Source organism: Sturnus vulgaris, chromosome 13 (genome assembly GCF_052056855.1).
Source record: "Sturnus vulgaris isolate bStuVul1 chromosome 13, bStuVul1.hap1, whole genome shotgun sequence".
NCBI lineage: Eukaryota > Metazoa > Chordata > Aves > Passeriformes > Sturnidae > Sturnus > Sturnus vulgaris.
This window is the reverse complement of record NC_142255.1, coordinates 610,961-746,525: the sequence shown is the minus strand read 5'-3', so window position 1 is coordinate 746,525 and position 135,565 is coordinate 610,961. Positions and strand designations below refer to the sequence as shown.

The 135,565-nt window shown below is 47.8% G+C and overlaps 6 protein-coding genes and 1 long non-coding RNA gene across 20 annotated transcripts; 2 read left to right on the top strand and 5 right to left on the bottom strand.

Moving 5' to 3' along the window:
- The first annotated feature begins 2,582 nt into the window (after nt 1–2,582).
- On the top strand, nt 2,583–11,017 carry DUOXA2 (dual oxidase maturation factor 2). Its single transcript, XM_014890017.2, has 7 exons — nt 2,583–3,421; nt 4,592–4,755; nt 4,889–4,946; nt 7,161–7,295; nt 7,473–7,686; nt 8,776–8,990; nt 9,405–11,017. Exons 2-7 carry the CDS (start codon nt 4,609–4,611, stop codon nt 9,596–9,598), a joined length of 963 nt encoding a protein of 320 aa, XP_014745503.1. The 5' UTR covers nt 2,583–3,421; nt 4,592–4,608; the 3' UTR covers nt 9,599–11,017.
- A 1,137-nt stretch (nt 11,018–12,154) lies between these two features.
- Nucleotides 12,155–19,968, bottom strand: LOC106861565 (dual oxidase maturation factor 1-like). 6 transcript variants are annotated; one of them, XR_015806445.1, is made up of 7 exons: nt 19,444–19,844; nt 18,512–18,675; nt 17,572–17,629; nt 16,873–17,007; nt 16,525–16,738; nt 13,807–13,892; nt 12,155–13,187 (listed from the first exon to the last, which is right to left on the bottom strand). XR_015806445.1 is itself a non-coding variant. In XM_088172280.1 (7 exons), the coding sequence occupies exons 2-7, from the start codon at nt 18,656–18,658 to the stop codon at nt 12,979–12,981; spliced, it is 978 nt and encodes a 325-aa protein (XP_088028406.1). In that variant the 5' UTR covers nt 18,659–18,675; nt 19,444–19,808; the 3' UTR covers nt 12,155–12,978. The 6 variants fall into 6 exon arrangements, 5 of the variants coding, with proteins under 5 accessions (XP_088028406.1, XP_014745504.1, XP_088028408.1 ...); XM_088172280.1 differs by having other exon boundaries at nt 13,807–14,021; nt 19,444–19,808; XM_014890018.2 differs by having other exon boundaries at nt 13,807–14,021; nt 18,512–18,666; nt 19,444–19,808.
- Nucleotides 19,969–31,171: 11,203 nt separating this feature from the next.
- NMB (neuromedin B) lies at nt 31,172–35,059 on the bottom strand. Its single transcript, XM_014890022.2, has 3 exons — nt 34,866–35,059; nt 34,209–34,411; nt 31,172–31,453 (listed from the first exon to the last, which is right to left on the bottom strand). The coding sequence occupies exons 1-3, from the start codon at nt 34,996–34,998 to the stop codon at nt 31,406–31,408; spliced, it is 384 nt and encodes a 127-aa protein (XP_014745508.1). The 5' UTR covers nt 34,999–35,059; the 3' UTR covers nt 31,172–31,405.
- A 9,426-nt stretch (nt 35,060–44,485) lies between these two features.
- On the bottom strand, nt 44,486–51,825 carry SEC11A (SEC11 homolog A, signal peptidase complex subunit). Of its 3 annotated transcripts, XM_014890021.2 has the most exons (6): nt 51,352–51,515; nt 51,133–51,242; nt 49,384–49,533; nt 45,614–45,733; nt 45,101–45,158; nt 44,486–44,955 (listed from the first exon to the last, which is right to left on the bottom strand). In XM_014890021.2, the coding sequence occupies exons 1-6, from the start codon at nt 51,400–51,402 to the stop codon at nt 44,905–44,907; spliced, it is 540 nt and encodes a 179-aa protein (XP_014745507.1). In that variant the 5' UTR covers nt 51,403–51,515; the 3' UTR covers nt 44,486–44,904. The 3 variants fall into 3 exon arrangements, with proteins under 3 accessions (XP_014745507.1, XP_088028411.1, XP_088028410.1); XM_088172285.1 differs by lacking the exon at nt 49,384–49,533 and having other exon boundaries at nt 51,352–51,825; XM_088172284.1 differs by lacking the exons at nt 44,486–44,955; nt 45,101–45,158 and adding an exon at nt 45,226–45,280.
- Nucleotides 51,826–51,968: 143 nt separating this feature from the next.
- Nucleotides 51,969–92,585, bottom strand: ZNF592 (zinc finger protein 592). Of its 2 annotated transcripts, XM_088172279.1 has the most exons (10): nt 92,489–92,585; nt 86,500–88,814; nt 72,900–73,078; nt 68,414–68,590; nt 67,475–67,634; nt 59,657–59,935; nt 58,505–58,617; nt 54,983–55,118; nt 53,404–53,737; nt 51,969–52,629 (listed from the first exon to the last, which is right to left on the bottom strand). In XM_088172279.1, exons 2-10 carry the CDS (start codon nt 88,804–88,806, stop codon nt 52,625–52,627), a joined length of 3,690 nt encoding a protein of 1,229 aa, XP_088028405.1. In that variant the 5' UTR covers nt 88,807–88,814; nt 92,489–92,585; the 3' UTR covers nt 51,969–52,624. The 2 variants fall into 2 exon arrangements, with proteins under 2 accessions (XP_088028405.1, XP_014745492.1); XM_014890006.2 differs by having other exon boundaries at nt 51,969–53,737.
- Nucleotides 61,476–65,444, top strand: LOC148222205 (uncharacterized). The gene is made up of 2 exons (XR_015806446.1): nt 61,476–62,048; nt 62,736–65,444. It is a non-coding gene; the product is annotated as an uncharacterized LOC148222205 (long non-coding RNA).
- A 7,026-nt stretch (nt 92,586–99,611) lies between the features above and the next one.
- LOC106861570 (mucosa-associated lymphoid tissue lymphoma translocation protein 1-like) lies at nt 99,612–131,944 on the bottom strand. 6 transcript variants are annotated; one of them, XM_088172278.1, is made up of 14 exons: nt 131,725–131,940; nt 131,338–131,456; nt 131,004–131,157; nt 130,353–130,531; nt 129,325–129,421; nt 127,635–127,661; nt 126,638–126,841; nt 122,218–122,395; nt 119,063–119,137; nt 118,332–118,459; nt 117,938–118,069; nt 117,661–117,812; nt 116,946–117,098; nt 99,612–100,016 (listed from the first exon to the last, which is right to left on the bottom strand). In XM_088172278.1, exons 1-13 carry the CDS (start codon nt 131,732–131,734, stop codon nt 116,964–116,966), a joined length of 1,590 nt encoding a protein of 529 aa, XP_088028404.1. In that variant the 5' UTR covers nt 131,735–131,940; the 3' UTR covers nt 99,612–100,016; nt 116,946–116,963. The 6 variants fall into 6 exon arrangements, with proteins under 6 accessions (XP_088028404.1, XP_014745514.1, XP_088028400.1 ...); XM_014890028.2 differs by lacking the exons at nt 99,612–100,016; nt 116,946–117,098 and adding exons at nt 106,730–108,908; nt 110,972–111,097 and having other exon boundaries at nt 131,725–131,941; XM_088172277.1 differs by lacking the exon at nt 99,612–100,016 and adding an exon at nt 108,769–108,908.
- Between the last annotated feature and the right edge of the window lie 3,621 nt (nt 131,945–135,565).

The window sequence follows — 135,565 nt, the reverse complement described above, 5'->3', positions numbered from 1 at the left end:
TGATGGAAAAGCCTTAGCACACAGTCAGACATCCCAAAGTGTGTGAATACTGCAGACAGACAACTCGGTCCCCTCTGAGCTAATTAGATGGCCATCCCTCCTGACCACCCTTTCTCATGATGTGTTACCACCTCCTTTTCCACAAAAGCCCTGGATCCAGAACAGATCAGATTTCACTGAGAGTTGAACATTTAAAATTCCAGGCAACAGCTGACAGAAGAGAGGGATTCCCAGTACTGAATTGTGGAGTTAATATGAGTCACAAATGTGACTCTTCCACCACCACTTATCGCTGGCTTTCCATGCACAGAAATGCCAAACCTGGATTTAACTCCAAGACAGGGCTTTCCACTAAGTATGGCTCTTTGTCCCCGTTTCATGTGTGCATCCAAGGATCCAAATGTACAGTTGCAACCCCCATTCAGAGTGAGGTCAGAGATGCCACAGAGCAAAGCCAAGGCTCAAATCACATTGCCACAGCACAGATTGTCTCCCCTTTTCCCCCTGGGTCTTCTTATAGAGTTCCAGCAGAACAAGTGTTTTAAAATTCCTTCTGTCACTGAGTACATCTCCCTTTTCCTCAGGTATGGGAATTACTCTTGTCCCAAGCTGTGAGATGAAATGCCAGTTCTCATGAACCCTTTATCTCCTCATGCCCCAGAAATTAAAATCTACTTATTGCTTTATCAATCCAAGACTGGAGGTTTTCCGATCTGAATCACGGCCAATGTGATACAGTAACAGTGGTGATCTTGCAGACTGACCTTGGAAGCCCATGGGTGCAGCTTGCTGAGGGAAAGCTTGGCAAGTGTGAATTATTTCCACAGTCTCGTCAAGCTTTCCAATAATATTGTAATGATGAGCTCTCCAGACTCTGCTTTTCCACAGATTCCCTGTGCCATCTTTGGAAACTCATTCCCTTCCTCTGCATCTAGTGAAATTAAGCTTGTCAGCCTTGTCTTCTCCCATCAGAGAGGATCCCCGTGCCCTGTCAAAGCCTGGAGTTTCACACCCCTCCGAAAACAGTATGTCAGATAGTGCAAACACACAGCTTCCCACAGAGCAAGGATCTCCTGTTCCACCTGATCCCAGCAGATTTGGCTCCCCTAAAGTTAGGGCTTCAGCCTCCAAGAGTCTCCTGGGCTCTCCCTGGAGCCACAGGTAACCTGGGATTGTGGAATACACCAGCCTCCCGAGAGAGCATCAGCCCCATGGCAGAATCTAAGTGTAGCCACCCAGAGGACAGCAGGTTCAAAGCCTTCCACAAGCCTGGAGCCTGATCCCTGTGATCCTTGTGAGTCACAGCTAATTTCTATCTCTTCCCAGTGCTGGTGGGACACACCTGGTGGCTGCCACCTTTCCCCACACACCAGTCAGCCCTGAGACTTTAAAACAGGCGACATGTCCCCAGCCTTGGATTCTAGAGTATCCTAGACGTGTGCACACTCCATGGGCAATCTGCACACAGGGAGGAGCGATGTCTCCAGCTTCCCCCAGAGGCCAGATGCCCCAATGCCCCAGAGCACAACAGAGACTCTGTCCCCTGGAGGAACGTGAGGGGTCTCTGCCCGTGCCTGCGGTGTGCTGTCCTCACGCAGGGACACGCTCTGTCCCGTGCGTGACTCCACCGCACCCTGCAGGTGAGGACACGCATGGCTCCATCTCAGCGCCCTCACACACCACCCAAAGCCCTCCAGCCCTCACGGCGCGCAGTGACATGGGGACACGGCCCGACCCCTTCCATCCCCCGGCACGCCCCATCCCAGCATGAGGAGGAGTAGCAGCACCAGCCCCCGTCCCCTCCAGAAGTGACAATAGAACCCCCCGCAGGTAACAGCGTGCACGGCCCTGGCCACCACGTCCCCGCGCGGGGACAGAGGGGTCCCGCAGCGGGAACACGCGTGGTCCCGATCCCGCGGACTCACCCCACCTACGCAGGCAGGAACACGCGTGGCCTCGGTCCCTCAGACACACCCGCCAGGGGGAACGTGAGTGTCCCTGATCCTTCAGTTCCCTCCCCGCGACCCCCAAAAGCAAGGACATGCGTATTCCCAGTCGCTTTATCTCCCTTTTCTCCACGCAAGCGGGGCGTCCGCGGCTCCTTCGATGCCCCACGGAGACGGCTACAGGCGTGTTCCGCTCACCCTGTTAGGCAGCGACCCGCGTCCCCCCAGGTGTGACACGCGTGGCCTCACCTGCGCGGAGTGCGGCCCGAATGCGGCGGGGCGGGCGGTGCCGCGGGTTCCGTAGCGCCCGCCACACCGCCCCCGCCTATAAGAGCGCGCTGCGGGACGGAGCCGCCCCAGCCGCCTGCAGCTGCACAAGGAGGTAGGTGGTGGGAGGGGGCTCCCACAGCTCCCTGCTCCCTCTCGCTGAGAACAGCCCTGCCGTGCTCCGAGGGGAGGACGCTTCCCATCTGCAGTTAACCCTCGGTTTCTGCTATTCCACCCTGTTACAGGGTCAGGAAAGTGCACCGAGGTTGCCCCCTCTCCCCTCTTTCCCTACCTGGGAATTGCAGTTCTGATGATTCAGTTTCCAGGGGACGGGATTTTTTAATTTTTTTTTCTTATGGAAAATACCAACCTGCAGCCCTGAGAACACAGCTAGGATTGCTGCTGGTTCTGCCACCGGGAGGTTTTGGCTGAGCACTTCCAAAAAATCCTTTTATCTCGATTCATTCTGGAGCAGGAAAATAGAGATTCTGTAATGAGAAACTTCTGGGATTTGGGCAAACTTTCTGCCTCCTTTGCCTTTCTCTCCTCCAAGTCCAGAATATTTTAAAATGTAAGATTATATTATCTATTTCTGCTGAACTGCTGATTGTTCCTTGAAGATGTTTCCAGTTTTCCCCTCCTCCATACACTGTGACAGAAGGAACCACAGGGGCTCTAAGGTCACAGCAGTGCTTGAGTGTGGAGGATGCTTTCCAAGGTGCAACAAGTTCAGTTTCTCCTACTGTGAGCTGTAGGCATCACTTTTCCACTTGAAAGCTGCAAAAATACCTGTAGGGCAATCAAGGGAGAAAGATGGGCAGACAGAAAAAGAGTTGTTTCCCTGGAAATTCTCTATAAAATGAGTCCCAGCATATGGAAATGCCAACATCCATTGGTGTTAGTTGAAAGTTAAATCTAAATTTAACAAGAGAGTATTCTTCATGTTATATTCTGGTTTTTAGTTTTTTAATCTCTGAAGAGTTTTGCTTTGGTGAATATGGACTTGGAAATCTTTTCTGCTTCATTGTATCTCATAAGAAATTTGGGCAAAGATACCAGGAAACAAGGAATTCAGGCCAATAAGATTTAATCTGCCCTAGGTTAAACTACTCATTTATTTCTTTTCTTGCAGCAGCTCCGACTGTTTTATGGGTGCTTTTGCTGGTCTTCAGTAGTATTGGGAATCAGCTACAGCTCCTGCTTGCCAGGTAATCATAGCACTTGAAGACTGCCTTTCTCCAGGTTTGGCTTTCCAAGGAAATAACCCAAAGCTGTTACAGCAAAATAGCCCCAAACATTTGTAAGAGCACACTACAGCTCTTAGTTTGTAACAGTCAAGCTAAATTCGGATCCAGAGCGGTTGTAAAATCTCCATTCCACTCTTTGTTGTTATTATCTGGGTTACTGGACAGAAAATTATTCTCAAATCAAATACTGCTTTATATATTGAAAAGCAATTCAGCTGTCCAAGCAAACTGTTTTATGATAGTTATTGTGATCCCCACTCACCTCTAGGGAGGACTAAGCATATTATCAGTTTTGGTAGAAAAGATCTAACCTGGGCACAGGGAAAAGGTGTGTAATTGCTGGAACTGGAGTGCTAGAGGAAGTTCAAAGTCATTTATGGGAATGACACATCTTTTCATTTTTTGTAATTCAGCTACCTTTAGGCTTGAGATGTGCTCACAGGGTTTTGAATGTTCTTTGGACCCTCATCCTGGGACTAGGGACTGCTTCTGGCCCCTCCGGACCAAGTGCAGGACCAATCCCCCCTCTTCCTCCTTCATCAGACCAGCAGCTCCTGGGGGGAAAACTTCTTGGAGGAAATGAGCAGGAATGGGAGAAATGGACTTTGTTCCACTTAGCACTGCTGGTCCTTGGCTGGGGATAATTTTGCTATTGTGAAATCCATGTTTTCAGTGGTTCCTTGTAATTTTGAAGGAAAATGCTTCTGCAATGGTCTCTGGCTTGGGCACTTCCCCCAAGAGTTCACCCCAAGGTAGAAAGCTGGCTGCACCTGCTGGAGGGAAAGACCCGGCCCTGTCTGGACAAGAGCTGCTCAACAGGTTCCTTCTCTGGGGCTGCTCCTCACACTGCAGCAGGACAGAGGCTTGTGGCTCCTTGGGCTGCCACAGTCCCTCAGGCTGCTGGAGCCCTGCCCCAGGCACCTCGTCTCTTCCACTGAGGGCTTTTGGGTGGTGTGTTCTCTACTGGGGAGTGTTCTGTCTTCCTGCCTGTTTGCAGCATTTCCTTGTCCCTCTGGGGACTCTTTTGGTGAACCTCCCTCAGCTGGCTATTCCAGAACTGAACTGCCACAGGCTGGAGGCATCCATGCAGGGAAGTGCAGGGCCCCTGCTGTGACCATGTCTCTCCCACAGGCTCCTGGAGGTGCAGGATGACTCTTTTTGATGGTGTCTACCCCTTCTACCCACAGCAGAGGAAGGCTGCTGTGTTCGACATCAGTGCCATCATAGTCATCGTGGTCTTCCTGGCACTGGCTTGCAGCTTCCTGCTCATCATCCCAGGCATCCGTGGACGGGCGGTGCGTGACCCTGGGGGTGGGCAACTGCTCCCCATGTTCTGGATGCTGGGACCCTCCTGGATAGTTTAGGGTGAGGCAGGAGGAGAGCCAGAACTATTCCTCCCTGCCTGATGTCCCATCTCTCTCCCTGCAGAGGTTGTACTGGACTCTCCGTATTCTCCTCAGCCTCTTCATGGGAGTGGTGATTGTCGGTAAGTGCTGTGCAGCCCTCGAGGATGGATCTAAGGGCAGGATTAAACCCTGGGATGGGGTCCATGTCCGGGAAATGTGAGCTGGGAGTCACAACCACAGCTGGTTGTGGGGTTTACCTTACCCTTGCTCTGCAAAGCAGTCACACAGCTTCCCAAAACAGCTTTCCCTTCCCTGGTGCAGGGGCTGAGGGCACTCGGAGGTGCCTGTGGTTACTCCTGGGGGTTTTGCTGACTGTAATTCAAACAGCCCCAGCTCCATCAGGCTGCACAGACCTATATTCCTCCAACTATGTGTAAGACCTGACACAGGCAGTATGCAGGAGCAACCACAAAAGCATGGATGAAATGCAAAGAGCAGATTTATTTTCATTACCTCACCCTCCAGGGGATCCCCAAAGCAGCACTGGGTAGAGACAAGGAGGGGACCAGCACCATGATGCTCAGTCTGTGCCAAAGGATCACCAAATTTGCTGTTTTCACGTGTGTTTCAGGGATTTGTGCAGGTGTAGTTCACTGATGTACTTTGATCTTTTCTCTAACAGGGCTGGATTGCAAACTTGTTCAATAGGTGATTCTGAGCTGTCTAAACACAGATGTTCCACTTCTCCAACACACAAGGCTAGACCAGTGGTTACTGTGATCAGTGGGTTTTTCTACACCCCAGCTACATTGGTTGAGTGTGTTTACAATCCTTCTCACCAGTTTTCCATTATTTTCCCCCGCTATGTGAGCCCTCTTGTGCTGCCTGGGGCTGTAGCCAGGCATGTTTGGAGATTGTGAGGAGCCTTGCAGTGATGTGGAGGGAGTAGGTTGGAATAAAACACAGGCAAGGCAGAGATTGCAGTGGGGTAAAGACCTCACTCTGACCACAAGGTCGGAGGAGATGAAGGAGAGGATTTAATTTAGTAAGAACCAGGAAATTTCCTGTAATAACTGATGGTAGAAACCAGGCAGTGGGATTTCCAACTCAGACAGGGCAACAGGATGGGTAAGGAAAGTTGTACTGAGGGGATAGAAGATGCCAGGTGGCAAGAGAAACCAGTCCTGACCCAAATCAAAGCATCCCTCCTGCTGTGAAGGACAAGATTGATTACAGGATGCTGAGAGAGGGATGGAGAGGGATAATGAAAACCTAAAAGATTCAGCTCTGATTTGACCAGGCACTAGAAGAAGGTAGCCAGACTGGGACTAGCTGCAGGACACGTGGACCATCCCAGCATGTGGGAGCCATGTCCAGGTTCTGGAGATGCCACCAGAGCCACCTGAGCACCTGGTGCTAGGCTGGAGGTGGCAGAGGGGTGGAGGCCAGGTCTGATTCCACAGCCGTATCCAGTTCAGCCCTGCAGAGCCTTCCAGCACCACTCTGTGACAAGGCTGCAGTTGGGCTCTGCTTGGGCACGTGGGAAGAACAAATTGTTCTGAAGCCAACATCAGAGTTTGTGTCTGGCAGCAGCAGGCCACACTCACCCCTGCAGCCAAAAAAACATTCCTGTGGAGCTCCCACTGCATCAATGCACTCACAAGTTGACTCAGCAACTGAACATTTTCTCAGGAAGGTTTTGTTCAGCCTGACATCAAATAATCGGCTTTACTTTCCCTGTTGGAAAATGAAGCCCACTGCAATGTGGAAGTGTTTCAGAAAAGGATACCTTGTTCCAAAAAACCGATACCAGAAAAGCTTCAAATTTTTCTTTTTTTTTTTCCAGCTGGAATGACTGCCCAAGCTGTGATGACCCTTCCCACCCCTCTCCACTGCCTCCTTTTGACAATGACTTTTACTGTTCACTAATAGTGCAGTTCAGGGAGCTGAATGTGTAAAATGAGACTCACCCCCGTTCCTGTGGCTGACAAACAAGCTCATCTCTGAACCCTGTCCCTGGGTGGTGTGGTTCTTGCCATGGTGGGGAGCTTGCAGGGAAGTTCTGGAGAGGATGTCCAAGGAGAAATCAGGTCATGATGGTTATCTCTGGGGATATGAGCTCCTCTGCTCCCAGATCCAGGGAGTGGATGCTTAGCAAGGGGAGGACCTGAGCTCTGCAGGGTGTGGGAGCTGGTTGGGGCACGTCCTGGTGGCTGAGTCAGCATTCCTGCCCTCCTAACACTCCCTTCCAGTACCATGGTGGGAATACTGCCACTCACCCATGATTCTCCCCTTGAGCACACCAAAGCCTGAAACCGGACCTGCTTTAACCCCAGCTTTCTTTTTCCTGGCAGTTGTCCAGTTCACAGGGGACTGGGAGACTGGCTGGGTGCAGGCAAACACCTCCTACAAGTCCTTCAGCCATGTCCAGGTGAACGTGGACATAGGGCTGCACATCGGCCTGGCAGGGGTGAACGTCACGCTCAGGGGTGAGTCTGATGCCCCCATCTGCAACTCTGGAGTGGCCATGGCCCCAGGAGGTCTACAGCTGCCCTGTAGGGACCCTTGGTCTGTCTAGAGGCTTCTGGGACCCTGCCATGCCCATGTTCCTGGCTGGCATTTTCCAGGTGCTGGCACAGCAGGACCTCAGCTTGTCTCTCCTGCAGGAAACCCAGTGAACCAGATCAATGAGACCATCAACTACAACGAGCACTTTCCCTGGAACTTTGGAGCAGATTATGACCACAGCTACAACGAGGGGCTGAAGAAGGGGCTGCCCAGCCCCATCCTCTATGTGGCAGAGAAGTTCAGCACGCAGAGCCCGTGCGCCGTGCACAGGCAGTACCGCATCGCTGGCCACTATGCCTCGGCCATGCTCTGGTGAGCCCTCCTGTCCTGGTGAGCCCTCCTGTCCTGCTGCAGCTACAGGAGATGCAGGGATGTGAAGAGCTTGGCTACCTTTCCCCTAGGCTTTTGGCATGGATGGGATTGCATCCTGCCAGGAGGGAAGCTGTGTGTATGGAGGGGTCCCTGCAAGGCACTGTAGATGTTTTAGGAGGATCAGAGAAGAAGTCATGATTCTCCTTGCTGGACAAATCCACAGGGCTGGGCACAGGAGAGAGGAAAGTGGTGCAGGTCCTTGCTGTGATGTGGTGATGATGGCAGAAGTCCATCCCCATGGATGGAGTTGAAGCTGCTGTCCGTGGTGGCCCAGAGAGGCCCATGGACACATGAAGAACTCTCCCAACCCTATCTGTGAATGGATTTTGTATCTAAGATTTGGATCAGGTGAGGAAAAGATGCTGCTGCTGTTACTGTGGAGTTGATCTTAACTCTTTCACAGGGTCGGAGATATGTCATTGCCCACTTGGGCTGGGGGAGAGCTGGTCCCCAGCTGGCAGGACATGGTCCCTTCCACCACATGTTGGCCATCAAGAGCCATTGCAGTGCTGTTCTCCCTGCTTGGTGTTTGACAGTGGGGACACAGAAACTGGGGAAGAAGCCCAGCAATATAATGGAACAAGAGCTCCTGGTCATAGCTGAGGCCTTCCTCTGTAGCCCAGCTCCTCAGCAAGTGCAGAGCAAATGACCTTTGCCTGCTCCTGCATTTATCTCAGTTGTGGGTGCTAGTCTCAGGGTCCGCGCTGCCCCATATGTGGAATGGCAGGAAATTGGGATGGTCCAGATACACTGAGTGGGCTGCCACAGCCTCCTTGAGGCTGGTACTGTCTGTAAACAATAGGAGGAGGAAGTCTGTGTTTCTGCCTTCTGGATATAGCAGTGTGAGCCTTGCACATGTGCTTGCTCAGCATGGGGATTAGGGGTCATTCCCGCCTGCCCACAGAGCTTCTCCACCTTGTACAGTGCACTTGAAGGCCAGATTCCTCCTTCCACATGGAAATCCTCACAGAGAGCATCCTAATCCATGGCACTCACACCACTTATCTCTTGGTCTTCTCTTGTCTCCAGGGTAGCCTTTTGCACATGGATCATCTCCAACATTCTCTTTTCCATGCCTGTCCTCGTTTATGGAGGATACATGTTCCTGGTCACAGGGGCCTTCATGATCTTCTCACTGCTCTCGTTTTCCACTGTGAGGAACTCCCCTATGTGCCTGATCCAGATTGGGACCAGGACCCTGCATGTAGCCTATGGGGGATCTTTCTGGCTCATGCTAGCAATTGGTAAGAACATCAGGGTTCCCCAGGTCATATCACTGTGTCCCTCTGTATGTACAAGAGTCCTAGTGCTTCCTTCCCAAGTTGGGAAGTGCAGCTACCCAGAGCCCCAGGCTGTGCCTTAGCAAAGCAGATCCTGGCAGAGATGTGGAGAGGGATAGGAAAAGGGGAAACATCATCCTCAACTCAAGGGCAATAGTGACATTTATAGTTCCTGAGGTACAAAGACATGGGATCACTTTCCTGGATTTTTAGACTTGTGCTTGGTTTTTAAGGATGCTCAGAACAGCTAATACAATAGAAAGCCATCTTCCATAACCAAAGGCATTGTCCTCTGGCAGAGGACAATCCAAGGAGAGCAGTGGGGTGGGGGCACTGTTGGAGTGACAGGAACCCAACTGAGGGCATGTTTGTTTCCAGGCCTGCTCTGTTTTGTGGTTGGAATCACCATTGTGGCAATGCACCACCTCAATTTGAACCTGCTGAAAACTTTCTTTGATCTCCGTGAGGACAAAGCAGAGGAGTACCAGGAAATGCCTGAGGTGTTCATCAACCCTCATTTCATGAACAAGGGCCTGTCTCCTTCTCAGCCCTCTGAAACCAACAGCATCTAAAGGAAAGTCCTCATTCTCTCCCTGAAGATGGACCCAAAAGGGCAGAACAAATTCTTCTTGATGTCCCCAGAGATGCATTTCCCCGTCCAACTGCCTTTGAAGTCCACATTGGGATAGGTCCTTGCTGGGAAGTACTTTCACAGACTGTGTCTCCCTGACAGTGCCCTCTGGAAGGAGCAGGCTGTGCTGGCAAGCTGCCATCAGAGCAGCTCACAGCTCCAGAGATTTGAGCTGCACACTCACCTGGGAATCCCTGTGCCAGGAGGAATGCCCTTCCTGCTCCCTGCCCTGCCCCATGGGGCACTGCATGGATTTGCCAATGGTCTGTTCCTGCTGAAACTGAGAAACAGCTCATGGGTGACATTTCTCCCTGAGAGCATTCTCCCTGCTCATTTCTTTCCCAAAGATGACATTTTGTGGCTTAGGTGTATCTAGGAAAGCCAGGCATGGATCCAACTTCTGCAAGCTCGATGCTGCACAAGCTGGAATAAAAAAAACCTGTTCCACACTGAGTAAATGTACCATGGAGTTTGCTGTGGGGGATGTGATGATGTGATTCTTTTCACCTTCAAATTTGACCTTTATTAGAGAAAACTTGTAGTCCAGTGTGAGCCAAAAAGATGCCATAGGAAAGGAAGGAGGGTGAAGAATGAAGTTATCCCAGTCCAGCTGGAGCACACTTAGACTGTCTGGGCAGCAGGGGAGGGAGGGCAATCTGTCCCTCTGCCTCACTCAGGTGAGACCCCACCTGCAGAGCTGCCTCCAGAGAAGGACATGGAGCTGTTGGAGACAGTCCAGAGGAGGCCATGGAGATGCTCTGAGGGCTGGAGCCCCTCTGCTCTGGAGCCAGGCTGGGAGAGCTGGGAGTGCTCACCTGGAGAAGAGAAGGCTCCAGGGAAACCTTACACCCCTTCCAGAGAATAAAGGGGCTCCAAGAGATCTGGAGAGGGACTTTGGACAAGGGCCCATGTGACAGGATGAGGATAACTTCTGGCTGCCAGAGGGCAGGGTTAGGTGGGATATTGGGAAGGAATTCGTCCCTGTGATAGTAGTGAGACCCTGGCACAGGTTGCCCTGAGAAGCTGTGGCTGCCCCATCCCAGGAGTGTTCCAGGACAGGTTGGATGGGGCTTAGAGCAACCTGGGATAGTGAAGGTGTCCCTGCCCATGTCGGGGGCAGAACAAGATGAACCTTAAGGTCCCTTCCAACCCAAACTATTCTGAGATTCTATAACTGAATGCTGGAAAGCTGGGCACCTTCATTCCAATTAATTGTAAAGTACACAATTTCAACATTTTGACTTTTCTTTCTGAGATCCTTGCTGGTAAGTTACTTATTTCTGTCAGATAATACTTGTGTGCCACTAATGTGGTTTGTTCTGTGCAGGAGTTATTTTCAATAAAAGTTTACTGAAACTCCTCTCTTTTGAAACACTGTGGACATTTAGGGGGCTGGTTTCTTAAGAAGGAGCCATGGGGCACATCATAAGGTCACTTCTGGCAAGCCTCCAGCAGCAGCATCCTTCCCATGGGAATAAATGTCTTGTTGGCACATTTCAAGGTCACTCACTAAGAAACCTTTGTCGTGAGGAGCTTCGGGAATGTAGGAGAGCCTCAAAAGGACTTTAACTAGCTGAGTGCTATGGCTAAAGCTGTAAGATTGAACCAGCAAAATTCCCTTAGGAAAAGGAGGACCCTTCTTTGAGAATTTCTTGCATCCGGACACGTGAGGTTTGAAGGTATTGATGGGAAGATGGTACAGCAAAACACAAGTTATTAGGGCTGGTATGGGACAGATCCCATGACCTGAAGACACAGGAGGCTGGGAGGTTTTACAGCCTTTTGGCCATCACATCTGGCTCTCTCCAGCTTCATGTCCTGCTTTAGGGCATGATTCCTGCCCAAGAGCATCCTCAACAGAAGGAAAACTTTGTCCTCTTGTGGCAGACATACAAGAGCATGAACCCAAATAAATAAAACTTAAAAGGCAGGAACACACGGGAAAGGTTTATGATGCCTGAATTTCAGTTGACTAAACCAAAGGGATTTATTGCACCTTGGATCTAGTCCATCTGTAGGCTGGAGCAGCTCCTGATGGATATCATTTGGGCTGGCTGAGATGTCCCAAGCCAAAGGAGTTCAGCTCCAAACCCTGTTGGGTCCTCTAAGTTCTCATTCAAGGCTCTTCCTACCGGAATGGGATGGGACAGGATGCCATGGCTGAGCTCCTCCTCCCCAGAGAGCCTGGCCCGTGGTGCTTCTTCTGCAAACCTCTCTGCAGGGCTGGAGGGAGCTCCCATCAAACTTCCCACATATTCAGGGGCACATCAGAAACTAAAGTTCTCCCGTATTCCCCCTGCTTGTTTGCTGGGGATATTCGAATACCCTATTTAGGGTGCACTGCCTTGATTTCATTGCCCTGTGCCAGCTGACCATGGTTAGGTGCCCCATTCAGGACCACAAAAGGGCTCTGCCTTTTCTTTATCCCTTCCCTGTGACTGCCATGTCGCAGCAACAGTGTTCAGAGGAATACCTCTATCAACAGGCAAGTGAAAAGGCAAGTCAAACTCATTTTATTGAGATAGAGGGGAAAATAAGTGAGCACAAAACAGAAAGAAAGGGTTGTGAAATCATCAGAGAGGTACAGGGGTGCAAAGCTGAAGCGTGCACCCTTCCTGCCTGTGTGGGCAAGGGTTCGGGTGGCTGCCTTGGGTGTGCAGAATGTCAGTGGCTCTTTCCCCTGACATGAGTATTTCCACAGCTGAGCAGGAGGAACCCAGACTGGAGGTGCTGCTCACGTCTCCCTAATTGGTTATAGCTGATCTCCAAGGCACTGTTGCACTTCCTTTCCCACCTCCTCCTCTCCTTCCCTCCCTCCTGGCCTGGTACTTCCAGCATCCTACTAAATTGTGCTCCTCTTTGCCATCCTGCTCTTCACCTCTAACTAAGAGGAGTGCTGGGTACAGGGCACCCTGGGGAGCACAGCTCCATCTGCACTTCCTGACTGCTGATGGGAAGAGCATCCAAGGGCAGGGGGACTTTCTGAGGGTCTTCAGTGTGAGGGGGCTGTTGTGGGCTCTACTTCTTTGATTCATATATATGAGACTGCAGTTACTTGCTTTCTCCTCAGTTGGTTCTGATTTAATCTCTGTGTTCTGGGGAGGACTCAGGGTTTGTTGGGATAGACCGAGGGGAAGGGCAGTAAAACAGAAAAAAAAAAGGAAAAAGAAAAAAAACCTAACTGTTGTATTTCAGACACTCTTTCAGATCTGGATATTCTCATCACTTGATTCTTGTCATGTCTCTTCCCACCTGGGCTCCTGATGGATTTGGTGAATTCAGGAGCAGCATCTCCAGGCCTTGCCCTGCCTCCCCTGTGCCTCAGAGCTGGGTGGCTGTCACATGGCAGAGCTCACCAAAGGGGACTATAAGCCCATCCTGTGCAGAGCAGCTGGGCTTGGATGGCAGGCAGAACTTGTCCCACACCTCCTCTTTGCTGTTCTTGTCCAGGCTAAAGATGAGCTTCAGCTTCTCTGGCTGCACGGAGTTGAGGATGATGATGCCCAGCCCCAGGAGCAGGCACAGCAGCCCTGCAATGCACAGAAATACACAGGACACCACTGGAGGAATCCTGCTGGGTCCCAGCTCCATCCAGCTGCACACCAGGGACATGTGCCATCACCCAGCAGGTAAGGCAAAGGTGTTGATTTGTCTTTCCCCATCTCGATTCTAGCATCACTTTGGGCTCCCCAGTACAAAAGAGAGGTCGGTGAACAGGGGCAGAGAGTTGGGGCTGGAGCCCACTATGCACAGGGAAAGGCTAGAGGGCCTGGGCTTGTTTAGCCTGAAAAAGAGGAGTATCCAGGGGCAATTAATTACCATCTGCTACTGGAAAAGGGCTGGTCTCCCTGGAGATGATGTAACATGGAAAATTCTGGTTTGATCAAAGGAAACAATTGCTGCTGGGAAGTGGAGCAGGTCCTGAAAGTCAGAGGGAATCTCTATCCAGCAGGTAACTTCAAACATTCAAATCTCTTGACTGCTCATCTTTTTTTCTCCCCAACCCTGGTAATTCTGATCTAAAATCTTCTAACCTGTAACTATCATCTTATGTGACCATCCATGGAGAAAGAAGGGATTAGGAGCTGTTGGGGCATCATCTCTATAGGGATGGAGAAGAAAAGCCCCAGAAGCAAGCTGACCACTCACCTGTTGCTAATGTCAGCCAAAAGGATTCACCATAGTCTGTTTTCAAGGAAACTGGGCCGAACTGGATGGGGCACTTCAGGGTGTTTCTTACGGTAGAGAAGAGGAGCAGTGAGAAGAGGATCAAAGTGGCAGTGAGCAGAAGCATGTGGCCACCATAGAGCAGGATGGACATGGAGAAGAGCAGGATGGAAATGAGCCATGTGCAAAAGGCCAGCCTGCAAAAGGACCACAAAACTGAGCAGAAAACATCAGGCTTGGAGTATCTACTCAGGGTCTCCTCTCCATACCCTAATGGAGGGATAAAGCCTGGGCAACCTCGTCTAGCTGGCCTTGCTTCCACAAAGAGATGGACAGCCTGATCTAAAGAATGCCTTACAACCCAAACAATTGTGTAATGACATGAGTGGTGGAGCTGTGGGACAGATTCCACTACAGTAGAGAGGGATCTCCACACTGGGAATGTTCAGTAATGAATTTCCTGAAGCCCCCAAGCACCTTGGTATGGCTTTGGCATCAGCCCTGCTCTGGGTATGGGACTGGAGTAGAAATCTCTGGAGGTTCCTGTGAGAGACTGAAATATTAATGTTTGATAGCTCAAACACTTGGCCATTTGCAGAGGCAGCAGGTGCTTTGCTGGGGCTACGTTCCCCCCTACCAGGGGGGAAGAAGGGGTTTTGGGTGTGTGGTGGCATGATGTGCATAAGACTGAGGACCCACACTAGAAGCTCTGGGTTTGGAGCCAGATGAGGGAGAAAGCTGATAAGAAGCAGGCCCTGGAGAGGCAGGGTGATGTTTTTCATCATGCCAATGTCTTCTCTTACACAACTGGCTCAGTTGAAAAACTCCCCCTCCCTTCCGGGAAGGTCCCATTCCCACCGGCCATTCACACCCCTGCCTGAGGGTTTTCATCCCTTCTGGGGGGGCAGAACTGGTTCAACGCTGGCGTGAGAGAGCAGGGTCGTGTCTTAGAAGGGATCATAAACCATCGAAAACCCCCAAAGCACCCCGAGACTCTGAGCCCTTCTACCGGAGGAATACACCTGATCCACAGCGTTGCAACAGATCCAGAGTGTTGTAAAGTGTAAAAGTCCCCCTCTTGAGGGGAAGTGCCTGAACTCTGAGTTTTGTGAGACCCCCACCACTGAGAAGACCAGAAGAAGAGGATCAATAGGACAGTGTCTGGTTCCAAGAGTGGTAATATCTTTTTACTTATCTCTCTCTCATTCCCTCTCCTTCCCCTTTCCTTCTCTATTTTTTCTATCTTTGTCTACGTTATATTTACTGTCACATAAAATCCATACTATTGACTTCATCATATGATCTCATTTGCACCTTAATTTGGGCAGAGGATCTCTCTAATAATCAGATTGTAACAGTCCCGCCAAAGTAACTTTCTTTTCTTATCCTTATGATTGTCCACAACTGGTCACCCCCAGGCAGTTCCCACGTGTTCAGAGGGACAATGGCATCAAGGGACACCTTTGTTTGGAGAACTGCACCATTAGCCGTGCCCATATCTGATTCAGCACCTGGAGTGCACCCAGCTGCCAGCCCTGCCCTGGGCTTGGGGCTTGGATTTAGCTCCCTGGGGAGGTGAGCCTAACAAGTTTTTCTGATTCCAAGAAAAAAACAAGAAATAAGTTTTCATGAACATTTCTGCCTTGAAATGCAGGAATGTTTGGGTGGGGGTAATTATTTTTCCTGAAAGAAAGAAAGGAGATGGATTCAGGGACCTGGAACCTACATTCATGGGGGAATTGCAAGGCCCTCTTCACCCTGCAGTGCCTTTCCCATCACCTCTGAGACTCATGAGGGTGTTGAAACTCCACAATCACAGCACACACAAGGGATCTAAGTTTCATACCAAGAGATGAGCTCTGAGCACCCTCTTGATGGTCTCTCCTGCTCCCCTCAGGCAGGCCTGTGCCCACATGAGCATGCAAAAGAAGACCCTTCACCAGTGGATTTAACTAGGACTCTTTATCTTGGTCCTTGGGAGGGATCTCGAACCATGAGTCCCACAGTTGCCATTGAGTCCCTTCAATGAATTTTTCTCAGACTGCAGTTTTGTACATCAAGGTAGAGGACATGTAAGAGGAGTCTGGGGACGTGAAAAAAAGATGCTCCAAGGGCTGGAGCCCCTCTGCTTTGGAGCCAGGCTGGGAGAGCTGGGAGTGTTCAGAGAGAAGGTTCTGGACAGACCTTACAGCCCTTTCCAGTGCCTGGAGGGGCTCGAAGAGAGCTGGAGAGGGACTTCAAACAAGGGTTGGAGGGACAGAATGAGGAGGAATAACTTCCCACTGCCAGAGGGCAGGGTTAGATGGGCTATTGGGAAGAAATTGTTCCTGTGAGGGTGAGGAGGCTCTGGCACAGGTTGCCCAGAGAAGTTGTGGCTGCCCCATCCCTGGAAGTGTTCCAGGCCAGGTTGGACAGGGCTTGGAGCAATCTGGGGTAGTGGAAGGTGTCCCTGCCCAGGGTGGGGGGTTAGAGCAACATAAGTTTTAAGATCCAACCCAACCCAAATCACTCCATAATACCACAATTCTATGAATCTGTGACAGACCCAGGAAGCATGAGAACCCCAGATTCTGCAGAGAACCAAGGCTTTGGCACGTCCTTACAGTGACAAGGGTGGCTCCATAAAGCTCCCTGTGCTGTCCCTGGTTCTTCCCAGCTCCCCACTGCGTGGGACAGGGCTGACCCCTCGCTGTAACTCACCACAGGCTGAGTGACATGTAGTGGCCAGCGATGCGGTACTGCCTGTGCACGGCACACGGGCTCTGCGTGCTGAACTTCTCTGCCACGTAGAGGATGGGGCTGGGCAGCCCCTTCTTCAGCCCCTCGTTGTAGCTGTGGTCATAATCTGCTCCAAAGTTCCAGGGAAAGTGCTCATTGTAGTTGATGGTCTCATTGATCTGGTTCACTGGGTTTCCTGCCAGGTAATGAAGACTAAGGACCTTTCTCAGCACTGGAGGCAGCTCTGAGGCTTCCTGGTGTGGGGCCAGTATCCAGGTGCATGGGTGCCAAACCTGCACCCAGTCCCCTCCTGTAGGAATATGCACTTACCCCTGAGTGTGACATTCAGCCCTGCCAGGCCGATGTGCAGCCCTATGTCCGTGTTCACCTGGACATGGCTGAAGGACTTGTAGGAGGTGTTTGCCTGCACCCAGCCAGTCTCCCAGTCTCTGGTGAATTGTACAGCTGTGAAGACTTCAGGGGTTAGTTATAGTCTCAGAGCAAGATATCTGGTGCTGGAAGCACCTGCCAGGATGGTCACCATGATCTGAGCATCACTTATCTCATCCCAAGGTAAGGATGGGCTGTTAGCCCCAAGGGGCAGAAGTCCTGTATGTCAATATCAACCCCAACCCATGACCCTGAAAGCCCCACTTGTGTTGGTTTCTCCCCAGCCCCAGTGCAGATCCCAACCCTGATGGCAGTGGGGCTGATGTGGGCACTGATGGGCACTGTCTGGGCACTGCTTTTCATCTAAGCCCCTGCCAATTTGCCTGAATTCCGTGAAAGTTGGTGGTGGGCTTTTGGTGACTGCCCTGGATATCACCACCAGTCTTCAGACTGGAGGCAGATGAGTGTCTTCCACTAGTTACTGGAACCACCTCCCAGACACAAGACATGTGTCCGTCTTCCCCATTAACTCATCCTACAGGCTGGACTTGGCCCTTGACTGATCTATTTACCCTCCCCCACCTTTCCCCTCCATTTCTTGGGCATGCATGAGCTTCCCCTCAGGACCCCAGTACTCACTGAGGATCACTGCTCCCATGAAGAGTCCCAACACCAACCGCAGGAACCAGAAGAGTCGCTGTAAGGGGTGGGCAGAGTGCAGGGAGAGGTGTCAGTCACATCTTATCATGGCGACTTCAGCACCAAGCATGTAATTTAGAAACGTGGTGAGGAATAGACTTGTCCTTCCCCTGGGGAGTCACCCCATGTGCTTTGTGGGTGGGTGGCATGGGGTACACCTGTGACTGGGGCATCCCTGCTGTGGTGGGGGGGAAGGCAGCAGGAAGATTGAGACAGAGGAAGAAGATCAAAAGAACCTATTCGAGAACGCTGTGACATCCCTTTTCTCGTGAAGGAGAGTGGAGACATTGCCCCTAACAGTCTTCAGCTGCAATTTCCACACTTATCCAAACCTCATGTGTTTGGACATGTTGACAGCTGGCCACAGCTGTAGGAAAAAGGAGTGATCAGGCATTTGTAGAGTGACAGAAGCCCCTCAACCAGCCCTGCTGCAAGACCAGGCACACAACAAGTGCCTGATGTGGCTCATAGCAGGGTCTGTTGGGAACACAGAGCCCAGTGAGCAGTGCTGGGACATGCCCAGTACACACCTCCTTCTTTTATTGAGGTTTCTGGGAAGGTGGGGTGAGATCTTTGAGCCTCACCCTGCTATTCCACTCTGGTGAAATCATTTAGGCTTGTTCACAGAGAAACCCAGCCAAGATCAGATCTAGCTTCCTCAGCAATCTGGGGTGGTGGAATTTGGTGTCTCTGGGATGAGTTTTCATGCTGGGATAGGCTGGAGCTCAGCCCCATGGCTCACTAGAGATCCCAGAGCTCTGGCCATGAACCTGTGGGCAAGTTTGCCTGCCAAATCTGTTATGGAGGCTGGGAAGGAGGAGGAATGTGGGATTCATAGGCAGGGGCCAGAGGTCTGAACTGCTCCTGCCCCTCCACTTACCCTCCTGCCCGGGATCCCTGGCAGGATGATGATGAACATGACCAAGATGGAGAGGAATACAGTGACAATGACAGCCCGGGTAGTGTCAAAGGGAAAGCAGGCATTGGCTCCAGGGTAGAAGGGGTAGGAGCCATTCCACAGTGTCATCTTGCTGCCTGGAAGGACTCAAAATTGGCACCCAGAGAGACAGTGGTGAGAAAATCATCTCCACATATCCACTCCAACCAGCCTTCTCCATAGAACTATCTCCTGCCCCCTTGCCAGCACTCTGCTTGTCCCTGGCATGGCTGTGTGTGCATCCCAGTGCTGTGGACACTGCAATCCCACACTGGGCATGCACTCAGGTATCTCCCACGGGAACTCTTCATCTTCCCAACGTACAGCCCACAGCAAAGATGGATTGGAGCTACCAGGGTATCTGCTGCAGTACTCAGGTTGTCCCTAAAGAGGGACAACAAGGCATGCAAACATCCCTGGGCTACTCACTACCCTCCTCTGTTTTCCATCCCGGAAATCTTCCCTGTGCTCTCACCCTCCCTAGTTCAGCTTTTTATCCAACAGCCTGCCTGCCACTGTGGTCCCCGCTGTGCTCGGGGCTCTGGGTTCATCACTGCACAAATACAGGCTGAGCCCTATCGGGCTGCTCCTCGCTGAGCCCCTGTGAAGTTAACTCCTCATCGTCCAAGGAAACAGGAATAACCCGGAGGGGACCGAGAAACTGCCTGTCCCTGGCAGCGGTGTGCCAGCCACTAAGGAGCCAGCTGGGGATAACGGTGGGACGCTGCCTAGGAGACCAAACGCCGTTTTTACCATAGCACTTGACCAACTCACTTTCCTGCTGTGAAGGAGCTGCCCAGCATCCCCCTGGAATGGGGGCTATCCCTGCAGCAGCAGCATAAACACCCACATCCCCTTTCCCACCCCGAGCCTACCTCCGCTGCAGCCGATCCCGGACTGGGAGCTGCGGGATGAGCTGCTGAGTGCGCCGGGATGTTCCGGGAAGAGCCGTGATGTTCCGGAACGAGCCGTGATGCTTCGGAACGAGCCGTGATGCTGCCTCCCTGCCTGCTCACATTTCCTGCCAAGGCTGCGGGCGAGGAGCCAGCCTGCCGTGCAGTCACGGCTGCGTTTCTCCCAGCGTTTCTTAGAGTGCCTGACTCCAAAGGTGATTGGTTCATCCAGCCTATCCCACAGTGGAGCAGCCGCTCCGGCACTGCCTGGGCACGCAGGGGAGCGATGGGCTGGCGCAGTCCTGGGAAGGGTTTGCCTCCCTCTCCTTGACTTTTCTTGCAGAACAGTAAAAAGTCCAGTTCCATATAGCATGATGACCCTGGAGCTGCCAGGCTCTTCTGGACCCTGGTGGGACCAGAGATGTTCAAAGCCCTCATCTGCACTGCCTGGTGAAGGTTCCTGGTGAAGCTGAGATCATCGAGCACAGGCTGCGGCTGCATGGCATCCTTGACGACCCCGCTCCTGACTGAGCTGTTGGTCCCCAGGCAAGGTGTCTAGAGGTGCTCCTAGCCCCACTATGCAGAAGATGCGCAGGTTTGTAACCTGGCCGTGACATGGAAATCATGGAAATCCAAACGTTTGGGGTTTGCTCCTGTACTTTGGCATTTCAGTTGGCTGAAGAATGTTGTATTGATACTGAGAAGGACCAGCGTGGCAGAAACACTCTCCTGACCCATGTTTGGGGTCTTCCCTCTGAAACTGGCATAGCCATCCCCTGGATATTTCTTTTTTGCATCCCAGTGAACAGGGGCTGGCTGAGTACCCATCCCCTTGGGCAGAGGGAGATACAAACAAGTGTTTACTCATATCCAACAGGAAATAAAGGCATTTTTTGGCAAAGACTTTGCCATTTCCCTTCAAATCCCCAACTTGTCTGACCCAGTCTGACCACTGAATCCCTCCCCAGGAGTTGTTTAAAAAAATTAGAAGGTGGCAAGGGTGATGTAGCAGGGGAATGTGTGCAGAGATGTGCTGTGGAGCTGTCTGTGGGGTCGTGGCACCAGCTCCAGCTCTGACAGCCTCTGCAAAGCAGAGGGAGACATGGACTTCACAGCAAATAGAGCAAATCCTTAGGGGTGATCACATGGACACCCGTGGGGCTTTGGACCTGTTGGAAAGGTGGAACCACCTCTCCCTCCAATGTGGAAGAGGATAACTGAGGAGGTGGCTGGTAACTGGGAGGATGAAATTAATCAAGATGGGGAAGATACAACCATGTGAAGTAATGTGTGGGATGAGGGTCTAAAGCATCTCTTGTTGCACTCCCTGGAGCTGAGAGAGGCAGCAGAGGGATGAGCCCTGCACTGGCTTGGTTAAACCAATGTGTGGAGTTTGCCTTCAGAAGGGATTGGGGCACGGTGGGTTTGGGGCTGTTCAGACAAGCATCACAAACAGGTCCTTTGGGAGGATACCCTATTCCCAAAAATGAAAACAAGGGGGAGGGAGTTCCCCTTCTTCTCTAAAGGTGACCAGCAACACAAAGGTTTGAGTGCAAGGACGTCAGGGAGCTCCTAGAAATGCTGTGGTTCTCCCATCTGTCCCCAGCAGTGACAGACATGGGCCATGACTGTGGCAGTGGGATGCTCCCCTTCCCTGGAGTGCTGATGAGATCATATTCTGGAAGTGTGAGAAAACTGCTTGATTTACCCCCCACCCAGCATATAGGAAGAGGCTATTATTACAACTAGGTTTTTGTGTTTTCCTCATTTTTAAATTTTAAATTTTCTGAGTCTTTTCTGCAGGTAATAAAGCTGTGTATTTCATCACACAGTTTCCAGAGAACATTACACATTTTCCAAGGAGTTTATTCTCCCAGTGTCAGCACCCTGCCCTTGCTGGGGCAGCCCTCTTCCTTGGGCAGCTTCTGCTTCACTCCCTCCGGAGAGATGGATCCCCCGATTAGAGATGAGTCATTTCATCCAGGTCACCGGAGAGAGGTGGGGGCGAGGGGAGGGGCACCCGTCACCTCTTGTGCAAGCGGGTGTTGAGTGCTGCATTAGCCCGCCTCTCTCGGTGTTGAACCAACCACCTCAGTGCCGGGATGTGCAGTGAGGAAAGAGTGGGTACATGCCGGGGCAAGGAGGCGATTTTGGGGATGCACCAGGAAGATTTCCGCCGGACCCATTGGAGCCAGAAAGATAGATGTGATGCTTATATCCAGGAGTCACTCTGCCCCATAGCTGTCCCCATCATCCCCCTGTTTTCTTCCCTGACAGAGACAATGCTGCAGCTGGGCTTGAACTGGGCCTTTGTTGTGATGAAGCCCATCCTGTGGATCCTTGCCCAGGAATCTTTGCCACAGCTGAATGGCCCATGATGGAGCAGCTTGAAGGGAATGACAGGAGGAAGGAAGGAGGGACCCCCTTTGATCAGTTCCACCTTGATGAGCAGAGAGGTTGCTGTAGGGTTGGTTTGGCTCTAGATATATTTGCAAGAAGGATCTATTTTTCCAGCTCCAAATAGAGCTGGAAGTTACACATTTTGAGAGGAGGAGAAGGTGTTGCTACCCACTACACTGACCAGTGGGTTTCATATCTTGTGATGGAGACAGCTCAGGGTTAAGTGAAAGGACTGCCAGGAGATGGAGGCAAAGCTCAACAGGAGTCACATATCATCCTGGTGGGAACTGAAACAGGAGGGGTTTCAGCCACATTTCGAGGAAATCCTCATCTAGAAATTGTGTTGAGTGTTCAGCCCTCTGACCCTTCCAAGAGCCAAGAGAGGAACAATTCTCTGGACATGTTCTAGACCTTCTGTGGCACATGACAGGAAGAGCCTCTTACTTTGGGTACTTGATCATCTCTACTTCTAGTCCCAAACAGTTCCTTCCAACTCCTGCCAGTGTTACAGGTTTCCATGTGTCCTCAGAAATACAGGGGACAGAAACCTAGCTGTCCCATTGCCCTCCTAAATATCTCCATTCCACCCAGGGACTCCATGTGTGATCCCATGGGCACTAAGACTCATGTCTGAGTGGGCTGGTCCCATTCCTTCCCTTGCTCCTTCCTGGGGTTACCCAGCTACTGTTGACAGACCCCAAGTGGCCCTTCCAGGCTGCCCTAATGGCAGCTCTGCAACAGGGATACAGGGAGGGATCATGTCAGGTCTAAGCTGATACCTTGGGAGGTGGGAGAGGAGGGGAAGAAGTCACCATCTTGCATCTGTTACAGGCTTTTCCATCAGAGAGCAAGTGGATTTTCCAGCTCCCAAATTGACCCTCCAGACTCATCCCAGAGTGTCTCCTTCATCTAACAGAGCTCTGCCCCGGTGTCAGTCTTGGGAAGTGCATTAGCTGTGGGATGCATTTTATCAGGGATTTTACTGCCCCAGCTTGGGGAACCTTGTCCCCACACATGACAGCCTTTCCTGCCAGTTTAATGTAACCATCAGGGAGCTGAACTTTTCCCAGGTTTGCTGGGGCTTGTTAATGATGCACTGTGTGGTAATTAGCACTTTCATCCCTGGTTGCATCTTAAAGAGCTTTCTCTTGTAATCCCTGGCATTAGAGGCCAATTTTAAGCAATAAACATTTTTCCATGGAAACTCCTCTGTCTTGTATCTCTCTGCCAGCCTTGGAATGCCTTCACACCACCTCCTGAGGGGTGTGAGCTTCCAGATCTCAGATCAGCAGAGTGAGCATTGTGGTGGAAGATATCCAAGGCAGATTTGGGGTTGGCCAGGTCTGCTATGCATGTTCTCTACCAGTTCCGGTTGTCACAAAAGCTTTGATGGATGATGGTCTTCGCTCTGGAGACAAATTTCAGGAGGAAATGCCCTGGAATGGGTGTTTCCTCTGAGGAGAAAGGCTTCAATAACTCTCTTTTATTCTGCCAATGAGAGAAATGGATACATGGGGATGAAAGTGGAGAAAAAAAAAAAAAGAAAAGTATACCCGCAGGAAAAAAAGAAAACGGAACCTCATACCCCACCCCCATCTGGCTGCGTGGCTGAGAAGCAAAGATGGCTGGCCTCCCTTCTTTGTCTCTGAGAAGGAGGGAGAAAAGAATTCACGCAGCAGCTGGGAACCTGTTGGATTTCTGGCGTGGGTCTTCTCACAGCAGCCAAAGTTGATGGATTTTCAAGTCCTTTCTCATGTTGGTTCAGCTCCTCCGAGGTCCCCCGCCGCCTCCCCAGAAGGGCTGAAAAGAAAAACAAGCCAAGTGGAAAACAGTCCAAGGGGGGAAAAGCAGCCGAGAGGATTCCCGGTACCGGGGAGGGGACGGGAAGGGAAGGGAAAAAAACCTTTTGGCTTCAAGTTAGCTAAAAACTAATCCCACAAACAGAACAACGCAGCATTCCTGGTCCACCCTGGAGAGAGATTGAAGCAAAACCACGCCAGAGCCCAAAGCTTACCAGGCCACCCCCTGGTCCATCTGAAAGCTACAGCAGCCGTTTTCTGGGCATAAAGCAGACAGGTAGAGAATAAAAAATCATTATAAAATCACCCCAAGACAACGATGTTCAGAGGCTTACCCTCCCAGTGGTCCTGTCCCACCAAACATCATCCTGGGATGGTGTCTTGCAGTTGGTGACAGTCCTGCTGTGAGTGAGGGGTTGAACCACAGGCCTTCAGCAGTCCCCCACCAGAATTTGTACGAGACTGAAGGTCCTGTTCCTCCATCATAGTCTCACAGGTCTCCCAGCAGAGCTGGTTCCCTAAAACCTTTCAGGCTATGTGTCTCCCGTCTTTCCAGAGAAAGGACACATGGCAGATAGATGGGAAGCTGGCCCTTCATGAAATGACAGGGTCTTTTAAAATCTAGGTCTGCCATGCAAATGTTCCCAGGCAAGAAAAACAGAGTCCCCCTTTTTCCAAATCCCAGGTAAGTATTCCCACAAGTCTTCTTGCCCTGCTGGGAGCTGCCTTATCCCTTTCCATGGCACTTGTACCCAGGTTCTGGAGCAGGTTGCTGCCTCTCATACCAGTGACATGGCCAGGCTGGAGCTGCTTTCTTGAGTCCGTACTGGAGGCTGGTGGTTCCCTCATCAGTGCCACCACCCTGGACCAGTTTTTGCTGGTTTTGGCTTGAAAACACTTGGAACAGGTACAGATTCACTTCTGAAGGGAAAGGTGTTCCTTGGCATGTGAGACGCTGGGAGATGTCAACAAGGCTGTGGGAACAGTGAGAGCAGGAAATGGAAAGAAAGGAGTGTCCTAAGTTCACCCTTTCTATATCCTACCTGGAGTAGGAAGGGGTCTTACTGTATCCACCTCTGCCTACTCCTTTAGGAAGATTTGCCCGAATTACTGCTTACCTTATCTTCCCACAGTAGAAAAACACCTCAGTGTGGTGGTACTGACCTACACATATTTTATAAAATCCATCAATTCCATGGCAATTCTGTAGCTCTACAATTCCTGGCACAGTCTCAACATTGTGCAAGGAGTCCAAAGAATGGCTGGTGGACATGGTAGGAGGTGGCTTATGGCACCTTCCTCTGCAGCACAGCAGGACCATGAGCTGTTACTGGTGCAATTTCCCAGTGCTACGTCAGGTGTATTCTGCTCACTGTACTTTATACTCCACGAGCCTGAAGAACCAAAAAATTTATGAATACCTTATTCGTATTGGAGTCCTTGGCTTCTTCTCAGCCCCGCATGGAGGTTAAAATGAATAGAAATGAAAAGAAAATGGCAGTGAGATTGTGCTGGACCTTCTCTCACTGCACTCCAGCACCCTGATGATTTGGGGAGTCCTGTGGGGAGGGTCCTGTGGCAGAAGGGCTTGCATCAAACCCCACAGCTGGTTTTGTCCCTGCTGCTCTAGGGCTGTTTTCATCCCATTAAAAAGCCCATAAAATAAGAATCTGTGTGTCTGTAGCTGGGATGATCCCTATCTCTCGCTCTAAGGAGCAGCACTTGGTGCATACATACTGTGAGAATATCTCCTGAGCACGGTAATATAGAGGGCTTTGGATCAGACACAGCCCTGAGACCTTCCAGACTGGGCAGGCAGGTAGCTGCCAACACAGCCAAGCACCCGTGCGTCTTTCCTTGGGTTATTCACAGCAGGAGAACACTCAGGATTTCAATGCTCCATGTTCTATGATGTCCATGCTGTAGTTGCTGAAGTCCAGTCCATCCCAGTCCAGAGCAAGGCGTTTCCTTGGGGCCAGGGTGAACACATTTCTTGGGGGAAGATTTAGCTTGGGACCAGCCACACTTGGAGTAATTTCATATCCCAGATGGCTGGGATTTCTCCTGGGCTGAGAAAGAGGGTCAAGAGAAGGGTTTCCTCTAAAGACCAGAGCAGTGAGAACAGGCTGGTGTCCAGGGAATTTGACCCTTTCTCATTTCCAAGTGAAACTGGAGAACTGTTGTTCCAGTGCGAAGTGGATTCCGAACTGCTGGGGCTCCCACAGATGTACCAGATCTTTGGCAGGTCCCTTACTGTCTACCATTGCACATTTTCTGATCTTTAGTTGAATCTCTTCTTGAGGCCTCAGCCAAGAGCCAAGGACCTGATGCAATGAAAGTCTTCATCACAGGAAAAATGTTCTGTGGGTTGAGATACATTTGATGGCTGAAAGATTACAAAAAAATAAAAGTAGTAATAATACTAGTGTTACGTCATACTACTACTACTAATGATTATAGCTGTAATTTAAGAAAAAATGATAAAAGAATACCCAGGAGAAAAAAGGAATACACAGTTCATGATCACCATCTGCTGACCAGTGCCCAGATTGCCCCTGAGAGCAATCAGAGGCTCCTGGCCAATTCTTCCCAGTTTATATATGGATTATGATGTTCTGTAGTATGGAATATCCCTCAGCTCTCCTGGCCATGTTTCCCCCAACTTCCTAGGTAACTCCTCACTGGCAGAACATGGGACACTGAAAAGTCCTTGACTTAGAGTAAGCTCAGCAACAGCCAAAACATCCTTGTGTTGTCAACATTACTCTTGTGCCAAATCCAAACCACAGCACTGGACCAGCTACTGAGGAAAAATCCCAGTAAAACTAGGGCAGTAGCCATCCCTTGCCCATATCACTGATAGCATGCCAGGTTCCACACTTCCCAAGACCCTGTCACCTTTCCTGTGTTCTGATGGATATACACACACACAGATCATTCCCTCAGTTGATGGACTATGCCTGTAAAAGTCCATTGAATTCATTTTGACCATGGCATTGGGTTCCAGCTGTCTTTCAGGGCAACAAGAGTTTGTTCCGTCACCACTGCATTTGTCCAGTTTCATCAAAGTTCATCCTTTGTTAATATGATGATCAGAGGGAAGTTAGTTTCAGAACCCCAAATCCAGACAGTGCTGTGAGGTGCCTGGTGGGATGAGGAGTGTGTAGAAGTGATAATACACAGCATTATGTACCAACTAACTTCATGCAATTGAATTTATTGGCTGTTCTCACCCTAGTCAAATTGCCTTGAGGCACAGATTGGGCTTTCCCATCTTCCAGCATCACCCACAATGTACACTCAGGTCCTTGAGTGAAAGGAATCTCACAGATGGGTTTGCCTTTGCCTGAGGCAGGAATAACCCAGTTTGTTTTCTCCAGCATATTCTTTATGTGCTCTGCAGGAATTTTATCCCATTCTACTGTACTTGAAGGTTTGGATTGGGCAGGGCCAGCCCAACAGGCAGATTCCCTGATGTTGACTGAGAAGTAGTTGGCCCTTTCAATACCTGACCACCCTTTCCATGAAAAAATTTCTCCTGATGTCCAACTTGAACATTCTCTGACACAGCTTGAGGCCATTTCCTCTTGTCCTGTCCCTGGAAGCAGAGCCCAACCCCACCTGGCTGCATGCTCCTGTCAGGAAGTTGTGGAGAGACAGAAGATCCCCACTGAGCCTCCTTTTCTCCAGGCTGAGCCCCTCCAGCTCCCTCTGCTGCTCCTGGCGCTCCAGCTCCTTCCCCAGTTCTATTCCCTTCTCTGGACATGTTCCAGTCCTCCAATGTCCTTCTTGGAGTGAGAGGCCCAGAGCTTCCCCCCAGGGCTAGAGGTGCTTCAGCAGTGCCCAGCACAGGCACTGTCCTGGGCTGTGGCCATGTTAGTTTTAATACAAGCCAGCTGCTGTTCGCCTTTTTGGCCACTTGCAATCTCTGCATGATTTGAGATTGTACACTGCATTTAACCTCACCTCCTCTGCACTAGGATGCTCTGTTCCCTGGAAATCGTTTGGATACAGTGCGAAGCTCTGGAAATCCACTTCCTGGGGTTGTCCCAGTCTCTGTCCTGGCTGGATTTACCTTGGTCAGGTCAGGGTTTGATGTTCATATCAGGATTTGAAGAGCTTTCCCTGGAGGAGCGTGGGGGATGGCAATGGAATTTGACTGTTTTGCTTCCTGATGGCAGCCTGCTTCCTTTTCTGCTTCCTTCCCTCCCTTCCTTATTGCCTGGCTTGTGAGTCTCCTGTGGAAGAGAGATCAGAGGAGGGAGCACCCCAACGTGGGGCATGATGTCTTTGCAAGAACAAAGCAGGAGGATGAATGTCAGTGAGCACGACAGAGAGCACTTCACTAAGCCTGGGACAGGAATGACACCAAGTGGTGGCAGTGGACTTTCACTGACATCCCTCTGAGACAGCTCCTACTCTGAGTCAGTCCTATAAGCAAAGACACAAATGTCAATCGTGAAGGTGACTTGTGTCTATTTATCTCACTTCATGAGATAAATTCTTCATGAGATAAAGCTTCAAGTTCTTTTCCCATCCCTGGGGTCATGCCATGGGGGAAGCCCAGGAACAGCAATGGTCACAGCTGTAAATGAGCTCTTGGGCTTCCAAAGAAAGGGGAGAACATCCCAAGAAAGTCGTCCCAAGTGATCCTGAGGGTCCTTGTTGCCTCTCTGCTTGCAGTGCACAGAAACAGCAAGTTCTGCTGTGAGCAAGGACTTGAGCACCAGTGGCAGCATGGCAGGTTATCCTCAAACCAGAGGAGCAACAGGAACAAATCAGAGCTGTGAAAAAACTCAAAGTGAAGAATTTACTCATTTTCTAAGCTTGGGCACAAAGTGTTGGTGCTGGAACTTTCCAAGAACACGACCTGGTAAGTGATAGGACATTGTGCTGAGCCTATGTATGCTGTGCCAGCAGGTGAATGTCAGAAAGGTGGATGACAGGGCAGAGCCAGAAAATTGTCAAAAAATTATGAGCTTCCTCAAAAGATTTCCTGATTCTCTCAGTTTATAATTGAAATTCAAGAGGAAATAGCGGTTTAGGGCTTGAGTGGCTGTTTACCTGTGAGGGAGAAATAGAAACATTGAAACAGCTGAGCAGTGGACCCAGCCTTCATACATGGAGGTTTTCAAGCCCTGAGTAACCCAGTCGGAGCTCAGGGCTCATTTAGCTTTGGGCAGATGGCTGGACTACAGATCTGCTGAGATTTTCTCCAGCCTGAGTCATCCTGTGCTTGTAGGATGGTGTCCAAGGCAGGTGCTGGGCACTCAGGGCTCGGGGGCCCAACATTGCTCCAATCTGTGCAGCAGTCCAGAGAAGGAGGATGAAGAGATGCTCCCCAGTGGAACATGCACTCCTTGAATGGACCACTGCCTTGGAAGGTACTGCCTGTGGAAGACTCATCCATGAAAGAGCAGATATATCCCTCCTGCCTTCAGCTGTTGCTTCTACAGGGGGACTGAGTGTCACCTGCAGTGACAACAAGGAGGAGGAGAGGTGCTGAGAGTGAGCCGAGCAAAGGGGAGGGGAGGTGCCTTCCCCAGGTGTGAAAATGCTTGGGGGGGGTTGTTTTTTCCAAAACCCGAATCAAACACTTAAATTAACTTATATTCCCCAAGGTGAGCCTCTTCTGCCCATAGCAGTAGTCAACAAGTGACCTCACTCTTTTTTATCTCAGCCCAGAGGAGAGTGATTGAGGGCTGGGGACACACAGAGGCAGCTGGACAGGTTCTGGCTGGGTCAGAGGAAGAATGAGGATCTTACCTGGGTGCCTCATGGCCAGGAACCTGTTCCCCCTCCAGTGAGCTTGACAGAGTGGTCCCATGACACATCAAGTCAGGAACCCCATTAGGCTGTCAGTCCCTCACACTGCTGGCTGAGGGGCATCTGGTTTCCTCCAGTATCAAACACAATCCACAGTGTCATTATTTTTCTTGCTAATAATTAGTTTTAAGTCAAGGCTTTACTCCAGCTAATGAAAAGGTGAGCTGGGGGTCATCCACATCCCAAAACACAGCAGCAAGTCTGGGCAAAAAAGTAGACATTAGAGGGAGTATTCCTGCATGAATGATTGCAAGACAGTGGAAAACTTCTTGAGCAATACTGGTGGGTAGGAGACCATGAAGGACTAACAAAGGGAACAGATACAGATGGGCTGTTCACCAGGGGCTGCAACCAAGCAACTGCTCCAGTGAGGAAGAGGAGGCTTCACAGGATCTGAACTATCCTTGAAGGGATAGTGAGCATGGTGGGAAGGTCTCTGACCGTGGTTTTGATCCCTCTACTACTTATCAGCATCTTCAGATGCTGGATCATCCCTTGGCTTGGTGTGACCTGGCTCTGAGGTTCCTGTTCTTGGGCAAAGGGCTCTCCTCCTGTGGGATCAAAGGATCAGCTTGACTTTATCATCAGAATTGTGGGGAGCAGAGTGTGAAAATTTATGGTTTCATTTATGGCATCACTCTGGGCTCTGCAGCCAGGTTTTGCTCTTCCTGGGGACATCCCTAGGACCATGGAGATGCTCAAAGAAAAGGCTGACACAGTAGCAATTGCTCAGCTGGGAGGAGAGAAGGCTCTGTAGACACCTTAGAGCCTCTGCCAATGCCTAGAGGGGCTCCAAGAGTGCTGGAGAGGGACTTGAGTCAAGGGCCTGGAGTGACAAGGCAAGGGGGAAATGGCTTCCTACTGCTAGAGGGCAGTTACATTAGATATTGGAAAGGAATTCCTCCCTGAGAGGGTGGTGAGGCCCTGGCACAGGCTGCCAAAAGCAGCTGTGGCTACACCATCCCTGGAAATGTCCAAGACCAGGCTGGACAGGGCTTGGAGCAATCTGGGATAGTAGCAGGTGTCCCTGCCCCTGGACTGTGGCCATAAGGTGTGCCTTCTAACCCAACCCATTCTATGATCCCATGACCCCCACAAGTGGCTGGCAGCCACAGGGTGCATCTGTGAGCCGCACTTTCAGAAGTGCTGAATAAAACCAGAGTCTGCTCATGGGACTGTTCTATCATCCATTTCAGCCAGGTCCCAGCTCCCTTCTCCAGCCATCCTGCACAACAAAAGGCCCTGGGGCTCTACCTCTGCCCCTGTGAGTGTTTGACTGCATGCACGAGGTGAGGGTGCACTAAGCCATCATCACAAAGCAGCCTCATCATTGGACTGAGTGTTTGATGGCCAAGGCCAATGAGCCTGTAATAAACGTGAGGTGCCACAAGGCCAGGACTCTGATTGAGCCAGAAATCCCACCACTGCCAAAACAGTATTTTGCTGGTAATATTCCCAGCAAAAAGAGTCACAAAGATGCTCCAGTGGTGAGTGGTATGATCAGCTCACCTACGAGTGCTGTTTTATCATGTCAGGGTCTCCACCAGTGAGCAGAGGCTGCAGGGACTGAATCCAGCCCCTCTGAGCTGTTGAGAGCCTTCCCTTCACCCTGCCCCAAGGTGCTCCTGCTCGTCATTCCCCCTGCACAAGCTCTGGGGGTCAGCCTCCCTACCCACACACAGGAGTCTGTGCAAAGAGCCAGTTTTATTCACACAGGCACATCAGACGTCAAGAAAACACAAAACATACAGGAACTATACAGGGAGGCTCCACTTTTCACACATACCATCACTATTAACAATATTTCAGAAAGAATAAATAAAAGTGATGTTGCTATAGAAACCCACAAGGACGATGCTCTTCTCTGTTCATCACACACAGCCGACCTTGCAGACCTCATCCTTCCTGGTTGCACCTCTTCAGTTTGAAAAGTACTTCTCCAGCACCTTCGTTAAAAGCCCTGTCTCCTACAAAACAAGACACAATGGTGAGACACGAGGTCATGCACACAACCACCACCATCACCACCTATGCTGGGTACCATAGGACAGATCAGACAAACATCCCATGCTGGAGCACGATGGCACTTTCAGGGGTGGCTTGGGATGGCACATGAGAAGGACAGAGCCAGAAGCCTCCCATCCAATGGCTCCAATGCTCTAATGGCTGAAACACAACTCAGATGTCAGAGGGAAACTTCATCCCAGTGAGGCAGCAGCCACCGGGCTGAGCTTCAGGGGAGAGCCTCATTTAGCAGTGAATGTGAGAAGGCAAAAAGAGACAGAAAACACAGCAGGGAAGAGTCACAGAGGAGTCTGTGGGATTGGCACTGACCACAGCTCCCAGAGCTATGCAGGACAGCACCTGCCTTCAGGCAGAAGGGCTCTCTCCATACCACTGGAGCTGTTCCATTCCACGCGCATGGTCTCTGCATCCTGGGGAACCAATACCCAAGGAGATGACAAAGGATGGGAAGGATCCTCCTCTGCCAGCCCAATCTTTGTCACACAGAGCAACATGACAGCACTGAGAAGCCCCAGCATGCTGAGAGCCAAGCCTTGTCTACCACACATGGCAGGAAAGTGGAGATGAAAGTGACAGATCCTGAGCAGGGCCTGGACCGCGGGTTTCGCGGGGCAGAGCTATGAAAAAGCCTGTGAGGCAGGTGGGAACATGGCACATAGATCAGTTTCAGGCTGGGTGCTGACACCTGGTGTCCAACAACAGTCATGGTGAGGGGGAAAGCTGTCAGGGTGGCAGGAATTTGGATTAGCACTGTGACAACCGTAAGAGCAAGAAAAAATAAGGTCACACAGAACAGTATAGCGTGGACAGCAGCCAGAGGCACTGGGGAGAAGCAGTTCTGTAATATCCACAACAGCACGGATGTGAGGATGCCCTGGGTATGGGTGGGAAAAAGGAGCAGGAGGACAGGAGTTGAGGAAGTGAGATGCTCAGAGATGCCCAAGGAGCAAAACCAGAAAGAGCACCCACCAAGATGACCAAGGGGACCAGGGCACTGCCCAAGGAGAGGCTTCAGGCTTTGGGAAGAGAAAGTGAGGGGCAGGAGCCAGTTACACATCAAGCACACATTTGGGCACGGAATCCCACCTTGCCCTACAGAGGCACCGGGCAGGCACTGGCCAGCACCTGCACAAGCCACAGACAAATCACCGTCCAGCAGCAGAGCTTTGGCACCCAGTGCCATACCTGGCCAGGGCCCACCCCTGAGTACTGGCTGGGCTTTGGCACCCAGCTGGAATCTGTAGCACAGTATCAGCACTCGGGGCAGCCTTTGCACAGGCACATCTGCAACGTGAGCAGCAATCTCTGAAGGGGATAGCCCCAGGGAGCACCTTTACCAAATTCACACTACATGCTCAGAAACAAGGCAGGGCAGCACATCTACCAGCTCTCCCATCCTCTCAACAAGTGCTCTTCTGCTCAGAGGTTCCTTGGGGAGCATGGGGAAGGGTCCAGAATCTCCACAGCCCTCATCTCCTTTCCAGCTGCATCTGAGAAGCAAACACTGCAGCAGCCCCACACAGCTCACTACACAGGGAGTGGGGTGGGCTAGTGCCTTCAGCCATGCCCAGTTGTATCTTCACCGTGGAAAGCCCTCTACCCAATGGGAACAGCCCTCTGGGATGCATCAGTTTACCTTAATCTGCTGAAAGTGAGTCCAAAAGGGGCTTGAACAATCAGTAGCTCTCAGGTTCCCAGTCCTGCAACTCTGCTTCACCTGTGCCAAAGAGGAGCAAGCCCTGCCTAACCCTGCACAGCAGAAATAGCTTTACCTGCATGCAGTGCTACTGGGTAGCTCCTCAGGCGTCTGGCTAAGTGGGACAGCACAGGCAGGACTGACTTAAGAGGATTTCACCCTTTTTAGACTCTCAGTTACTTCCTGCAGTGACTGGAAAGGGTGAGACCCCAGGGAAGTGTGCAGGAGGCAACAGACAAACAGAGCCACACAGACTAATTCCATCTATGAATATTGAAATTCCATTCCTGGACTGAGCAATTCCATCTCTACATCCTGCCTGAGGATCTGTGCTTGTGCATTGCTCCCAGGGGCAGCTTTTCCACTAGGAGCCAGGTCAGTTCAAAGGTAAAAGCCGCAGTAAGACTGAGGATCTGCTGATACACAGTGGAACCAGTGAAGCTCCTGCCCTCTTCCTGCTTCCCAAAACCTGCTCTGCAGCAGGAGGACCAATATACCCTCTGCAAGGCTTTGTGCCCTTAGCATCGAGGAATACCAGTCATGCTGACACAGAACCAAAGCTCTTTGCTTGACTGATTTCTTTCCCTTTATATTCTTTGTCCCTCTTGATCTCCTGCTGTGGAAATAAAAGGGAGAAAGGATTTCCCTGTCCTTGGAAAAGGGGGCACCATCCTTTTCTGCATCTGGCTGAGGAAGACCGAGATGCTTATTAACAAGCCCTGGAGACCACCACTGTCACAGCTCCATTGCAGTGTTACTTGCTCATCCTCACACCCTTCCCAAGCACCTGGGACTAGTTGTCACTGCCCAGCTAGACACAAGCCTCAGGACACTTCTGCTCTCTCCCTTTATGGTTGGTCTTACGAAGTGGTTTAAGGAGGGTTAAAAGGAAGGTAATGAGGGGAATGCATCTGTAGCAGCTGTGCAACTGCTCCCCTCTCCAGCACAGCTCCTCCACCTTTCTGCTCTGAGCATCTCCCTCTACCTAAGTCAATATTCACCTGGTCAGTGAGGTCGTATTTCCCTTGGTTCTCATCCAATAGCCTTTCTTGCAAGAGGATTTTCAGGAGCTTCCGGGTCAGTAGTTCCATCATGTCCTCCATCAAGGATCGCAGAGAGGGACTGAAGACCATTGGCACTGCAGGCTCCTCTGGAGTCTCCAGGTGTGGGGAGCCTGTGACGCTCTTCTTCCCCATGAAGTGACCTGCAACACCACACCATGTCTGGGGGGATGCAGGGCTCCAGCTGAGCTGTCAATGGCCACCCTGCATCAGCAGGAACCAACAAGGAGCACCAAGTGACCTAATGCCCAAACCAGCTAAGTCAAGAGAAACCCAGAAATCCCCAGACCTCACTCCACATGGGATTTTTGGAAAACTTCCCTCTCTGTTCCTGTTGACAAGATCTCTGAGGTTACAGAGATGCCACCCAGGGATGCTGAACCTCATATTCCAGGGATGCCATACTGGTCAGTCTGCTGGAGACGTTGGACCTGCTGCCCAGGGATGCAGGTGGAGGTGACTTCACGCCTGCCCTGGCCTCCCCCGGCCCATTGTGGTACTGCCAGCATCCCCCTCCGCACAGGCAGCCACAGGACAGTGCAGGAGGTCTCCGTGCCCCGCACATCCCGCGTGTCCCTGTGTCCCCCCGCCCGGTACCTGTGGCCCAGAGGTTGCCGCGGGGGTTGACCTTGATCTTGGCGGCCTGGCTGCGGTGCTCGGCTAAGTCGAGGCGGACTGCAGGTCCCAGCGCGGCTCCGCAGAGCAGCAGCAGGAGGCACCACAGCGCCATCGCCGCCGCGGGACCCGCGCCCGCCGCCGCCGCCTCCCGGTTATACCCGCGGGGGCGGGATCTCGCTTCAGCCCGGCCCCGCCCCGGGCTGACACACTGCCATCCTCCGCTTGTGCCCGTCGTGTGTCACTCTAGCGCTCGGGCGCTCGGGAGACGTGACTGACCCGCTATTGAGGTGAAGAGTGACAGACTCACCACCGAGTCTGATCCCCATTCCCAAATCTCTCCGTCATGACCTGTCCAGGCTTCCACCTTCTCCTCTGCCCTGGAGCTCAGCCATGAGCTTCATTTCCAGTTTAGCTCAAACCCATCTCCCAGTACAGGTACCTGCGCACCTGATTATCAGGATGGATAATTTGAGGATCCTGTTCTTGAGGACCTGCCAGCTCTGCCCAGCTCCTTCATTTTCCAGAGCAGCCTCCCAGAGGATCCCACTTATTGCAGAGCATGAGCACCAGAGCCTGTGTATCACTTCTCACCTTTTCCACTCCCTTTGAGATCTTGAGACTATTATTTCCTGATTACTACACCCAAATCTTCCATGGATAATCATGTTCCCTAGGCGCTCCTCCTTTTCCATTAATGGAATGGAGCTGTGACCAGCCATACCAAGGACACAGACAGTGGGAGCCTGGGACACAAGACTGTGTGCCCAGGGCTCAAGTGAAGTGAATTCCAGGTGAAATTGGAAGCATTTGATCAGAGGGCTCCAAGGCACAGGTTGTGCTGTTTCTTCTTGTCCCTTGCCTGCAGCAAACAGGGATTCCTCCAGGTTCCATATTTATGCAGGGATACTCTCAGGGACCACAGTAGGTGGGGCTGAGGTCTGGTAGGGGTAACCAGGGTCAGACATAGTCCTGGAAGGTCCATAGTGATGAGGAGGGCCTGAGGCCAGGTCACGCCAGGCACTTCTGAGCTCCCACAACACAGATCAATGACAGACGACAGGCCCAGGGCTGAGCTCAAGTGGTTCCTGGGTCCATGTGGATAGAGGGAAGTCCCAGGTGAGAGCCATGAAAGCTAATTAGTGTCCTAAAGGCCCTGGCAGCTTCTGCTGGATTTACGATTCCATAACTTTGCTAGGAGATGCTGGTTGGTGGGGATGAGATGACCCAGTTCTCCTGGGAAATGGCAGAGGGAATTCATTAGTAACACTCTTCTCAGCATGTGCTACTGTTCAGGAGAACAGGGATAGAGGTGACACATTCCCTTTTTAGCAACAGAGAACTGCAAACTCAGCTCCAAGCTTACAGGAAGAAAAAACCAAATCCCAAAGTGTTCCTGTGTTACCAGGCATCCTCCCAAACTATGTGAATGTCCCCTTGGCTGGCCAGATCAGCATGGGCTCCCTTACTCTTCCAGAGATGAGCCACAGTAATGGACAAGGCCTTCTCCTCCCTCACTCACCAAGTGTGACACCTCTGCCAGCCTTGCGTCCAGGTGTGCTGGACGTCCTGAACTCAAAAGGGGGATCTCACCCTGCTCTCTCACCATGCTCCTTCCCTGTGTTCAGCAGCAGAATGGCTGAACAGGCAGTGCTCAGCTTGCCACTCAAGGAGGTGACCCTTTAGGAGGCCACAGTGCTTACCCCAGATGTGGCATTTACAGCCCCAACTCTCACAATCACATCATGGCAGCTTTGTCTCCCCCACTGAGTCAGCCGGGACAGGAGACCTGAGGCCCCTGGTCCCAGTGGTGCTGGTGGCTGGGACCACTGCTTGGGCTCTGGTATCCCTTCCCAGTGCCCATATGCCAGTGCTGCATCTGGACAGACACAAAGACCCCTGTACCTTCACTATTTCCTCTCTCAGTCCGTGTCCCTCTCCCAGTGTCCTGCACTGCCATTGCACTGATAAAACACAGCTTGAAATGGACAGGTATTATCCTAAGCCTTTTCTTCAAAACAGTTCTGAATTCACTCATGGGATGAATGGTCTGGAGAAGGTGGGGGATGTAGGGAGCGCAGGAGGAGTATGTGAGGTCCAGAGAAGGTGCTGGATGTGAAGAAGATCGTGGTGCTGCCCAGCACTGGCACAGCTGAGTCTAGCTTCTCCTTACCCTGGGGAAGGGGTGTTTTTTGGAAAGCTGAGCAGCAATCCTCTACTGTGGAGAACAGCAAGGTGAAGGGCTACCTGTAGGATTAGGGAGGATGAAGCCAGAGATGAAGTGATCCCAATTACAGAGGGCAGATGAAAGAGCCCTGGGCAATTATGGCACCAACTGAAGCATGACATGGTTAAGTCCCACTCCTTCAGTGCTCCTCACAAGCAGCCCCAGGGGACAAGGGATAAGCAGTGGGAAGCTGTAGGGTTTCAAACAGGATGAAGGCTTTTGCACTGCTCTAATTAGATGCACAACCAAATGCACACAGATCTTCCTTCTTTTTCACTGCTGTTATCTCAGCTAAGGAGAGAGCAGAGGAACAGGTATTTTCTATCCCAATGGCACTGCTAAGCAAGCTTGCGAAAGGCTGGAAAAAAGAAATCAGGGAGCTCCTGCCCTTTTGCAGTGCCATTGTAAACCTTCAAAAACTGAGGGGATGTCAGATTAATTGCTGAGTACTAAGGCTTGACCTCATGATGTGTGTGTAGGAGATGTGAGCCCATAACCCCGATTTCAAGTTTGGAAAGAGCACTGGAACAGCTATGCAGAGACACGTTGGAGCCTAGAAGTGGGAGCACAATTCAGGACAGCCAGTGGGGCTTTATTGGAAAACAACTGGTGAAAGGACCCCAAGCTCAGCACTCACTGAGCAGCAGCAGCAGCAGCGCTGTGATCTAGGCAGGGCTCCAGGAACAACAATTCCTTCCTCCACAGCCTTGGTAAATACCAGCCCCAGATACCAACAGAGAGACCAGATTTTTTCTGGATTTTCTAGTCATCACAAATAAGTTGTTCCTAATTTTAGGGAAAACAACTGGCACCCAGAACCTGATTGGGAAGGGCACCAGGACCTGAGCTCCAGAACCTGGTCACCAGCCTGGTGGGGTTTGTGGTAGATTTTCTGCCTCTCCCTTTGTCCCACTTTGGTGGGTCAGAGCAAGACACCCAGCCTGGAGCCTGCCTGGGACTTGCAGCATTCCAGGTAGGAAGTGACACTGCAGTGCTTCTCTGCCACTTGCTCTCTTCAACTCAGCAGAGATTCAACTTCCAACAGCTACCACCCCCCAAGGGAATCTTCAAAGCTTACGTATCAAAAAAAGCTTTAGAAATTCTACTTTATAATTCAGTTTTGATAGCAGAGGTCAGCACACCAACTTTCACATGTGGTGCAGGGGATGGGGCTGTTGGCAGCCCCAGAAGTGACTCCTTGGAAAATGGTAAGTTACCGATGGTTATGCCCTCGAGGCAGAGGAGGGACTGCACAGAGCTCCCCCTCCCCTCTCTGTAGGATTTACCCTCCGGGGCTGGGTGAGAGCAGCCCTGCACAGCCCCACACCCTCCAGGAATGTCCCTTCCCACCAAAAACACCACAAAGCTCCACGTATCTTCAGCTTCCCCAGACGCCTGCAGCCGGAGGGAGCAGGGGTTGTTTTGTTCTATTTTACCCCAGCAATCGACACACACGGTTTACTCTGGACGGCTGCTGACCACAGAACTGACATTTTCACAGCACAATCTGTAACAATCCCGACGTTTCAGATAGTAGCACTTAACTTGGAACCCGTTGTTTTATAAATAGAGTTAAAATTGGTTTTTCTCCCTGGGCACCATTTTGTATTTATGTACATTTAAATTTCATCTTTTTTATTACCCAGTCTCTTCCTCTTCCCTTCTGTTCATTACCTCTTAGCAAACAATTTCCCCTGTAAGGATCTCGCCACCTGTTTCAGAGCTGCTTCCTTCCTTCAAGAGCGTTTGCTAAGGGACCTTGACAAATACCTTTGGGAAATCCAGGTGGATGATCCCTGTGGGTTCACCTTGCCCATAAGCCTCCAAATTCCTTCAATAAGTTCCAAGTCTACTCTTAGGGTGTTCTGTTCCTTACCAAACTCCTGTCCAAGTAGGGATAAGATGAGGATAACAGACCTGTGAAACAGGCACTGGTAGCAAATCCTTTAAATGCACCTAAAGATGAAGCAGAATTTCACCAGGTAAAGAAAGGAAATCAAAACTAAGCAAAACAAATGGATCTAAAAACTGCCCAGCCAAAAGGGCCTCACTAACAAATGTAACAGACCAACCTGAAAATACCCTTGTTTAAGGGCTTTAAAGCAAGGTCCATTTTGGTTTTTCTCTGCTTTGCATCCAGGTCTGGAATCCTCAGCACAAGACATGGACCAGTTGGAGCAAGTCCAGATGTGGCCGCAGAGATGCTCTAAGGGCTAGTGCCCCTCTGCTCTGGAGCCAGGCTGGGAGAGCTGAGGGTGCTCACCTGGAGAAAAGAAAGCTCCAGGGAGACCTAAAGGTTCCTGCCAGTGTCTGCAAGGGCTCCAAGAGAGCTGGAGAGGGACTTCAAACAAGGGCCTGGAGTGACAAGACAAGGGGAAATAACTTTCCACTGCCAGAGGACAGGGCTAGATAGGATATTGGGAAGATACTCTTCTCCGTGAGGTTGGTCAGGCCCTGGCACAGGTTACCCAGAGCAGCTGTGGCTGCCCTATCCCAGGAAATGTCTAAGGCCGGGTTGGACATGGCTTGGAGCAACCTGGTCTAGTGGAAGGTGTCCTTGTCCACAGCGGGAAGTGGGACTGGCTGGGTTTTAAGGTCCCTTCCAGCCCAAATCATTCTGGGATTCTATGCTTTAGTACCTTTGGCACTGACTCTGGACCCCAGCTAGGCTGCAAGGGAGAGACTCCATGCTATGGAGTTCAGGCTTCCCAGGCCCTGCAAATATCCACCTGGGCAGGCCAATATGTGCTCAAACTGATGGCTCTAATAAAAAGCAAATACAGAGAGCAAAGTCATCGAATGCCCCTATTTGTTTCCTTCACAGAGCTCCTGGTACCAATAAAACTCTTAGCAGCAGTTAGGTTGCTTCAGCCTCTTCTTCACCATTTTTCCAAAGCCAGGTCCTGACATATGCCTGAGGGTATATTTTGATGCATTTTTCTCTTGTTTACAAAGATTAAATCCCTCTGTTACATCCATTCGTCCACAGGCAATAGCTGTTGTTTATAAAAGATAAAATTTGAAATCTTGCACATCTTGTTTTCAACTCATTTTCAATTTTCATTTAAGCTGTAAATGAGTTGTGGTTTTCCCTGAGGCCTCCCCTTCACTCCATACTGCTGGACATACACAAATAACTGCTCTGCAAGAAGACTTAGAGAAGAAAATCGTGTTTTCTTCCAGGCCTATCCAGGCCCAGCTCAGAAGTGTCCTAGCCAGAATTATACAGCAGAAATCTTATATCCCAGTTTGAGTGAATAAAGGCTCAGAGACATTAATATCCTCCATATTATTTTTCCTTCAGGTCTGTTTCTATGGGGAAAGGGGAGATTGAAAACAAAGGTGATACCAAGATATTCAGCAGAGAGAGATGCAGGAAGAATTTTTGAATTGTTAAACAGAAGGAGCACAAATAGTCAAAAACCGAGGAGCAGAAGAAGCAAGAGACTGAGAGCTCCATCCTGGATCACAGAGGTTCTGAATCACAAAAGGTGAATTTCTAGTCCGTCTCTATTTAGACTGTTCTTCTCTGTGAAGATGTTTATTTCCCCCAAGGTTTAGGAAACTCTGCTAGACATTCACAGGACCTGCTAGAATTGAACAAGTGTATGAATTTCCCCATGAGCTGGAGTAGGTTTAATAGACAATGTGCTCAACTAGCAGGCCAGCACATAGAGACAGGTCCTGTTCCATGGGGAACCAGGATTATGTGTGATGGAGCTGATGGGTTTTTACAGAAACTGAGGGATAAGCAGGGTAAGCAAATGTGAAGAGTGATTCTCACAGCTGAGCAGACTAGGAACCTGCAGCAAAGCCACCCAATTAGGGCAAAATAGAGCCACCAAGGTAGATTTCTCAGGAAAGCCCCCGTGTCCCATATGAATCCAACATGCTTGGGGTGGTAGATCTATTCCAGCAGAGACCCGTGGCTCCTGACAGGTGAGAATCTGGGTGCAGATGACAAAGGGACAGAAGTGTTACGAGGTTGGGAAGAGGTAAAAGGGGCAGGAGGCTGGCTCAAAGTACAGTGTGGGTGCTGTTTCTCTTCTCCCAGTGATGAGCCATGTAAGTCACTCACCACACATGAACTCCCACCCTGAACTGCTGACACTGTGGGAACAGCATAGGCTGGGCCCTTCTGGCATCACCCCAGTGCACCTTCCTGGAGGATGGAACCAGGACATTCCTCATCTGATTCAGCCACTGAGTCACTAGCACCGAATGGGTCATACCAACAGTTGCTTTGTACTACCCCTGCTTTGGCACAGAAGCCATCCCCAAGGCATGTGCTCTAGGCACCTCCTCTCTTGCTTCTCTCCTCCTCTGTCTCCTCTACTTCTCCTGGCAAACTTTTGGGCCGTGCTGGTAGCTGCACGCTTTGTTTGCGTTGTGCATTTCTCCAGCAGAGAGTGGTCTTCATGCATGGACCAGGTTTGTTCTTGAAGATGCTCCCTGGAAAAAAATACAGTTCTGATCTGTTCTGATTTTATGGGCACGAAAATCACCATGAAATCACCCAATCTCATTAAAGACAGTGGGGAACTGACTATCTGACAAAACTTGAGCCCTGTGAACCCCTGCAAAGCAATAAGCAGCAACAGATCTGGATGAACCACCGTGATGCTCATTGCTGTTCAACCAAAAACCATGAATTAAAGCATCATAAATACACAAAAACAGCCTCTGTCTCACAGAGCTCCAGCTTGCAGTACATCACCCACCCCTCACAGCTCACTTCCCAACCATCATGCTCTTGCTTATGCATTTAGGTTTGATACAAAAAAAATCACCCACTAGAATTTCAGCAGCCATCAGACACAGCCCAGCATGGCTTTGCTTCATAAAACAGCTCCTGCCCATGAAGGAAATCTGTGCCCTAAACTGCGGATGTGACTGAACTGTAATTAAGCACTGGAATTGCTACCAGAAAACCTATTCTGTTTGGCTGTAATCAACCACAACAGAGACAGGAGCAATCAGCCGTGGAAGATCTTTTCCTTAATTTCTTTCTCCTTTTATAAACCAGACCTTTCAATACCCACATGCTTTACAAGCAAATCCCATTCCTGTGGTGATACAAAGGTCTCCATCCATTTCCAAAACCTCCAGTATCACTGACTGCTGGAGCTACCTAAACCAGTTTCACCTTAAAAAAAAAGCGGCACAAAACTGAAATAAAACACAAACACATCAAGTTCTACCATAAACCAATCTGGCTCTGTGGGAGCTCAGAAGTGCTCCCAAACACCTCAGCATCAGCACCCACCAGCCAGAGATCCTGCTCACTCTGTGGCTTTTCTGCTCAGCAAAGCAGAATAATCTGGTGGGGATGGAGCCAGCAACAACTCAGTGTCATCCTGCCCCCATATGCCCAGTTTCCACCCTGTGCAGGCTCATCCCTAACACTTTCTCATCCTCCTGTGGCAGGAAAGGTGCTGCTAGAAGGCAGGAAATGTTGTGAGAGGTGGCACAGGAGGTGGTGGGTGTTGGAGCTGTGATGGGGTTGACTGCTGAATTATTCTCATCCTAATTAGTTAACTCCCCATTTCACAACTGCAGGTAACAGAACCACATTCTCAGCTGTACAGAGCTGGAAACAGGCAGAACACAGGCTGCAGAGATGAATTCTCAAATGCCACATGGCAGTCCCGGGTTTAGGACAATTGTTCCTGTTCTTCAAGCACCTGCAGATCCTGGACAGAAGCCTCAGAAGCTGGGCTGCAGCAGGGGCTCCAGCCACCCTTCACCCCAACCACCCTGCATTTTTTATGCACTTCCTGTTCAATTCCCTCACACAGTACTAGGAAAGAGAAGGGCACATCCTCCTGCAAAAGCTCACGTTGGTCCTGTGTCCCTCAACGCAGGCACTCCTGACACCAGCTACCACCCTCTGGACTCATCATCTTGCCAAAGAACTGCAGTCTCAGCAGTTTGAGAGCTAAACTTTGCTTTATAATCCTTTGTGGTTTAGCTTTTTTGTTAAATTAACTCAGTGACAGGAACACAACTGCTTTCACACGTTCAGAATTTTGGAGAAGGTCTGAAAGGGAGAGGACTTGGAGAGCAGCAGCAGCAGCACTCCCAGCAAGTGCTTATGGGGAGGTGTTGATTAGCAGCTTTCAGACAAGCTCAACTCAGCCCTTTGCGTGAGCCCAAGTCTATGCAAAAAAGCTGTTTAGGCTCAAGGCAAAGCAGACAGACTCAGGCTCCCCATGAGCTGCAAGGGCAGAAATGCCTCAGGAAGGTGCTCTACAGTGATAGCAGCTCTCAAAGATTCTCTGTTCTCTCAGTGCTGCCTGGGTTTGACTTTTGACAGAACATCCCATCCTTAACTCAAGAATTACAGAGAATTACACATTCTCCTTTCAAGGGCTCTAACACTGGGGGCAAGAGATACAGATTTTATTACCATTTTTATTATGAAGTTATGATTACTCAGAGCCACAGGCCCAAGGCTCAGTGCTGGGGGTTGGATCTGTTCGTAGATTCTTTCAGTGCCCTTACAGGCGATGTCTGCTTTATCTTACATAGGGAACAAAGCACCTGGTAACATCAAAATCAGCAAAATGGCACAATTCACCTCCAGAGATGGGAGAGGCCTGAAAAACCCAATGAGAGACATATGCAAGAAACTGCAAACAGCCATAAACATGCCAGCAGATTTTGTCCTTGCTTTTCCTGACTGCTTTTGCTTTATACAAGCTGTGCGTCTGGCTTCAGTGACCATCTGCAATGATTCCTGTTGCTCTGGAATCCTGGAGCAGTCATGGAGAAGAGCTGATAAACTGCAATATCGCTGCCTTGCACCTCTTCCCTGGGCTCTCTCTGACAACATCTCCACCAGCAGGATCACAAGCCTGAATGAGAAGCTCAGAAAAAACAGCTGCTGCACATGGTGACAAGTGGGTTTTTTATTTCAGACCCCAGGGTAGCCTGTAGCTTTCAGGCGAGCTGTGAGATGTGGCCAGTTCACAGGACACCTGAAACCCTTTTCCAAAACTAAGCAATTTTTATTATTGCATCCTGCTAAATCATCCCTGTCAGAGCTGAGGGTATTTCCTATCTCAATCCTTTTGTTACCTAGCGCCACAATACGCAAAGTAATCCTTTGCCATCTTCTACCCCAAACACTTTGCAGTGTTTAGGTGGATTATTTCAGTGTGATTTACAGAAACACAGAAATATTGAATTATCAACAGCTCAAGACAGATTATTCTCCAAAAAGAAGTGAGAGGAGCAGCTGCTATTGCTTCTGTGAGGAGAGAACAAGTTACATGGTGGCTCTAGGAGGGGGTGTGTAACAGCAAAGCCCAGGTGTCCCCCAAAACCCGGGCAAAGAGGCTGCTCTCCTCAGGGCAATAACAAAAAACGTGGCAAGAGGCAAAATCTTTATTCCAGTTCTGAATTGGAAAAAAAACGTCATGGCAACAACTCACCATTGGACAGTTCAGTAAGCACAAGGGAGGGGGCACCTGGCCCGGCCAGGCACAGACTGAGGACACGGTCCCAGAGGCACTTGGAGAGGAAGCTCAGCTTCAAAGTACAAGCACTAAACACTTTGGCTCAATTTTTTAATATAAAAATTCACTAAAAAGGCTAAAATGTGACAAACCATTGGAAATACTGTGACAAACATTCACCCTTACGCAGTAAAAACCAAAACAAACCCAAACTGGCAAGAAGCTTTGAAATGCATGCTTTCTTCTTTCTCCTGGCACATTGGACCATCAGCTACTTTAAACGTTCATCTACAAAAATCCATGGCACCTTCACCTCGTAGTTCAGTGCAAGGGACTACTCTCGATGGACCAGCACAAATAAACCCAGTAAAAAGAGGACTGCATACTGGAAGAGAGAGAAGAGAAGACACAGGAGTGCACACTGCACATCTACAGCAGCAAACATAGAGGGCACAGGGTTCTGCCTGTGTTCTCGTGAAGGAATTATAGCCGGGGTGGAAAAAGCAGGCAGGAAATAGAAGAGCTCTTACCTTGAATTTTGGATAATCGTTCATTAAGATAGTCACTATTCCAATATAGGGCACAAATCTACAAGAATAAAGGTTTTCTTAAAACAAACACGATTCCAGGGTGCAGAAGGAGAGCCACTCAAGCATCCCGAGGGCTGCAGTCAATGGGCTGGTGACTTCTTCCTCCCTGTGGCAGTGGGGCTGAGAGACAACCAGCCCCAGAGTGTGTTTCAGCCTATGCCTGGTCCAGATACCACTTGCCTGCAAATGCTGAGCCTCCCAGGACAAATGTGATGACAATTCCCATCAAGTCTGAGCTCACGTTACCCTTACATCTATGTCCATCCAGCATCAACATCCAGGATGCAGCTCACAACTTGATGCCTTTGCCTAAGCCAAACTAAGAACTGAACTCTCCACGCTCTCAGGCAGGTTACAAAACCCAGCAGGGATAGCTCAACACAAGGGGGGATTTACCAGATGGCTTTTGGGGACAGCAGTGTGAAAAGCCCCATCATTTTCAACTGCACTTACCCTCTTGCTCGTCCTACTACGTCCTTCTTCTCCAGCCAGTGCTGCCCCTGTTTGTAGAGCCCTCTGTCATCCACAGCATTGTTGTCTCCCTTTGTCAGAAATTTGATGTCTCCATTTTGCCTGGTAAAGACAAGACAGTCAGGTAAGGCAGGTCAGAAACTTGTTAAAAGCTGTTCTACAACAAGCATGGAGAGACCAACACAAGGGTACTAGAAGCAACCATGTCCTACAATGAAAGAAGGATAAAAGAGGGAAACTCTGTAAAATGCACCAGAAAGCAGATGGTTTGGAAAAAACTGTCACGGGAAGAATGAATTCTGGCCCCAGCCAAGCTTTCCAGCAGAGTTTCAGAAGAGAACGAGCAGGACAAGCCATTTCTACTGCAGGTGCAGCTATTGCCTCTTGGCTTTTGACCTATATTGTGTTGATGCTTCTCTTGCTTCACACAAATCTTGTATTCTGGTCTCCCTGTTACCACACAAAAGGAGAGGTTGGGATTGAAGCACACAACTCTAGTCAGCAGTGGGCAGAAGCAAGCTGAAACTTAGAACTGATTAGGAAAAGCAGACAGAAAAAAAAACAAATAATACCATGATGACACTGCATGAACTCACGATGTGCCTACATCTGGAATGCTCTGGGTAGTGCTGAGCCCCCCAAACCCCTTTCTGCAATGGAGAGAAGAAGTGGCAAAGGTTGAAAAATGGTTAACAAAGTCTGAAACCACTTCCATACAAGAAGCTACAGACCAGGATTCTCCAGCCTGGAAATGACAGAACTGATATGAGATACTACATAGTCCACCACAAATGACAGGAACAATCTAATAGCTTTTCACTGTCTCTTCCAATGCAAGAGCCAGAGGGTATCAAAAGGAGCTCAGAAGTAATGGGTTAAAACCAGGCAGAGAAGATGATATGCAGAAATAGCCACAGCGCAAACTAAACCATTTATCTCTGCAAGGTATTTTGGTTTGCAAAAAATTATATTGGCTCAAAAATTGACCCAATACTCCACATAAAAGAGGAACTTAGGCTATTCATAAAGAACTAGGACTTTGTGCTTGAAATTGTAACCTGCAAAAAGCAGGAAAATTATCACTACATACTCTGTCTAGTCTTTAATTAATCCTGAGGTGAATTAGCTTGCCAGAAATGGGATCATGGAGCAGATGAATCTTTCCTTTAACCAGGGAAAAGCTTTAGAGATTCTTTCTCAGCCATTCCTGTTCAAATGCTGGACAGCAGCCCGTGGCACTTCTCAGGGATTTGTCATTGTCACCTTCCCGTGGCACCTGCAGGCAGGTGCTGAGCGGGAGCGTCCTCAGTGTTTGAATCTCAGCTCTCACAGAAATGACAGATGGAATGCAGAAAAGGAAAGCAGGCAGTTCTTTGGAGCTCAGGCTGTTTTCATTATGCCTGAACACCCACAGGTTCCTTGACAGGAGAAGCTTAGAAAGGAAAAAGGGAAAAAACACACAGCTTTCTCCAAAGCACATCTGGCTTGTGTGGGAGCAACAAACATTCCGGGAGCTTAAGAGACACACTGTCTGGGAAAAGATAAAGATCCCCAAAGGTGCAGATAATGTCATTTAGATCTGAAGAGTGATGATGTAGGAGTGCAGCACCTTATTGAGCAGAGTCAATGCTCTGTCACGACGTGGTTTGTGAGAAGCCCATAGTGCACTTCTCTGTTGTCTGAAGTGAGTAAAGACTGGTCTGGCTGTCCTGCTCCAAAACCACTAAGTAAATTTTGACTGCAGACTCTGTGTTAGTAATAAAGAACGAATTCAATTTTGGGCTGAAACAAGAAGAAAAGGCCAGCAACTAACACACATTTTCTCACTGACACAATATTGATGTGAAACTGGGCCCTGAGTTGCCCCAAAATCATAGAGAACACTGTTTCTGTTTTCCTGCATTTAGACACGCCTGTCAACATTTGCAGAGACTTTTCACTTCCAAACTGGCACTAGAAAATTATTCTTTAAGTAGTGAAAGAAGCAACTGACACCCAAATCCTGCCTTCAGCTCCCAGGTTCAGGTCGCAGTATGGGTTTTTCAGTTTATCTCTCCTAATAAAAAGATTAGGTTTGTGTTTGGTTGTTTCAGTTAAATGAAACCTAAAATACTGCAGAATGGTTTCACCTTCCCAGAAGTGGCATTGTGGCCCTGTTTCATTTAAACAAAAAATAGTGCTGGATACCCTAATATCGAGAGAGAGAGACAGGCAAAAAAAGAAGGGTAGGCAACATCTGGACAGGAAATGCTGCACAGAACAGGGGAGGAGGAAAACTGCATTTCACTTAGAGTTCCCACAACATCACAAAAAATGTTCAAGCAACATTAGGTGTCAAATTCAGCCCATAAACTGACCTTATTTTAAATCAGTGGTATCAAAGAACAGCACTTTGAAAACTGACACTGTTCAAAGTTGTGGGTACAGAGTAAATCTGAACAGCAAAGAACGTGCTTTGCCTACTGGGACAAGCATTGTTTCGTTACCTCAGAGGCAGGATTGCAGCCGTGTATTTATGTGCACAAGGCTGGTCATCCTTGCGTAGGACCGGACAACTGGTCTGGATATTCCAACACCTTTGGGAAAGGGACCAAAGGGACCCTCTCCAGCCCATTGACATCTCAACTAGAGGAATCCTCAGATGTCACCTGGTACAGCTCCAGCTCACACCAGAAAACATTTACTCAGCAGAATCAGATGCTGAGACCCCAATTAGCTGCTGCCTCTCAGAGATGCCTTGAAGAATCAACGATTCAGTTCAAGATTCAGTTTTCACTCAAACAACTCACACCATTGGCTTGTACCCCCACAGACTGGCCTGGAGGGGCCACAGTTCCATCCAGCAAAATAGGAAAACTCATGAATGCAGTGGAAGCCTTGGTTGGAAAACTAAGCCCTTTGCAGCCATGAAACCAATGCCTGTTCCGTTCCTTCAGACACACAGCTTCCCCAGTGCTGAGAGTGAACAGTACACAAAGACTGAGGATAACAACACAACCTTCTAGAGAGACGAAAGGCCCAGAGTCTGCATGACAGCAAAGACCAGGACCATAGAGACAAGCTCTAAAATAGCACATGCTACACACAAAATATCTTTCTGCCACAGCTATGCCCCACTAACAAGAATCACTTCACACATAAATGAAGCCACGCTACAGCAGACAGCACAGCAGCTCGGGACAGAGAGGATGGCACAGGAGACAGTAAGTAGTGTCAGCCTTCCAGTGCCTAAAGGGGCTCCAAGAGAGATGGAGAGGGACTTCAAACTAGGGCCCTAAACATGACAGGGGCAAGGGTTAGATGGGATATAAGGATTAAACTCTTCCCTGTGAGGGTGGAGAGGCCCTGGCACAGGCTGCCTAGAGAAGCTGCAGCTGCCCCTGGATCCCTGGAAGTGTCCAAGGCCAGGCTGGACAGGGCTTGGAGCAACCTGGGGTAGTGATAGGTGTCCCTGCCCATGGCAGGGGGTGGAATGAGACCGGCTTTAAGGTCCCTTCCAACCCTAACAATTCCATGATTCTATAGTTTGGAGTGCCCAGGGCACTGGCACAGACTCTCAGCTTGTACCTTCCGATGGATGATCATGACAAGTAAACCAAGTAGGACAGATTTTGTCTGTCTGAAACTTCTGTGTTACTTCCTACAGCAGCTGGATATTTCTGATTGATATCCCATCCACTTATTTACCCAGGGAGATGAAGAATATCAGTTAGGGAAACATCAGCAGTAGAACCCTCAGATTCCTAACATACTTTTCATGGATTTTCAGGACACGATGGACTATAGGAATTTCCCTTCCTTCTATCCTAAAGACGACTATTTCTCCCACTCTGATTGGATCTTCAATTCGGTTCGTGAGGAACAGGAGATCTCCTCTGTGGAAAGCAGGCTCCATACTCCCACTGAAAAAGAGGAGAGAAACAACTGAACAATATTTAAACACTCAGTACCAGGTTTTGGAGTTCATGGCCTTTTAAGAAAAATCTCACAAGAACCTGAAGAGAAAGAGATACTGTGGATATCCCATTTCTGGAAGTGTTCAAGACCAAGCTGAAACCTTGATGAAGAGCTTCTGAGAAAGCCACCTTGGAGACTGGGCAAGTGTGCAACCTCTTACAATCACGTTTTCAGTCATCATATTGCCAGTAGTTTGGATATGTTGGGAAAAAAGCACTGCCAGTACCTGGTGTTACAAGCACATCCAAAGGGAAAAGCTTTTTTAATAAGCAAAAAGCTGATGACAAACACTATCTTTTGATTTCTGAGCTCACCACTGGCAGGGCAATGCTGGCAGCTCTGTAATGATGGGAAGCTTTTTTTTTTTAAATTATTTTTTAGAGATAGATAGATTATCCTCAGGAACAAAGCACTGAAAGCATCAGGCTCTTGCATTCCCATCTGAAATAGACAAAGGGAATTGCCAAAATTTTGTTACTGTGACTCATTACCACGACTCAAGCTATTTTTCTTCTGTCTTGTAAATGCCAATTGTTACCAACTACTTATCCTTCCTAATTCCACATAAATAATGCAAAACAGAACAATGAACTTTAAGTACCACGTGCATTTGTGTTTTGTATTTTATTTTCACAGTGTACAGCAGATGCAGTTCAGAACAGTAGATCACATCACACACAGCGCCTGTCTTGCTCAGTGGGAGGAGCAGTGGGAAACATCTGTCCTATACTTCACATAAGCAGGGAGTTCTGGTAAATGGCACTTGGTCATGGCATTACAGCATTTCTACATCATGAACATCGACACAAAAACACAAAGAAAAGGTCAATGTGGCCATAGAGCAGGTACAATATTCATGTCGGCAGCCCAGGGAGCTTGTCCCAGGCAGCAGAAGGGTGAGAGTAACACTAGTGGCACCCACTGCATGTCACTACTGTGAGGACAATGTGTGACACCCAAAACCTACAGTGACAACCTGTAAGCTCAGGACCACCTCTGTAATGGACATTCATTGAATCACTGCAGATGGGTTGGACCAGACCTTAAAGATCATCCCATTCTACCCCCTGCCATGGGCAGGGATACCTTCCACTAGGCCAGGGTGCTCCAAGCCCTGGTTCAACATGGCCGGGAACACTTCTAGGAAAGGGACAGCCACAGCTTCTCGGTGCAGTCTGTGCCCGGACCTCGTTGCCCTCACAGGGAAGGATTTCTTCACACTGACCTATGTAACCCTGCCCTCTAGCAGTAGGAAACGGGACACCCCATTGTCTCGTCACTACCTGCCCGGGTAAAAAGTCCCTCTCCTTCTTTTTTACCAGCCGTCTACCAGGCTGACAGAGCGAGGTTAGATGCTCTTTTTACCCACTCCCTCTTCCCTCGCTATTGCTGAGCCCGGATTCTTAAGGAGCTTCTCGACCCCTAGGGCTGTGGCAAGAGCCTCCGTCTGACCCATCCCTGTGGGGATCTCCCTCGGGGGGCCTGACGATTCCCCCGCCCGGTGAACTACCTGCGAGTTTATGCCCCCGCATCCCGAAACTGACCTCAGTACCACCACGATGGGACTCTCGCTGCCCGTCACCACCATAAGCCCCTTCCAGATCATGAGGGCGGAGGACACGATCATGCCGAAGTTCAGCACCTGGTAGTAGAGCTGGGGAGGAAGAGGGTCGGTCAGGCCCTGCCACCAGCTTACGGCAAGGCGGACCGGCCCTGTCCGCCCGCTCGGCTTTCCCCCCCGGCCCCCTTGGCCCCTCCGGCACCTGCCGCTTGTTCATGCGCCGCACATCGTCCAGAAAGTCCAGCGACAGCATCGCCGCCACCACCGCCGCCACCGCCCGCGCAGCCCCACTTCCACTTCCGCTTCCGCCTGCGCGGTCACGTCACCGCCGCTTCCGCCCCGCGCGTGCAGGCGAGGGGGCCCCGGAGCACCCGTCCGTGGAGCCGGAAGGGGGGCCGCGGCTCATCTGCACGGGAGAGCGCCCCATGCGCCCGACACCCGCATCCAGCCCCCCACAATCAACAAAACACCCACCCAACTGAAACACCATATCCAAGGGATGCCCCACTCTATCAAAAGCTATCCAACCAATGCCCACTTCCATCCATGCCTCTTCCAATCAGTCCCATCCAGCCAACACCCATTGAACCAAACCCCTATTCAACACCTGACACCCACCAACCTGACGCCCCTTACACTTCACATCCCATTCAGCCAACATCTCATCTAATCTACACCCCCATATGACTCCTCACCCAACCAACCCCAACACACTGCATCCAACCAATACCCCACATCCAACCTTTACTCATCCAACCAGCACACCATCCAACATCCAGGCAGCTCCAATGGGCCATATCCAAGCATCGTGAGACCAGATGGTGATGAGCCCAAGCAAGGAGATAAATAGTTCTTAAATTATTTAAACATCGTCAGAGTAAACAATAACAAGCGGAGTTCTGGCTCAACAGAATGAAAAAAAATAATAGTATAGAAGGTAATTGTATTACACAAAGCATGGGTGTGACAAGGAATGAGGGAGGAAAGAGAGAGTCAATGTGACTACACGGAAAGAAACATCTCCTAAAGATCGGGTAATGCCAAGCCACAGCAGGAGAGGAGTTACGGAGCTGCTGATTGAGTGTCAGCCCCTGCTGTGCTGTGGGACGGTGGCTCCCACTGGTTCCAACACCTCTGTGAGCTGTGCTCTGCTCCTCTCCCCTCAAAATGAGCTGTCATGGAGCCCTGGCACTTGGGATACATCGCAAGCTCTGGAATAGTTTCATTCCAGTTGACCCTACTGACTGGGATGTTATTCCCTTCTGGTGATGGTGCCAATCTGAGCTCCCCACTGGGATGAACCACTGAGCACTGGGCCTGGCACCACCCACCCCAGGATGGCTTCCAGCAGTGCAACTCCACAAACGGCCAACATGTCCCCAAGTGGACCAGACCCTCCTAAACACTGTACTCACCAGGGAGGACTGGGACTACAAATTCCTCTTTCAAGGATGATTCAGGTCCAAGATATTTCATTAAACTGCGTTTTGGAAAAGAATGTTGTTATTTGGGCAACTAAAGAATAATCAGCACAACTTACAGCTCGAACCCATCCTGTGTAACACAGATCCCAGATTGGCCAATATGGTCCTGACAAACGCAGTTGCCTGAGTCAGTGTTATGAATTAAAATGAGTAACACAAAGGCAGGATGGGGAGAGAAAAAAGAAGCCATAAATAGAAGGAGAAAGAAAGGGAGATTGGGAAGCCAAGGCTGGGGCTCTGGGCAGAGGCTGAGGTGGTGCACACTCAAAGGAGGAGAGCTTGTCTGAAGGAAACTGCAGCTGAAAAGTGCTCCTGGATCCTCAGGAGTTGGCCAAGCCCCACTGAGGATTCTGGCTCTGCTTTCCCTTTTTACCTCTCTGGGCTGGCAGGGAGTTAGTGCTTAGGATGCAATGGCAGGGTTGGTTTTGGGCTTTTTCTGTTTTAAACTTCCCTTACAAATAGAAGTTAACGGAAAGCAACATCCATCCCAAGAAATCAACAGAATATTTCAAAGATTTGCCCCGTCCCCACCCTATATTTTAAGTAGAAACCCTCCAACAAAAAAAGCCCAGTCAACCAAAAGGGCTTTTTTTGCTTTTAAGTCTTAAGTGACTTTGAATGATGGTTCTGTGAGGTGCTGTTGGGGCCTTCTGCGCCACACGTCTGACTGTGCTCACAAAGAGATGAGTCACTTTTGCACTCTTTGTATTTGTTGTCCTCTTCCACTGTAGTGTACAACTCGCCATTGTAGTCCTCATGTCCATTCTTACCCAGCTCTGTTTGTAACTTCTGTCTTTCATCTTCCTCCTCCTCCTCTTCTTCTTCCTCATCCTCCTCATCTTTGACTTTATGAACAATGAAAAGGTGTCTGTTCAGAGAGATGTGAGAGGTGTAGCACAGGCCACAGAACGAGCACTGGAAGGTGGAGCTGTCGGTCTTGTGCCGAGGTATGTGTTCCTGGAACTCAGTCTGGACGTCCGTCGCAAAGCTGCACTTAGCACATTTCCAGGGGGCTTTCAGTTTTTTGGCTGGTGGCGCATCCAAACCTGCAGTGCTCTCTGCCTGACCCAGCTCATCCGGTGCCATCCTCTTGGGAGATTTTGCCTTAAAAAAATAGGATTAAACAGTTACTTTATCATTTGAACCGATGGAAGAGTAAGTACTAAAATCCACATGCATGTCTGAAGATGCCTGAGGGTGAAGTGATGCCTAGGGATTCCTGGGGCATTCCCTTCCCTACCCATACCAAACACCTCACCAGGCAGGCTTTCAACTGCTGCCCTGTGATCTGAGATGGGAACGCTAGGAGGCTGGCTGGCCAGAAACATGATGGGGAAATAAGTTTAGAATCAAGGAATCATGAAATGGTTTGGGTTGGAAGGGACTTTAAAGCTCATCCAGTTCCACCCCTTGCCATGGGCAGGGACACCTCCCACTAGACCAGGTTGCTCCAAGCCATGTCCAGCCTAGCCTTGGACACTTTCAGAGATGGGGCAGCCATGACCTCTCAAGGTAAAAATTTGGTTTGGTGTAGGAACAACTTAGACTTTGGTGTGGGAAGGAGGAGCCCACAGAAGAGGGCCAGCTGAGGGACACAGAGGTGGTCATTAGCCCAGACAATGCTCCTCAGATTTAACTCTGAACATTCTCCCCTCCACTCAGATTCTGTCTTAGTGTCATCTCTCAGTAACTTATCTCCTCTATCTTAGAATCCTGCAGCTTCTTCTCCCGTGAGGATGACTCACTTAAGTATGCCCCTGCAGTGATATGCAAAATGTGTATTTTTAAAATAAATGGAGCAAAGAAGCCCAAGCAGACAACCCTCCACTCCAAACCAATCCAAAACAAAATCAGTAGAACAGTTACATTTGCTATACAAAATCACACATTCCTACTTAAAAAAAATGCAGTTCTCAGAGGTAACGGATCTAGCAAGTATTTTGAAACAGAAAATAAATCTTTTATAACTAGTAGAAAAAATAAGGGAGAAAGAAGAAAAATATGCCATGCTCATGGACAGGGTACCAGGGAAAACAAGGGAAATAATAAACTTAAATTACAAAACAGACTGAATAAATGCCAGTAAAACACAGCAAGAAAATCTTGAGAAATGCAAGATGCAAATTCACGTTGTCCTGTTGCAGCTTAGCTGCGCTCGCAATGCTGGCCCTGACCCTACCAGAGGGAAAAAGGCTGGATGGAATTCAGTGAGGGAAGGAAATCTACCCTATGGATGGGAGGGTTTGACTGGCACAAGGCCACAGCTTGATGTAACACCCAAATTAACAGCTACTCGCCAAGTACATTTAATTGCACATTTAATTTTCCATGAAAATAGGTATCAGTTACTTCTGCTCTGTCTCTCTCTGGAGCTTTTGCTTTGGCCATCTGGGATAAGTCTGGGTTTTTGATGCCGTGCATGAGGCTGATGTGGTTCTCCAGCATGAATGGTTGAGGAAATGTCTGATTTTCATCTGTACAGTACCTTGGAAACAAAAAAAGGAAGACAATTTATTAGATGATATGGTCTTTGTATTGTGCCAAATAGGTGTCATTAGAGACAGACTCTGGTGAGTAATTTAGATTAGATTAGACCATTAGATTACCAAAATACACAGCAAAGCATCATTTTAATAATAAAACATTACCCTGAGAGAAATCTAGAACAGTTTGGAGTTTGCCACAGTGGTCGTGAATGAGAGTAAGGCATGTCTTCTTAACAGTGCTAAATAAATATAGGGACTAGTGCGGATCAGGCATCCTGTGACCAGTGCCAAAGAGGATAAATTATCAGGATGGAAAATATATGGAAGAACAACAAAAACGGACTCTGAGATGAGAGAACTACACAGAGAGAGCTGGTGACTCGTGTGACACCTAGGAGACCTGTGGCACAACCCACTCCTGCACCCAGCACTCTCAAGTACCAGGGAAAGCCAGCATTACATCCACCAGACTGTACCACAGCACAGTGATAACACTTAAAATTCTCACCAAACTGCTGAAATTCCAACTTTTTTACCAACAATCTAGGCAGAAACACTCATGAACATGTCACTTATATGTAACTCTTCATGTTCGAACCTGACAGGACACGAGAGCTGCTACAGAGCTGGCTGACATCTCAAAAAAGAGCTGTGAAGGAGATGTGTCATCTGTACCTTCGCTACAGGATGACTGAGATCTCCTGGACTAAGTGCCAGCCTTTGCAGACATAAACCCCAGAGCCCCCCAGAAGTGCACAGAGGGCTCTGTTAGCAGTTGAGAAATTGAGAAAGCCAAAATTGAGTATCCATGCTGTTCTGGTGCTTGCCAGCACAACACAGTGAAGGTCACATGGACCTGAGCAAGGACAAGTGACACCAGAGTCCCCTGAAGTGCCCTAATTGTATCTGAGACCGAGGCAGCACGGGATTAAGGGCAACAGACAGGAGCTGAAGTGTCTCTGGGTAACAAAGACATCTTCTAAAAAGACAGAATAAGATTCCTACTGATCTTCCAGTAACTAGAGGGAAATTAAGCAACAGTCAGCAATGATGTGAAAACGCAGACATGCTCATTGAACACTTCTGGATTTTAACAGGAATTGCTCAGAGGATAAATCAATATTTAATGATGATGGAATTTTTCTTCTTTGTGGAGGAAAGCTGAGACGTTATTAAGTGGTATTTATCAAAAAAAAACGTTGAAATTCAAGTGTTTCAGACACTTTGCACTTAAAGACTTGGAAAAGAAGAGTAAGACCTTATAACAATAACCAAGTGAATTACGAAAGAAAATACGCAATACATCTCAATATTTTGCAATTTGCCCTAATTTAGAATTCTTTTCATGTGAGCAGGGAAAGATGCTTGTCTAACCTGAATTACTCCAGTGACAAGCACGGCAGGAAGGTGTTCAAGTAAGTCCTTCATCACTGATTTCTCCCTACAAATTTATCCAAAGCCAGAGACCTAAGCAGGGCAGAGGGAGAAAGGGGAAATCACAGCTGGAAATGTTAGAAGCCAGAGGAAGGTCACCTACAAGCAAGCATGTTAGATCAGATCCATGACAGATTTTATTCACGTTTCAAATGGAAACCCAGGAGAAGAGGGTGACATAAAGCTAAGGAATCACAACTTCTGAAGAGACTAACTGGTGAGAGTGATACTAAATGCCAAACAAGAAGAAAGAAAAGAGACACCAGAAGAAATGAGGAGCAGTGGACATGTGATGCCTCACAGAGTGCTGAAAAGAGTCAAGGAGGAATTCAGAGACTGGAGGGTAAGATTTTTAGAGCAGCGCTCTACAATCTAAGAGGGATCAAATGGAAGACAGCATAAGAGACCTCAGATCCAAACAAAGAGCAGCTCTTGGAGATGCTGGGACAGCATTTAAAGGAAGATGTTTCATTTGCATAGTGCTGTGATTTCAGTGAGTCTGCCACAACAATAATTGAAGAGAGCACAACTGCTGTCCAATTAAAACTTCAACAGATTTTGAGAAAGAACAACTACAAGATGGAGAATTAAATGCAACCACAATTTCCTTGGATTGCTAGCTGTGTTTCCTCTGCTAGCATAATCATTGCTCCTTGGGTGAACCAGTGGATCTGCAGCTGTGTGTTCTGAAAAGAAACAAGGTAATGCACAGCAGGCTGGCATATCCTAGGCTGTCAGGAATTTCTGCACAAATCCTTCTTCCCAGTAACATCTTATGCTCATTTTGATCCTGAAACATTCCACTTGAAAAACAACTGATCCAGAGAGAACAGATTTACACAGATCAGGTGAGCATTACACCCAAGACCATCACCCACAAACTTAAAGCTGAATGAAACACAATAGGAGCCAGTATTTAATTTCCTCCAGAGGTTCCAAGTCAGAGGAGTTACAAGAAATGGAAAGTTTAGAAGTCCTGGATGAAAAAATGTCTCAGGAATGTATTCCAATTGGTAGTGCCTATGCTGTATCCACTTACTAAAAGCTGTTGTGGCTCACTAGATAGGTCCAAAGAGTACTTGAGGAATGTACTTTTCAGATGAGGTTTTAGCAACTTGGGTGCAGTGAAGTGACAACACACGTCAGAAATGCTTGCATTAAACCAAAATTTTAGATAAATTGGAAAAATCCCCCAACCTACATCACTGCAAACTTCTTTTCCAACCCAAATGTGCTTTAATCCTGTTTCAAAAGGATGTGTCTGAATGAGACAGGAAGGAATTATGCATGGTCACTCAGCATACAACTTTCTCTGCAGTATTACAGATGTAGATTCTTAAGCACTGGGCTTTGTCCTGAACTGAAATTGCATCCACAGTTAAATATGTTGACCAGGAATGATTTTTATTCACCACTATTTCCATAACTTATCTGAAGTCTCCAGATCCATCTTCCAACTTTGAGGTGTGACTTCCCAAGCAATTCCAGCAAGATTAATTCTCTATTGCCCTGTAGCCTGTGCAGTTAGTTCTGCCCTTCTAAAGCAGTGGCAAGATCTGGTTCAGTTATTAGGATTTTACATACCTTTTCCACCCAAGGAGAAGGCACAAGAGTGATGCATGACCACACCAATTACAAAGCAGTGAAAGACTGGCCCAATATTTTATTGGCTGTTTCACAATGATGCAAAATGTAAATCTCATTTATCACCTGCAGATATCAAATCACACCTTCCCTTACGCTTCCAAAAGACATTCACTGTGTGGTCAAAAGCAAGGTCTTATTTTAACCACTAAGTCTCTCGTGTTTAACACATCTTCTCCTCACTTTCCTTCAGTACCTTACAGTCTGGAGAAGACAGGAGCAGCAGACATGAGTTATTACAACTTCCAAACTTGAAGGATTAGACTGCTGCTGAAAGGCAGTTTGCAAAGTGGCACTGGGCACGTACCAGCAAGTGTAGACTTTCTTTGCTGTGTCATGGTTATTGCGGATGTGTCTGCGCAGGCTGTTGGAGGCGTTGAACGAGCGCTCACACTGGCGACAGGGGTATCTCTTCATGGACTGGTAGGAAAAGAGAAACAGCTTTGAACAGCAGGGACATGGAAGGCACTGACTGGATTCTCATTCCATGCTCTTCACCTGCACATTACCTCTCAGATGCAAAAATTCCCATACATAATATGTAATTCTGCTGATAGAAATCACTGAGATTTTGAGATCTCACTTAGATTCAGCCCAACAGTTGGATAATACCAGTACTGATCTTATAAAACCAGGACTACTAAAAGCACATGCTTGATTTTATTGATGTTTTAATTAGGAATTACATATAGGCTTCTCCTGTGGGTTCATTTCTCTACTGAACCCCATGCAGAATTCACTCAGTGGAAGGTTCTTTCAGCCCCAGAAGGCAGCAGGACCCGAGTTAAGTACAAGTTCACTTATCCTTCTCGCTCCTCGTAATTCAGCACAGGGCAAGACGCTAAAAAGCATCACACAGGCCCTTCTGTAATCCACGTATGATATCCACATCCCTCTAAGAAAGTCTGTCCTGTAACCAGCCTCCTCCAAAATTTTCCTGCAGCCCTTTATGTAACCTGCATGCACATTCCAGTTAAAATCTTAGACTTGTTTAATGAATACATATATGTATTAAACTGAAATATTTGGCCAATTTCCTACTTCTGTGACATTCAAAAGGGAAAATCCAGCACTCAGCCTGTCCTCACCTTCTTTTCTTGAAGTGAGGACATCATAAAGTGGGACAACCCAGCCCTTCTCAAATCAAGTTAGAAGGACTCAAACTCCATGATCTGGATTCCCATTCATGACTGGGTGACTCAGGATATCAAACAAGAAGTCCTGATACCAAACTACTGAGAAATCTGTTTGCACACAATATCTTGGCCATGTTCTGCAAATGACAAGGCTTTAGCTTGACAAAAGTAGGTCAAGGCAAGGCAAGGCTTGAACTTGGATGAAACACAAAAAACTGAGATTTGCAGTTCTTGTAACAACAGCTCTGCGAAGGGGCCTGGAATGCACGAGACTGGTGCCCTTCCCCAGTTTGCTAGCTCAAGTATTTCACTCAAGTCCTTACCCTTCCATGATTTCTCTTCATGTGGGACACATAGGTTTCCCGATCAGGGATCCACTGTGAACATTCCTTGCAAATCCAACCAGTTCTTCTCAGTCTGGACTTGGATTCGGGATTATGCCTTTCCACCCTCATCTCTTTCCTTGTTAGAGGAGAGGGGGAAGTCCCGTTGGCTACCAAAAGCTCCTTTGGTGAGGTATGAACCTGGTGCCTTGAAGCCTTCTCAGACTTCTGCCGAAAGTTTGAGAGCTCTTCAGGATTATGGGGGACTCCATGAACACCCTGTATAACGGTAATAGTGGAAAAAGCACGTAACAATTACATGTAATTCATATTTCACACCTTTATGTATAAATAAATACCATTTACTATTTAAATACATAATTTAAATCCCCAGTGGGCCAAACAATGTCTTGCTGTCTTGCTCCTGTAGGTTTTCCCATTTCTCCTAGAAGCTGCTGCAGTGCTTTCCCCGACAAGAGATCTTCCCAAGAAACATGAAGCTCCTGTTTCCTGCATGACAACAGCCATTCCTTGGTGCTGCCTTTTTAGCATTTTGGATGAGCCCTGGGAACTCTGGCTAAACAGGGAAGATGTAATGGAAGAGAAATTTCAACTGCCATTATTTCAAGAACCTAAGCTCTAAAAACACAGAGCTTTGGTAAGGTCCGAATGAAATGTTTGCTGGTATCCTGGGGGCTCCAAAGCTGCTTCATCATTGCCCAAGGGATGGGAGGAGAAAATACTGAGTTTCTCCAAATCTATTTCCTTCAACTCCACTCCATCTATTGATATTTACATTTTTCATGGTTCCATACATTGCTGCTGACATATAAGACCAAGCATAAGGCCAGGAACCAGCCTTATAAGGAATATGGCTCTAGGCTCTTTGGTTATTCAACAGGCCAAAATGCAAAAGTCCCCCAGAAAATAATTTTAACAAAGAAAATTGTACATAAGGAAAATAATCTAAAAATGAAGAGCTGTGGGAAAGCAAAAGCAAGTAAAACAGCAACATACCAAAGAAACCTCAAGAAACTCCCCCAGGAACAACAGTTCATCCACACAAACGGCTAATTTAGAGGTTTAATTGCGCACAGTAATTAATAACGGGTGAAGTTTCAACACATGAAAGCCCCAGGCATTTGGAAGTCTTTCTGTGGGTTAGACACCAAACAAATCTCCAAACACAAGATCTCAACTGAGAAGTCTGCGTGCTTTGCACCTGTCCCAGCTGATAACCACAGAAGCCACGGCACTGCCAGCTCCTCAAGAACATTAACACATCACCTTTCTCCCCACCTGGAAATCTCTGGAGAGTTTCAGTGCCCATTACTCCATTGTTACACCACTGGGGTAAAATAAATGAGGAGCATGGAAAAATGAAGTGACTTCTCTGCAGAATCAATACCAGGAAACAGAGCTAACTCCTGCTCTGCAAAGCTCTAAACCTGAGGAAGATGAGGAGGCACAAGGATTCTTTATTTTGCATGTAGGCACACAGTAGACAGCACCTCCTAAAAACTCTAGCACATGAAGGTGATCTCAGATGAGATGGGGGAGTGGAATTACTACCCTGCCACAGCCAAAAAGCCTTCAATTACCTCAGAGGTTAAGACACAAAGTTTTGTGGTGAAGAGCTCGAGGTGCTGATGCACAAACTGCTGCAGGCAGGTCCCTGGGATGGGATCTGACAATGAACCACAAGCTATCTCAGCTCCAGTTTCTTAGCCCTGGGGATGAACACCTCTTTGAAGATCGATCCTAGCTGTCACAGTGCAAGCTGCTTGTAATAGGCGGTTGCCATGGCAGCCTGGCTCAGTGCCATGGGCCAGCCCCTGAGTGGATATTCATCCAATCAGGTTCCACCTAGGCTGCACACATATGATTGGCCAAAGGAGCTGGGCGGCACCGAGACCTCAACCAATGATATGGTTGGGGCGTGAATTGTGAAGTCCCTATCAAAGGCAGCCTCCATGAATAAACGGACCCTGATGTCCTTGAGTGAGCTCAGGAGTGTGCCCTAGTCTCTCTCTGACTCTTCCCCCCACCACGTCGTAGCAAACACCACAAGGTAACGACTATGGTTACAAGCGGTACCCCGTGTGAGAATACAGACTCCATCACTTTATATACTGTGGATTTGTGGGAAGGCAGAGGAGCGGCAGAATCTGCTGCAGAGACAGCTGGAAAGATGGCAGAGTCGGTGGGAATAGCCAAGAGACAGCTGGAAAGATGGCAGATTCAGTACGATACAACCAAGGCAGCAGGATTTTGCTGTGATGGCGATAGACGGTAGAGCTGCCGCATGATTCCAGAAACCCTCAAGAGGATTGGAACCACCATCAGGACCATGGGAGCGTGGGTTTCTACACCAGAATACCCCATTCTGAAGGTATGGACTTTCTTTCTTAAAAAAAGAGGGATTAATTACAATGAGTGGGCTTTACTAGCCCTGCTCATGTGGTGTGAAAGCCACGAACTAGATTGTCTTGGTTTGAAAGACAGGTGTTTGTTAAGAAAGGCAGAAGCCTCTCTTGAAATGGACAATGTAAACCCCCTCCCTCCAAATTATTATAATTTTGAAATTAAGGAACTCTCATGCAAAGATATAGGAATAGGAATGACAGTTCTTTACTAGGGAAAAAAATACAGTAATACAAAAACACTCCAAACACTGACAGTTAGAATATAACCTGACACCCTGTCAGTCAGTCAGGGTGTTGGTAGCAGTCCCATTAAATGGAGGCTGCAGTACTCCTGGAGTGACAGATGTGGTTCTATTGAAGCAGTGCTCCTGTAGAAGGTGCAGTTTTCCTCCAAAGCTCCAGTGATGATGTAAAGGGGTCGGTTTTCCTCTGGAATCCACTGGAAAAAGGCTGACTCTGATGTTCCAAATCTCAGATTTTATCTGGGCAGGAAATGCTTGGCTCCTCCCCCTGGGTAGAGCATCTCCCAATGGGATGATGTAATTTATCAGTTGTGCAGTAGGACTCAATGGCCCATTAACAGAAGATATCTCCCTGGAGGAAGGATGGGTTGTGGAAAAGATAAAAAACACTGCCCCACTTGGTTTTAACAGATGGTCCATTAACAGAAGATATCCCCCTCTGGAGATAAAGATCACTGCCCCACCTGGTTTCAACAGATGGTGATAGAAAACCTATTTTTGGTTACATGCTGCTTTGCAAACCAAGACATAGATGTATCCGAAGGGAACCCCTTAGACTTATTAACCTGGGAGATGGCAATGTAGCCCATCAATGTTATAAAACCATGGAGGATCGTCCTGAACTTACTAAAACAATTAAATAATGAAAGGGGGAGGAAGATGTGCAGAGAAGACACAAATGGCTGTGAAACCCCACACAGAAGCAAAAGACCCTTTCAGGCAGGGACAGGATGCTGGTTAAGCACTTTGCAGTTGTGTGAGGCCACAGGAGCAGCCTGACCATTTCTCTATACCCGCCCCCCCACACCAGCTTCAGCTGGCCATGGCTGCGCCAGGACCATGCCCTGCTGCTGTGAGACCACAATAGCCTGCACAGCCCATGCTGCTGCTTTGGGTAAGCATGGCATGGTGCCCTGCTCTGCAGGACGGGACCACATGGAGATCGCTCCAACACTCCCCATGCTGTAGCTGAAAGAGTAATTTTTAGGCTCTGTGTCCAGTAACGCACCACAGAGACAGCCTGCAGAAGAGCCCCAAGAAGACAGCCACCACGTGCTTTGGACATGGTCACCCAAGATGGTGGTGAGCACATGGCCACTGGCAAGACAAGAGAAGCTGCACCTCATCTGTGGGCCATAGCTCCATCCCTGGCCCAACCTCTGGGGAGTGTGGCTCTGTCCTTGACCCAGCCTCCATGGGCAGGAGTGGGAAATGTATCACCAGGAAATCCTTGAAACGCAATGCCCAGGAAAATCAATGCCGTTGTCCTGAGTGCACCGCCCCTGCTGCAGTTATAGTTCTCCCTGGATTATATACCGACAAGGGATGCAAGGGATACCAACAGAGAAAGCCAGAGCCATTGTCCTCCTGAGAAACACAATATTGCCACAGCCAATCCTGTGAACGTCCAACAAAAGGTGAGAGAATCATTACCACCTCCTCCTGAGACCAAGCAGGCGAGCTCCAAAGCCAAGCCTTAGACCACACCTCCGAGCCTTACTACACCTCCAACTGACAACTGTAAGTTTATCAGGGCAGTGGGAGGAGGCCTTCAATTCCCTGATTCAATTGCAAGAGAGGGCCCATGCAGCCCTATGCCACACAGCGTCGGTGGGAGCCAGGGGAGGCATTTCTAGCAGCCAGTCCCCTTTCCACATGTCTTCTGCTAAGCTGTGGCAGCAGGAGCGGCAGGGGAGGGGTGCACAGATCTACAAAAGGATGCCTGCAACTGCATGGCACTCTAAAACAACCCCAGCCACACAAAAACCAGCCACCCGGGGGGGGCCCACAAGCACCTGCCCCCACACCAAGACCGAGGATTGGAGCATGGGAAAAGCCCCTGCAATGGCCCTGCTGAGCGAAAAGCAGCAGGGGGAGGATTGTTAAGAGTGTGGCTCCATAGAAGTGGTACTGAACAACCCACGCTGAAAAGATGTCACCAAGCATATAGAAAAGCTAACATACAGCAACAGAGGGCAGCCCATCCTTTCGGTGAGTGCGGCAGGACTTTGGCAGCTCCCTGCCTGTGGGCAGTGAGGAGGCAAACCAAAGAACTTAGCAATGCTGGCCAAGGCAATGCAGACAAAAGTAATACCAAGTTCTACCCTATACAGACAGCAGTGCTCACCTTCAGCAGAGCCCTACAGCTGCCGTGCCTGCCTCTACTTTAACTCTGCCAATACTTTCATACTTTTCATACTTCAAACCTTAGTAAGCTAATACTATCTTTGTTAACCAGTTCTTTTGCAGTTACAGTGGAGATGTCATGGCAGTGCTACAAATATTGATTGCAGTTTGCTAAATATGTCTTAGGGTTTGTAGTGCAATGTTTGTTATTGTTGCTTACATGTGCTAAAACCGAAATTAATTCAGATAATGCCTCTTTGTTAACCAATTTTTTTGCAGTTACTGTGACGATATTACACCAATGTTGCAAATATGGACTATGGTTTGTTGGATATGTACTAGGATTTATGGTAGAACATGTATTGATTTTGTTCTTAGGCACTCGGCAAGCATCATACACAATCAACATGAAAAACTCAAAGACCTTGCTTATTCTAACATTTAAAGTTCAGAAAAGCAAACATACAAAGACTAATTTAGTAAAAGGGTGTCTCATTAGCAAACTTCAATTGCAGAGTTTTTTAACAGTCATTTCTGTTTACAATGTCTATAAAATCATTTTCATCTAGAACTTGCCCTTATTATATCTCACACATTAGGAGTCACACAAATTTACCAAGTTTCATCACAGAGGGAAATGCCAGAGCAGATACATAGCACAAAAAACAAGACATTTCCTACAGCTCTGGCGTGTGTCACACCACACTGGTATCCCCAAATTAGCAACAGGACAAGCCATAGTAGAAAGAGCACATAACACTTTAAAATGTAAACTTGAAAAACAGAAAAGAGGAATGAATGGTGAGACCACACACAGCAAGCTAAAGCTCTCTATACACTAAATCATTTGAGAGTCTTAGAAAAGTCCCAGGACACAGTCATTATAAACTATTTTCTATCACTACAATGATTGTAACAACCTGTTTACCTACCTCACAGAAATCTATGACTCCTGAAGTGAACGTTCATAAAAGGATTTTATTTGATTACAAACTGCTTCTATATTTTCATTTTAAAAGGTTGCATGTTTTCTTGTTCATAGAGTTAAGGATGGAAAACCTTTCCCAGCCAAGTTCTTGCCCTGATCAAGCCAAGAGCCTGACTGATCAACAAGATATACCATAAACTCCAGGCATTACTATTCAAAAATAACAGCAAGTCGTTTTTGACCAGTTAATTTGGCCTTGCAAAACCAAAACATTTTCCTTTGAGATAAACAGGGAGGCCTCATCCAGAAGAGGTTCCTCAAACCTCACAGGGAAATCAAAATTCTTAGCAGATCCTGGGAGATAGTAAAGCATAAGTTTACCTTACTAGTTTCGTTCAAGGTGCACAAATGATTTTGAGTTAAATTGTTTCTTGTTTTTAAAGTTGTTTTAACTTGTAACTGCTAAACACTGAGCCTGTGATTAACAGTTCTTGCCTAACAGCTCCTCAGACATGAATGCTGCAGCTCCAGTGAGAAACATCTCAAAATTAGACCTATGTCATCTGCCACCCTGTTTGCAAGGGGCTCTTGCAGAAGGTAACAGAAAGTGGTTTGCAAGTTTAATAAAAAAGGAAAGGGCAATTTTTGCACTACAAGTTGCTTGTAATAGGCGGTTGCCATGGCAGCCTGGCTCAGTGCCATGGGCCAGCCCCTGAGTGGATATTCATCCAATCAGGTTCCACCTAGGCTGCACACATATGATTGGCCAAAGGAGCTGGGCGGCACCGAGACCTCAACCAATGATATGGTTGGGGCGTGAATTGTGAAGCCCCTATAAAAGGCAGCCTCCATGCATAAACGGACCCTGATGTCCTTGAGTGAGCTCAGGAGAGTGCCGTGTTCTCTTTCTGACCCCTCCCCCGACATCCGGCAAGTACCGAGCGCAGTAACACTAGCCTTATTCTCAACTCTATTTTCCTAGCTATACTGCACCAAGATTAGCTAACACTGACTTCACAGTAAGGCTTCAAACTGTAACTCATTACTGCATGCAAAGCACGTCCAGATTTGCAAATTACAGGCATACGGGAGAGAGCAAAGAAGGAGGTTTGAATGGGTTTTGCTTTCAGGAATGAGCTAACAAATCTTCTAGCCTTCTCAGTGTCAGTATAAACAAAATAAAGTCACCGATTAAAAAAAAACCGCCTTTTTTTTTTTCCTCATCAAAGGGAAAGAAGACTGCAAGATCTTTCTTCAGAATGCCACTGAGAAATCTTCTGAGAGGATTTTTGTGGAGTGTTGTTAGATGCTGAACATAAAAACATCCTAAGTAAGAAAATAGAAAAATGTAGCCCTGTTACATTTATGGGATAATCAGACCTGTAAGGGCTGCTACCTCCAGGGCAATCACTTCTGCCTCTTTCAGTCCCCTCTTGCAGTCTGGTGTGGTTCAGAGCAGCAGGGAATCAGGCTGTTAAACCTCCCTCTGAGGCAGCTGCAAAGGGGCCAAAGCTCTCCAGGTGAGCACCCAAAACCACAGATTCAGCTTGCACTATATAAATTCAGTAACACTGTGGGCAGAGAATAATTGTTCCTGTCTCCCAACTAAAGAAAAAGCAGCCACATGAATTTAATTACTTTCTTTGAGTTTAAGTGAATGGGGACTCCCCATCTCTGGAAGTGCTCAAGAACACACTGGACAGCACCCAGAGCAACTTAGGACAGTCAAGGTGTCCCTGCAGGGGGTAGAATGAGATGGGCTTTAAGGTCCCTTCCAACCCAAACCAATCTGTGATTCTGTGGTTATATGAAAGTAGAAGAGTTAAAAATCAAAGAGATTTACCTGTAAAAACAAATTTTTGTCATACAGCTAAAATGCATCTAGATGAGAGGAACGGCCTGCATTAAGACCAACAAACACAAACCACTCCACTGACATTTCCGCATCCTGTGAATCACTGTAGTCTATATTTTCTGCTAAGATATTCCTCAAGAATCTTCCACTTCTTGAACCACTTGCCTCACATGGTTGATGTAAATTCTCTGTGAACTCAAAAGATAAGATTGTGCACCAGTAAGGGAGAGAGTTACCTACCTTAACATGCTGCATTAGCTGCTGCTTCTGCATATACACCAGCTGACATTGTGGGCACTTAAACACTCCCACTAACAACTTGCTGGTGTTCTGCTGGAAGTGCTCTTGGAGCAGCTTCTTCTTGTTAAAGACCATCTCACAAGAGCATTTGTAGATCACCCTTAAACAATTAAAGAAAGTAAATTCAGTCTCTCTGCCTCAAGAAGACAATGTAAAAAGTCTACTCGTTTCTCAGCAACTCCAAAAGGGATGGACTTCTGAGGAGAGCTGTGCCCTCCATGTATTTTCAACACACACCCACGTGGACAACTGAACCAGTAACTCAACTGGGAAGAACATCAAAATGCCTCAGGCACATACCACAGCTTGCTAAAAATAAGTTTACTTCTATGCGTATGTGTAACTCTGTGTGTGTGAGCACGGACAGATGGGAGCAAACACAAAGCATACCAGCCAGCTACACATGGCTTTCAATCCCACCTTTCCAAAGTTCCACCCTTAAAGCACAGGTTTTTGACATTAGCTCAAGCCTTGGAGAGATAAGCTACAGAGTGGAAAAATCAGGAGGCTTCTCTCTAGTGATTTTTGGGGCCAACACTGCTTGGGATAACTCTCCTCTTCCCTTCGAGTGCCACATACAGCAGTTGTCCTGGAGCCATCTACTAAAAGGTGTAACTGGAGGTCCCGCTGGACAAAGAGGTGGTAATTACGTTCCTTTTATGGATGTTTAGCTCTTGCCTGACCAAAGTCCTCTCCTCCTACCCAGAAGACCGTGTTTGTACCAAGGTGTGCTCTGGTTTGGAACAGACCCCTGCTGGCAGACAAAGCAGCAGATCATCTTATACAAGGACAAAAACCAAAAATAGAGAAAACTGTGAGGGAAAGGGGGAATCCTGGAGCCACCCAGTGAAGGAGAAGAGATAAAGCCAAAACACTTACTGAGTAGTCTTGTGAGGCTCTGTTGAGTGCTGGCTGGCCACATGAGCTATGGTGCTGTCGGCAGACTTGAAGGCCTTCGGGCAAAAAGAACACTTGTGGAAGACTTCACAATGTTTCTCGTGGATGTGCACTTTGAGCATGGCAAGGGTCATGAAGACAACTCCACAATGAATGCACCTGGAGGAGGCATAACAAAGAGCTGAGTTACAGCCACAGCACCACTTCCATCACAGCTGTGGAATGGCACAGATGGAAGGACTAGGCTGTCGTGGGTCACTGATTCAGTCAGTTCAATCTCTTGCATATTAATGTGGAAGAGTCAAGGAGGAATATGATACAGGAATTCTGGGCAGAACTCACAGCTAAACGTTAGCAACAAGCAAACAACATCTATAAAATCTTCAGAGACTAAAACAATCCAAAAAAGAGTAAAGATGTGGTTCAACAGAATGCCAGCCCTATACCTGTGAAAGCCAATTCCCACATAAGGCACAAGTAAAAGTACCTGATGCGATCTCTCTGTGGCAAAAAGCAGCATAAATACCAGTTAGTCCCCAGCACAAAATAAAGAGAAAGAATATCCAGTCGGAAATATTCAGCAATTGCGACTCCATTGAGCTCCAGAAAATCACAACAGCAAGAGCAAAGATACTGAAAACAGCAATAGAAACACCCAAGGAACTGACACAGCTCATTAAAATCATTTAGATACAGGTGCTGCCTAGAAAGTGCTTGTCTGGAAGGGCTGTCTGGGTGCTCAGGGAAGAGAGAGGGAGAAGCAGTAAAGGATTCTTCTTAGCAGCTGAAAACAAGGCCAAGAGGAGAGCAGGGCCACCTCACTGTTCCCAGCCTGCCTCTCCTCCAGACACACACCTGTAACAGGTCTTGCCTAATATTCCCACAAGATGGCAACAATCAGCAGCCTGACTTCATTTAACTTTAACACTCCTCCCCAGATCTGCCTGCTGAGCTCTTAGAGGTGCCATACTCCAACTTACAAGGGCATGTGAGGATGCAGCCACCTGTCCCAAGCACACCAGCCACAGGGTTTGCCATCCCATAGCTGCACCTTTGCTGATCTGGGACTAGAACAGCCTCCCCCAAGGATATTCCATCAAAATGACACCAGTGGAACTCTGCTTAAGCCTGCACTGCATGTACAGATGTTATGCAGGGGAGCCCAGCCTGGCAATGCAGAGACCAACCTTGTATTCGTGGGATATCAGAGATGCACAAGGGATAACCTTCTCACTTTATAAAGAGGTTTTCCCTTGATTTCCCTCCTTTCCCTGAGGGCTGTGTCTGTCCACAGTGCTGTTCAGGGACATGTGCTCAGCACTGCTGGCACAGATGGACCCCAGCTATCGTGCATTGGAGCAGCTCCAAGCCCGTATCAAAAACAAACAAGCTTCTGAAATATCCTTCCCTCTGAACCAGCCTCCCAACAGCGTTTAGGAAACAAGCCCAGGCTTTGAAGTTGCACTTCAAAAGATCATTAGGCAGAAGCCAGCCTGAAAGAGCCAAATCCTCTCCCCCACACTTTTAAGAAAACACAAAATTGCTGTTTTCTTAAATTTTGAGAGGGAAGCAGTGACAGAAGCTGGTGTCACCTTTGGAGAAGCATGAAGACATTCTGCTGGGGTAGTTCTGCCTTCAAGCCTGATTTTCAACCACATGAGACAGGCGGAGAGAGACTTTCTAGTACAGTTATACCAGGAACCAGGTTATTATGGAAGAATAAATTCCCCAAGTATAAATGGAAGAGCAAATACTAATCATGGCAGTAAGGAATGGCTGGGACATCCAGGAATATCTAACGGGCTTCCTCCACAAATACTCCCTGAACTAAAAAGAGATGGTTCTGCCTGATGCTTAAAGTACTTCATTTAGAATGAGGAATGAAACAAGCACTAACTCAGGGTCAAATGATCAGAGGTTAATTTAATTTACAGTAGATGGAAGTCTAAACAACAGCCACGTCGAAATTAAGAATCCCAGTGCCAGAAAGACAAGGTCTGATAAACTATTTAGCTGAACAAAGTGGATAGAGGATGTCAAGGGGTTTGCCATGTAATTCCTGCAAGTTGCAAATCCTGCTATCATCCCCAGCACTGTTGGATCCCTGAGAGTAAGGAGGGTTGGCTAGAAGTCTTGGAAAGCATCCTGTGAGAGGAGCTAACAGCTACAAGATGTTGTCTTAAACCTCAGAACTCTTACTACACCATCACTTTCCAGCCCCTCAATTCTCCAAATGACACCAAGCAGAAAAACGAGTCCCAAATTGGTGGGGACAGCTGGAAGGGACTTGGAAAAAGTGTGAAAGATGACACTTGGAGCCAAGTAGAAAGGAGCATTAAGGACAATCTTGCTGAGTTTCATTTTTAACTGTAGAAGACCATTCTCATTTTCAGTGCAATCACTAGCCATGAACTCAACTCCAAATAAAACAACCATACCCCAAATTTAATTGAAAGCATAGGGATATGAGCAGAAAAGGAGACAGAATAAGGACTTATCACAAAACCAAATCTGTGCTCCAGAAATTCAAGAAAAATAGGGGCCTAAAGAAAAGCAGTGAAACTCAAGGTGATCTCAGGAAGGATTTAAAGAATTCCTCAGCTTTTCAGCTCTGCAAGTAAGAAATGTGAAAGAAAAGAATGAAGTCAGTCCATGACTATAGGGCAGATGCCACAGATAATCTAGATATGGTTCTGCTACCAAAATTATCTCTTCTGTTTTCAACAATGTCAGTGACATCAGCCCTGCAGCAGAGACAGGCAGGATAACAAGGATGGCACAGCCAGACGTTGACCAGTCTAGTGAACTCAGCTTTCACAGATGAGCTTCATGAGATGTAAATTAGAGGAGAAGTTAAAGAAATTCAGCTTTTACAGAAGCCGGGCAAAGCTAAAAAATCCTTAAGTATAATTTGTGAGCTTTGCCTTTGTTTAGATCTTCATTAATGTCCCTGGCACAGACAGTAGGCATCTGCTAATGACATCTGTAGACAGATAGAAGTTCTCGTTGCTGGATTCCCAGCATTCTGAAGTCCCAAGAACTGCACCAACCCAAGTTAATTTTCTGATATCTCCATTTTCATTTTTCCATCTCAGGGAAAACATTTTTTTCCTCCAGCTTTCCTCCTTCCCAGATTAACTCATTTTCAAACAGCCCCAGTGTCACAGCCATTTAATATGTGATGGAATTAATTCTTTGTTGTGGGCTGGGTCTCCTCAAATCAGATCCCACATTAAAAATCCTTATCTGTATATAATTAAACTCGGAATCAGTTTGTTATGTGCCTCTTGTCTTGACAGTTGAAAGAAAAAGCCCTTGAAAACCTCAGTATGATTCAGACCAAACCACACAGCAGAGTTTCCTGAACTTGCAGACATCTTAAAAGAACATCTCCAAGAGCAGAAATTGCCCTGTTTGTTTGAAATCTCAGAGTATTTAATTGCAAGCAAGAAAAAAACCAGAACTTTAAGGAAACTCAAAAGATCACCCAGTCTCATCTCCCAAGCAAATCATCATGTGTTAAGAGCTGTGCTGCAGCTTGGCTGATCTAAATACGCCAAGGAGGGAAGACTCGTAGGGAAGAGTAACATCTTACTAGAGTGAGAAATTTAGTTGGAGAAAAGACATCATACTACATCCAGAACCTTGGGAGCCTTCTCCACCTGACTCAACTCATGAGAAATGTGTGGAGAGTTGCAGTGGCACAGAAGGAAATAATCTATGCCCTTGTTATAAAGGCATACATCCTCAGCCCATTACAACTGACATAAGTATAAATTAAAGACTTATGGAGATTTACAGGATTAAGATCTGCAATCTTTTTGCTGTATCAATCCTGAGACATCCAGCTGCAACATGAATTCAATACAAGAGCTTTTCAGCTCAAAGACACCCCAAAATAATGTCTGCTCTCAGAAACCTCCCTTAAATCCAGTTAGTAATTATTTCCCATTTCAAATGTGTTTTCTCATGCAGAAAACCATGCCAGGCTCCAGCTACATCCACTTTCATTTCTGCTGTAAGTAAGACACAGTTCACAGTCATGGAATGTTTTGGGTTGAAAGGGATTTAAAACTCATCCCATCCACTCCCTACCATGGGCAGGGACACCCTCCATTATACCAGGTTGCTTCAAGCCCTGTTCAACCTGGCCTTGAACACTTCCAGAGATAGGTGTCCTGGTTTCAGACGGAACAGAGTTAATTTCTTCTCAGTAGCTGCTATAGTGATGTGTTTTGGATTCAGAATAACATTGGTAATACACTGATATTTTGTTTTTTGCTAAGTTGTGCTTATCCTAAGTCAAGGACGTTCTTTGTGTGTGTGTGTTTGTCTCCTCCAGTGAGAAGGCACACAAAACAAACTGGGAGGGAGGACAGCCAGGACAGGAACAGCCACAACCTCACAAGCACAACCAAATTGCAGAGCTCTAAATCCCAGCTTCCCAGGGAGCCTGAGCTGCACACACCTGAAGCCAACTTTGCGGGAGTAGTGCAGGCAGTTCTCCTTGACATGGGTCTGGAAGTAGGCGGAGCGGCACACGGCTCCACACTCAGGGCAGCAGTACGGGGACTTGTGAGCGTGGATCCTCTGGTGGGCACAGTAACTGCACTGGTTGGGCAGCATCATCTGGCACACTTGACAGGTCTGATGGAAGAAAGGTTATATTAGTTAGTTGTTCTCTACTTGGGGCTTTTTTCCCCCCAAATTCACCCTAGAAAACTTCCAGGTTTAAAGGAAGAACAGGCATGCTCCTCTAGAAGCAGCATCAACTCCACAAAGCTCTTTAACTAGTCTCCTTATCATCTTTTCCCAACATCTTCCACAGTTAACCATTCCAAATAAAAGTTCCATATTAAAACCGTATCTTCAATAGTTTTTTTCCTTTTTTCCCCCATAAAAAAAAGGGAATGCAAACTCTTTCACCTCTTAGCTCTGATGATGTCCTGAATGCTGAGCACTTTCATTTCCTGACTTGAGGAGAGCCCTTTTCTCAAGAAGCGCCCACGTCACACCCAAATGTCACGAAAAAGGAAAATTATAGCCTGACTCCAAACATTTGCTGCTGAAGGCAGTGCAGTCCTGACGTGCACCTTCCCCATCAAAACCACTGCTGTGTCTCTAGCAAAATTTCTTTGTATCAGATGAAATTTGAACTTTCCAAGACCACAAACAATGTGTTTCCCTTACAGAAACTTCATGATGACTAACAATAATGTAAAGCCTCTTTCTCTCCCTGTTTCATCCATAATGAAATCCATTTTTACACTTACGCTGACTATCAAAACCTCTTTACAGAAGCATAATTTACTTGACATGTAAAGTTTTTATGTGGATGTATCATCCCATTTTCAACAGTCGTCAAACCTCTGCTCCCTTTCACAGACGTCTCAACTCTGTACTCCTTCAAAGCCCAGGAGCAGCTACTTGTCCTCTGTAGGATGCACATTACTGGATGCCTGAGCAGGAGTAGAGCTGGAGCAGATCCCAGCCCACTCAGAGCCCTCCAAGAGCAAAAACTGTCTTCTGACATTTATCATCCCATGCAAAATCACTCCTCTGACTTAACAACAGCACGCAGCTAATTATGGATTATCAAATCAATTAATTTAACTAAATAATTTCTGTGGACTTAACTGCTGGCAGCCAGGGTAGAAACATGGGACAGAAGCCCCTAAATCTGACAAAAATTAATTAACTCCCTTTTCTGTATCATTGCTATTTCATGCAGCACCTCTGTGATGTTCCACTACATAACATCCACCAGGGATCTGTCAAAACCCCTGCAGGTAAGAGAAAGCATCACTTACAATAAAATGACAAACCTGAAAGGTTCATGGGGTTGAAAGGAATAAAAAATTAGCCACTCAAAAGTGAAAACTGCAGAAATTGCCAAATACAGGAAAAGCTTCAATGCAATCTGAGATATGACACAACTTAAGTTTAGGGGAGAAACAGCTTCTCCAGGAAGGAGAGAAATGAGTGGAAAAACCACATGGCAGGACCTCCATGTACACACCCCATGTGCAATTAAAGGAAACTCAAGAACATTTCAAATGCTGCAGAAGTCCTCTAATTTCAGCAAAGACAAACAGTGAAAATGGGCCACGGGAATGGGAAAATGAGAAATAGAAAAACTCCCAGGATCTCTCTGCAAGAAGTTGAGCAGGACCCTTAATTCTCCAATGCACACTCAAATCCCCAGGTAAAAGCAAGAAGTAAGTAATAAGCAGTAAATTCGTAGTGAGTAAGAGCAGTAAGTAATATGTAAAAGCAGTTTAATTGTGGTTAAGACATTCTTTTCTAACTGGATTGAGATTTGCAATGAAAACTTTATCTCCCTGGCATTGTTAAAATGGGACTCTTCTTGTTATGACCTCAACTAGTATGTAAGGCAGAGTCAGCACAACCACAAACTGAAAGTACCTTTGCCCTAGTAATGCAGTGAGAAACACACTCTCCAGATCCTGCCTTGTCAAAGCCAATTCAGTTTTGATTTTAAGTCAGTTTGACTCTTCCTCCTCCACATGTCATACCCACTGCTCCCAAAATCAATCAGCACGTGTTGGAAACCTGAATTTTCACGACGCTGTGTGTTCTTGTCCTAGATCTAAAATATTCCAAAACCACTCTGTATTTGATGAGCTCCACGCCTGGGCACTGCTGTCTGGGGATGTCAGAGAAGCAGCTAGCTCCTGTCACCTCCTGCATTATGTGAAAGGCTCCACAGGGACTAAAACTATGGCAACATAGGGCAGAAAAGTTTGGGGACTGTGAGCAAGAGGCACCAAAATTGTGGTTATTTATTTTACACCTGGCACAAAGCCTGCCAGAAAGTGTAGACACATGATATGGGAATAAAAAGCAAGACTCAGTGAGGATAAGGCTAAATTAATTAATTGCTCCTGCGGACACTATGGAAGGAGCTAGAAGGATTCCTACACTGACACCACACACCACAGGGGGGACATAAATCAGCCCAAGCTTCCAAATGCAGACTGTCTTGTGAAGAGTCAAGACATTGGGCAGTACGTAGACAAAGAAGAGAGATGAGACAAAAATAAGGAAACTCTCATCCTTAAGCAGCATTACTTCTGGACTTGGGAAAAGTTAATGTAGCTTCTCCCTTCTGGCCACATGGAACAATCCAGGCTCCCTAGAGGAGTCAACAACCACATGGGTAAGGAAGATCTAAGCTGCAATAGGTCAGGCTATCTGGATTTCATAAACAGCTTTGCAAAATACTTCACTACAGGATTTTGAGGAAACTAAGGTACCACCACATAGGAGATTGAGTTTACTTGAATAAGTAAGTGGTTAGAAGAAAAGATTAAGCAGTCCTTTGACAGAGCAAGGTCCCCAGGAAATTCTGCTGGCATTTGGGCTCTTCAAAATAACCTCAAAGTATCTGGGAAAGTTACACAGCAAAGATTGATGATCATAGCCCAGTAGCTCAGCATGTTATATATAAGGGCTGACCATGAGGGCTGGCAGCAAAAAGAACATGCAGGGCTGAGGGTAATAAAATGAACCAAGCAAGGAACATACTAGAGCTGAGGAAGGTTCCAGCAATGGAAAAAAAACCATAGCTGGTATCTTCCTGCTCAACCTTTTCTCAACACCTGCAGAAGACACGAGGCCAGACATCCTACCCAGGAGGATTACAGGAGGTTCTGCTCATCCCTTTTGCACCAGGAGCTGCTGCGCTTGTCAGAAGCCAATGTGCGGCCACGCTGGGCTCCCCACCAAATGCTTAGTCTTGGACACAGAGTGGCTCTTCCTTTTGCAGCTCTTCTGTTTCATATGAGAAATTGTAACTTGGTTCCAGATGTCACATTTTTATCTCTCTCCTAGTTTTCCATGACTTTTCAAAGAAGTCTGGCAGTAATTTGAGACATTCATTAGTCAGTTATTTCTAAAACATGTTACCAGAACAGGCTTGAGTTGTGTAACGTCTGTGTTTTTCATATACTCCCATAGCCTACGCTTTAATCAAGAGTTATTTATTACAAATTTTCTTTAATTCTGGTTTGCCTGCCACATTTCATTTGGGCTTTTCTTCCACAAGTCACATTCACACACAGACAAATGCTCAGAAGCTCAGCCATTTTGGAATACTTGAACTGATTCCCATTTTTACTTATTAGCTTCTTCAAAAGGGGAAAAAATTTAAATATTCACTGAGATATAGTGCACATTGAAAAAATATACCACTCAAAAAAAGTTTGTCTGTTAAACCCAACCCTGCAGCCACAGAGGTGTTTGCAAATCAGGGCATTTATGGTAACACACGTTTTTGCCCCAGACAGTGCCTGTGGAAAGGGAATTGGCATGAGCAAAGAAACATTCCAGAAGTTTTAGTCTCTTTGCTGTTCCAGAGTTAAGTGATGGTGATGAAGTCCACATCTACTTAAGAGCTGCCCCAAGACTACGAGGGTTCACCTTGACATGATCATCATGGAGCTTCAGTTATAAACACTTAGGCACCAACCTTATGGCATGGAACCAGGGCTAAACCAGGGCTAGGAAAAAGATTCACAAGCCAAAAAAAAAAAAAATTACTAAGGACTCAAAAGTAAACAGTGATAGGGGAAGAGAAATTGTATTTTCAGATTGTTAATGTTTTAAAGAATGCTTGCCCCTAACACATTCAAACCAAAAATCCCCTGCCAGCTGCAGGGGCAGCCAAGGGATCACAGAGAGAGATTAGCAGGATCTTCTTGCTATTAAAAAAAAATGACCAATTACTACTTAAAGTTAACCTTTAACTTCTCAGTAGCTCTCCCTTACTGGGATCAATGCTAGCAATTTGTATCCCTCAGCAGGGATGCTTTGACTATAGTGGTGCGATGTACTGGCTCTGAGAGGACAGCCGGAACACCTCCATCTCTGCTTCCCTGTGCTCCCCCTTCCTGCATCCTTCCAGGGTGACTGTTTGTGGGCCACACTACAGTCAAGTTCCAGATGCTTGGAGGGCTATTTTTGACTTATTTAAACCATCCAGATTACAGCACTGCTACACAACGTTTTACCAATTTGAGGAGAAGCAGTGGGCAGAGAACTGAATCTGCTGTCACTGTAATAACTGAACTATACTCCTGCCCAGGTTCTCTCTAAATATAAACACACATCATCACATTAACATGTTCAATTAATGGATGAAAAATACCCCTTCGCCAGAAACTGAAGATTATTAATTTGAAGAAGAACAGTCTAGAACCCTAACGTAGAGATTTTATCCTAATTAGCCATATCCAAGGACAACAGCTACTGTTATTTCCTTATAGTTGCCATTTTGTCAGCCTAAGGAGCCCATGCCACTGAGGGAGCCTGCCTGACCTTCAGCCAAAAGACATGATCACGAGACACCCTTTAATCCCAAACTTCTCCCATCCATTCTCTCTTCTACCTTCAGCTTACTCCCACCTTGCATCAATTCACCCTCAGCCTCATTGTTGTATCCCACCTCCTTCCATCGACCTTTTGTATTTGTATCCCTGAACCTCACTAACTCTTCAACACTCCCAAATCCAGTGTCCTCCTCAGAGCTGCACCAAGACCAACTCCTACACACACATCTCAATCATCCCAACACAGCAGGATGCTTAAGCTTCAGTAAGGCAGTCCAATAAAAACTTATCTCTGGAAACAAAGGCTATTAAATAAATGCAAAATGCATTTTTTGTACAGGGAAAAATCTCTGGTTAAAGCATCAGTGTAAATCTGGAAACCTGACAGCTTAGAGAAACAAAGTGGAATTGCAATGGAAAAATCCAGTAGCATCACAGATGTTAGGCAATATTGCATCAAATCAGCTTACTTCTGAATTTGCGAAATCTGTAACTCTTTTATCTTTACGATGTCAGCTGTAATTTCAGGAATTTCAGTTTCCACATCTTTTCTTTTGACCACTGCACCAGGTTTACATGGCAAGGTTTTGGCTGGGAGGGGCTGCAGGGGTGGTCTCTGTGAGAAGACACGGGAAGCTTCCCCCATGTCAGACAGAGCTCTGTGATGGACCTGTCACTGACCAAGACCGAGCCCTTGAGCTACGTTGCTGGGATAACAGGTTAGGAAAAGGTAAAAGATGCTGTGCAGCAGCTGGGAAAGAGGAGTGAGAAGATGTGAGAGTAACAGCCCAGATGCCAGAGCAGGTTCCCCTGCATACTGTGATGAATCAATGGTGATTCAGGTTGTTCCCCTCTAATCCATGGAGGACCACAGTGGATGTGCCCTGAAGGATGCTGCAGCCCATGGAGAGAGCCCTTGCTGAAGCAGGTTTTCTGGCAGGACCTGTGACCCTGTGGGAAGCTCGTGCTCTTCCAGCCTGCTCCTGAAGGACTGCAGCACATGTAAAGGATTCATTCCAGAGGACATCCTGAAGAACTGCAGCCTGTGGAAAGGACTCATGATGAAGCTGTTCATGACAGACTGTCTCCCATGGGAAGGACTCCATGATGGAGCAGCGGAAGAGTGTGAGGAGGAAGGCTGGGTGGGCACTTAGTTCCAACTAGAAATGTTAACTCCCACTTGCTAAAATGATCACGTAGTGGATTAAATGAGTTTTCACATCCACACTTTCAAGTCACCAGTGTGACCCCATATTCTACAAGGGACACATTCCCTCTCTTTTCTTACAGTGGTGACACAAACACCTCTGCTCTTTTGTCCACCCTGAAGGGTTGATTCCTGCCCATCCATGATGATCATCTCACAGCCTTCCAGCTCTGCCTTTCTCTTCGCACCTTGCACCCCAATTTCTTGTCTTCCTGGCCTGTCCTTCCCAGAGAGCCTGTGCCCCTCCATCACAACACTCCAGTCATGCAACACATCTCATCTCTTTCCTGTGATGCCAGCACAACCAGAGTCCTGCACACAGATCACAGAGCATAGAATGGTCTGGGTTGAATGGGACCTTGAAGCTCATCTCATTCCACCTCCTGCCATGGGCAGGGACACTTTCTACTAGACCAGGTTGCTCCAAGCCCTGTCCAATCTGGCCTTGAACCAGGGATGCAGCAGTCACATCTTCCCTGGAATGGAGATTGTGTTTATTCTCCACGATGTTTGTGGCATCATTAGACACTTCAGAGGGCGCCTTCTTCTCACAGCACAATTGAGCAGACCATCACCACTATCTGGGCTCTCATTCTCCTTCCTGCCACCCACAGAGCTCTCCAGTCACAACTCCAGGTTGCCTGGGGCATCATAGATGCCCAGCTGGAAGAAGAATGCAGGAGCAGGACTCTTCCTTTTAGTGCTAGCAGACACCAGCTTCCAGCCCCATTTCCATCCTACCCAGGACAAACACCTCTGTCTCCAGTTGTCCCGTCCTCTTCACTCTCCGGGCCTGCAGTTCACAGCCCTGCTCCTTATCCTCTTCCCTCCAGCTGTTCTCAGTCCTCCAGGGGCTGCAGGACGGCCAGGGCCAGGCATAGGTGGGGAAGGAGGAGAGAGTGGGATTGTGGCCTCATGGCAACGGATCACAAACTGATTTAAGCAAACCATGGAGCTGCACCCTGGCTTTTCTTCCTCACCAGCCTCTCCTCCCTCATCCTGATGCTCTGGTTTGGCCTGGGTGCAGGCTCTGCTATCCTGCCACTCTGTCTTCACTCCCTACCTGGAGCTCCATTTCCCCAACATGCTTTCATCATAACATCTTCCATCCCTTTGCTTCTACAAAATTCAAAGGGAAAATTTCCATCCTCACTAGTACCCAAGGACTGCATTAATCACTCTTGGTTTGGGACAAGGAGAAAACAGTGCTTTAAGGAGCCAAGGGAATTTTTTGCTGATTTTCAACCCTCTTGTTTTCTAAATTAAAACATGAACTTGAAGGGGGAAAGGAAGAGAAAAACAGGAAAAATAAAGCTGCTGCCTTTTTTTGCTGCTGGGAAATTATCAGGGCGGCATGTGGTTCTACTAGCTCCTGGCAAGTTTTATCCAATAAATTATAAAGCATTGATTTAAGACGGGGAAGGAGGAAGAAAAAGAAAAGGCAGCAATAAAATTGCTTTTAAATTACTCATGTAGGTGGTACATAAACAGGACACATCATAACTCATTGAAAATTCTTATTGGACAAAAAAAAAAAAGAGAAAATAACAAGAGAAAAAGTAAGGAGAACAAAAGGTTCAAGAAACTTCAGAGGTCCCGAGTTTGTTTTGTACTTTATTTGAGTTGTTAGCTACCTTGGTGGATTTTTGGTGGTCAATTCAAATAAGAAAGGAAAAGAGAAAGGGATTAAACATCTCTGGTTACCAGTAGATGGACAATTATGCCCACAAGGGTCAAAAGGTACTTTTAATTCTTACACATGTTATTGTGCATGAGTCTCTTCTTGCTAAGAAAATAAATAAGCTCTGTCTCAAAATCAGTTTGTGTCTTTCGTTCTGTTACTTCTGCTGCAAAGCTCTTCCAGAATTCATTCCTCTGATGATTACAGACTGTCCTCTGATTTTCTACATAAATCTATTTCAGTCTGTTCTTGCATCATTATTGCCCCTAAATTTAAAAGCTCCTTTCTATAATGATCACACCAGATACAGGGTGAGAGTGGATACAGAGGACACTCTGAAATGAAAAGCACATCCTAATTGCAGGCACCAGGAGCTGCATGGGCTTTGTTTCTCTCCTGTAATTTGACCCCTGAAAACTGTCTGATGCTGATGAATTGCCTAGAGCAATTCCTGTGAGTACAGGAAGTACTTCTTGTGGGCAGATTTAGTTTCTGGTGGAGGAAAAAAGTGCCACTATACTCACCTTAATCCTTTGTCTGCTTCAGTGCTGAAGGAGACCCACCCTCATTTACCAGGCCTCTGCCAAGCTAAACTCATAAAGGGGTTTTAATTTCCCCTTAAGAGATCATGTTTCCATTCCTGGTCATTCTTCCTTCAGTTTTTTCAGTCTATCCTGATAAACAAAACAATACACTCCTCTCCAGCTCGGTTATTTCTAGCAAGAGGGACACAGCCCTGACTGGTGCTGCAAATTTACATAAGTCTCCTGCACAGTTGTGTCACCTCAGTTATTCAAAGACTTCTCAAGACCAAAAATCCTACCTTTGGTTGCCTTTCATACCACTCCTACTCAGTTTTCAAGGTCATCTAGATCCTCCTGTAAAATACTCTCCATTTTCTATTACTTACTTTGTTAGTTTGGTTCAGCAAAATTTTTAAGACAGTCATCCTCTAAGGTCTCCTTAACACAAATATTAACTCCACAGATACCCAAAACTATCCCTCAGGCGATCTCATAAAACAGCTGATCCCAGTTGCAATTATTTCTGGGAGTTTGCCTGATTCTGCTCCAACCTCACAACCCAATTTCTCCAGTATATTCATTCTTCATGAAGTACTCTAACAACCATCTTGTTGAACATAAAGGAGAAGAGGATAAACTAATTTCTCTATTTTAAAAATAAAGACTAATTTGGCTTAAATTACACCTACTTAAATATCCTTCCCCCTCTTGTCCCCCAAAAATCTTGCCGTAGAACACACCACTGTATCAGACCAAACAGGCCTGAAGTTACATGAAACATCTGGAACCACCTCTTCAACATCTGGACAAGTATAATGCCTACATAGAGCATAGCTTCTGGTTTGAACAAATCCAACCTACCAGCCATTCAAATTCCCATAGTGCTTCCTTCTTGCAGTTCAGTGATAGAAAAGCAGTACATAGGTCCCACTGAGCAACTTAATTCACAAGCTTGAAAAAATTGCAGAATTGGCCCCACTAGTTGCCAAAAAAAGGCAAAGTCATTCTGATCTATTAAGATGACCCATTCAAAACATACATCTAACAAATCCGGTTCTTTATGTTTCTGAAGTGGATGATTCAAGCCTGTATCCTCCCTGCAAGACATGGAAATTCCATGCCACCACAGTATTCAGCTGGGAGGAACTGCATTCATCCTACACATACTCTGTACCAAAATAAACCCTGCTGTACTCTTAGCAACTGCAATCATGTACATGTTTAAAAATACAACGTTAAGGTCAAGCTCTCCATCATTTTTTAAAGGTCTTTCCTTTAGAAAACCACAGCACCTTCTCAGCCACATCATCACTCTCCTCTCTTCCTCTCACTTTCTCCAAATCTCCTCCTTTCCCTGCTGTCCCGACCACATTTCTATCTTTCTTCCTTCCTGCAACAGAACTGTGACCCAGCCATGTCATTCACATTTTGGCCACACCTAGGAAAGTAATTTACCCATTATCCGTCCTATTTATGTGGGATTTACCCACAGCCATGTAGGAATGTAACAGCAGGTATTTCCCAAGACATCATCTGGAAGAAAGGGAAAATCCACCAATCTACTTTCAAGCAGCTCTGGGAAACCTGAAAATGTCTGAGTAATTCACAAGTCATGGTAAGAAATTCCAATTAAAGTGAAAAGTCTTAAGTATCAACACAGGGTAAGTTTTCTCATGGAGCAGAGCCAGCTTAGGCTCTTCCCCCTCTCCAATCCAATCATTCCTGCCTGTTATCACAGGCTGCTCGTCCTTCAGCTTCTGGGTAACTGAAAACATCATACTGAAAAGTAGGTCTCTTTCCTGCTATTTCTTTTCTCCATCAACCCCATTGGATCAGCCCTTCCTTCTTAGCAAGGTGCAGCACCCATGCAGTTTTTGAGTTAAAAGCACCATAGCAGAGCACTTCAAAGCGATCACACTGGATGTGCATCCAGATTTGGTGTCATTCAACAGAAAAACTTCCAAGAACACAGATCAAAAATCACCTGGCTTATTTTCCACAGGTCTCCACCTTCTAGTACAAACCCAGGTGCTGCAGATAAATTGCTTTTACCCTTTCCCTTCAGCTGAAGTTGCTCTTCCCATAATACATTCATCTCCTCTTTCCAAGTATCTGCAATTTTTAGGGACAATCTGGTACCAAGAATCTGAATAGTCACAGATTAAAAGCTTTTGGCCATAATACAAAGGGGATCTGCCCTCCTACTTCTTGAAGCTCCTCAGAAGGCATAAATCAAGCCATGTCTTCATGCAGAAAGCATCAGTACTTCCTAGTTTCTCGGTGGGACATGGCAAAGAGTTTGTGCCTGAATTCTGAGACTGAATAATAAATTTAAAAATGCAAAAATTTTCCAAATTATCAGAGTGTTTTTTGCCATCTTTAAGAAATTATGACAATCACACCCCATACGACCACTTCTAAACCAGCATTTCAAAACAGTCAGATAGACATCAAGTATGGAGGAAGAAATACACAGCATTTGTTCAAAATGCACAAAATTATGGTAAAACTCTAGATAGTCTCTTGAGATATAGGGATGTGGTTCATAGCCAAGTTTGCCCACGACAATTAATACTACTTCTGCATCCTGACAGATTGTCCCACTACTGCAGCGTGCTGTGGATCAAGCACAACAACTGGTGTGGACTGTGGTTTTAATTAAACGTACCAGTATGGAAATCAACACCTTCTGCCCTGTGGACATAGTGGTTTTGAACCACTACCAGGGCACTAACAGATGTTCACTACACGTGTTACATCAATGCCTTCCTCAGCAATGCAATTTCAGAGAATCAGAGAATCCCAGACTGGTTTGAGTTGGAAGGGACCTTGAAGACCATCTTGTTCCACCCCTTGCCATGGGTAGGGACATCTTCCACTGGACCAGGTAGCTCCAAGCCCCATCCAACCTTATCTTGAACATTTATGGCGATGGGGCAGCCACAGCTTCTCACCTCATCACAGGGAAGAATTTCTCTACACTCAATTTCTACCACTGCAACAAAATACAAGTGTCCTGGCACAATTTTGCAGACACTGGAGTTTTTAACTACTTCTATCATATAAGAAATTGCTTGCAAAATCAGTAATCTGATCCTCTCCTGCTTATACCAATATTTCTCTTTTTTTCTGACCAAAACAGAAAGAACAATCCAAGGAATTATATTAATGCAGAGTCGGGGTATCATCTCAAAAAGGGGTGGCCATGTTCTCCTATTCCAGGAGTTTATGATACACATTCCAACAGCTTCACCTACAACCTCCTCACACCATGATTAATAGTATTACATTCATTAATACCCTATATGCAAAACCTTCAGCTTCTCAGACCTTGATACTGCTGGGAGCTACACTGTGTTATTCACGTGAGATGTATGATGTGAGGGTCATCCATACCTTTTCCCTTGGACAGCTCAGAGAGTCAGGGACCCCTATGAGACCACTGAATTTCACCCATCCTTTTACCTCTCAGCCCAGTGACACCAAACACCTGGGCTCTGGTAAAAGGCAGTGGGATGGCTTCCATCAGCTACTGCTAAATCCAGACACACAATTACAGGCATGGGGCACAGATGCTTATTTCCTTTAGAAATGTAACTTTATTGAAACAGATGTTCTGGGAACAGCATGGAGCACCACTGGGCAGCCTGGAGGACAGCAGATACAGTGGAAAAGGAATCCCAGAGCAGTGCATGCATCCTGTGGAGTGTAAAGGGAGGAACTGGTTTCAGGAGCTCAAAAGTTGCCTCTTTTTACAGTGCTTCTCTTCAGAAAAATACTGCAAAAATAATCTCACATCTAGCAGAACTACTTGAAGTGAGAGGCGTAAACTCTATTCTTGGCTAAGTTACAGAATAAATTATTTGATTAAAAGCTAAAAATACTATCTTTAAGGAGCTCTTGAATTGATAATCCCACAACAGAAATAGGAATACATTTTTAATGCCACTGATTAACATTTTAGCTCACTTTGGAGCACTCACTATATCCCTTCTCCTGGAAGTTTTAATGCCAGACTGCTGACATTTCCTAAAAAATAGCTGAATTATATTTAGTTGAAAATTATAGTTGAAAAATAATTTAGGGTGTTGACAGAGCGCAGTGCTCACTTGCCTGCCTCAGGCAAGAAACCTGATTATGTGGTCACATTGCCATTTTTTACAATATCAAAACCATTCAGCCGTAATCTATTTTTTTTCTTGGCTGATGAATTTAAGATTACAAAGCATCTAAATTGGACCACAGCAACCTCAATACTCCTGCAAGCCATTCAAGCAGCACAGGGAGGCTCTAGGGAGTGCAACAGTGTTCTACCACTGTGTCAACAGTGTCAGAACAGTGATTCTGACAGCCACAGCACAGATGTGGTCATCATCCCAAGTGATGGCATGGAGTCCTGGTTTTTGCAGCCCTTGCATTGGAAGCCAGCTGTGCTGGCAGCCAAACCAAGCTGGAAAGCTTTCACCTTGTCCAAAGAGATAAGAAGAAAGGAGTCCTTCTCTTCTTCAACTGCAGGTTGGTTAACACTTAAACAAGACTGACCATATCTTCCAAAATAAAAGCCATAAACAAAGTGTATGGTCCTGGTACACAACAACAATCATCTTCTCTTCATCAGGAGAAACATAAGCTGGAGGTTAATTTAAGGGGATTCCAACCAGGTCCATAAAGGTGGTGGAGACCTGAGCAGGGCAGCACAGGAGGAAGGCAGGAAGCCACTAACAAGGGTCTTTAACCCTGCTAGGCAATCATGGCACCCACTCACCATGATACCATCCAAAGGGCTAAAGTAGCCAGAACCAGCCTTCCACCCCACATACCACAGCAGACCTGTCCAGTACACAGCTGACCTCACCAACAGCAACAATAACACCCGATGTACAATGTGTTACACAGAAGGTTCTGGCACCAGTTCCAGGAAAGGCAACATTAAACTGTGCTAGATCTCTTCCAGCCACGCTTACAGCACAAAAACTTGTTTCAGGTAACGCTGTGCTGATCCTTCCCTACAGCTTTCTTGCACACCTCATCCACTTTTCATCTTCATCACCTTTCTTTGATACTCAAAGATCTCCACAGATCCTTACTATGCTCTTTTTACTGGCAAAGGGTAGAAAGAAGGCAAGCAAACAAAACTAAACACCTCTTCACATGCACATGTCTAGACTCATGTGCATTCCAAATCTTCCCCATATGCAATTTTCAGGCAAAGAGACTCATTTGCCACCACAATGCCTACTTTTCCCCTTGAGGACAATCTCTTTAAACTTTGAGATTTAACTAATAACATTAAAATGACGACTTACCAGTCTCTCATTATCTTCTGAGGTTCTCTGGTAATGAGCTGCTAAAGAAGTGTAATCCTGCTCCTGCTTGTTACACTCCAAACACTTAAGACCATGACGGATTAGCCTCTGTGGGTCTGTGTAGAGAGGCAAAGCTGGTTGAGTGCTCACAGAAATCCCTACCCCGCCTCCTGAAGCAGCACTGGACTTAGGTGGAGGAGAGGACGAGAGCAAAGTCTGAGGAGCTGGAGAGACTGAAGGGCTTGTAGGAGAAGGTAAAAACATTTGGTCTATGGAAATTGGTTTCATAAGCAGCTGAGAACACTGCATGATAAATCCCTTGCTCTTATGATCTCGTGCATGTTTTAGCAAGCTACACTTATTAAAAAAAAGGAGCATAGTTGAACACTGAGTGCACATGACTTCAATGTGAACGCTTCGCCTACTATAATGTTGAGTCAGGCTTTTCTCTAAGGCAAATGAGTCCCCACATTCCAGGCAACAATACCCAGAGGCAGGTAAATTAATACTAGTGTCAGGCGGGGGGCTAAGGTTCGGAGTATATATCGGCACTGGATTGGCACTGTGTAGCACTTTATGGAATGCCTCCATGACAACGGGAGCAGCTTTCTTGACTTGGTGCACCAGTGGCACTGACATCTGTGTCACTTGAGACTGGTTTCGCCTCTGTGCCGATGTCTTCACTGTAACAGAAGCAGCAACACTGTGGGGGACCAAGTTAAGATTTGCCAAGTGTACAGCTTTGGGAAGAAGGCTAGAGGTGGTCATGTTGGACGGCTGCATCATGGTACCCTGCTGCTGCCTCCTGACCCCCACTTTTATGGCACCACTGCCGCAGTTTGGCAGGGGAGACAAGGACACAGAACACGTGCTGTTTGCAATATCCGTTTTCATACTGTCTGAGTAAGGACTCATCATATTTGACAGCTGGATAGCCACAGCAGCCCTGGTTTTGGTTGAATTCTTGCCAGCCTCACTTTCTGTAACTGCACTAGTGTCAGGGGATGGGAAAGATTTGATAAGCTCTTCGGCAGAAGAGGTTTCCGCAGGTGACTCTTCTGAAGATTTGCCCAACTCATCGTTTTCTGGCAAAATTCTAGTTACAGTCCTTTTAATTTCACCGGAAGATGTCTTGATAGTCTTTATTCTAACTTTGGGGATAGCTGGCGGAGAGCCAGCTGCCATGGAAGGAGAGCCTTTCCCACTGCTGTCACTGCACACACTCCGAGGACTCTCCGGTTGCTTGCTAGCCTTCCTCACCACCTCCAAGGGGCTTCGGGGACTCTTTGGCGACTTGGGCATTTTTGGACTTCCCTTCGTCCCGTCTTTAAAAGGACCAGGTTCCTTGGTAAAATTTGGCTGATCGCTTTTTGGAATGCACACAACCTTTTTGGCCTGAAGAGCTACCAACGCTGCCACACAGGACGACAACTTGGAATGAGCTGGCTTTAGCCTCTGCCGAGGTGGTATTGACGAAGACATATTTAGCTCGGGCACCGACCCCTTGCTGTCTCCTAAATTATTGTGAGGGAGGTCTCCAAACACCAAGCTTTCTCCAAGAAAGCTGTTGGTAGCTAACAAATCCTTGCTTGACTCTGCAAACCTCTCCACTGCTCTGTCTTGCTCTTTCCTGCTCATTTCCAGCCTATGCTGCGGCTGGATTTCCATCTTCTGTTCCTTTTTACAGTACTGATCAAACATGCTTAATTCGGGCTCTGGCACCTTCCTAAGATGATCTAGGACTGAAGCCCCTGTTGGTACATATATTGAAGGTGGTGGAAAATAGGGAGTTTGGGCATGTTTGGGTTTATCCCCAATACTGTTCTCTTTGAATGTATCCTCTGGTTCAGGGCTGGAAATGGGGCTAAACTGACTAAATGTTGGCAAAGGCTCTGACTTGGACTCGTCCAGTTTATCAGAGTAACCTCTCGAGCTGTCACCATTAATAAAAGTTGACTCAAACTTGCCATAACTATGGACTAAAGCATGAGCCTCGGCTGGCAGATCAGAGCCACGAAACCCATTGTGTAACAGACCAGTTCCAAGGTGATTCCCCTCCTTTTCTGCCTCAAAAGACTCCTGGCGACTTGTGTTCTTCACTATCACACTCACAACAGGTGCATCAGAGGGAGGCAGAGAGTGGGATAAGGACACGTTCTCATCGACGCACATTCCCGATGCCTTCAGGTGATTCTCACTCTCCTCCCCAGCTGATGGAATGGTCTCCTTAGCATCGAGACTAGTTGGATCAGGGATGTCAAAAGCAGCCAAGAGGTCATCAAAGTCAGGGGTTTTCATGTCCCCCATGATGAAAGCTACAATTAAAAGCACAAAAAAATACTTTGTCAAGTACATTTCTCCCATGGACAAACTTTGTAAGACTCATGTGCATCAACACCTTCTGTGACAAAAATCACAGCTGCCCAAAGCCTGGGATGTGGGCAGAGCTGCTCCTCAGAGGTGCTTGAAGCAGCATGGTGAGAGACAGCAAGCATCCCTTTATCCCAGGATCCCCAAGAACAAAGCTGGTACAAGCACAACGTTTGAAACTACACCCAGCTCATGCAGGGGACATCTTTTCAACCTGCCAGGTGCATCATTAATCCAAAGCCAGCCAGCATCACGAGCCTCAACAGAAGGTACTGAAGTACAGTGGCAGAGGGAGTTTTGTTTGGCTGGGGTTTTTGTAGAGCTAATAGGAGCAATCACTGCTGATTTCTCAACAGGTTGTCATATTTGAAGAACTCAGTCCTTCCTCAAGGAAGAAAGGAAGGAGCAAACAGGTGGCCTGAGAGACACAGACCTGAAAAGTGAGGTGACTCCCTACCCTGAGCAACTTAAATAATAGAAGTCTTCAGTAAATATTTCAATACAACAGTTCCAAGAAGGGTTATTTGAAACAGGGGCAATCCTTAATTAGAATGTGAAGCAAAAATTGCCCAAAGATAGAATAAGGAACTATATCCAAATTGCAAGAAGAAATTGTGTTCCCAGCCAGCTCTTTCTTTCTAAGCTCTTCAGAAATGAAGTGGGGACTTGGAACACTCGACACAGCAACCTACAACAGGAATAATCAAGCGCTGATGGGATGCGTGAAAACTGATAGCACAAAATTACTAGAACATTTGTGTTCACTACTGTCAGGGATACTGGATTTACACTGTTAATCAAAATATTTTCAAGTTGGTACAATATAGACGTCATAAACATTTAATGAGTCATTCTTTTAATATATTTTATTTAAACTCCAAATTTATGTGAACTGGTGTATGCTGCATGTGGGGGAGGGGAAAAAACCAAAATGTGTCAACAGAACTAGCAGGGCACCACTTCCTGCTTGGCAAGGAGCATCCACAGGCAAGGTAAGTCCTGCCACACTCGACTTGGGCTGCAACAATGCTGCTAAAGCCAGCAGCATGCAAGGGAGACCGAGGGGGTGGCAGGATTCCAGGACAACAGGGAAGAACTGCAAAGAGAGGTGCAGGCAGAGAGCAGGACCATGAGACAAGGCAGAAGGAGAGAGAGAAGCCATTTGATGCCTTCTCAAAAGGGGCCTGATTTAAGGCTGTTGTCATTATTGACCATTCAGTTTAGAAGTTTGTCAAGCATCACATTCAAACCAAACGAAGTCAACCCTTCTGGCCAGGCTGCTGGAATGGGGAACAATTCCTGGGCCAGGAGAAATCACTTCAGAATGGAGCACAGGGACAGAGTGGTCTTTGAGCTTTAGCTCAGCTCCAGACAAGTCCCAGAGGTGCTGTTTTGGTTAATCTACTGCAAAACATTCTGCAGAGTTTTATTTGGCTTAAAAGTAGTGTGCTGGGACTGAACTTAAACTAGTTCTTAAATCACAAATATGAAGGTCCAGAGGGCTATGCAATAATTTACAACCATATCCCTCAGGGATTCACAGCTGGGCATGAAATCCCCAGAGGCCCAAATCCAGCACTTGGTAAGGACTTCGGAAACAACACAGATTACTGTAGTTGGCAAAGGCATGGACCTGAAACTTCCCATTCCTTTGGGTGGGAAAACTTGTACCAGCTGGGAGAGAGCTAGGCACTACATAGCTCCCAAAATTTCTGGCACACAAATCCTTCCAAAGGAAGACATTTCATTCCATAATCTGGCACGCTTGACTTTTGTACAGAGAAAAATGAGCCTGCCAACCATTCCTGACCTTCTCCTTCCCACTATGGAACACCTCTATGCATCTGTGTTTTAAAATGCAAGACAAAATAAATCCGACATATCTGCAGCATCTTAAAATATCCTTTTCTTGGATGAAACCTTGCTTTTTCAGAAGCATTTGTGTTCATCTTTGAGTCTTATAAAGCACCATTTTACTGTCTTTGCAATCATGAGGGCACAAGTCTCTACCCAAGTATTTCTCCACAAAACTGCATCTTAAACTTGTCATACACAAAGCTACACTTTCTCAGAATAAGCTAAGTTTTGACCCAGATTCTAGAGAATAAGTATCTTATTGACAGAAGTGATTTTTAAATAACATAAATTTAATCTTTGACTTAAACAATGCTTACCTCTGATCACAGATAACAAGCAGAAAAAGGATATTAAAGGAAATTATGTAAACTAGCTTGTGAGGAAAGCTAAAAAAAAGACCTTTGTCCTTACTCCATCATTCTTGTGCAAAGGACCGCAAACCTAAGCTTGGATTCCAATGAAAACATGGAGGTTGAGATTTGCAAAGCAGTAGAAGAGGTGAATAAAATGAGCAAAGAAGAAGGACTTATGGAGTAAAGAGTGTATTTCACTACAGCACATTTCTCCAGGAATCAGGAAACCTATAAGGCTCCAAGCCATCCAAAAAAACCCTGGAGGAGGATGTGAAATCCCAGGGCCATGTGCTACTGATAAGCTTCAAAGTCAAGGACAGGCACCACAGGACCCACATCCTGCACTCACTCCATACAAACCTTTTGCTAGCGGTACTATTCCCAGGGACTTCTGGAGACTGGAAATAGATGTTCTGCAGCTTTCAAACTAGGGAGGAGGTTTGAGCTTGCCACTTAATAGTGAAGCATGAAATCCCAGATATACAAAGGAAATTAATCGCAGAATGGTTTGGTTTGGAAGGGACCTTGATAACCATCTAGTTCCAATTCCCTGCTGTGGGGGATTATTTATCATGTACATTGCCATTACCAAATATTGGTAATTCTGCAAAACAACAGTGTACATGGGAAAAAATCTGCCAAGGGCTGCTCAAGTCGAGCTGATGTCTCTGGGAGAGACTGCATGACACTGGAATCCCACGGGAAGGCAGGGATACCGGGAGCCGAGGCGTAGGGAAGGCAGGGGATGGGGGAAGCAGCCGCGAATCGGCTGTCAGGCTTGCGGAGAAGGCATGGGGCAGCCGCAGCTGGCGGAGGGCTTAACCGGAGGGCGGCTCGGCGGCAGGTGGGACCCGGGGCTGTAACACCCGCGAAAAGTTTCACGAACCCGGTGCGGTTCTCAGTGCGAACGGGGCCGCTAGGCTGGGGACTCGTCCGGCCCGTGGCACTCCTACACACACAGAGGCACACACCCACACACATCCACACACACACCACCCCCCTCCCACGCCGTCCCCACCCGAGACAAAGGCCGGCCCCGCCGCCCCCCACGCTGACAGGCCGGTCCGGCCTGGCTCCGCCGCACGTGGGCCGCCCTGCCGAACTTTGTTTGTCCCGGCGCCGCCGGGCCGGGCCGGGCCGAGCCGGGCCGGGGTGGGGCGCCGCGGGCACCGCAGCCGACCCGGGGCAGGGACCTGAAGAACGCGGAGAGGTGGCGGCCTGCGGGCCGGAAGAGCCGGTGCGAGCGCACAGCGCTCGGTGCGCCGGCGGCGGGGCCGCCCGCCCTGCCCGCGGGGCGGCAGCACCGCCCGGCCGCGGGGCCGGCGGGAGGGAGGGAGCGCGAGAGGGCGGAGGGCAGCGGGAGGGGCGGGCCCGGCACGGCCGGGCCCGGGCGGGCGGGCAGGACTCACCCACACAGGCAGCTCCTCCGGGCCCACCGGGCCCCTGCAGCCTCACCCCACACCGGGCACCAACGGCCGCAACATGGCGGCGGCGGCAGCGGGTGGGGCTGGGGGTGGGGCCTGGGGCGGGGCGGGAGCAGCGGAACCGCCTTCCCTTCCCTTCCCTTCCCTTCCCTTCCCTTCCCTTCCCTTCCCTTCCCTTCCCTTCCCTTCCCTTCCCTTCCCCGCCACAGGGACTCGCCACCCCGGGGCTCGGGCTCCGCCTCCGCTCGCCCTCCGGGAGGCTCCTAACAGAGACATCCACAGGCCCGGCCCGGTCCCGCCGCCCCTTCAGCCGCCGGGGTCCCACGCTCCCGCTGTTCTAAGGTTTCCTCACCAAAATCTGCCCCGCGTACAGCTCCCGCTTCAGTCTCCACTCCGTGTCTTCAACTCCTTCCTCGCTGCGTCCCACTCCCATCCTGATGCGGTTTACTCACTGTTACACTGATGGACCCACTGATTTCTCATAAAGGCGAGAGCGAAGATGTGTGGAGCTCCAGGCTGGTGAGCCTCACCCTGATCCCTGGGAAGGCGACAGAGCCAATAACCCCTGGAGCCGTTTCCAAACACAGCGAGGACAAGGAGGTGTCTGGGTTCTGCCAGCACAGGTTAAAAAGGAATTACATCCCTGATAGCCTGATGCCTTCTACATCGAAACTTTTAGAACGATAAATTTAGATTAGAGGTTCGGGAGACGTGGAGACATTCTTTCCTGTGAGAGCAGTGAGGCCTTCTTGGTTGTCCAAAGAAGCTGTGCCTATCCCATCCCTGGAAGTGTCCAAGGCCAGGTTGGGTGGGCCTTAGAGCAACCTGGTCTAGTGGAAGGTGTATCTGCCTATGGCAGGGTCTGGAACAGGATGAACTTTAAGGCCCTTTCCAAACCAAACTGTTTCCATGGCAAGTTCAGGGGATGAGGAGAGAGCGGTGGTTATTGTTTGTTCTCCATTCATGTCCCGTTCTGGGCTCCTCAGCACAAGAGAGACATAGACATACTGGAGAGTCCAGCGAGGTGCCATGGAGATGATGAAGTGGTTGAAGCACCTCCCCTGAAAGGAAAGGCTGAGAGAGCTGAGGCCGTTCATCCTAGGGAAGAGTAGACTCAGGGAGGGCTCATCAATGTCTACAAGTACCTGCAGGGAGGGTGCAAAGAGGAAGGAGCCAGCTTCTTCCCAGTGATGCCCAGTGCCAGGACTGGATGCCATGGGCATACACTGATCCACATCAGGAAATACTTTTTCCCTGTGATGGTAACCACAGGCTGGCACAGGTTGCCTATGGAGGCTGTGGAGTCTCTGTCCTTGGAGGTGTTCAAAACCAGTCAGGATTTTCTGAGAAGCCAGCATTAGCTGGCCCAGATTGAGGCTGGACCAGATGACCTCAGGAGTTCTTTTCCGACTTCAAGTACTCTGGGATGCTGTGAAGCATTTTCTATCGAGGTGTGGATATGCACACTCCTATCATAATAAATAAACGGTATTTCTTGAGGCTGTTTTCCCGGGAACTGCCATTTTAACCATCTACCCCCAGTACCAGGTGTACAGCATTGCTCATACTACATTTGTTTCTCATCTAGTTAAATAATTATTTTTTTCTTTGTCACCATGGGCAAAAAAATATCTTTTTTTCTAACTGACACATATAGCTTCATATCCTTGATTTCTGAATCAATGTCATCACTTTCCTCCTTTTGGAGGCGATAGCCAGTTTCCAAAATCGAGCAAAAGGACAAAGGGTCACAAAGAGAAAACATTTTCAAAATTGCAACTGTTGCCTCTAATTTTAGAACATGTCTATGAAAACCTCTAAATTGTATCTAGTAAGAGAGCTGACATTTGTTACACAATTTACTAAGAGCTGTCACCGTTCTGAACAAGTCGTAGCTTATCGGAAAGCTGTGGTAATTTGAAGGGTTGTGGTAATTAAGAAATGTAATACCAATAGGAATTTAGCTCCATCCCTCAGATGGCTGAGGAGAAACAGCCCTGGAGTGGCTGGGGTCGCTTCCTCAAGACAGCAGATACATAAAACCCTCTAATTTGAGTCTATGTCTTTCAGCATGACCTAAAAATCATATTCCTTTTCTTATTTTTAGTCCACCGTGGTGATTTGACAAATCTGGAAGCACAACATCTTTCTTCCCTTTGCTTTTCTTTTAAGGTTTAAATTTGTCCCTTAGGGCTTGTTTTGTAAAGGTTGTGGAATCCCCACCCCTGGAAGTGTCCAAGGCTGGACAGGTCTTGGAGCACTCTGATCTAGCAGAAGGTGCTCCTGTCCATGCAGGGGTGTGGGACAGGATGAACTTTAAAGTCCCTCCAACCCAAACCAATCTCGGATTCTGTGATTTGATGTGGAAAAGACAAAAGCTATTGATCTAAGGAGACGATGTACAGAGCAGCACTCTGCACTTGGGATATGCTTACGCCTGAGCAGGGAGCAACATTGGTGGGACCCGCTGGTGGCACCTCAGAGAGGGAAGCCCCTGGATGAAATACTCTTAAGCTACGTGCAGCTACATGTGAGAGCTTAACTTTTAATTCTTAACCTGCTTGGGGTTGTCGGTGACTGCTTTTGAGCTGGAGGAAATGGTTCTTCCCAGGTGCTAGTGTGTTGAAAAGGATATGGAGGCAGGCAGGCTGGCAAGGACAGTGAGACCCATTTTATTTTTAATAACAAACATCACCAAGTCCTGAGCATTCATGTCTAAGCAACTGTCAGTTTTCACATCAGCAATTCATTTGTTTTTGCCAGAGGTCTATATTGTAGTGAATTACCTTGAGCTGGTTGCAAAATTTGCATGTTACAAAACTATAATTAATATTTCAGAAACTTCAGGAAAGATTTGTTATTGGCAGGGTGAGTATGAATCCCCAGACACAAACATTCCTCTAAGATAACACCGTAGTCCTTGGTGTTATCTACACACACACACACAAAAGTGGTGTAACTTAAATCAGGGTAATTAATTACACAGGTGTCTTCTGTATACATTTAAAACCATTTATACTTATCAATTTGACTTTTTGATCTCCCTCACTCCCAGGGCCTGCCCTCTTCATTGCCTCAAACCGTTTTTTTTCCATGTTTTTCCTTATTGACACAACTATTGATGAGCCAATGCATCTCTTCTATAGAGATCCCTCTTTACAACCACTGATCCACCATAAACACAGGAAAACCTGCCTCTGCTCCACATTCATGCTCACTCAGCACAACATGTAGTGGTTGTGATACTTTCTTGCAGTGATAGAGCCCTGACCTTAAATTCCTGAGTGAAATCTAAGAGAACAAAGCCATATATCCCAGCGAGTTTGGGAACAGGAGTAAGAACCTTAATGAGGCAAAATCCCAATAGAGAAGGACTGCTTCATATCCTGACATGCTTCTATATCCAATTTGTTGGAATTTGGTGGATTCCCATTTGGAGACATGGTGAGATAGATGGATTTCTTGCAGGGAAGTTGCAGTCAAACCCTGCTGAAATGCCAAGAATGCCCATTGCCTGTATCAGCTTTTTCTGGTGCAATACCAAACCCATTCTACTACTCAACCAGGAGACTGGGAGAATAACTTCCAAACAGCCAGTTTTCTTCACCCACGAGAACTGCAGGCTCCAGTGCACTACAGACATGCTCCGAGCTCTGAACAAGCAAGGACCCTTTGTGCAATCCTCTAAGCAGACCCCTGGGCTCCGTGTTGCTCTGCCTGAGTAGAGCTGATGTGACCATTTGAGGGGTTCCTCATGACTGCCGAACACGAGTGGGATTCACAGTGACTCCCCTCCTTCTCCAGCTGCCTCTGAACAACTCACTCCCACACTCCAGCCTATGGCAAGAGAACCTTCTCAAGATTCTCTTCTGATGAAGTGACATCTCCTGTGGCTGCAGTGTTGGGCCTGGCCCTGGGTCTGCAGTGGCTGGGGAACACCATGGTTTCCCCATACATTTCCCAGGGTGACAAGGGTTTGAGCTGTTCTTGCCTTTGTGTCTCCACTTGACCCATGCAATGGCAGTGGGATGGCTCTGTGAACCAGAGAGAACTGATCCAGGCTTGTACACTTTTTCAGGGAAGAAATTAAACTTTGAATCATCCCTCATCATGGAATCATAGACTCATTTCAGCTGGAAAAGCCCTCTAAGATCATTGAGCTAAACCATTAATGCAGCACTGCCATATTCACCATTAAACCATGTCCCCAAGTACCACATCCACTTGTGTTTTAAATTCCTCCTTGTGAAAGTGGATCTGGTGGGGATGGACAGGGAACTACCTTCACCTACATATGCAGAGAGCTTTAACCTCAGACCCTGTGGGACACCTAGGAGAGAGGACATCTTTTAAATCATGGCAAGAGAATTGAAAGAATTGGGGACTAATATGTTAACCCCTTCATTACAAATAAGGTGATGTTCTTAGTTTCCATATATGGTTGGCTGACTGCCAGTTGTCAATTAGTTCTGTTTCTTATCCTCGTTATCGATTGGATCCTGTGGCCTCCACTCCACCCTATCCATCGTTGTAATTCCTGGGTTCCAGGTTCCAGGTTCTTTGGAGGTTGCCACTCATACCATGAGGTTTCTATGTTTGTTTTTTCATCCATTAAAGTTCCTTATTTTTCGGGCAACTCCATCATTCCTGCTCCTCTATTTATACCATGGATTTCCTGGCTGGACTGGTCCCAGTGTTGCTGCCACATTGGGTAGTGATACCTCCAGGGGTGGAGACTCCACCACTGCCCTAGACACTTGTGCCAGTGCCTGCCTGAAGATCCTTTCGGTGAAGAAAATTTCCTTAATATCCAACCTAAACTTTCCCTAATGTAACTCAAAGCCATTTCCTCTTGTCATCCTGGCAGCAGAGCCCATCCCCACCTGGCTGCACCCTCCTGTCAGGGAGTTGTGCAGAGCCAGAAGGTCCCCACGGAGCCTCCTTTCCTCCAGGCTGAGCCTCCCCAGCTCCTGCAGCTGCTCCAGGTGTTCTAGCCCCTTCCCCAGCTCCATCCCCTTCTCGGGATATGCTCCATCCCATCAATGTCTTTCTTGTCATGAGAGGCCCAGAACTGCCCTCAGGATTCAAGTTCAGCTTACACATAGCCTGACAAGTGATTGTGTGGGCAAAAATGAAGACTGAGGTACTTGACTCCCCGGTGGGATCCAGCTGGAGGGAGAGCTGCTGAGGTAGAGTGACTAGCAGCATTGAGCCACAGCCCACATTGCTCCTGGAAACTCTCGTGAACTTTGGTAAAAAGTTTAAATAAAGCTTGAGAAAATTGCAGGAAAAATAATTCCGTAAGGGCTCTCTGTCTTAAACTGTCAGTAGCACACTCCAAGCAGTATCAGTGCAGTTGTATCTTTAAAAACTTCCCCAAGAAAGCTCAAGAAATTGCTTTGCACACTCACAAGAAGAGGGATAGGACTGTAGATGTTGGCACAAGGTCAATACATGGTACAGGTGTAGCTGAGGGGTGAGTGGGATGTTTTTCCCAAAAGGAGGAACAGGCAGCCAACACAACCATGTTTAAGGTAAGGTAGGAAAGAAGAGGTCAGTAGATTAAATTATCCTGCTTCAAATTATCTCACAGAGTTAGGATAGGCATTTAGGAGAATATATGAATATGTTTCCAGATGTTAAACAAAGATTAGGGGCAACATAGCCCCTAAACAAGGGGCTAATTTAGAGAAGCTAGTTCCACTACTAGAGTAAGGATAAAATAACTCAGAAATGAGGGCATCTGGTGCACAGGCCCCTTCTCCTCCCCACACTGCCCCCCAACCATGCCACTTCTACCCTAGCCCTTACATACTGAATTACCCTTCTTCATGCTTCTGGTTGTTGAAATTACCTCTGGCACTTTCCCAGGTGCTCACAAGGAGCCCTGCTGATCCTCCCAATGGCGTAGTGAAAAGGCCATGGGGGACTGTGAGGCATCTGAGCAATTTAATATGCAGCTGGGTGCAAGTGGGGTGGGTCCAGCCCCAGGCAGGGTGGCACATGCTGAGGCTTTACCCCAGAAGCTGTGCTGAATAGCACGATTTCAAATTGTTCCCAATCTGGGGCAGAGGCTTTTCTTCATAACCAGGGACAAGAGGATAACTAGGAACCAGAGGGTTTTTCTTCTTGCTCTCCAAACCTTCAAGTTTCTAGGACTCCCACATGTGAGGCAAAAAATCTTCTGTGTTTGACTTCCACCCTGCCATATTAATATCACATTAATGTCATACTAATGGCATACTAATGCATTTGGATCAGGAGCTGGAATCCACCTGCATGGTGCCACAATGCATGTCCCGTGAGGAAGTCAGGGTGTGCTCCAGGGCACTCTATTGCTCTCACTCCCTGGGTAATGCTTCCACCAAGCTCTCAGTCAAGGGAAAGACCAGCACCTTGGAAAAACTGCTAATCTTTCAATTTGGCTTCAATTTTGTTAACACAAATGTCTTGCCTTCAACTTTGTGTCTTGCATTGTTTCACACGAGGGCAGAGGCCCCCATATCTACTGCAGGAGGATAAATGTAGACAAGTCAGTGCAGCTTCAGCCTCCTGTATCCCCTGTGCCTCCTGCATCTTCTCTCCCTCCTGTGTTGCCTCTCATTCCTGCCTTGCTTTTGGCCCTTGTAACACCTTTAGTTCTGCATCCTCTGCCTAATGGGGCAGCCCATACTGATGTCACACAGGACACAGTTCCATGCCCCTGTGAAAGACTTACTGGAGACTGGCTGGTATTAATCAGCAGGAATTACTCTCCTGGAGAGGTCACAGCTGTCAGCCACATGTTGTGGGGCTGCAGATCCTGAGAAGCAGAATTAGATGCAATACCAATTTTCTAAGAGTTAGAAAGTCATAGAATCCCAGAATGGTTTGGAAGGACCTTAAAGCTCATTTTGCTCCACTCACTGTCACAGGCAGGGACACCTTCCACTAGACCAAGTTGCTCCAAGTCCCATCAGCACACAGGGTATCATAAGAAGTGCAGGGTTCTGAATACTTTTTATTCAAACCGAGCTTTGAGAGAAAGGAAAAAAGATAGGAAACTATAAGGGGGTATGACAAATGGACTTTCCAGGAAAAAAATAACAAAAAGAAAACAATTGTAAGATTTGTTAAGAATAAAATTATTTTTATGCCTTACAAACATGACAGACGGTGCTGAGAAAGCACTGTAATAGCATAGTCAAAAGTCATCTGAAAATGAAGTTTTCAAATGTGGGCCTCCCACACTGATCCCTTTAACTGCAGACATTAGAGTCTTTCATGTCCTTTTTTTATCCTGTTAGGCATCCGTGGGGCCTCAATTAAGCTGGGCTGTCACTCAGGACACTGAACGATGGGCTCTGGTGGCTCTGATGTGTCAGTGAGAGATGTTTAACTGTAGGACAAATAAATGTCTCTGGCCTTCAAGAAACAATTTTCCAAAGGTTGAACTCGTATTGACTCATGCCAGCGCAGCAGAGAAATGTGCTCAGCACTCTCATTGCAGCCTACCTGGAAACAGCAGCATTTCCTATGAGGGAAAAGAATGGAGAGGAGCCAGGAATGAATAAGCAGCTTTATTGCATTGTGGATCATAAAACCTCTTCCTATGAAAGGGATAAGTAGGGCTTATTAATGCAGTGATGAAGTCAAAGAATAAAATCACAATGAGGTATACAGGATAAGATTATAACCTCCAGGTAGATAAGTAGGTTGAGGTAGGAAGGAAACAGGTAATAAGGGAATTGGCTTCTTTAGGAGGTAGCATGTGTCATCTTCTCCTGGAGCATCTTTCCATGTCATATAATGTCCAATGAAGAAATCTCTCCTAATATCCAACCTAAACCTCCCCTGGTGCAACTTGAAGCCATTTCCTCTGGCCCTATTGTTATATGTCACATTCCTTGAGAAGGATATGCATCACACAAGGACCTCAGAAAGAGCTTCTGCACTTCTGCCCATGACACAGGGACCATGTGTGTCTGGGACAGTCTTTTTGTTCTAACCACTGAAGTGGCCCAAACGAAGCCACTGGAGTGTGCTGATGTTCTGGGGGGTTGTGATGTTTTTCTTTATGTCCTACAGGAGGAGTTCAGATGGGCTGACTGGGCTGATGCCAAATCATGGCAATGGATGAGCATTAAACAGGGACTTACTCTGTCTCATGGAGTGTGTGTTGATTTGGCACAACCTGGTTTTTGGTCTGGGGGAGAGCCATGAGGGTAACTTCTGTGAGAGGTTGCTAGAAGCTTCCACCACATCCAACGGAGCCAGACTCGTATGGCTCGGAAGAGAGACATGATACAGGCCCAATTAGAGAGGTTGGTAACTCCTCTGTGATGACATATTTAAGAAGAAAATCAAAACGGTGCTCACAGCCTTTTTTCCAGGGATGTTGAGACACTGCAGCTGGGGGCCATCCCCGGTGCAGCACACGGTGATGCACCATGGCTGCTGCCTTTTTGGTGCAGCTTGTGACAAGCCTTGCCTGCCTGGCTGCCTCTCCTCTGCCAGCCACACCGCAGGCAAAAGGGCAGGGGCAGGGCGGTGGCTTCTCCTTCCTGGCACAGGGCGCAGCAATCTGCTGCAGCTGTGTCTTGGAGTGACTTTATAATGCTTGTATCCCCAGTCATCAATTCTGTTAATGTTGAGTATTGAGTTCTGCAGCTTTAAGACTGGTTCCAGGAGTGAAGGGGGAGAACAGAGGTGCAGAGTTTGTTATCCCAGTCTGCACTCGCTCCCCCCTCTCCTTCACACAGACTGTGTTGTCTGCAGTGGACAGCAGGAGAGAGCTCTCCTTTGCTCTTGCTTAGTTTCTGGCTAGCTGAGGCAGAGAAGCTCCCTAGACTGTGGGGTTTTTTCCTTTTTCTTGGAAATGTTCACACCTGCTCTGTACTGAAAACCCAGAGGAGCACCAGGAGTTCACACTTGTGGCCCACCAGGCCTGACCTGGGCCATGGCATTTCCCAGCTCTGGATGGACTGAGAACAGACTGAGTGAGCCAGGCTGCAACCCACAGAAGGGACTCTTCTGAATTTGCCATCTCTTTGGAGCAGCAAGAGGTTTTGCTGTTTAGTATTGTTCATTTTTGTGCTAGGAAGTGCTTTGCCTGTTAAATAAACAGGGTTTTTTTCCACTTCTCTCCAAAGAAATATTTTCCCAAACCAGTTGGGGGAAGAACTACTTAAATCTATTTTCTAAAAAAAAAAATCCCATTCAAAAGTTTCCTCCCAAATTTACCCTAAATCAAAACAGGCTGCCATCACCTCAGCGTGGCCCACAGCAAACCTTGCCTGCCTGGCCACCCCGGCCAGCTGCGCCTCAGGCAAAAGGGCAGAGCCGGCAGCAGTGGCTGCTCCTGCTGGCACACCGCATGAAAAAAGGTGTTAAAGAACGTCAGTGGCTGCCACTGCCCACGCAATGGCAGTAGGGTCACACGGCTGGCAGCAAAAACACGGTGAGTGACACCCTGACACGGAACCTAGACCGAGATCGACCTCTCGACGCAGTGAAATCCTGCAAGAATCTGAATTACTGGAACTTGTTGGCAAAGGTACCTATGAGCAACAGTTTTTCTTCTAGTCAGAGAAGAAGAGGAAGTGAAAACACATGAGGAAAACAACATGGTGACACCAAGGTCAGTGGGAAAAAGAAGAGGGAAGAGGTGCTTCAAGCGTCGGAGCTGAGATTCCTCTGCAGGCTGTGGTAAAGACTATGTTAAAACAAACTTTGCCCCGTAATGCATGAAGACCTCTAAAATCACAGGCACATTTACATTCCTCAGGATGTTTCCACAAAAAAGCAGGCAAAGGACTTTTCAGAGGATCACCTGAAAAGATGCAGAAGCCTCAAATACCTGAAGGTAAAAGCAATCATTAAAAAGGCATAAACAAAGGGCACCATGATTGTTTTGCCACATCTCCAGATTTGAAAGGAGGCTGAAATAACCTTTATATAATGCCATTAGCATTTTCCAGCAAAAAAAAAAAAAAAAGGCATTTTAGGAGGCTGAGCAATATATTTTCTTATCAACCAGAAAGGTTAGAGGTATTTATCTGATTTAATATTTTATAATTTATATGAAGTGACAGAGAAGAATAAAGCAGGCTGGCCGAGAGGTGGCTGCAGTGACAAAGCAGAAGCCACCCTCTGCTCTTCTGGCAAGGCCCAATGGCCTGGACGTGAGCCAGGTCTGAGAACAACATCCCTTGACCATCAGCTCTTCAGAAAAATGGATTTTGTGTTGTGTCCTGCTGTGATGAGGACCCCAGATGACAAAGTCAGCTGCCCCACACTTAAACGCTGTCACTTGACCCTATTTCAGTGTCACATTTGCAGGAGCTGGTGCTGTACCATTGCATTTGCAGGGAATGAAACGTCTTATAGAATCATAGGATGGTGGAATTATTAAGGTTGGAGAAGCCCTCTAAGATCATTTAGTCCAGCTGCCAGGTCCACCACTAAACCATGTCCTCAAGTGCCACATCCACATGTTTTTTTGAATGCTTCCAGGGATGGTGACTCCATCACTGCCCTGGGCAACCTGGGCAACCTTCACTTTTTCTGTGAAGAATTTTTCCCCAATATCCAATCTAAACTTTCCTGGTACAACTTCAGTCATTTTCCTCTCATCCTATCCCTTGTTCCATGAGAGCATTGCTGTACCCCCACCTGGCTGCACTGTCTTGTCTCGGAGCACAAGAAGGTCCCCTCTGAGCCTCTCTTCCTCTGGGCTGAGCCCCCTACCCAACTCCTTCAGCTGCTCCAGACCCTTTCCCAGCTCTTCTCCTGGGTCTGAGAGAGAAGATGTAAGTCTCAAAAATAGGTTCCAATTCCCTGGAGGACCCAAGGCAGTCAGCACTCATGTGGTCAGGCACCAATGTTCTCCACAATGGTGACTTTGAATCTGGAGGAGCAGCAGGTCAGGAACAGCACTCCCCGCTGGGACCCCAAACTGCCCCATCTCACATGCCCTGAGGGCAGGTGTGGAGTAGGGACCTATGGGCGCCCCACTGCTCCAGCCATGTAGTCCTTGAGTAACTATTGCCTATTTTTCATCTCTGGTAGGGAATGGAAATGAGGACGTTATTCTTTGCTGAAACATTCTGGAAAGTCACAGCTGAAATCCCTCACTTGTCTCTTCCATCTGTTTATTTTTACCACTTAATAATACATCTGTCTCGTCAACTATTCCTGACACTGTGGCAAGAAAATCCAACTCAGTGAAGTCAGTTTTATCAAAGAGACATTAGCTCTTCCTTACTGTGTGACGCCACGTCAGTTCTTCTCCTGCGCATGAAGTCTGGTCTGTAATATCAAAGTGTGTCTTCTATCTGTTTGAGGGGGTGATATGACCAATATATTTGAAATTGCTGCTTGTTATGCAAAAGGTTATCCAAACTGTGAAGATAAGAAGCAATTTCAAGCATTTCAAGGAGCCTCCTTTTTTGATGTGTTTTTCTCTTCACTGCCACATGATTACAGACCTAATTTCAAGAGATTAATAACAATGGCAAAACAGTAATTGAATTAACCTGTGATAGAGGACAGAACTCTGGGACATGAAAAGTCTGTGCTATCAATAATTTCTCACCATTAATAAGAAAATAGTGGTCTGAAAGCTTCACTGTGACACCAGACTTGCTCCTGCCTCTGCTTTCCAAAGAGGTGCCCCAGGTCTCTGCAGAGGTTCCCAAATGAAGGTCAGCAGTGTGAATCTCCTTATGAGTCATCTTGGGTTTATTAGCTTGACAGTGGATGGCTTCACTTAATTTTTTTGTTTCAAACTGTGCTCCTGGTTTCATTCCTGAACCATCCACCTGATGGGGAGGCCTGAAAGAACTGAATCTGAACCATGTGACATTTTCAAATGAATTGTTTTACCACTTTTTCCTTATTTTCTTGCCCTGCCATGAGTTTTGTTTTTTAAGTTTTGAATCCAGATAAGCTGGACCAATGTCCTTGTTTGCTTTTTGGACAGGGAGAAGGAATATTTCGCTGAAACAGAGCCTTGAAATGCCCAGTTTGGTGTTCAGAATCACTCAGAACACACACACTCTTCTGGGCGTATTCTGGTAGCACAATCATAGCACTGGTTGGGAGGGACATAATCCAACATTCTGTTGGATGCAGGACAGTTGCCAGCACTGGGAAGAGAGGAGAGCAGAGCTGTAGATGTCTCCATGTGCAAAACACGATGGATAAAGGCTGTCTGTGACACACTGGCTGTGAGAGCAGCACCTGGATTTAATGATTCCCTCCTCGCTAGTACTGAGCCCATGTCTCCTATTACTGTCTTGTGCATGGTCCTGTTGTGCTCAAAGGAAGTTGACTTCCAGTACCTGGTGTTCCAGAAGTCATCCTCAGCTAATGAAAGCAACCCTCAGCATTTCAGAAAACAGGTGATTCCCATATCATATCAGTTCACAAGATCATTCTCTTAACTCTTTGTCCACATGAAAGGCAGTGTGAACTTCTAGAGAACAAGTAACTTGCCCTTTGGGAAGCTCCTTCCTTCCCTGGGAGTGAATGGCCCTTGAATGCCTTCAGGATCTCTCCTGCCTCTATCAGAAGCTACTTCCAAAGACTAGGGAAAGAAGACCAAAACTATATTGTTGAATCTTGGACTTTCCCTGTGTGTCCCTCTACATGTTTTATTACACTGCGAGCATGTTCCATCAACAGCACCATGCACTCTGCCCTGTAATGTGGAGTAGGAAATGATCTTGCAGGTTCTGTACATCATGGAAAACCTCTTAATGTGGAAAATAAGAGTAAATTCAGATTTACTCCTGTGAAGGAGAAGGATTTTTTCCAAAAAGATGGAAAGAGTTAAGTGAGCTGGTAATGAAATTACTCAACATTGCCCCATAATGAATTTTTTCCCCCAGAAATGACTCCTGAAATGAAGGACCTGTCTTGTGTTTCTTTCTCTCTTTGGCTGAGGCTGGAGTGTGGTTGATATGAGACAAATCCACCTTTTCCTTCCTTTGATTACAAAAATGCCAACTGAATACAAACCTTCTGGAATCTGCAGCCAACAGAAGGGTGCCAGGCTGGGGTGGATCTGCCAATACACATGTAACACAACTCTTGACTGCACTTGGGCTCAGGACTTTCCAATAACAGACTGAAATGGCATTTTCAAGACTCCCTGATTTCTCTGATTTTCGCTGCCTTGTTTTCTCAATCCTTTTGGGTACACTTGCCTTGTTTTGTCAGGAACTGCCAAAACTCAGCAAAGGAGCCAAGAACTACATCCCAAATGAATTCTGTAGCAGAACATATCAGGCTGTTGTCTAAGGTCTTTCCCTTTGACATATCTGCCCTATTAGAGAGGAAAAGAAGGGCATCTATCTAAAAATAAAATTATTGAATATTTAAGTGCTGCTATTTTCGTCATATATTGCTTTAAAGCTTCAGTTCACTTGGTGCATTTTAAAGACTTGGGTGAAGCAAAGCATCGGTATTATCTACAAAAATGGTTCTAAGTGCTGTTTGTAGCCTCTAGGCACAGACTGGCTCAGACACAGAGGAAGTGGAGGGCAGTTGCTGTGGAAGGTAAGGAGGCAGAAATAGAATGTAAACTGGAGCTGATGTTTTGATCCCTCTTTGTCTGCTGCTGCCTGAGCACTCCTCCCTTTCCACCCTTCCAGCTGGCCCAGCAGGTTTTAATGAATACCAATTTTATTCTTTTAACTGTCTAGTCTCTGTTCCAGATCAGCCTCTCTAGACGTCAGATCCATAGTTCCATCCCCTCTTACAAGGACTCCAGCTGAGGTCCAGGACACAAAGTCCACCTTTGCAATTCAGCAAGTTCCCAGACATGACAAACCATCATCTCAGGGAAAGAACCACCATGAGAATGTGGTGGTTCCCCTGGGCTTGGCTGATGGTCTCCTTGGAGGAGCAGAACTGGTGACAGGGAAAAGTGCTGTGGTTGCCACCAAGACAGGAGACCACCTAAGCCACCAGAGCCACACTTACAAAGCAGATGGACAAATCACAACGAATGAGGACTTCTTTTAATCTACGTGTTTCACCTGACATAACTTCATTCTATCTAGTCACTTGATCCGCCTTCTAAATCCAAAATTCAGTATTGTTAGTTACCTAAAAAAAGAAACAATGCTCACCCAGAAGAGCCTAGAAGCTCAAACTGGAATCATGAAACCCAAGCAGATCAATATTAAGTTACATGCTGGCAATTAGAGGGAAAATAAACACAGTTAACTCAGAGCCACGTGAAGCTTTGTACACGAAAAACACCAATAGTGTTTTATTAAAAAAAAATAAACAGGCTTGCTTTGAATGAGATAAACATTCACATTAGATGACATTTGGCATGATAATGTGAGCCAGGAACAAGCTATGCCTCAAAAGCACAGGTGGGTGTGAACAATCCTCACAGAGGCAGGAAGAGCCCCAGCTCCTCCCAAATGCCTGCCAAGCCATTCCCACTGATCTGTCCTCAGTGGCTGCTGGTGCTGAGTTGATCTTTGGTTCTTCCTGAAATTAGTTTATAATTTTCTGCTTTAGCTTCTCTATCAGCCCATCTTATTTAAACTACATCCTCTGAATTTTTTTTTTTTTTTGAGCTTTAGATTCTTCTTCTAGGAGACTTTCTAGTCTGCAGCCGGCTGGGGCCACTCTTCTTTCCCTTGGCTCTACTCACTGTGAGAAGAATAAAAGCCTCCTCTGTTCTCTTTGGACAGGTTTCCAGCACTCGTAGAATGGTTTATCTGGAAGCAACGTTTCAGATTTTTCTATGCTGCAACTGACACCACAGACAAGGATGTATCTTCACTGCTGAAGGAGAGCAAAACTGAAAAAATTCTGCCTCCAACCCTCTTTTAAAACAAGACAGAGCTCAAGCATTCTCTGCACCCCGCTACCCTTGACCTCTCAAGAAGTTCTGCCCTCCAGCCTATTCCACAGGACCACAGCAGCCAGAAGGGATCTCCAGTGGTCTCTGGTCCAGCCCTCAGCCAGCTTGAATCAGGTCATTGGCACCTTCTGCAGTCCAAAGTGAACTGTCCTCCAAGGATGTAGACCCCACACTTCCCTATGGCACTGGCTGTTACTGAGCAATCACCTTTATCAAATACACATTAGGGAAGCAATTAGGGAGGGGCCTGTGCCCACCCAGGCTGTCCTTAGGGCCCTGTTCGCCTGTGGCCCTCCCTGGACAGCTGGCTCTCCATGTAGTGTTTGACGTTGCCCACAGCACACACAGGCACTCAGACAAAACAATTTGAACTAGTAATAACTTTTTTGAGGTTATTCTTTCTCAGTCTTGGTACGTTCTATCTCTCCTGTAGGACATTCTGCACCTGAGAACGTGGAACTGCAGAGGGCTGAACACCTTTCAATGCCCCTGTACCAGGCAGGAAGTGCACCTGCCTGGATGCTACAACACCAGCCTCCAGTGTAAACACACACTGAACGGAACATCTGACATTCCTTTTCCTGGCAAGCTACTGTCTCCCTCCCCATTTTAAATACATGCTTTAGAAATATATAAAATGCATTACTTAACACCTGCTTTGACACAGGCATGGGAAGGAAACCACACTGGGCCTCCATGGAGAGCCTACACTATTTCACCTGGTCCCCTACATGCAGCCCTGTGTCCCTTGCACAGCTTGGTGAGATCCAGCAGTCATGGCTGGGATTTGAGTCAGAGGGGTCTGTAGTGTTTGTGGGCTTCTCATCACATTCAATGCAGCAACATTTGTTTTCAGGCAGAAAACATCAGCCTGTGCCCTTGCCTAGCAGCAACACTGATTTTTGCCTGGCAATGTTATGACTGGGTGGCTGTGTCCTCTGCCAGACAACACAACGACTCCCCGCTGATCCTGATGTTTCCATGGGACAGGGAATATTCCTACTGGGAATTGAGGCCCTGCACTCCACAGGGTGCAGATAGGAGAAACCTTTCAAAAAAAGCAGACTTGGCCTCATTCAGACAGGGTGATGCCAAGACTGGGAAGCAGATGATGAATTCTGACAGATTTAGCACTCAAATTGAGGCCTCAATTAAAAGAGCAGCTCCCAAGGCTGAGGCTCAGGGCCTGTCCTGCCCTGGGCCAGCCTGAAGCAGTGCCAAGCAGAGCTTGCCCAGGTCGCTCTCATCATTCTCCTCGGGCTCGCTGCTGAAGTTGGAGGGGCTGCTGCTGGGCAAGCTGTGGCCAGAGCTCAGGGATGCCTGGCCCTTTGGGTCAGTGCTCAGTGTCAATGCATCTTGCAGGCACACGTTGTCTGTGTGGGCAGGAGCCTGCTGGGAGTCTGGCTGGGAGTCACTCCTCTGGCTGAAAAACTGCCTTAGCAGGGATTTCTGGAGGGTTGTTTGCAGGCTTTCACAAGTCTTCTGTTTTGTGCTTTGCTGGATGTAATGTAAATCCAACTGCAGGACCACATCTGTCTGGAAGGGGAGAACAAAGAACGCAAAGTGAATGGGAGAATTAGATTGGAAGTAGAGCTTTCCTACTGCTGCTGCCAGAAAGCAGCCTTGGCTGGCTGCTGTGCAGGCTCACAGCCCCATGCTGTGGCATGATGGAGCAACACTACTGCCAGAGAAAATGAGCTGTACATACTCATACAGCTCAGGATGCTTGCAGGCCTCAGCCATGGATTTAGGATTTCAGGACCTCTCCTGAAATCAGGCCATGTGGGATCTCATCAGCTCCATCAGGGCACTGTCACTGCGAGCATCACTCCTGGGATGTGGGCACAGAGGGGCAGGAGCAGCTGCACCATGGCCAAGACCAATGCACACAGGAGAGAAAAGCATGAACCACTTACAGCCCTGGAAGAGTCCAAGGCCAGGTTGGATGGGGCTTGGAGCACCCTGATCTAGTGGAAGGTGTCCCTGCCCATGTCAGGGGGTGGAACGAGATGAACTTTAAGGTCTCTTCTAGCCCAAATCATTCTGAGATTCTGTGAACTAAAACACACTTCACACTGTAAAAGCCAACAGGTTTAACCAGCAGTGCTCCACAGGGATCTATTCACAGCCTAGAACTATTTTAGAATTTTATAAAAGATGAAGAAATAAGAGAATAACCGCATTCATGGCAGTCAAACCCCTGAAAACAGATCCCCAGCCTGGCACTATGCCTGAAACACCTGTAAAGAGCAGGGAGATGTATTATGGAACAAGATTTTGGCAGGCAATGCCTGGTCCAGGTCTCCTGTCTGCACTTGAATGCAATGCAGAACAACTGGGAAAGGTTCAGAAAAAAGCTCCAGGAACAATCAAGAACTGAAAGCACTGCCATATGCTGAAGCACATCATGTACAGAGCAAGCAGAACTGGTTGTAGGAAGATCCAGGCAGCCGCTTGAGAGCAGCACTTGGTGTAAGATCCACTGGCTGTGTGTTAGGGGGGGAAGAAAAATCCAAATATAAACAAAGGAAGAAAAATCCAAATATAAACAAGGTGCATACTGCTGTTTGAGGAGCGACAAGTCAGGGGACAATCAATTCTGCTTCTCTCATGGTCTTTAAATAGTTTGAGGGTGTTTCGAAGTGTGCCAAAGAGGCACAGCTTGGATCAGGCTTGGCAGTGCTACTCTGATGACTGGAGATCCTGGCCAGCCCATGGGCTCATCTCTCAGGCAAGCACACAGCCTAGTGAGACATTCTGCCACCTGAAATAACTGGGCAGGTCTGACCTCCCCATGGTTGACGGGGCAAAGAGCAGCCTCCCTGGCCAGGCAGCAAAGAAAAATAGAACAATGCATGACCAGTGATGCCTCTCTCTGCTCTCAGCAGCAGCTGCTGTGGGTCAGCTTTGATAGGAAGATCGGGCAGGGGAGACAACACAAAAGCAAAGAGCATCCACACTCGGGTTTTGCAAGCCTGATTGTAAATCAGAAAGATTTTGCTGAGGTGGAAAAGGTGAGGTGAAAAGACAGTGCTCTTCTATGGAAACATGCTGGGAGAGCTGAGTATGTCCAGCCTGGAGAAGGATCAAAGATGACTTTAGAGTCTCCTTCCAGTGCCTAAAGGGCCTCCAAGAGAGCCAGAGAGGGACTTGGGACAAAGGCCTGGAGTGACAAGACAAGGGGGAATGGCTTCCCACTGCCAGAGGGCAGAGTTAGATCAGATATTGGGAAGCAATTCTTCCCTGTGAGGGCGGTGAGGCCCTGGCACAGAGAAGCTGTGGTCGCCCCATCCCTGGAAGTGTCCAAGGCCAGGTTGGACAGGGCTTGGAGCAACCTGGTCTAGTGGAAGGTGTCCCTGCCCATAGCAGGGGATGGGACGAGATTAGTTTTAAGGTCCCCCCTAACCCAAACTAGTCTGTGATTCTATAAAAGAGGGTGGGTTTTGTGCCTTGAAGATCAACAAACTCCTCTTTGGTCTGGATGTGACACTGACACAGACGTGGTCAGAGAGGCATATCCAGCTCCAGCCATGCAGATGGGGACACCAGTTCCATGAGAGCACAGAACTGTGGAAATTTGCCTATCAGCTACTCTCTACCTGAATTTTCTGCAGTGCACAGAGCTGGAAGACACAGTCCAGCTCCTCCCGCTTGTACACAAAGGCGAGTAGAGTCTCCACGTGGTCCAGACTGCTCTCCCTCTGGATGGCCACATCATCCGTCTCCTGGGCCAGGAAAACAAGACGAAATGCAAGGAAATTTCAGCATCAGCATGAAGCATTGAGTCATAACTGCCCATCAAACATGTGCTCAGGACTTTGATTAATACATTGCCTGGTGGAAATGCTGTGTGTCCTAATGGAAGTACTACAGAAAGCAAAAGGAATGCAGAGGTTTTGATATGCATTGATATGCACTTGCCTTGTGCATATCAATGAGAAGACCCTGAGTAGATCTTACTGTGAAAAATGGGGTACAGTAGTATTTTCAGTAGAGCAGGAAGCAGCATCAACTGGTATCAAAAGCACCAGTAGTGGCAGCAGTGTGTCATGGAGGGAGCAAGTTTTCCAAAGGCAGAGCTGGAAGCTCTGAGCTGTGCTGAGTGCTGATTTAGTCCCCCACCATCTACAGAACTGCTAATTCTTGCTGAGTTACTCAAATTTAACCAAAACAGCACCATATCTATGAGATCCTCTGCAGTACTGATTGAATCGTAGAGCCACTAATAATACCACAGGAAGAGACAAGGCCTTATTGTTGGGGGTTGAATTGGTCCCTTTTCTTTCGTGGAATTTTTCCCATTGTTATGCTAAGTATTTGTGGCTACACCTTAGTAGCAATAGTTTTCTCTCGAAGGGGGGTGGGGGATAGGGGGAGACCGGAAAAGGAAAGGTGGGACAGGGGCCTGGGCTCTCTCTCAGCTCGCTCGTGGAGTCGAAGGAAGACACCAGTGCTCCGATCCAGCATCCTCCCCTGCCATCCCAGCGCCGGGAGCCACGTTCCCTGCCATGGAACATCACTCTGCTGCTCTCCCACCTCATCCTACTACGTCGGGACACTCTGCCGAGCACCACGACCAACACCGTGAGGGGGGAGTCACTCCCCCATCCCTCTCACCCCTGGGCCGCTGCCGCCGTCACTCCAGCCCTCTTCAACTGCACGGGACCTGCCCTGTCCACAGCACCGGTAACTGAGTGCAGGGAGAGAGTGCCTTGGCCAAAAGGAACTGGAACTGAGCTATACTGTTCTGTTTTGTTGTCAATTTTTATAGCTGTTGTTTCTGCGGTTTGCCTTGTTAGATATCAGTAAAGAACTGTTATTCCTATCCCCATATATTCTGCCTGAAAGCCTCTGATTTGAAACTATAATATTTGGAAGGGAGGGGGCTGCACTCTGCATCTCAGAAAAAGGGGTTCTTGCTTTTCCTTAGCAAATACCTGTCTTTCAAACCAAGACACTTCTGAAATAGAGGCCTTATGAAATCATAGGTCATGGAATATCCTGAGTTGGAAGGAACCTACAAGTTCAACTCCTGGCCCTGCACGGACGCCCAACAATCCCACACTGTGCCTGAGAGCATTGTCCAAATGCTCCTGGAGTTCTGGCAGCCTTGGGGCTGTGACCAAGTCCTTCTTGCTTTGGATTCGAGCCCTTCAGAATGGGTGACAGACCACAGTCTACCAGCCCCTTCCAGAAGATTTCCCTCTGCCAGCTGGCTCTCGCAACTGTCCCAGTGTGATCTTTAGCAGAAGTTGTGCTGGGCATGTTGGTGAAGAAGGCTGTTACAATGTTTGGGGAGGTAGAAGTTGGAGAGGCTCTGGGAGCTCTTCCTGGCCTTCCCTGAACTGCTACCTGCAAGCAGCCAAAGCAATTTAGTTCTGGCCAGGAAAGTATAAGGAAAAACATTGGATTCCAAATGCTGGCTGGCATCTGCAGGCATCAGGATTCCCCCTGCATGCACGGCTGGTGGAACAAGAGTAGCATCATCGCTGATCCAGGTCACTGGAGCCTGAGGAAACACCATTTGTCGCTGTGCAAGAGAAAGTCAAATCCATCTCCACGCTTGGCAGCTCATTACTGGAAAGATAAAGTGGAGGGAGTTTGGGGAAGATCAGGCTGGTGAATGGAGACTAAACCTGGAGACCAAAGAGACAGGAAGCAGACGAGCCAGATGCTGCTGGCTCAGGGCTTGGGCAGCATAGCTGCAGAAAGGAGGGTGTAGCCCTGCTGTGCCCAGCCAGCTCGATCCTCCAGCCCATGTTCTGACCTGCAGAGCTGCCTCCAGCCGAGGGGTCCAACAGCAGTAGGATGTGGAGCTGCTGAATTGAGTCCAGAGGAGGCCACAGAGATTCTCTGGGGGATGGAGCCCCTCTGCTCTGGAGCCAGGCTGGGAGAGCTGGGGGTGTTCATGTGGAGAAGAGAAGGCTCTAGGGAGACCTTAGAGCCCCTTCCTATGCCCAAAGGGACTCCAAGAGCTGGAGAAGAACTTTGGACAAGAGCCTGGAGTGACAGGACAAGAAGGGAACGGCTTCCCACTGCAGGGGCAGGGTTAGATTAGAGATTAGGGACAATGTCCTTTCTGTTTTGGAATCTCCTCCCTGCAATTCAAACCATAACTTACTTCCATGTTGGAAACAACTTTTTATAGATTTCAAGGCCTCGTAAAATCAACATTTTTGCTTTTCTTGCCTAAGCTACAATTGCCTCGCTCCTTGCTTTCACTACTTTGTCTTAGTTGGCACACTTTTTTTCCATGAAGCACAGATCCGAACTTGGACCCAGTGTTCCAGCAACAGCCAAGAAAACCAGAGAGGATCTCACACAAATCTCAGAGGTCTAGTTTGCAGCCTTGCTATGGTTTTGTGCCCTGTTTTTGTTGCCTCAGCTGTTTTGGACTCTGACCAGAACTGGTTCTCCACTCACTGCCCATCCCATGCTGACACTACTTTTTATTCTTGCTCACGTGCAGCAACTTTCATCTGCTGAATAACACCCTTGGCCCTGAACTGTACCTTCAGTTATCCAAATCCTTCAAAAATCTGCTCTGTAGAACCTTGCAGAGACACTTGGTGTTACGGGATCTGTGTATTTAACAAGCACATCAGTGAAAATAAAAATCAATCCCACAGCCCTGATTTTCCAAAAAGCCCAAGTATATTTAATCAGCCTCTAAGGAGAGTTTTCTCTTAGTTTTAAATGGAATTTCCTGTGCACCAGAGTGTGCCCATGGCCTCCAGTCCTGGCACCGAGCACTACTGGAAAGAACCTGGCTCCTTCTTCTTTGCACTCTCCCTGCAGGTATTTGTAGTCCTGGATGAGTTCTTCCTGAGCCTGTCCTTCCACAGGATGATTAGCCCCAGCTCTCTCAGCTTTTCCTTACAGGGGAGGTGCTTCAACCACTTCATCAGCTCAATGACCCTTTGCCAGAGTCTCTCCAGTATGTCCATGTCTCTCTTATGCTGAGGAGCTGGAATTGTACACAGATGGAGGATGAACAATATCCACTGCCCTTGCCTTGTCCACTGAGCTTGTCACTTTGGTGCGGAAAGAAAGCATCAGGTTATTAGGCATGGAGGCCCTTTGCAATCTATCATAACTGCTCCCAACCACCTCCTTGTATTTTCTGTGTTTGGGGGTTATTGGCTCCGTCACTTTCTCAGAGATCACAGTGAGGCTGACCTTCCTGGAGCTCCCCAAATCTTCATTCTTGCCCTCCTTGGAAGGCAGGAGTGACACTTGCTTTTTTCAGGACTCAGGAAGACCATAAGGAGACGGAGAGTGTGCTTGCAGTCTCATCTCCAGCTCCCTCAGCACTCATGGGTGCTGGGTGTTTGTGAATGTCCAGTGCTTCCTGTCCTGGTCCTGCTCCTCCTCCAAGAGTCTCCCTTGCTCCAAACCTTCTTAATTTCAGAGTTCTGGGAGTCCTGAGATACTTGTAGAAGCCTTTCTTGTTGTCCCCAGATCCAGCTCCACATGGGCTTTGGCTTTCTGAGCCCCATTCCTCAAGCTTGAATGCATCTCTATAGTCCTCCCACATTACCTGCCCCTACCTCTTGCACACCTTTTCGTGTGTGAGCTCAGTTAGAAGCCCCCAGCAAATCCATGCAGGCCTCCTGATGCCTTTGCTTGACTCCCTGTCCATCAGGATCCTTGAAAATCCACCAGCTCTCCAGGGTTGTGTCCCACATGCACATGGTTCTCCAGCCTAGTGATCTTCAAGACATTCACCTGGGCAAGGAGCAACCTGGTGTGTCTGCTTTAGCAGGAGGGTTGGACTGGATGATCTACAGAGATACCCTCCAAACCCAAACACTCCATGACTCTGTGATCTCAAGTGATCAATTAAAGCTCTGACACATGGGATTCAAAACCCATCAGCTGACAGCAACTCATTATCCACAAGTATCTGCAGTCTGTTAAATTCCCAGCCTCCATAGCCTCCTGTTCCACAAACTAATTCCCTACCATACTCTCCTTGATAATTTCTGGATGTATAGGACAAAATGGAGAAAAGATTTTCTAAATTTATTTTTTTAGACAATTAATAATCATTTATAAACATTTCCTTATAAACATATGGTGGGATGTGTTTTTTTAATGAAGATGGTGCCTAGGAATTGGCAAGGCCAGGTTTTAGCTGGCCCAGAAATAGGGTTATTCTAAATAAATTGGGGGAAGGTTGACTGACAAGGCCATTATGTCAAACAGCTCCAGATCAAGTGTCTGGAAAACAAGGAGATTCAACATAAAGGTTTTATAAAAGTAAAGATTTAAACAATTTTGAGAAAAAAATGGCAATGCCTTGGGTCATTGTCGCTATAGGGCCGGGTGTGACACACAAAAGGCACGCTATACTTCAGAAGGCTAATACCTATTTATTACAACAGCATGCTGTCTTTTATACCCTCTACACAGTTTGCACTTTCTTCACTGGCTACAATTTGTCAACATAACATTGACTGGTGTAAAACCATCTACGCCTCTGTTTTCCACAAAACTTTTCTAAAAATACTTTTCCCAGCTGCAGGTTTCTTGTTACTTATCTTCTTCTTCTCTTCTTGGTCTCCAGGCCAATGGCCTTAATCAGACAATACTTCTCAAAACAAACCTCATTCATAATTCAAAACAAACCTCAACTATAATTCCCCCTTTTTTTCTTATTTAAACTGAAAACCCTGTTAAGGATTTTTCAGGGCCCTTGCAAAAATCCAAGCAGGCAGCAGGGGACAAAACAATATTTTAAGTTACAAAAAAGCCATTTGATTATTCTCATATTCAAACTTAAAACGTTCCCATAAACTGACCCATTGCAATCTAACAAGTCCTTACAGGTCATATGCTAGAGCAGCCTCTCCCTCTAAAGACTGTGCCTGTCAGGTAAAAATGGAAGTCAGGCAAGACACAGGATGGGAGGGAATATGGGACAACTACAGAAAATGGAACAATGCTATAGAATTCCATCATAATTATTCCCAGCAAACCCACAGCAAGCCCATTTAAGTCCCTTTGATAATCAGAATGTGGCAAATGGTGGGAAAACTCCCATTTCCTACACTTTCCATTTCCTTAATGAAACAGCTCTCTGTTCAACAGCTCTGGATCATTCCCCAGGGCTTACAACTTCACATTCAGCCTGGTGTTGTTGGCCTTCAGCCTCCAGCTCCAGCAGCTCAGCCATGCACATGGGACTTAGGGGGGGCCCCAGCAGCTCTCAGCATCCCCCAGGAGTGCTGGCAGGATCCTAGAGGGAGCCCAGTACCCCTGTGGGCATCTCAGGGATCCCTGTGGCTGATGTGATGTCTGAGGTGGGGCAGGTGACAGTCATGGAAGGACATGCTGCTGCCTCTGCAGACAGCACTGGAGCTCAGTTTGAGCCAGCTCCACCATGCACTAGGACAAGAAGAGGAATCTGGCTGTACTGGAGTCCCTTTTTGCCTCCCTGATTCCTCCTGAGACAGCTCTGGAGGCAGGAGCAGGCAGCTGGGTCCCCCTTCCCCCCAGTCACTGATGTGGGGCAAAGCACACAAATACATGCTCACACACACAGACAAAATTTTCATGCATGATGCTCACAAACATCAATGCTGCAGTTTAGGAACGGGCAGGATAAGGCTCTAAACCTCCTGGATACACCACTGCATCGGTGACCCCAATGTGCTGAGGAGCAGTGTCCCTCCACAAGAAAGAAGGGCCAAAAAATCCACCACAAATGGGAAGGGAGATGGTCTACAGAAAACAAGAGAGATAGTTACAGAAAGGAGCAGCAAATTAGATCAGTAGCAGCAAAATAATTAGAAGTGGCATGGAGACCATCAGTAAAGGCCACAGTGGACACATGGTCTGTGAGGAAAGGTTTGAGAAAGGGTTCAAGGAGGCTGGTACAACTCAACCGGGAAGGAATATATATTGTTGCATTGAGATGTATTAGCAAGCAGGCTAAAGAAGGCCTACGTCAAAAAGCCAGACCTACTTCCTAATACAGAAAACAAAATAGCTCTTGGCCTCAATCAGATTAAATGCAATAATTTAATCAGGCAGGCCAGAAATCAATCTAAGGGATAACTGGTTAAAGGCATCAAACTGCTGCCAAATCTTTTTTGTGATGCATGAGGAGCAATGCAGGGAATCCACTGAGATGTGGAAGCAGCCTTAAAAAGGCGTATGCAGAGGAGGGGATCCTTTTTCACCTGGGATCAGCCGTTCCCAGCCCTCAGGACTCAGCCCAACACCCTCCCCACCTCTGACCAGGGGAAAGCAGCCCAGGAAGGGGACTGGCCAGAGCACTCACGGCAAGCTGGCGGAGCAGGAGCTGGGGGTCAGTGATGTGGGCCAGGGGCAGCTGTGGCTTGGCACACACGAACATCAGGTTGGAGAAGAGTCGGAGGAAGTGGAGCTCCACCCGCACCCCACATGGGAAGGTCATCGTTTTGCTCGGCAGCTCTGGAAGGGAAATTCAAGCACAATCAACTCCCTGGAGGGTTCTGTCAACACCTCCCTGCACAGCAGTGTCCCTGAAGGGCACAGGCACACCCAGTTCCCTCCTCCCCACACCCTGTATAGCTCACTTTGGCTGTGTCCCCAGTGCTCAGTGGCTGCTCTCGAGGGACAGATGGGGTCCGTCAGGGACCGGGCTTCCTTTAGAGTGTGCTTGATCTCCATCACCTGTTTCCCAGCGACCAGGGGATCACGGCCAATGTCTGCGCAAGAGTTGGAAGCACAAGCATCACTCCAGGTTCCTTATTGATCTCCCTGCCTTTCAGGCCCTACATGAATGTCTCCATGCTGCTTGGAGGCTACTGAAAGCTCTCAAGGGGCATGGCCTGTGATTTGGTTTTAGGGAAGAGTGGTGTGCGGGCTGGGATGGGGTGGGGTGGGATGGGGTGGGATGGGGAGCCACTCGGTCTCTGCTGTCTCTTCTTACCCCTGCCACTGAAGCGAGTGGTTTCTAGCTTCTCTTACCTTCTAACACATCCTCCAGCATGTGTGTAACCTTCTTCTCTTGCAGAATGTGTTTCTTCAGGTATTTCATGAAGATGCCAGAGCTGAACTCCCCATCCTGCATTTCATAGGCTTCTGCATCTTCGCTCCTGCAAGAGTAAGGATATTTCTTCAGAATCCTCGCAGTTCTGCATTTGGCATGAAGTCCAAGCTGATTCTGGGGTGGCCAACTCCACTCAGACTCTATTGGCTGGGCCAAAGTAGCTTCTCAAGGAATAACACAAAGTGCTTTGGTTGTACCCCAAAGAGGGTAAGCAGGCCACAGGATGGGAAAAAGCAGTCAAAGGAAATGGGATAGGACAGCATAGTCTCCTTTGACAGCCCAGGCAGGTGACAAAGGCCAGTAGAACTGGCACTGGATCAGTAAATAACACCCAGCATCTCAAGAGGCTTTGGGTGAGCTGCTCACAGGACATGCAACTGGGGAATCAGGCTGAAGAACAGATGACAGGAGCTGATGTCACCTTTACACACAACTTGTAACTGAAGCACAGGCTGATGGCAGCAGGAAGCATAGAAGTGCCTGAACAGATAGACCAGCAGATAGAAGGTGAGAGACAGAGGGGACATGAAAGAAGCCCTCTCCAGCCTCCGTGCACAAAAGGATGAGAGGGCTGTGCCAGAGTCTGGTCCCCTGTGAGGGTATGGTGAAAGGTGAAGGGAGAGGTGAGGGGAATGGTGAAGTGACTCACGTGGAATAGCCATAGACAGTGTTTCCCCAGGGCTCCAGTGGCTGCACCTGGGACAAGGCACATCCTGGGTTGTACCTGGAGAGGAGGCAAAGGCAGAAGTCAGTGTTGAGGACATCTGTCACCTGGAGGGGACAAATTCCACACACTCCTCATGTCCATCTCTTAAGGATGGCAGTAGGATCAACTCTCACCTTGGATATAACCCGAGAGACTAAAGCTGGAAGTCCCACCAAGAGCCCAAGTCACAGGGAGAGGAGTAGGTATGTCCAGCTGTGAGTTATCTGCACTGGTAAGCTGCTCCCTGCCCTGAGCCTGAAGCTCTGCTACAACCTGGAACTGTGGGTGCATGTTGCCACCTCCCTACAGAGGCTGAATTTTAACAGCTCCAGGCAGCATCACAGTGCAGGTTCACAGTGGCCCAATGGACAAGTGTCCCTCAAGAAGTCAGAGGTGAACAGCACCATGGTTACAGCTCAATGGTCTTTGCACCCTACGGGGCCCTTCGAGACCATGCGCACACTTTTGCCTCAGGGAACCAAAGCAGGCTATGGATGATACATTCCCAGATTCCCTGAGAGATGGTATCAGGACACACATACAAGTCCCAAAGCCTAAAACTGGTCCTAGCACCTCGGTCTAGATGCAGCTGAATGAGCACAGCCTCTATTATTTCCAAAATCAGGTAGATCCATGGTGACAGGATCTGATTTCCAATAAAAAAGGTATCTTGGTTGCATTGAATGGTTAAACCTTGCCCATATGACTGCAGCCAGACTGAGAGCACGGGGACAGGCTGCCTCCAGTTCACACCAGTGACTCAGAGCTGTTCCCAGTCGCATGGCGATAACAACCAGGCACAGAGGCAGTGTTAAGTCCACATAATTCAGTTCCAGCACCGTTTCCTGGGACTGGAGCTGGCACATTAAGGAGAGCAGAAAGGACAGGGGTATTGACAGCAGCCAGCGCATCACCTACTGCTAGGTGGCACAGTCTGGAGATGTTTAACAGCAGAATTCAACTGGCTTGTGTAAGCTGTCCTGAAGATGATCAGAAGAGAAAATGTAAGAAAGGAGACATCTTTCTAAACCTGAATATTAAGCTTTATCTGCTCTTCAACTGCTCTTAATTTAATGCAAAAATCTTTTGTTCCAGGTCCAAGGATAAATCAGGGATTTCCTGGAAAAGGCAATCATATCTGCCCAAAATCAGCATATAAATGTATGAGGCTACACAGAGGTTCTGTGTTCTGATTCCTCCCCTGCTAGGGCTGAGCATCTGCTCCCACTTGGCAAAGGGAGATGTCCTTCTCACCACCCTGGCATTTCTGATTTCAACACATGAGGTGAGGAGAAACTCTGGGTGAGCTCCCTCTTAGCACAGACACAGCTTCATGCATGAGCTGCTGAAAGACCTGCAGCATCAGTCTGACCAGGAGGGTGTTGGGAAAGGAGGCCCTGGGAGCCTTGTTTTACACAGCAGTGTAAACACACACAGCTATGAAATCCAGATGCTTTCCTGAGGTGAAATGGTGACTTCTCGAGAAAAAATGAGCTCAAGAGAGAGCTCCTGCCCCCACAAGATCAGGAATAACACCCACTGCATGAAGTGCTATGCTTGCTGTGGAAAAGGGGAAGTGTGAACTTTAGGGAGGGAGGGAAAAAACCAGCTGCACAACTTTGCCTAAATGTAACAGCAGATCTCACACTGCATCCTCTTCCCAGAGCACCACTGATACTCCATTGAGCAAAGGAACCAATGGCAATGCCAAGGAAGGAGACAGCAGCTCAAAGGGAGACAGCAGCTTGAAGGAAGACAGCAGCTTGAAAGTTGTTTTATAGATTGTTGCACTAGTGGTCCCTGTGCAGCCCCCATACTGCCTCCCCATCACACACTGCCCTCAGATGGCACAGCAGCAGCCCAGAGCTGCACCAGTCCAGTTCCAGGAGAGCATCCATGAGAGCCAGGTATTCCTGCTTGGCTGCAGGCTATCCCCTGCCTCTTATCATACTGGGGAGGGCAGCCAGGTGCTGCAAGGAGTGCCAGGGAAGCAACACACTCTGCACTCAGGGGCCAGCAAGAAGGGAGAAAGGGGATGCTCCACTCTGGGGAGTTCAGAGTAGCATCAAGGGACATCAAGCTCCTGCTCCAGAGCTACGGGACAAGTCCCAGCACAGCCAGCTTTAAGCTATTCAAAGCAAGCAGCCCCACCACTGCAGCTAAAAGGCATGAAAAAATTATTATCTCTCCAGGGGCTGACAGCTCTCCCAGGGTATCAAAAGCCTTGCTGTCTTTCCATTCTTAGTGGAGGAAGCACAGCAGGAAGAGAGAGATATTCCTACATTTGCTCTCCAGGTCTTTCCTGACCTGTAAATCTGCCTCAGGAGCCTGAAATAAATGAACTAATGACAGATTCTACTGCAATATCCACCCACTTCTGCTGAAACTGGACAAGTAGTAATTTCCTGCAGCAGGATACAAGTCTGCAGGGCAAGGGAGGATGATGGGTTTTCCACAGGAAGTGGGAAAATGCTGATCTGTGACCTCAGCAGCAGTAGCTTCACAACACGACCACTTCAGAAAGATTTAAGGTCAGTAAAAAACAAGCAGCAGGGCTTAAAATATTTTCCCTGTCATGTTGCACTCTTCTCACAGTTGTTAACACGAATGCAGCCAGGAGAAGAGAGGTGAACTCAACAGTCCCAGCCTGAGCACGTGGGAAATACAGACCAGGAAGGCACGCAATCAGCAAGATCAGGTCAGGTGGGTCAGGCTTGAAACACAAAAGACAAACCCTGTGCTAGTTTCAGCCAATAATTTATGCCAGGTAGAGCCATCCCTCTACAGACTTGAGGCAACCTGCCTGTATTTGTCAGGTTTCTTCAGCTCAAAAAACCAAGGGAGGATCTCCAGCCCCTTCTCTCCAGCAGATCTCAGACAAGGTCTGAGTGCTCGCTGCACTAATACATGATTGACCCATCTCCCAGGACACCCTGCAGGACCTGACAATGGGGGTGATTTTACAGCATAGATCAATAACCTCTGACAGAGGTGCTGCAGCACCACGGGGACTGCCAAAGACCACACCTGAGGATGGCTACCTTCCCCCAGCCCTCGGAATATCCAGCCCAGGTGAGGAAGGAGGAAGAAGCTCATACCACTTCCTGCAGGTGTCCAGCAGGATGATGTTCAGGGCTGTCCGCTGCTGCTGCATCTTCTGGAGGATCCTCTGCACGCTGATGCAGTTCTCAGGGGCATAGGGTTGTGGAGCATCAACAGGGACCATGTAGTTCCTCCCCAGATGTTCGTACCCATGCCCAGCATAGTAGAATATAGCTGGGAACAGGGAGAGGAGAAGATGAATAATGAAGCCAACCAGCAGGTCTGTAACCAGCTCCCATGGCCACGTCCCACCTCCTGTCCTGAAGGGATACTGGTGCAGGACAGACCTATACCAGTAGCACCTATGGAACTGGAGCTACATTGAACTCACAGTTTCAGGTTTTTCCCAATTTATTCCTTTCATTTGAGTTGGAAGCAGCCTCAAGAGGGTCTCCTGTACTCCTGCACTGTTTGTCTCCTGAAGGCCCTGGGTTTACACGTTTCCAAACCGTCTGCGCTATAACACCCGGGCTCAGTACCTGCTAGGCTGAAATTCACCATTGTTCAATGTTTGGATTAGTTCTCAGCTCTTTGAAGGAATAAGGCAACAGAAAAGGATTTTACCAGGATGGAAAATACATTAACAGCCATTTAAATGAGAAGCTCCTCAGCTTCCTAGTTTTGGAGAAGAGACTAACAACTGATTAGGTGGTGGGAAACATTCTCAATTTCAAAGGTCTACCTGTGTTCACACACCTAGAAGCTGGTGAAAAATGAGAGATATGAGTTCTTCAGATGTCCAAAACATGAGGATCATGTGCTTCAATAACCTCAAGCCATGCACCAGCCCTGTTAGGCAGGGGAGGAGTCGGATTCATGCAGATGCCAGTAGGAAGCCCAAGACCCAACAAGAATTTTGGGTTTTACTCTTAGGCATATGAAATTTAGTAATGGCTTCTGCCTTTCCAAGAGATGGCAACACAGGGCTGGTAGGAAACCAGCTCTGGGGAACTTGGCATTGCCTAAGCTGGAGTTCCTCTCCAAACCCTGTGTTCAGTGCAGGACTGGCACAGGGATCCCCAAGCAGACCAGAGCTTCTTAAAAGGAAGCTGCAGAGTGGCTGTTTATCCCTCCCCAGGACCAATGACACTGCCTGGGGGATGCTGGTTGGTGAAAAGCCAACTTGGAGTTGAAATGGGTTAAAAATAGCTCTGCGAGGTAACACAGAGAGTTGTGTTACTGCAATTGGGGAACAGTGAAGAGCGAGAGGTCAGAAATGGAAAAAAGCAACTAAGAGGCAACAGCAGGAGAAATCCACTCAGATTCACTGCCAAAGCCTACGCTTCAGTGAGTAACCTCTCCTCTATTCTGCTTCCACTGTTCCTGCCCCTGGACTTGGCAGGACACTCACTTTGGTCTGATTCTGCAAGGATGCAGTAACAGGGGCAGGAGCTGAAGGGTTGAAAGCATGATCTCATCGTGTGGAGAATGGAAAACATGATCTCATAGTCAGAAAGACCTTGAGTCACCTTTGGTTTCTATTCACAGGGGACAATGGAAGGTTCCTCAAATGGCCAGTTTCACAGGTGCCCATGAGATCTGGGTTCCTGTTCTTGTGGATTGCCAGCCAGAGACAGCAGGCTCTGATTTGCAGAAGCTTTAAACATTCATAACTCGCAAAGCAAAGCCACAAAACCCTCCCCCAGGACTAGAAAAGAGTATAGAACAGGAAGCCATCTAGAAAAATTAGATGCAGGCTGGGCCCCTTGAGCCACTGAGCACTGGAGGCTCATCCTTCTGCCTGTAGATGCAAGGGAAGTGATGACATCTGTTACCAGGCAGTATCACTGAGGCTCGGAAAAAAAATTAAATATAACAGGAAAGCCCACAATGAATGATTCAATCCTTTAATCTTCCAACTTTCGAGGTCTTGTTGAGTATCTGAATGTACAACCAAGTGCTCCCCATGCTATATAAATCACAAAGACTCATGTTCAAATAAAAAAGGTGAGTTTCACATCACCTGAACAACTTCTCCAACCTCCCTCAAACTGAATGTCTCCTTCTGAACAGGAAAGTCAACAATTTGCCCAGAGAAGGAAAGGGATGTTTTATTCTGAATTATTCCTACATTGTATGAGTCAGAACTGCTCATCACAGAAAAACTTCTGACTTACCGAATTAAAAAAGGGAAGCTCCAAGCACTGTTTATAATAGCAGGAAATGTCAGCCTGAGGCATGACTTCATATTCCTAATATTCCACTCACAATTTTCTGCTCTCGTTGCATTTCCAGCATAATTTTTTTGATTTGGGACTTTTTAGGATGCTCAAAATAACATCCACGGGGATTCCTCGTTTGCCTGAGGGTGGAATAATCAGATCACTTAGAGGATGCTTGGGGCCTTCAAAGATCCTACGTAGCTTTTCTAAGATGAGATCTAGAGGAAAAGCAGCCCAATAACCCACTGCCTCCATATAGTGAATTGGAGAAACCATTGGATCATAGAATCATTAGATCTTAAAGTCCAACCTTGGACTGAACCTCACCATGCCCAGTATACCATATCATGCAGTCCCACATCCACTTGTTTTTTGAACAGTTCAAGATCCAGGCCTGTGAGGGGATGTACTGGGATGGTCTGGAGATGTGGAAGAAATCTCACAAAAGCCTACATTTTCTGGAGGGACAGTTACAGAGACCAAAAAGCCCGACTGCGCTTGTCAGCACAGACCATACAACAAAGCGCAATGAGCACCAACCCACGGAGCTTTGTGTTCACCAGTCAGCCCTCTCTTGCTTCTACATGTATACACAAAGCTCTCCTGACTTCAGCTCTGATGGTTTTCACACAGGAGGTAGCACCTCCAGGCTCCTCAAGCAAGAACACTGGGATGCCATAGGAGCACGTCCAACAGGCACATGGATGTACAGGACTGGCTGTCACAGGCACCTCTGGGGTCTTTAACAGGCTGCCTGAGATGTTCCTGGAGCTGCTATCTCACCACAACTGGGGCACTCAGTAGGCAGCCTGACCCATTGTCCCACCATTAAATTAGGATTCCAGCGAATGTGGCAAGATTCCTGAACTCAACCACTGCTAGGTCCAGCCCACACCGAGGTTCACTGTCTTCAGAGAATAGCACACCACTCAGCCTGGAGACCTGTTAAGAAAACCTCAACCTAAGCAGGCATTGCCTCACAAACACACAATTGAGCTGTTAATGTTTTTCTTGACAGCACACAAAATCAATTTTGCAGGAAGGATCAGAGGCCACAAATACAGAGAATCTCTAGAAGTTCAAATAAGGTGTGATGATATAAAAGGTTTGCTGTTTCTAAGCATTTTTTTCTCTCCAGTACTTAGGAAGGGCCATGGATAAAATGCCTTTTAGTCCTCACGTGCCATGGATAGAGGGTAAGAACAGTAGCTGGGATGTCTCTGGCCTGGAAGAGGAGGTAAAGCCTGGGATACAAGGGGATTTCAGAGAGCAACAACAAAAGGAAGCTGCAAGTGAAGTCATGGGAATACGCTGTCATAGGTGATCTGCTCAGATGAAACGCCAGGACTTGTGCATAGCCCTTCCCACCAGCTCAGCCTCCCCTGAGTCTGTGCTGGATGAGTCAGAACAAGGTGGTTGTGCAGCATTCACCTTGTGGCCAGGTCCCCATCCATTGCACAACCTCCAAACCTCATGCTGAATGCCAGTCTGGAATCAGCCCACGCTGACGTTCACTGTCTGCGTGCCACTCAGCTGGCATGTAGGCACCACACTGAGGTTTGGAAGCAAAAAAAAACCACCTGCAAGGTGTTCTCAGGGTATCTGTCACACTGCAAGAATCTCAGGGATCCCAAAGATGCTACTTTCACCACCAAATCTGAACATCTGCTTTAAGACCCACAAGATCTGCTGGTTGGGTTTGTGGTCGAAGAATGCTTCTTTAGTGAGCACAGTGCACAATTAAGCACAAAGCCCAGTCTCAAAGCCACCTGCAGCTGGGAATGGTCTTCTACAAAAGGGCTGTCAGGGGCCCGAATTTGACTTTCAGGAAAAAGAAACAAGGAAGTCATGACCAGATGCAGCAGTCAGGGCTCAAAAGGAGCTCCTCTCCTCATACATGAGTAGGGGAGGGCAATCAATCAGTCTCCCCAATTCTTTTATTCAAGGAAAAAATCAAAACTCCCTTTCTCATTCACTATTGGAAGCACTGGCTCCCCAAAAACTCAGTGTGAGCCCATGCTGTTGGGGTTGGAGGTGAACCTTGTGTTGGAGAAACATCCACCTTGTCTGACTATAACCTGCCAAAAACTAAACTACACTTATCCAAGAACTCCTGCCAAGACTGGTACTGATGCAGGTCTCCTTTGAGATAGCAATGTTAAATTCCTTCTCTTTTAATTCCATTAAATTCAATTCAGAAAATTGCCTAATCCCTACTCAGCACAGGCAGGTGACTGAGCTGGCTCGGCCTTACCATAGACTCCCTTCCCCAGGAGCTGCAGGAACCGACTGACTGCTGTCGCCATCTCAGCCTTGTTCAGGTCCAGCAGGGAGACAACCTGGAAGCCCAGATGCTCCAGAAGACGACTCAGCTCAAACACATCCCTCACAGGAGCCATGAGGTTGGGGTGATGCTGGTAGCAGTTGTTGCCCACTAAAAGTGCTATTTTGTCTGTAGCTAAAATAAACACCAAGTGAAAAAGCTGTAAATGCTCATCAGGATGCAAGATCTCACCTCCTCCTGTTAGAGTGAGGACATGGGCAATCTAAGGAAAGAGTAAGGCAGCAAGGATAGACCCTAGGCTGCTGTCAGCCTGGAGCACCCTCCAGAAAGCCCTTGGCTTTCTGAACACTTTGACAAAATACACAATAATTTTGACAGAAAGGCCTGAAAAGTTTTCACTTGACAACCAAAATCCCAGGAATGCAGAGGTTCTGCTCTACCTGTCCTACTGTGACAGGTCTGGTGTGACAGTGGTACATGGGAGGGGGATTCACTGAGCCAGGCTGAGAGGTCCTTTCCCTCATGGGGCTGAAGGAGAGAAACTTGGGTCCTGCTTTGATTTTATCTCCAGCTCCCACTGTAAAAAGACAGGATTTATGTTGCTCAGTTGTGGTGGGAGCAAGGAACTTTGCTCTGCTCTGAGGAGGTATTTCAAGTAGGGATAAGTTGTCATTTGAACAACACTTTTAAAATAATTTGGCAGGCACAGAGCTTAAGACTCAGTTACTCATTAGGAATAATCTTACTCCACTTGCTGGAAAAGATCAGAGTTTGGCAGGGGATGAGACTCATCTTATGCTGTGCACCTCTAACTCAAAAGTGCAGAGCCTGTGGCAATGTGGTCATAAAGGCCTTGAAGTGGTCTCTGCAGAAAAAGCACTCCCATGCCTTGTCCTCCCATCCACCCTGAAGCCTGGCTTTTAATTAAGGGAATAATTGCTCAGGAAGAAAAGATGACAGTACTCACCAAAAAACTTTCCAGGGCCACAAGTACCTGGGAAAGAAAGAGGGAAATTATAAGCCTAGGTTCAGTAAGCCTGGGCCCAGCACTCAGTGCCAGGTCTGAATTCTGCTCCAATATCCCAAACAATGCACAGTTGGACCAAACACACAGAATATTCACAAGCAACATTCCTCAGGTAACTCCTTCATAGCCCGACTGCTAACCTTAAAGACACTGGTCTGATGTTAAGAGGATTTATGAAATCCAGCCTGATTTCAACATCTTGAGCAGCTGGGAAGCAAAGATTGGAGAAGTGGCAGACTAGGGAAGGAGGGTCAACATGGAGAAGCTTGTACCTGATGTGACTCACCTGGTACCTCGCTGCAGTGAAAGCAAAGGACACACAATGATTCAAAGTCAATAAAAGCACCAAAACAGAGTTTCTCCCCAGAAATATCGAGTGCAGAGTAAGTTGCCCTGTTTGCTTTTGACTGCAGTAACATTCCCAGTTTTTCATCTCCCTGCACTGCCTTTCCCTGCTGTTTTAGCAGTTCTGGCTCAGAAAAGCCACACACTTTGGTCCACAAGCTCTCCTGCCTGAGCACTTCCAGCCTCTTAAAATTATTATTACCCTAACAGCTCTAGCTTTTCCTGTTTCAGTTAGAAATAAATTTAAAAATCAATTTTAAATTTAAAAAAATGAATCAATTTTAAATTTAAAGATAAATTTTAATTTTTTTTTAAAAAGGAGAAAATTCTAGAACCGTATGTGCTCTAAAAGAAGAAATTAAGGATAAATTGCATAAATCTCATGGGTTTTGAAGACCTTTGGCCCCTGAACCAGCGTCGCTGATGCATGAGATGCCTGAAAAGCTGTAGAACAAAACAACTCATCCTCTTCCACCTCAGACAGAGGCACCTGCTGCATATAAAGACTCCCCAGCTGTAATACATTGAACCCAACCCAATCTAGTGTTCTTTTTTCACTGTCTGTCCCACCACGATGTGTTTTGCCAGCTGTGAGGAGTGCTCTCTGGTTACACAAGATCAATTTGCATTTTGGAGACTTTTTAAAGCCAGCCTAAAAGGCAAAGAAGCTTATGGCATAGAAAAATCTCTAGGTGGAGTAAAGAGCCAGCAAAGTCAGCCCATGCTATTCCTGCCTCATATAAGGTAAAGGCAGAGGGCCAAAGCAGCCAGAGGTGAAGTATGCCAGAGGTTCTAGGAACACATCCTCTCCCTGGGATCCATCACTCACACAGTATTAGCCCCAAGCTGCCAGCCCAAAGGGCCTGAACCTTCCCAAATAAACACCATCCTCTCCAACTTTGTATTTGAGCACATCCCTTCACATCAGCGAGACTGGAAATGAGTATGGCCACAGGAAGCATGCTGCGATTTGGCCTGGAACTGTGAAAGCAGCACCTTGGCACAACAAGAAAACGTCAGAGAACAGCTGAGAGCACTGAGCCTGCCCTTACACAGCAGGCCCAGCAGCATCCCACCTGCTGGACAGCACATCACTGCACTTAGGGGGATTTCCAGCCACTGCTCCCTTTGCTCCCTCAGAGCCCCAGTATCAAGGAATCCTGTTTATCATGGTCCTTGTTCACCAGCTCAGCACCTCCAGAGAGCACCAAACTCCTTTGTCCCCTCTAATTACGTCTCACACCAGGTGATATGCAGCAAAGTGATGTGGGCAAGCTCTGCTCACCGATGTGAACGTCCACGGCGTTGGTCCAATGCTCTCCATGACTGTTGGAGGCACAGCAGAGGTACGTGCCGGAGTCACTGACCTTGGTGTGGGTGATCTAGGCAGATCAAAATTAAATCACATAATTTATGGTGAAAGTCTGAAGCTACCTGCCAGGATCTGCCAAAGGCACTCGTGTTCATGGAATAAAAAGTATTTTTCCTGCTGTTCGCAGAGACTTTACCTCACAAAGAATCAGGAAAGGGACAAGAACCAGAGCAGTACCAGCTGGCAAGGACTCTGGTTCTCCAGACCAGGATCCTGCTCAGAGAGGGACTAAAGCCACCACTGAATCAGGGTGGCCATAGCTCTGTCTATTCAAGCCCTGAACACCTCCAAGCACATTGCTGCCTTTCTGACTCCAGCACAGCACCATTCACTCTTCTTAGTGCCCAGATTGAACTTTTCCATCACAATTGCAATCTAAGACTACCATGTAATACCATCTAAGACCATCTGTAATACCAGCGACCACTACTGAGAAGAGACTGGATGTCTTGTCCTTGTGCCCTTCACGATGCCCTGGAAGGAAATCTCCTTTCTTTATTCAAGAAGACAGCACTGACTTACACTCAGCCAGAGATACAAAATAAAGCCAGCCTCTCTACTGCCTCCCTGACTCTTTTCTGTCAGGGCCAACCACATTTCCTTCTAGGTCTCCAGCAGGCAGGCAGCATTCCCGCATCTCCATCAATCCACAGTCCCCTCCATACACAGACAGTAACTGTTCTCATGTCTCTGTGTAAAAGGGCACAAGAGATGTGCTGAGAGCCCTTGATGCATCTATGGATTGGTTACCTCTTAGAGGAATATCCACAACTTTGAAAGAAGTCCATAAACCATAGTCCCCCTTCACACAGAGTCATCCAGCCAGCTACTAAATCAGCAGGGTGATATGTAGAGGGCTTTCTCACAACCCTGCAATCAGCTTCTCCCATTACCCACCTCAGCACCTGTACTGCTCCTGTACTATGCCCAGAAAACCTTACCCGGAGTTTTTTTCTCTTCTGCTGCTCCAGCAGGTTCCCATTGCAGTACCACTGGTAGCTGGGGGCTGGGACCCCTATGGCAGCACACTGCAGCTGCAGTGGCTGCCCTACCTCCACCCATTGCTCGCTGGGGTTGAGGACAATGACTGGTTCTCCTTGCCACAGCCGAGGAGGCAGACCTGCAAGGTAGCAAGACAGAATTGGTCCTCCCTTCACAGAGACAGCAAACAACGCCATTTTCAACCATCACTACTGCACTTTCTCCCTGCGGAGTAGGGAACCCTTGGGAGCAATGCCTGTGATAGTAAATGCCACACCTAAGCTCTGCCTCTGGCTTCCCAAACCTGATCCTCGCCCTTTCCTGCCAAAGATACAGTCAACGTTCTAAGGTCAACCACACCTCAAGTTATTTTTGGTCAGCTTTGAAGTAGCCAGATGGGTTCTTCCAGTCCCAATACCCAGAATAACTGAGAAACCCATGGCAAGCATGAGGTGCAGGTGCATGTGGACAGGGCTTGGAGCAACCTGGTCTAGTGAAAGGTGTCCCTGCCCAGGGTAAGAGGTGGAACAAGATGAGCTTGAAGGTCCCTTCCAAACCAAATCATTCTGTGATTTCATAATACATCAAGAAGGCAAAAGACAGGCTTGTACCTCTGGCGACATACGGATGGACCTCTACCTTCACCCAGTCAGAGAAGACAACATTTCTTTGGAGGTCATTGACTCTGCAGGTGTAGAGCTGGGTCTGCTCTGCAATGATGGGCAAGTCTTGGTTGGTTGCTCCAGGAATCAGGCGGCAGTCAGACTAAAGGGAAAACAGGCAGAGGACAGCAATTCCCTCCTCATTGATGGCAGTAGAAGGCACTAGGAAGCCCCTTGTAAGAGCAACAGAAGTGGAAACTCCTGGTTTCCTTCCCTCCTTCAACTTCCCCACTGTGTGCAGGGACCCAGTCTGGTGCCATACCAAGGGCCACCCCATCTTTACCTGGTCCTGACAAAACCACTGGTACTGCAGTGAGGTGCGTCCCTGGGCTCGGCACCGCAGTGTGAAGGAATATCCGACCGGGACAGAGACAGAGACCGGCTGCTCGGTTATGGCAACGGCTGTGGAGAAACAGCATGTGGAGGTGGGAACGACACTGCAGTCATGGCCCAGCATCTCACTCTCACTCAGTGTCAAGGCATGGTGGGCTTCAAGAGGGACACCCACCCCAGCAGGCAGGGAAGACTGGAAGAACAGGGATGCCCTTATGCCCAGAGAATGGAGAGAAGGAAGGAAGGATGGAAGGATGAATGGATGACACGGGCTCTTCTGAGTACTCTCAAAAGTGCCCGGGGGCTGGCACGGTCACTCTGCCCCGCGGCCACTCACCTTTCTGCATCGCCTCTCCGGCGGCTCCTCCCCGGCCTGGGCGGCCGCCGGCCTTACCCGCGGCAGTTCCTCTCTCCGGGACGCGGTGGCGGCACTTGCGGCGAGGGACGGCAGCGCTGGGGCGGGTCGGGCCCGGACGAGGGGCCGCTCACCCGGCGCGGCGGCCCATGGCGGGCTGGGGGCTGCGGCGCCGGACCAGGGCCCGCCCTCGGCTGCCGCCAGCCCCGCGGCCCCGCACTTCCGCGCTCCCGGCCCGCCCCGCGCCCGCCGGCACCGGGGGCGGTGCCGCCACGCGCCGAAGTTGCGGCGACCCTGCACGGATCGGCTCCGCACGGCACGGCACGGCACGGGTCGGATCGGTTTCCGCTTGTCTGGCCCGCTCCGACGGAGACGCTGCAGGACGCGCCCCTCGCCGGGACGCCAAGGCTGCCCACGAGTGACCTTTCCCCCTCCCCAGGGATGTCCTCACGCCCATCCCCACTGGTGACCTCGCCCCCTCCCAACCGTCCCTCCTTGCCGTGGTGCCCCCCTCCCGCACTCCTTACGGGTAACCTCCTCACGGCCACTGCTGACCTCACCCTCATTCACACGGGTGTCCTTCCCTCCTCCTCCCTGCAGTGTGCTGTTGTCCCGTCCCCACCACCCCACTACCACATTACAGGGGTACTTGTCTATATCCCACTAATATCCTCACCCCCTCCCCACGAGTGTTTTCGCCCCCATCCCTCACTAGTGACCTCACCCAATCCCCACATTAGTCCTTGCCCCTTTGTCATAGGTATCCTTGTCCCCATTCTGACTGGTGACCTCAACCACTTACCAGGAGTGTCCTCCCCTCCTCCCCAGAGTGCCCCCTCCACTTCATATAGGTATACTTGCCCCTCTCCTCACAGACGTCCTCCCCTCCTCCCCACACTGTCCTCCACCCCTTTATGTGCATACTTGCCCATAACCCCACAGGTGTCTTCACTTCCCACCACTGTCTTCTGTTCCATCCCCACAGCCATCTTCACCCACACTCCCCACTGGTGTCCTCACCGTGTCCCCACAGGTGGCCTTGTGTGTCTCCCCATGATCGCCCATGCTCTCATCCCCACAGCCACTCTTGCCCCCTGCCCACACCCCCCATGCCCACCGCCCTCACCACCCCAGGTTCCACGGCTGCACTCACAACTCTCCTGGAGATCACATCTGAAAGGTTCATGGTGGAGCCAGCATTCCCGGGGTGGGTGTGTAGAACCCCCATCCTCTGAGAAGTTCCCAACAGCTGAGGTGGGCATTACGAGGGCCCTGGGGAAGTGGCTCTGGCCAGCCCTCCGGAGGTTGCACAAGCTCCTCTGGGAAAGAGGGGACGGATGGAGGACTCTACTGCACTGTGTCAAGACTTGCACTTACAAGGATACAGCAAGGTCAGGCTCATTAACCAAAAACTCATCACCTTTCCAGAGGCAGCAGGACTACAAGGAAATTAGCTGGAAATGGTGAATGGAGAGGACAGGGGGTGGTCAGGGAGTGACTGATTGTCATTCCCAAAGAACTTTGAATTGACTGGTGTTATAAATGAGAGACAAAAGTCTCGATATTTAGCAAAATTTAGATTGTTTTATTTGATATAGAAAGAGCAAGCAGCGCACTGGGGAACGTGAGGGGTCACTGCCTACTCCGTGCTCCACCGTTCGGTTTGCAGCCTCTTATTATACTGTGGTTTTTTATTGTAGTCAACAATTTTTTGGATTTTTGTTGTCATAAGCAGTGGTGGTTGAATAAACATCCTTATACAAAGCTTTTGGGTGATAATCAGTCACAGCCATCTGGTCCTTGTAGATAACTACCAGAGAAGTTCTGGGAGTCTGGTCCTTGAGATAGGCAGTATTGATTAGACAAAGGTAGAAAGGGCTTTTTGGGAAGTCTGATTTTGCAAGCTGGTAGCTGATACAACTCATTGGGAAAACATAACATAACATATTATAATGTAACATAATACAACATAATATAACATAACAAGGTGATTTTAAACAGAATTATTTTATTATATAATTTCCATTATCTAATGTCCATGCTTCACTTCAGAGCTTAGTATTCTGGTTTATACAAACCCTAATTGTGATTAACACGAATCTTTTATCAATTATCACACTGGGAAGGGAGTGTGACACAAAGCTCAGAGGAATAAAGCAGGTCTTGGCTCAGGATATGCAGTGAAAGGTTCCCATTCTCAGGGCAGACAAATTTGCAGGTTTCCATGGTGCCAGATGGGGACCAGGACTTTAGCATGAGGGGGACCATGGACCAATTAAAGAGGAGGCTGTGAAAGACCCTTACTCTGCTGCTGAAATTTCTCTATCCTGTAGCTATGGGTGAACAAAGAAAAGTGATGGGGATGTCTCTCCCAGGAGGCAGCATGGAAGGGCAGAAACAGGGGCATCAGGATGGCAGAGGGAAGCAATTGCTGCCAAGTGCTCGTGGATCCATGCCCTATGGAACCTAGGGCAGGGCTGAACTGTGCCATAGGATCGGAGGGACTAAGCAAGGCTGAAGGATGCACCTCTAGCTGCTGCTTTTCTTCTGTAACAGATGGGGAAGAAGGTGGTAGGAAAAAGCCAAACCAAACACAACTGGTGGATTGAGGAAAGACTTTCTCTCTCCATGTCCTTTCTTTTCTGCAGAATGGGATAGTTACACTGCAAAGGCAGGAAAACCTGTCCATTCAATCTGACCCAGAACAATCCCTGCTCCAACAAGGACTGATCCTCTCCTTTCATGGATACAGCAAAGGTGATGCATAACATAAGACCTTCCTTTGTGCTCATCTCCCCAGCTGTCTGAGATCACACAGACTCTCCTTTTTCCTATTTTCTCCAAGGTCCAGCTAGGCATTTGGAAATACACCTATAAATTATTGTAAATGAAGGTTCTGGCTAAGTATCTGCCAGCAGCTCGTTGACACGCATATGCTGCAGAGTTATTATCTATGCAACACACATAGCTAATAAAAATGATCATTAAATTAACACCCACACTTTCCCATATCTTAAGATGACACTCCTGGTTGATGCAGAATCTCTTCAAACAGCTGGAGGTTGCTGCATTCCCTGTAGACTCTTTCTCCAGGCTTTAGAGAAAGAGTCCTCCTCCAAATACCTTCTTAGAAAGCCCATTGTGTTCATCCTCTGTCAGAGCCCTGCCTTGGCACCATCTGTTAATATTTGGGGAAGAACCAGGGGTGAGATCTTGCTGTCAGAGTGCAAGGAAGAAGCCTGTCATTTTAGAAAGGGAGGAACTTAAGCGTGCAGAATGGGAAAGGGAAGCATAAATTGTGTGAGAGGAGTGAGAAAACATCTGCTACTGTGTGAGTCAGTGTTGGATTTGCAGACAGAGGAAGAAAGCTTTGCTAATGAGGTCTGAAGCCTCCTTTTTGGCTGGCTCAGGCTCCAGCAGCTGAATGCGTTTCCCCTGGAGCCAGGAGCAGAGGGCACTGTCACTGAGCAGATTGACAGGAAAGCAGATGCTGTGAGAGGAAGCTATCTCAGCAAGCAACAGGCACAAGAACCATTCAGAGCTTGAAAGGGCAGAAAAAGAATATAACCCCTGTGTTATCAAACATCACAGTGGGCTCTTTCTCGATGCATCTGAAATAAACCTGCACTCACCGTCCAGGCTTCTCTCCACTGACAAGGTGCAGCACCAAACCATGGCATGACCAGGGTGGGAAGAGAGCTCTGGGGCTCTCTTGTCCCCTCACTCTGAGCAGGATGTCAATCAGCTGCTCAGCACCCTGTCCCATACACAGCCATCTGTCTCACAGAATGGGATTGCCCACCATTTGCATTTTGGCCTCTCA

What these genes read in the sequence shown, in the direction of transcription:
- DUOXA2 (XM_014890017.2), top strand. Translation starts at nt 4,609, where the DNA reads ATGACTCTTTTTGATGGTGTCTACCCCTTCTACCCACAGCAGAGGAAG. An exon ending in CAGGCATCCGTGGACGGGCG is followed by an intron (nt 4,756 to 4,888) that starts GTGCGTGACCCT and finishes CTCTCCCTGCAG; the next exon opens with AGGTTGTACTGGACTCTCCG. An exon ending in CATGGGAGTGGTGATTGTCG is followed by an intron (nt 4,947 to 7,160) that starts GTAAGTGCTGTG and finishes TTTTCCTGGCAG; the next exon opens with TTGTCCAGTTCACAGGGGAC.
- LOC106861565 (XM_088172281.1), bottom strand. Translation starts at nt 19,834, where the DNA reads ATGCTATATGGAACTGGACTTTTTACTGTTCTGCAAGAAAAGTCAAGG. An exon ending in CGGGATCGGCTGCAGCGGAG is followed by an intron (nt 18,676 to 19,443) that starts GTAGGCTCGGGG and finishes GCCAATTTTGAG; the next exon opens with TCCTTCCAGGCAGCAAGATG. An exon ending in TTGGCTGACATTAGCAACAG is followed by an intron (nt 13,188 to 13,806) that starts GTGAGTGGTCAG and finishes TGTGCATTGCAG; the next exon opens with GGCTGCTGTGCCTGCTCCTG.
- NMB (XM_014890022.2), bottom strand. Translation starts at nt 34,998, where the DNA reads ATGGCGCTGTGGTGCCTCCTGCTGCTGCTCTGCGGAGCCGCGCTGGGA. An exon ending in CGGCAACCTCTGGGCCACAG is followed by an intron (nt 34,412 to 34,865) that starts GTACCGGGCGGG and finishes GTGGTGTTGCAG; the next exon opens with GTCACTTCATGGGGAAGAAG. An exon ending in AATACGACCTCACTGACCAG is followed by an intron (nt 31,454 to 34,208) that starts GTGAATATTGAC and finishes CTTGTTTTGTAG; the next exon opens with GAGACAGGGCTTTTAACGAA.
- SEC11A (XM_014890021.2), bottom strand. Translation starts at nt 51,402, where the DNA reads ATGCTGTCGCTGGACTTTCTGGACGATGTGCGGCGCATGAACAAGCGG. An exon ending in CCCATCGTGGTGGTACTGAG is followed by an intron (nt 49,534 to 51,132) that starts GTCAGTTTCGGG and finishes CCTCTTTTTCAG; the next exon opens with TGGGAGTATGGAGCCTGCTT. An exon ending in ACGATTATCCAAAATTCAAG is followed by an intron (nt 44,956 to 45,100) that starts GTAAGAGCTCTT and finishes TCTCTCTTCCAG; the next exon opens with TATGCAGTCCTCTTTTTACT.
- ZNF592 (XM_014890006.2), bottom strand. Translation starts at nt 88,806, where the DNA reads ATGGGGGACATGAAAACCCCTGACTTTGATGACCTCTTGGCTGCTTTT. An exon ending in CAGAAGATAATGAGAGACTG is followed by an intron (nt 73,079 to 86,499) that starts GTAAGTCGTCAT and finishes TTCTTCCATCAG; the next exon opens with ACCTGTCAAGTGTGCCAGAT. An exon ending in AGCTAATGCAGCATGTTAAG is followed by an intron (nt 59,936 to 67,474) that starts GTAGGTAACTCT and finishes ACCGTTATACAG; the next exon opens with GGTGTTCATGGAGTCCCCCA.
- LOC106861570 (XM_014890028.2), bottom strand. An exon ending in CCATCCGTATGTCGCCAGAG is followed by an intron (nt 130,532 to 131,003) that starts GTACAAGCCTGT and finishes GCTACCTTGCAG; the next exon opens with GTCTGCCTCCTCGGCTGTGG. An exon ending in GCTGGAGGATGTGTTAGAAG is followed by an intron (nt 118,070 to 118,331) that starts GTAAGAGAAGCT and finishes ACTCTTGCGCAG; the next exon opens with ACATTGGCCGTGATCCCCTG.